At 22.5% G+C, this 131462-nt stretch overlaps 1 protein-coding gene across 1 annotated transcript; it reads left to right on the plus strand.

Annotated features, from left to right (window-relative positions):
• Window positions 1–53156: 53156 nt before the first annotated feature.
• Window positions 53157–121339, plus strand: LOC129607576 (myb-like protein Q). Its single transcript, XM_055518655.1, has 2 exons — window positions 53157–54918; window positions 120044–121339. The coding sequence occupies exons 1-2, from the start codon at window positions 54571–54573 to the stop codon at window positions 120110–120112; spliced, it is 417 nt and encodes a 138-aa protein (XP_055374630.1). The 5' UTR covers window positions 53157–54570; the 3' UTR covers window positions 120113–121339.
• Window positions 121340–131462: the final 10123 nt, after the last annotated feature.

The following is a 131462-nucleotide window of genomic DNA, read 5'->3' on the forward strand; positions in this document are numbered from 1 at the left end:
ATTGATGATATATATTTTGTGTGAGAGAATTGAAAACAAACTCTCATAAGTTTTCATAGTATTATATTGTAGTAATGTAGTATGAAAAGAAAAACAAAAGTAGCTAGTAATTATTAACTTGAACGTTTCTTGCTCAATATTATTATTGTGTCTCAATACTATCAGCTCTTAATATTATCGCATGCATTATAAATGAGAGAAGTTTAAAAATTTGAAAATTGTTGCATGATATTATTTTTATTATTTGATTATTTTAGTATCGCATTATTTTTTGCGTATTTAATTTTAATGCGATTTTTTTATTTGTTTTTTTAATTTTTATTAAAATTTTCAATTATAGAAAAAGGTAAATGTTCTTTTAAAATTTAGATATTTTTAATGTGTTTTTCCGAATTAATAAATACGTTTTATTATACACAATAATGCGTTGTTGTATATTTAGTTGTGTCATATAAGTAGTAATGGTAATTAGTTATGCAAGCAAATATCACTTAAAGAGTTTTAAAATTAAGCCTGATATCGATATTGCACAAACTGTTATTGTGAATTCAGTTTCGAAGTATTGCTAATACACGAATACTTATGTCACTTTAATTGATTATTTAAATACACAATACCTATGAAGCACAAAATTAAAGAGATATTGCAATATAACAGTATATTTATGTAGGTAATTTCTAAAATCTTTGAAATCTGAAAATTAATTATGTATATAGCAGTGTTATTTTTCGATTTTCCGAAAAATTATTTCATTGATTTGCGCACTAGTATTAAAATAATCCGAATATAGTAGGTATAATATTGTATAACAAAAAATTTTTAAGGAAGTGATTAAATTACTTATCCATACATATTATGCTATTGTAACATATGTAGGTGTTTATGTATGATGTGTTTATTATAATTTTACAATGTGTTTTATTACTGTTCAATTTAAAAAATCATGATAGTAACATTATGCTTTATTTTCGGCCACAAATTTAGAACGTGATTGAATAAAAACAAAACAACTTATATTACGAGTAAATTTATGTACAAACATATATGTACATAGGTACATACATATGTATATAAACATATATTAATATTAATATTCTCATAACATAAGCAATAGCATAAAATAATTTATGATTCACTATCAAAATATTGTTTACACAAGTAAAAGTTCTAATATACAACAAACATAATAATTAGTACATAAACATACACACATGTACATATGTACGTATTTGTGTGTAGGTATAAACATAAATTAAAGTTCAATATCTAAATAATATTTTTGTTTTTTCATTGTCTTGTTTACATTTGCAAAAATTTTGGAATAAGCAGTTTTTGTAATTAAAATTATGATAAAATCATAAAAAAAAAAAAATTGAAATTACGGTTTGTATACGAATACAAGCAAATGTGCTATGCATGGTGCATTACAAAAGTTATAAAATATATTGAGTACATGCATGCAACTATTGTATTCACACTCATTTAGTTTGACCATTATGTCAAAATAATAATTTTGCAGTAATTCTCAATATTCAATTTATTTCGAGCGCAGGCTTATTAATTTAAATATTTGTGAAATTTTTCTAGCTTTCTTAAGTTGACAACGTCAAAATCTAATGTCAACTTGACTTATACAGCAACATGCAACTTTCTACTTTCTGCCATTTTTTTTGGGCTAACAATATTTTTGGTTACACGAAAAAGAATTCGGTGTATAAATATCTTTTTGCTTCCAAATTGCTGCAATACTATGTGATACGAGTACTGCATAATCCGGAAATTGATATAAGTACTTTTTAAACTGGATTTTAGAGTAATTTCGTACTACTTCAATTTAGATATCGGTATGGGAATTAAATTACAATATATTTGTATGAGTTCAACCATTTGGTATACAATGGCTGGTAATGAACGTCTTAATATAAACTTTAAACATGTAGTCTTCTAATACAATTTATTATGATTCACTTATTTTCCTTTATACGCTCGGGTTAGTAAATTTAATTTAAATTTCTGTACAATTATCATCAAATTTCAAAAAAAAAATATTCACTAAATTTATAATTTTCTGAACTCTCAATATTTTATGCTTTTCTTATGAATAGTACAAACATAAATAATAATGATTCACCAACTAAATCAACATAAAAAAAAACATAAATAATCCGTCTATGTAAGGAAAAGAATTCATTTTTATGGGCTTACTTTTACAATTAAATAAATTTATTTATCATCACCTTAATTTAAAATGAATTTTTTATTAGTCATTCCGTTTCATATTGTCAAAAGTAAAATTTCTTCACGCATTCATAATGTACAATATATAATGTACTTCTTACGGCAGTATCTATACTAGTTTCTGAAGAGCAAGAAAATAATTCCGAATTAAACAATATTAGAAATCGATTTATCTTAATAACTTATCAGTTGGTTATCAAATACTTACTTATTTTCATCATAATTTTAATAAAGCTAACTAATTATTATCCAATTTTTACTTGTTTAGCTTAGGAAGATTGCATTACGGCAGTAAATTTTAAAGCAGTGACGCATCTTTTCCAAACCAATTTATTTGAAATTATTCAAACCAGAGCCGCCTGTTTCACTATAGTCAAAAAAACACAGTGAATGTGATTCAATTAAATCGAAATAATTCACTTTTGAATTGTGGTTTTAAAATAAAATTGTGCATTTGCTTTAATTTTGACACATTTACATAATTATATAATAAAGATGAAGCTTTCAGTTTTGTTCTTTTTCGTTCAAATTTGTATCAGAAGAATGACAACGCATTAAAATATAATAAGGACAATTTATGTCGTGATATAAAACACTTGATACTTAATATATGAAAAACTCACAGTAACTAATACTACATTATAGTTTTTATGTGTACTCATGATATTTTCTCATGACACAATATCACATTATTTTTATACATGAAATTTTCTCGGAGCTACTTTATTACTTTAGTATTACTAAATCTCTAATCGCAACAGTAATTTTAAATTATGTTGCTGATATTTTAATTTGAAATTGTCGTTTGAAGTAATGAAAATAAATAGTAATAATAAAAGATCAGGCGATGTTGACACAAAAAAATATCAAGTAAAACTACAGCGATAATCAAAATATTGTAGCATGACAGTAAATATATAAGAATGAAGTAAAAATGAAATTTCTCATTTTTTTTTTCTTTTTATTTTCGGATTTTTGTTTTCTTATTTTTCAGTTTACGTTTTTTTATTTGTTTTTTTTTTTTTTATTCTTCTTTTAAAAATCATCTGTTTATGTTGTTCCTCTCAGCTGGGGATAAAATTTTGTACTTTTCTTTTATATTTTTTATTTTTGATTATTCCAACATAATATTATAAGTATGTTTGAGTGTATAATAAATATAACATGTATATTTATGTAGATTTATCTCATCATAAATACATACACATATTATTTATGTATGAAAGTATGTATAATGTTGGTGGTGTATAATAAAAAAAAAAATGTTTAGTCTGTACACAGAACGAATAAATAAGAATAAAAATGTATAAAAGATATAAAATCATATTGAATGATTTTCAGTCAGAGAGGGAGCTAGGGGAGGAGGGGTTAAGAGATGTTGGTGGAGTATAGTTTTTATGGTTTTTTTTTTGCCTGAAAATAAGAGCAGCTGTATTTATTATACGTACTATATTTATATGTAGGAATGTATGTAAAATATTATATAGAATTATGGATTCAATGTTCTTATATTATTTTCATGATGGTGTCGTTATAATTTCAGTCCTCTTTTAGGTTCATTTCAGTGTAAAGTATAAAGGAAACAAGAGGAGAATCCGTGAAAGATGAAACTCATTTAATTTTAAAGATTTTTTAATATTATATTATATAGTAAAGTATATATGTAAAGTAATGCTCTCGGATGATTACATCGTATATAAATATGATTACATAAATTATTTTATACATAATATAATATTAGTATACTGTATAAACTTACATACACTCTTTATTTCAAAGAAATATAATTTTCAAGGATGAATTTGAATTAATATTGCATTAAGTCAAAAGTACCTTTTATTAATATTAACGATTCCTTTGAATATACATTTTATATATTAAATCGTTTCTATTTAAATAAACTAGAATTACACGATCATAATAACGATTACTTTAATATTTTAATTATTTTGAGTAATTTTCTAATTTAAGTCATTGATATATGTACAAAGTATTTGAAAATAATTATAGATTTTTGATATTTATAATGATAATAAAAAAAAAAGAGGTCAATTGTACCAAATGTAACATTCATATAGTTATCAGAGTAACTAGACAAATTATTAATTACAGGAAATGATTACTTTTTAGTTTTACTTAGTCAAATCCCAGATAGCGAGCTAAGTAGTGTAATCAACACTCAGAAGTAACTAAATATGTAAACTATACATATTGTAATCATGTGATCAATGATGTAGTGGTTATGGCACCAGTATAACCACATTTTAAAGAAAAAACTCCGGCAACGCCCAATTAAATTTCTCAATAAATTATGAACTAAAGGCTTCTGAAAGTGTAATAATTCCGAATTTTTAATGACAAATAAAGAACTGCCGAACTCGACTAAAAAAATAACAGTAGATGCTAGCCGAACACGATTTCAGCTGTTTTTGCTTGTAACACAAGTGTTATAGACTGCTACCCCTCTAAACTCTAAGATGATAAAGTATCAGACATCACTTGTAAGTTAGTATACTTTCTGATATCACAGTTACTGTAAATTTGTTGTTATTTAACTAAACATAAAAATTCAAAAAAAAAAAAAAAATTATTGTGAGTAGATGAACCTATTTTGTAATTTATAATGAGTGACCTACCTATATGTAGATTCATAGGTTTATTTTTACCTACAAATTTACAAGGCGTTTGGTCAAATATTTACTATTGTATAAAATGTAAGATTTTGTAGATTTATTACTCTTCTTATTATATACAATATAATCTTTATATTTTGAGATAAGCTACAAAATTGTGCCTCTACACGTACGAGTACATTTTATATTTGGATTTTATTGTACATTTAAATTTATTTATACATATGTGTGTGTGTGTGTGTAATCTAGGTACCTGTAAAATAAACAAGATCGTTAAAAATACTACGTACCGGATGATAATTTTATTCTTTCCTTATCGTTTTCTTTTTCCTTTTAAATTTTTTTTTTTCATGATTATTCTATGGTTTATTTTATGCATCCAAAATTGTATATAAGGTAATGAAATTATGGTTAGTTTTTAATGCTTGATAATTTTAATTTATGATTATAGAGCATTTATTGTATATATATCTCTATATATATATAGAGAGATATAATTAACTACTGGAAATAGTTCAAGTTTAGAAAAACATCGTACACAACAAAAAAGAAGTTTTGTAGCCGCAAGGTCTTAGAAGAACACATGACCCTCAAATTATGCATTTTATTATTTAATTTACAATCGGAACTTTTCGGAGCCTATTTGAGTTTCCTGGAATAAATGAAAATGTGTAAGTCATATTATCGAATAAAATATCGAAAAATATTATACAATTTCTAAGAACCCAAAATGTATTTGCCACAAAGTAGGAGGCCTAATTTCGGGTGGATTGTAAATTTTACGTAAATTGTCAACACTATGTTTAGATTTTTTTTAAAAATTATTTACAATAAAATTAAAAGCGATTATTTTCGACTTCTGGATTATTTGACCCAAATTGCAGCTTCATCAGTTTTATAAGATGATTTCGGCACTGGCCAGTCTTAATTTTATATACTTACTTTTCTGTTTTTTTGCATTAATTTTCAATTGTAATATAACAATTTATTATTGCTCATTACATAAAATAAATTATAATTAATTGATTGGCAAACAATAATCAAAAAATAAGTTCTAAAATAAGGGGGTTCTAAATCATAAGTTTTTTCAAACACAACATTGTTATTGTATTCGAATACCTTAAATTATAATTTACATACCTACAAACTTTGCTTAAAAATTTATCAAAAATAGTAAGGTAACATCAAATTTTAAATTAAAAATGTCAATCATTCCGAGATGGAACTTTCCTTACAACAAAAAAAAACTAAAACCTGTTTTTAATACATACTTATAAATTCACTAACTAAATAACAATAAAATTATAAATATACATACTTACAACAATATGTAGGTATATATGAATATTTTAAAATTACAGATGAGAGGAAAATAATAATTATTTGTATTTTGTGCCTTCAAATTTTAAAAATTCACTTTATTCTTTTACTCAACTCAATATTAATTCTACACTTTATATATACGAGTATATTATATGTGTATATATGGTATATATGTTTATATATGTATGTACAATTACATGTGTACATTTGTATATGCCTATAATTTACCATTTACGCACATCAATTTAAAGGTTCATGTAAAATAAATTTTGTGGCTACTGTTACGCACATATCTAATAAATTAAAAATGAGGAAAAAAATAATATCAAAAAAAAAAAAAAACAAAAAAAAAAAAACTACTTTATATATTGGGAGTTGATAGGGCCAGGTATATTTTAGCCCAGTTTTTTCACTATATCACAAAATTTTATACACACACATTTTATAATATGTAGCTTTGTATATTTTTTTCTTTTATATTTCACAGGTAAATTATAACAGTTAAAACATTTTTAATTTTTTAACATAAAAATAAGTGATTTCAGGTATAATGTCAGGGTTGAATAACAAACGTTAGTTCGAATAATATTGAATTGTGCGATTAATGATATCAAATCGAATAATGTTATGAATACGCAGTACCCTGAATTTTATTTATGGAAACATATTTGGGTATTTTAACCACAAATATATTAAAACATGATTTAAAATTACATATTCCACATCCGATGATCCCATATCCGATATGTAGCAATCAAGTGTTTTAAAGCAGCTCATAATAAAATTGATGATATAATGGATTGTAGGTTAAGAAAAACTACTATAATAGCAGTTATGTTCTTTTGACAACCACTCTAAATATATGTATGAAGTATTTCAATCGCTATTACAGTTATCAAATATTATTACGTGAAAGTTTGATGGATGTATATATGTATAATATAAACCAAATATACATATGTTTGATGAATTTGAAAGTGTGTTGAATATGAAAAGTGTGGTGGATTATGAAAGTTTGGTGAATTATGAAAGTGTGGTGAATTACGTAAGTGTGGTGAATTTTGAAAGTGTGGTGAATTATTGAAATAAAATGAATAACATAAAAATATCGTGAATTACATACTGTTATACACACATTTTAATTAAGTAGTTGTGTATTTTTTTTATATTTCACAGGTAATTTTTTTCTATATACTCGTATTTCAAATATATATAAAGGAAATTTACAATTTACATTTAAAATTTGAAATGGGCGAACCAAAAACTATTTTATTCTACACTGACCTTAAAAGTAAAAAATTAAAAAAAAAATGTTAAAAACCCATATTTTTTAACTTAATATTTTTTTTTTGCTTAACGCTTGAACAAAACTGGTTTTAATGTTGTTCAGAGTTTTTTTTTCTATTTTTTTCTTGTTCTTATTTTGATATTTTGTTTTTTTATATTTTTTATGTTAATAAAAATATTATTTGTATAGTTTGTATTTTGGGTTCTTAAAGTTTCCATTATATAGTTTATTATTAATAACGAGATATTAATTTTAGGCCAGTTTTGATTTTATTTTTCAATTTTTTTCTTATTCTTCTCTTTTCTTTAACTACTGTCTCTTTTACACTTATATACTCCCTAATTCTATATAGATATTGTATAATTATATTTTATTTTCAGATTTTTATGATGTGTTCCTTCCTTGATTTTATTAGCATAAAAAACTATACAGTATCATAAAAAATAAAATAGAAAGAAAGAAAAGAAAAACAAAAAGGTGTTATTATTCTAGTTTGGACGGTTTTTTTCCTTACTATAATAATATTTTTGCTACTTGTTCTAAGTTATTACAAATATTCTAAAATATTGTTATATTATGTTAGCTAGCTAGCTATATTTATTTTAAATAAGAATTTATGTGCAAGTAGAATATAGAAGATATAATATAATAAATACAAATTGAATTATTAAAATATCTTATATACATAGATATACGTAGATATATACAAATGCGTATCAACATATGGATATGTGGGTTTAAAGGTCAGAAACGGAAATTATTATGATACTATTATAATAATAATTGTATGAATAATGTTATATAGAATAGATAGAAGAATGATCGCTTAATTAAAAATAATAAAAATAAAAAGGAAAGAATATAGAAAAATATTGTTGGTAAGGAAATAATGTATGCTTTTAAGTATATATATATAATATTTGCTATATATGAGGTTATCTAAATTGAAATTTAATTAAGAATGAAAAATACACCACACTTATGTACACCTATGCTATACTCGTATATGTATGTACTTAAATTGTTTAAATGTAATGGGAAATAATTTCTTTTTTAATATTTTAATTATATTGTAATAAATGTCAATTTGTTATACCGTTAATTTAAATTAATTGAAAAATATACCAGTTGAAATTAATTTAAAGATTGAATTAGATAAATTTAATAATATCAGGATATTAGTTTGTAATTAAAGTACTTACATATACATAAGTTTGTAAGATTGTAAAGAACGTAATTTAAAATGTAAGTGTGGTAAAAATATAAGGAAAAATTAATAGAATTTCAACACAATTTTATAAAATGTACGAAAACAGCAATTGACGTGTACTAGTATAATTTTAAAGAAACAAGAAAAAATTATGTTCTAATCACACTTTTAACATATTATTTTAATAAAATAAAAATAAGTGTTATACGTATAACAATAACTTATTCTCAAGGGTATATTATTATTGAATGAAAAATGTTTATTTTGGTAGATGGTCACAATTAGATTTTTAACTGTTTTGGTCGAAAATATAAGTGATAACAGTAAATATTTGACATATATAATTTTGCAAGTTCCTGTATAACAGAATTTAAAATGAAGTTTCTGTGTATATATGTATGTACATATATATAATTTATGCCTCGACTAAAATGAGTTGACTTTTTATATGTGATGGCATTTTTAGATTTATGAATTCCTATTTCTGAATAAGGTGGAATTCAAGTGGCGTTTGCGTCTTTTTGTTAGATTCTATTAAATTAGACGATGTTAGATTCTATTAAATTTCCGATTAGATAATTTTCGTCTTTCAAACCAAATAAACGTGTTTGATGATAAAATTTAACCTATTATTTGATATTTAAACATATTCGATACTTAAACATGTCTTGTAATTGAAAAGTATCCGTATTCATTATTCGGTTTTTATTGATATATACTATATATATTGATATATATAAGAACACTGTAATTACGTAAACTATGTTTTGCTACTATTACTTTCAAAAACAGCAACAGCTCCCATTTATCTCCAGAAGGAATACTTTTTGCAATGTTTAGCGTTGGAACAGCAAGAGAGCGTTGCAGTTTATTTTTTTCTTGTATAGAAACGAAGAACTGCGCTAGAGAGCTCCGCATTACTCTCTTCCTATATAATTTTAAAAATATTATAATTAAAATTTTTTCTACAATGCAATTTATTTCAAATTTTCAACTATTTTCGGTTCTTAACCTCAATATATTTTTTTTTTTAATCACTGGCCTTGACAAAATTCTTATCATTTCATCGAACTCCGAAAAAAAAAACAGAAACAAAATTTAAATAAACAATTTGACTGATAATCATTTTTTTTTTGTCATTTTGTTCAAAAATATGTGCATTAAAAAAAATGTACTTATTTCCATGTGTATATAGTAACTAAATTCGTATAGATATATGATTACTTTTACTCATATATAAGTACAATATATTTAACTTTTTATCTAATTATTTCTCACCTGACATTTAATGTCTGTTATAACTATAATAATATTTTATATATACAAACGTACCTTATATATAATTTTTGTGAAACCGAAAATTTATGAGTAAATAAAATGAATGGATTAATGTGTTTAGAGTACCTATATGAAAAAAGTAATCAATTGTATGAGTAATCGATATTACAATTTTATTATAGGTTATGTATACTTGACAAAATTATATATGTGTATATTTTGTTATCAAATATATTTTTTTTTTGAAGTTTTTATTCAATTTTATCATTATAAACAGTTCAAAGAAACTTTCTTAAAAGTTCAATAATTTTATGTTAAATTAAAGTAAAATTTTCAATAAATTCAAGGTAAAATTCAAAAATTTAAATATTTAATTAAGTTTTATTTTTAATTATCTTCTAATTAAATATTAGAATTAATAATGTACTATATATAATCTATTAGAAAGAAAATATTTAATTAGAAACGAGTACAAAAGTACGAGTACTTATTAAATTGTAACCTATAACTCCGATAAAAAAAATTGCTTTTAAATATCATTTAGAGAAAAAAACCCATATAGTCTGATTATAAATTGTACTTCAAATTACTGTAATTAGATTAAATTTTCGAACAATTTTCTATTATTATTGCAAATTTATTAAAACTAGAAATTGTAATAAATACTATTAAGTACTTTTTAGTTATTTTTTATAGTTACATGTATCGGAATTAAATTTAATAAATTTTTTAAATTTTTTCACCCTTTAAGAGCTTTTTGAAAAATAATCATTTATAATTGAGTTAGCAATATACACAAATTATTAGAGGTGATAATTTTATTGTATTTATTAAGAAAAAAAAAAATGTCGGTTATTCACCCTTTTTGTATATCAAAAAGTTTGAAAATTATCGTATCGTATGAGATAAGGCAATTTTTTTACAATAATTATTTTGAGTGTGCAACAATCTTTTCAATAAAATATTTTCGATAATAATCGGTTTGTTTTTTGACTAATAATGCATTATTATAATAATTACTTTGTACGATTACCGTTACATTAAAATTTTCTGAACTTGTACCTTAAATGTCAAAAATATGTTCACAATGAAGATGATTCAATTATATTAGAGACAATAAAATATTTGAGAGCGTTTAGTGAAGTTCGAAAATAAACAAGTGTAATTTGAAGAGAAAGAGAGAATAGAAAATTCGAATAAAGAATGTTTGACAATGACAATATACTTTGACATATTTATGGTTACTATTTTAGTTTAGAAGTCGAAATTTTCTCTAAAATCACATGGAAACAAATCAATTTTATTGTAGATTTGTTTTCATTTGGGGTTTTTTTTTTTTCATTTTCAATCCTTGTTTTTTTTTTATTTTTTTTTTTCTTATAAATTTAGAATTAATTGCTACATTAATTTTATTTTAACTGGCCAGTTAGTTTGTCTACTAAAAAACCCCTTTTTTTTTTCTTAAAAATTAAAGTTAAAAAAAGAAAGCAAAAATTTAAAAACAAATTAATGTCGTGATCACATCCTATCATTTATTATGAAATTATCCAAGCCATTTTCTCTGCCTTTCTCCCTCTCTCTCTCTCTCTCTCTCTCAGTTCTTATGTACCTTTTTGCAATCAAGTTAATCTTTTAGTAAACTTTTTTCTGTTTTTCTCAATTTCCTCTTTTTTTCTTGACATCATAATTTTTATAAATAATGTTATGTATACAGGTCTAAACATATGCTTGAGAATTGCTTAAATATACATAAAATGTGTGTGTTTGCATATATGTATACAAATGTTTTTTTCTATACATGTTATAAATTTTAAAACAAAATACTACATGCTAACTAAATCCGAATATCGTATGTTTAATACTCGTAGTTCATAATGAAATAAAATCGAAGGAAATAACACCCAATTTTTAGAATTTAAAATCTGCATCGATTATTAGAAAAGCAAATAAATTATGTATATAAGACCGGTAATTTTCCACCAAGATCGGAGTCATGCTTTGTGTGTTGCCGAAGACAATGGTCCTCTACGCCCTGAATCCTGGTCACACTTGATTGTCCGGATTTTATAGGCTATTAGTAGGTGTACTCATTGGACTTTGCTTGGTCTACCATCTCTGCCTGGAAGAAAGTGAAACGGTGGAGCTGAATCTCTCGGTTTGAGGTAGCTGCTATACAGAAATTTCTCGAGATCTAATGTAGGTGAAGATGTCACTCACGAAATATCCTTTGGGTCGTCCTGAGAAGGTTTTGACTTTTTGTTTTCCAACAGGGAAAAAAATGTACATACATTCATACACTTGTTACTGCATGGCCAATAAAATTCTCGTCATTTTGGAACTATTTTCTTATAGACTTTTATTTACACAACATCCATAATACTCGTGTAAAACATAAGTGATGATCAGCATGCATACATAATACATAATAATATTATAAATTGTTTATAGACATTAAAGGTAACATGTTAGAACAAGTTGTATTATGCTTATATAATGCATGTAGAATATTTATAAATATTAACATATTATTATTATTATTTACACACAACCTCGATATACAATATAGGCATAAAACAACAGAATAATAATTTATGCAAATCTATGGATTACACGTACACACATACATATTTATTTAAGTATTCTACATAAAATAAACATTATATAATTTTGTCATAATAATGTATAGGTCATACATACATATACACAATCACATTTGTATTATTAAAGGTGTGATGTTTTCCACATAAAATAACAAGAAAAACTAAACGAAAAAAAAAAAAAATTAAAAAATAATCAATTAAATTGATGAAGACAGTATCATTTAAATTTGACTGGTATTAAAATATCACCATCATCATAATTTATTGTGTGGAAGAAGATTTGCAACTATTGAATGATGCCATAACTTAAATTATCAACACATGTTATAAAAATATATTGAATTAATTTTATTTTGCAAAAAAAAAATATTTTTTTGTTTTTTGCAATAGAAATCAAAGTCATTGGTATTCTAATCTTCATATTCGAATTATAATTCAACGAAAATTTGTACCGAGATTATATCCGAGAATTTTCGATTAAAAAATGGCGCTATAACTATACTGAACTAATATAAGTACACATTTGCATTCATGATTACTTCATAAGAGCGATGGGTTTCCAACTAACTTTAGAATCATGCTTCAGTTTCATAAGTCAATGAGATAAGTATAGGTGGGTAATACATGCATAAAAGTTATCGAAACTTTCATAATTTCATTTTGCTTTAACATTGAATATTAATTGTATTTATAGTATTGGATATTAACCTATAAAATACTGATCCCTTGAAACCCTGGATTAAAAGATTGGTAATACAGCCCCTGGACCAGACCTATATTCAAATAATTCATTGTCACGGCACCATTAGACAGATACAGTTAGGGTTTTACTACAAAACAAAATTTAAATGAAACGTAATTGATCATTACCAATTTGAATTCTTTATTATCAAATATATATGAATGAATGACAAATTTCATACGAGCTGAAGGAGGAGTTCATTGACGACTACTATAACATAATTGAATTCATTGAAAAATTTGTGTATTAAGGTAAAGCAAAACGATATGTTTATAAAATAGCATTATTTAATTTTTATATTAGAGTAGATTAGCGACATCTCTTGTTATTTTTGCAACTTTATTGAAATATGGCGTATTTTTTTAACAAAACGTGTATGTATTATAAATGTACCGTTTCTTAATTGTAATAAGACCTCCACTATTAATTTTTACCAGGTTCTAAACTGGACCAAGTCCATTTGTGTTCAAATTTTCCAAAATGTCTTTGTATATAATTACGATATCCTATAATTTCTAATAATTAATATTGATTCAATTTTCTCTAAATATACTTTTCACTGATTTTATTTATAAAAATATCTGGTATTATAGGTACATATTTTATTTTTAGTAAAAATAATAATAAAAAAAAAAAATTTCTGATCGATTCTTGTGATACCAGTTTATTCTCTTCCCGGTTTTATTATTTTATTATTGTACTATTATTATTATTATTGTTGTTATTATTGTTATTGCCTAAATATAGACACTATACTTTATTATATTAATAGGTAAGGTATTAAAATTAATTATACTTTTTATAAAATTGTATAAGCATAACAAGTTGTGTACATAAATCTAAAATTACAGTACTATAGAAAATAAACTGGACAGCAGCACTTTTTATAGTTTTCGATTGAAATGATTTAAAAATACGGTATACGATCCAGTATGTGAAATATTCAAAACCAAGATATCGTATATACAGAATGTTAATCTTTGTTTTTTTTCACATAGTATGAAAATGGAAGAGTCGTCGATATCTTATTAAAAAATTTTTAGAGTGCCACAATAAGATTTAACAATAATCCATTGAGATTTATGTGGCGATTACACGCAATATAGTAAAGGCACTGCCATTGCTAATTCATTTATTTTCAAAATTAAAACTTATTTTTTAAATGGTGAAAGGATAGTAAAACTAAATTAAAATAGGAGTTTGACAGAAGAAAGTAGGAATGAAGTTCATAATTTGACAGATGGTGTATTTCGTTTTTACGTCAAATTTAGTTTTTTTTTCAGTTCGAGTAAAGTTACTTAAAACTTAAAGTTTTGTTTTTTTGTTACTTACTGGTCCCACTTTTAGCTAAAGAAGACTTATGGCAAGGAAAACTCTATTTGTGCATGTGTTTTGTACATAGAGTAAAAAAAAGAGAGTAATTTGCATTAATTATTAGTATCAAAAAGAGAATAATTTGACAGTTAATATTGCACTATTTAATAAAATTAGCATTATCTCCTTTAGCTGCCATATTAAAACAGATTTTGAAATATAATACTTGTGTGATCAATTTAAGAGCATTAAGTTATAAATACTCAAATGCGTATAACATTTTTTCCTCTCTGTAGTGTACTGTAATTATTTGAGCGTGTACCTACAATATAAAACATATTATGTATAAATGATTAAAGATAAAAGTTAGTCTACCGGTTTTAATTTGTATTTGATAATTATAATATTTAAAAAAAAAAAAGTACACATGCATGGGCACATAACTATATACATGTATATATCTATATATACATGTACATATGTATATGCACATATAAATTTTAGCAAAAAGTTGAAAGCTCTCTTCTAGGTCAACCACCATGCTGCTGCTGACTTATTAACAATATTATAGATTTTTTGAAATGATTCAAAATAAATATATGTAAAGTAGGTAGTATGAATAAATACTCATGTATGTTTGTATGTATGTATGTAGAGAAACAGCGTATTAAGTAGATTTTATTTATACAGTAGCAATATTAAAAATTTTTTTTTTTAATTTTTTTTTTTTATAGATTTTTCGATATATCTATTGTGAATATATAATCGATAAATGACAATGTAAACACCTATTAATATTGTTATACATATGTATATATACTGATATACATTGGGATATTTGAATAATTAAGTTAAATAAGTAAATGTGATTATTATTGTTATTGAATTAATTAAAAATTTACACAAATAGGCGAATTTTGTACTCATATATTATTATGTACATATTTATTATACATATATGTGTGTATGGAATATTATACATAAAATTTTATTGAAAACTCTCAAGTTCATATACAATCAATTAATGAACTTCCCATATTTTTTTCGAAATGAACTTTTTCGAATTCAAAAATAAATAAATTTTTTGGATTTTTAATTTTTTTCGTTATATCGTATTTAATCTATTTATAATATTAAAAGATTTTTGATTACTTAATGCATTTTTAAAGGTTAAAAATAAAAATTATAATATGGTATTTTTATATTTTTAAGATAAAACGCAATTAAAGTGTTATACAGTGCCCACATGTACTGTACAAAATGAGAAACTTATTAATATTTACTTACATAACTCGGTTGTTAAATTTTAGAAATTGAGAGTAATCAAATGTTTAATAAAATTTGCAAGAAGCTTTTAACAAATTTTATAAAATCGTATAACAGTTGTTATACAAAATAGTATATTGTAATTGAATTTAAATTAATTATTACTAATATAAATCAATAGTCTACTTGTAATCAATTTCTGTAGTAAGTACTTACAATCAATTGTATATTTTTTTGTGTTAGTAATAATTTAAATACTATGTTACGCTAATTCGTAAAGGGGACTTCAAGAACATTGTAGATGAGGAAACTAGAAAAAGAGGAAGCTTGTTTTGGTATGGCGGGTGGACTTGTGCAACGACAAGGGCACTATGGCCTGAAAGGAGCGGTGCAAAAACGAGGGAGCTGTTGGCATATAATAAGGGGAATCTCAGGATTACGGTAAGCATCTTAATGGGACACTGTTTATTTGGAAAGATACTTGCGGAAAGATGCGGAGGAGGGAGCGCTTTTTAGTAGGATATCGGTTCAACGGATTGGAGGAGGTCTCATAGGTATTTGTGAGTGATCTGCCGGGCTTTTTCAAAGAACTTCAAGGCCGGGTGTTGGGTGGGATCTAAAATTTCCCGAAAGCTAATTTAAAATTCGAGAAAATTTGTTAAGTTTATTAGCAATAAATAGTATTAGTAGTATTATATGTATAACAGTTTAACATTAGAAAATTGCGTACAACGAGTATAATGTTTAAAATCCAAAACAAATATTTTTGTAAGTATACGTACATAATATATGAACATACATATATAAAATAAAATAATTATTTAAAAATATTTTTCTAAATATTCTTCTCAAAGAAATAATCTAAAATTTAATCTTATATAACAGATTTTTATCTAGTCATTTTAACAATAAAAAATAAAATTATCAATATTTAGATAACATAAAAATCGATTAGAATTTCGTAATCATTGAAATCAAAATGTCAATGTCATGATATTGTATTATACAAATGAAATCTGTTAGAAAGTATTTTTATTTTCAAAAATTAAGTTTTTTTTTTTTTACGATATCTTGTACGATTATTGTAATTATAGACATATGTACGTACGTTATATTGTATAAAGCTTTTGAAAAAGTGTTATACTCTGAATTGTTATAAAATTATTTCTTTTGTGTATAGTGATTTTTTTTTTGCAATAGTATTAATTAAAGTGAATCATTTAGCAAATAAAGTAATTTCATTAAATTCGATTTAATGAAATTACTTTATTTGCTTTATTTAAAATTTTACTTTATTTAAAATTTTTTTGATTTAAGAGTAGAAAAATTATAAACGTATTATAGTTAGAAAAGTTATACAAGTGTTATACACTTCTAGTTATTGTCAAGAAGGATTTATTTTATTAGATAATTTCATATTTTTATATGAAATATAAATATCATTTATTATAGTGATAGTATTAAAATAATGTATATATAGTGATAGTATTAAAATAATGTATATATAGTTGGTTACTTATATAGAAGCAAACTAACCTACAAATTGAAAGCTATTTTTCCTTGATTCGTCTTGAACATTTGACGTTCCATATTAAATTATGAAGCTACCTGTCGGAAAAGAAATGCAAATAGCCTACTAATCCTTTATATGATCTTATATATAGAAAAGATTTAAACATCAAATGTGTTATACAAGTTTAGAAAATTGTATAGTCATGTTCTTTAATGAAACGCTACAAACAGTAATTGAAACAAATTCAAAAATTTTCCAAAATTATTATTTTTCATATTGAATGCACGCTGCATTCTTTATTTTTTTAAATAATTTTTTCATTCCAATTTAAATTAATTTTTTTTTTCAACAATTTATAACAATTTAAAAAAATTAATGATAATTAGCTCTTGACTTTATTTGAACTCAAAAAAAAAAAATTTTTTTTTTATTTATTAATCGCGGTTACTTTTTATTTATTAAAATTAATTAATTAACTGATAAACTAGATGTGTATTGTTTGATTTTTTTTCTATTTTACCAAGTATTTTTATTCTATAGAGGCTATTATTTCACATAAATCTGATTTCAATTATTGATAATTATTAATAATATTATTATTATGTATTTAAGCTAGAAAAAAAATGAAAAATTTAAATAAAATTGTTAATAAATTAGAAGATAATCTATTATTAACGAAAAAATAAAATATGAAAATAAAATCAAATAATTTATATGCAAAGGGCTGAAATAGATTTTTAATCAGTACAGAAATTAAATATAAATTTTGTGGTTTTTTTAAATTTTCTATAATAAAAATGCTCTTTAAATATTATAGAATATATTGTAAAATTATCATTATTAATTTTATAAAAATGTTATCCGGTTAATAGAATCTTTAAAGCCGTGCATAAAGTATGTATGCGCGCTTGTATAAGTATATGGAATTCAAAAACAAAAATGAATAGTTCTGTTATACTAATAATTTATACTAACATCACAATCTTCACTTCAATCAGTTCAAGTTCTTTATAAACCATTTTAAATATCTGGCGTTTACATTCACCAGATCCGTAGAGAACCTCCGTCTTCCCCGTAGAAAAGTATCCACTCAGGGTTGTCATGATAGAAATGAAGCTAATTCGCAAATGAAAGCATAGGAGAGACATAGTCAACTTTCTACGCCACATTATCGTGTGTCCCGCAGGGCCACGAACAGCTGTGGTACAATGTTCAGACGCCATATTGTTCCCCAGAATATCAAATGGAAGAAGGTAAAAAAAAATCTCAAAGATCTGTGAAGAAATTGAATGCAATGTTCCCTTCATGCTCATCAATACCATTACTTGGATTTTGCTTGCGAGTTTCAGATTAATGGACTTTTGTAGCGCAGCCCACATCCCCAAAACAGAAAAAATCATCTCTGGTTTCACCGCCGCAGTGTAAAAGGTAATGAATCATGCGTTGCTCGGAGCCCCACTTCTTCTCGATGACTCTTTTGCACTAGTACCTTGATGTTGGACTTCCGGTTTAGCTTAAAATCTAAGAATAATCTCAAGAGTGTAGTCTCAAAGCATTAAAAAAGCTTTGATTCATTCAGTTTTGGCCGTAGCATACTTGCAATTTTGCATTTCGTGCTGAAAATAACCAGATTCGTCTTACCTGAGAAGGAAAACGAATCTGGTTATTTTCGAATCTATTTTCAGCAGGAAATGTGATTAAGAGCTCTCTAGATAAATCCATTAAAGATGTGAAGGTGTTACGCTGAGATAGCCACCAAAAAGTCGTCAATCTAAGCGATTACTTTCTAGTCCTACCTTTCCAACTGTAGCAAAAGTTTATTTATATTTTATATAATATTTATGGCCTTAAAACTATTTACTCGGACTATATGTTTTTGGGCCAAATTTGTATTTAATATTAAGTTGAGTTTCCAAATTCATGAGAATTCAATTTGTTTCATTTAGTTCAAATTAAATAAATTTTAATAGTGATTACTCATCTAAAATTAAATAATAAACTGGTCTTCATTTTATTCTAATTTTTATCTCATTTCAGAGATCTTAACTTATAATCAAAAATATTAACTTTCATTCATTTTCAAAGACAAAAAAAAAAAACTCTTACTTAAATCTAAATTAAAATTCTAAATTGAACAATTTTTTTTTTGTATTAACAAAAATCGTACGAGTATTACAATTTTTTCTTCGAACTTTTTTTTCGAATTTTAGATGACTGTTTTTATAGTCACATTAAAATTTTTATAGCATTTTTTTTTAAAGTTTCTACGAAAAAATAAATTTCATTAAAAGTTTTTTAATTTATTTAACCATTTTTTATTTTTATAAATTATAGTGAAGCTCACTGAACTTTTGTGTAATTTTTTATGGAAATAGTAAAATTAATTTTTAAATCATTTGATGGTTATTAAGTGTCAAGAATGTCATAATTTAAATAAATCAATTAATAATCATTATAATTAAATAATTATAAATACATGTAACGAGTGTATTTAATAACAGTAATTAATTATTATTATTTAAATTTTTATTCTCTATGTACAAAAACTAGCTTCAATTATCAAGTATTTTTAATTGAGTTTTATTAAATTGCTTAGGGTTTCGTACACGAGAATTTAAATAATATTCTCTAAATAAATTAAAATTCGAAAATATCCTGTCAATTTGATAAATTCGAAATTTATTCGAAATTAATTCGATATTAATTCGAAATAATTATACGGAATTAATTTGAAATTGTAATTGATTTCATTTTAAGCTACAATTACTTTATACATTATAACGGAATTGTTATGACATTTATTTTGCTCTCTTTTAAAATGAAAAAATATGCTCACATGCTTTCGGTCGATTATTGAGTATAAAATACTCTGACTGAACGTATGCTAACACTCTAAGTATGTACAAAACTTTCAATTACAGTATTGGAAGAATGGAACATTTTTTCGAGTTGTAACGTACCACATTATTTATTCCGGCAGATGGTTTTTATAAATTTTTCCATACATATGTCAAATCCACAATATTATACAAGAAACTTGGAGTGTTATATTCCGATAAAACGAGAAGAGTATACTTTTTAATTTTAAAACAGATTATTTTTGTTGAACAGGTGTTTGATTATTTTTTTTTTTTTTTTTAACAAATCACTTAAATAATATTTTCCAATTAGTCTAGTCTAGAACTTGAGATTATTATTTGAAAAATATTACTCAATTTATAAATTATATTAGTGTACATCTGTGTATATCACGTATTTAAAAGTATATTATATATTATATGTTAATATTGTGCAATATATACGGAAATAAAATTTATTTTATTACCGAGTTTGACTTAAAACTACAAAAAAAAAATTAATTTGATAATAAATTTATCGTAAGCGAAAAATGCTTGACTATTTTAATTTTTCTGAGAATTTAAATTTTTCTAATGAAAATTAAATATATACGTAAATTTGTACTTGTTATCATTTGTTGATGCAAGTGAATATATTTATGAACATACGATAAAATCGATATAAAATAATCGATAATGAGTAGAAATGTTTCAGTGATTAGACTGTAGATGCGCAAATATTATAGGATAAATGTCATTAAAAGCAGATAAATTATATAGCTATAAATTTCTGGTGATGTCTCAGCCTATGGTGAATTGGATTTTATGTTGGATTTCAATTAGCCAAGATTCAAATTGTATGATAAGTATTGAGTTTAAAACAGCTCCTGCTTTCTCGAAAATTATAAATATGGTTCTCAAAGTTACACTAAACTCACACTGTTTACGATAAAAAATTACGATAAAAAATTACGATAAAAATTACGATCATAATTACGATATTATTTTGAAAGTTCACTTAAATTTTTATGCTTATTAGAGATCATATTTTTAAACTGTTGTAAGGAAACATGCAATTTTCATTCGAATTTTCCGAAATTGGATTAGGACTCACAGTTTTGTATATGATTCTTACTTTATTAGTATGATTCCTGCCACAATTCAATATAATTACAATATAATCCTTTGGAAATTTTGTTTTTTACTATATCGTAATTATTTAATAACGGCAGTAACAATAATATTGAATGTTTTTCAATTTCCAATTGCAATATAATTATTTCTTTAAGATGTTCAGCAACTTCCATGTACACACCTACTCAAATAAAATTGTTCAATGTAGTCTGATGTAGCAATGTCTTTTATTATTTTTAAATTACATTTAAGTTTCCTGCTGATTTTTAAGGACTAATAAAACTGTTATTTTTCTTATTTAATTCTTCCAGATGATTTTTTATTACACATTTTTTTATTATCTTATTTTTAACCTATTGTAAATGCAAATATAAGTAGTTTCAATGAATACTAATAATGAATAATTATATACATTAAGAGTATATGAAAGCATTAAAAACAAATTTCTAAATAAAAACTAATAAGAGAAAATAAAAAATCCTTGGAACAAGTAAAAAGCATAAATTATACATCAAAAACTAAATTGCCTAAAAAAAAATCTTAGTATTCTTAGTATATAAAAAATAATATAAATAACACACTTTCTCGGTCTATCTCTCTCTCATCCACCCACCTAGTCAATAAAACTACTTTAAATTAATAAAGAAAACCAAAAATAATAAACTACCTAAAGTATCTGTAATAAAAGAAAAAAGGGGCGCAGAAAAATATAAGTCACCCGCTATGAGCTTCGGCTTCGTATTTAAGCCATTTCATACACTCTACTATATGTTCATCTCTTTTCAATGTAAACTATATGCAATAATAATAAATAAAAATTTGTAAATTTACAAGAACTTTTTATAATTCAAATATAAAAAATAAATAATCAAAATTGAGTTATGCTTTAATAGAGAACAAACATTTTTTATTTAATTTTATATATAATTTAATAATAATAAAAAAAAAACCCCATATCATTTACATTTTGGGGGGTTGCATTAATAGACACACATAAAATTCATTGATATATAAAAGTGGAAAAACAAAAATTGTTGTAATAAAAAAAACGCCTCAAAAATGATAATAATTGTCTATTGACCTGAAGAAGCGATTTTTACTCATAATAAAAAAAAAAATTATTAATTTTGTCGGTGATAATAGCGTGCACTATACGAATATGAATTTTATGCAATAAATTCTTGTATAAGGGTTGATGGTCAAGTCTCAAATAATGAATAACCGTACCAAAAACCGTCTACCGTAACCCGATAAATCCCCCAGGCTGTTATAAAAGAAGATATGCGCTTTCTCACCCATATCAGAGACAAACAGGCACAAAAAACATATTCCATTTACTGCACACATTGAAAAGTATGCTCAAGACGTTCTAGCACCGGTCTACCAAAACTGACCTAGCCGAGTAAAACCAAATAGCTCTGATCGCTGTCCTACTATACACAAAGATAATTGAATCGCACCTCTTACAGCTCTATTTACAACCGATTCCGTCGCCTTAACCACCGCAAAAATCTCCGTCTGGAAAATTCCACATCCATTAGACATCTCAATTGATATCCCCAACCCCGAATTTTTGGAAAAGACTCCCGTCCCCGTAACTTCTGTAGTCCTAGAATCATTCGTATAGATTTACAATCCTGTATGTATGCTTGGCTTTCCAGTTTCTCTATTTGTGGAATCACAATCCTGTAATCAAACTCCCAGTCAGTGTATGTCATCATAAAATTAGACTTTATGTCACTAGGGCTCACACAACGCTCCCCCAAGATCTTATTTACTCTTTTATTTAGGTTTCTATTATAAAAGGTGTATTTTGTAATTACATTTTACTCAGAAAATTTACATTATTAATAATTCAGAAAAATTGCATAAAATGAGGCGAATTAAATTTTTTTTTCTTTTTTCTAGTGTTAAACGAAAATTTATATCCCGAATATTATTATTAAAACCAAATAATTAATTTCTATTGAAAATTAAATAAAAACTAACAAAAAAAAAATAGTAATAAAATTATGATAATAATAAAGTTAGCGGAGAAAAATGAAACTAAAAATATAATAAAAATATCGCGTATCAATACACAAACAATTTCACTCAGCATAATCAACATAAAAATTCAATTCTCTCTCAATCATATAGTAACTTTTGTGTATTATGTAAGTGTGTAGGTATAACAAATAAAAATTATCCATTAATAAAAATAATATTTTTTTTTTTTATATTTATTTTAATATTTAAGTATACTTGTACGAGTATATTTTTTTTATTATTTTTTATTATTGAAAAAAAAGTAATAATTTTATTTTTATTACCCTCGGAAACTACCATTTCAATTGGTCAGAAAATTTATTCTAATGTCAATTTAACTACCTTCTCACTCTTTATATTTTCATTATTATAGTGAACACAATATACTATAATAAAAGAAGACGATTGTAAAGTTATTATACAAAAAAAAAAAAATACAATTAACAATAAAATTACTAAATACGGGAATATTATAATCGGATTTTCCGACTTTTGATTAAATTGTATATTGCATACTTTTAGGTTCACTTCTAATTATAAAACGTGTTCAGAAAGTTCTAGACAGCCAAAATTCAATACCAGTATATTTGCTCTTAAATATTTTATTACAAAAATTGTTATACAAAATCGTACTAAAATTCGGTTAGTCTAGTGTTGCAATTAAGGAGTATTTCGATCACTTATTCAAATGACGTCTTTACAAATAATCGAACTAAATGATTGAACTTAGATGTACTTTATTTAATTAATACAACAATATCTTTTAAGTAAATAAATTAACCAATTCATTGCGTTCGGTCAGTTGTATGTATATAACTCCCAATCGATCATAATTTCTCAAACTATTTAATGTTAGGTAATTGAGATTAGCGTTCAAAGATGTTCGAATATTGTCTCTATATATAAAATTTTCGGTATCTGCTATAACACTTGAGTTCTTCAAGGTAGAAATTTGATCGAAAAATTTTTGTATAACAAATTTTTTACCAGTCACATATAAAGTAAAAGAGAAGCTCTTATGTCAACAAACTAAAGCCAAAAATAAATTTATGAATAAAACAATTTGCCATGAAATAATTTGACCAACATCTGACCAAATATATAATTACTTTACATCACATAAATATTATAGGTTATGTTGCTAAGTGTATGCTATATAGAAATTACAACTTAAGATAGATATTAAAATAATATACAAAAGGATGTACGCACTAGACAACAATAAAAAATTAAAAAAAAAAAATTATTTATTTTTTTATATTGTTATACAACGCTGTATTGTATAACAGAAACACAAAAAAAGAAACAAAAATTGATTCTGAAACCAAATTTTTATCGCCTTTTTTTTTTTTTAATGTACCCTGTCACTTATTCAGTTCACTTAGAATATTAAATAGTGTAACAAAATTTATGAGTGCACCCATTTAATTTTTATTGTGTTATACAGGGAAAAGAGGGCAGATTTATTGGGTGCGGTTTGATTTGTTTTTACCCCGTCTTTTATTTTATTGTTATTTTTTTTTATATACAAATTTAACTTCTCTCTAAATATGTATAAAAAAAAATTTTTTTTTTTTTTTTTCGGTTCACTGATATATTCCCAGAATATGCGTAATAATGTTATTAAAAAAAAAACACAACAGAAGACCAAAAAAAAAAAACATATAATTTCCAGGCCATCAAAGCAACCAAACAAGCAGACAAGTGTCTAAAATTATGTTACAAAAAAAAAAAAATAAAATTAATGTTTTTCAATCATCCGTAACATCAAATAATTTTGACTATATACAAAAATTACACATGTCTTCCTTTACTGTTATTATTGCTACTATTTTTATTCATATTTTTGTATAAAAGTAAAATATTATATATACTACAATAGTGTTATACATAGATATTAACATTAAATTAATAACAATATAATAATGGTATAACAAGAAACAGTATAACAAACATTTATATACTGCTATGTATATGCAGGTACTCATAATTTATATTGTATAACAATAAGCTATTTATTATACATTTATAATATTTAAAATTTTAAGATTATAATTAAATGATGCGATTTTATTAGATGGTATTAAAAAAAATTATTTAATAATAAATTAAAATGTCGTCATTATTTCAGTCATCATTTTATTTTTTTTTTTATACATCATTATATTAAATATATATACATGATTTAACATAAGTATTATACGCGTGTATAAAATATTTTGTGTGGTGAGAAAAAATTGAATTAAATTTTATTATAGTAAATTGTCATGTTATTCTATAAATATAACAATAATAAAATATTTTGTATACCAATCCCATTTTTAACCCTCAAATTTCTCACGGTATACTTTTAAATACCGAACTGTTTTGAAATTCAAATAAGTCGGCTTATTAACTTAAAAAATATTCGCCTCACAGCAGTCGTTCTTAAAACGAATGTAAGTCCCAAAATCACTTCCATTACCACAGTTGAGGAGAATGTTCTTACAGCTCCTATGCTACAAATGAATACTAACGTCTGCAACTATAACTATCACGTCAACTAATGTATATCTGACCTGCATTATAAACACATACAAATACTAAAATTTCTCAAATCAATTTGTCAGTTCCTATCGAATGTTCTATAACATATTGTGCACGTATTACTTATACTTTAAAATCATCGCAATAATTCGGTTCGTTTCCGAAGTAATATTGAAATTTTTCGAAGAGAAGCTTAATAGTTGATGCAAATTACCAGACTATACCTACACTTGTATAAAATTTTAAAGTATGACAATTTAACAAATTTTTTTCTTTATACATACTAATTTATTACAACACTTAATTAATTAACAATCTTTTCGCTCATATAGAAACTGGAATTTTTTTTTTCTATACTTAAAATATTTTACGTATCTATCGTTCTATTTGCTTGAACTTTAAAACTCTTATCTGATACTTATATTAACACTTAAAGTTAATTGATTAAATAGATAAATAATTATTCTGATCAGAAATGATTAAATAATGCAAGTCCATTTGTATATATATAGGTGGCTATTGTGTATATACCCGAGATACTTGAGAAGAAAAAAAAGTTTATTGACTGATATTTTAAAAAATAAATTTATTCAAAAGCAACCACAAAAAAAAAATAATATCAATAAATGTATAAAATTTTTAATGTGCAATTTATTTATTAATTAGTTAAAAAAAAAACATATTGAAAACTTGATGTTGTTAAATTTAAATAAGTGTGTCTATTTTATTTAACAGAAAAAATTTTAATTGCTTAGAAATGGCAATATAGGAAACCACACAAAAAATGTGTTCAAAACCAGACAAACTTAAGAAATTTACAATTTTTTTTCGCGTAGGAGAACGGTGTCATTCGACCTGTCTCATGTCAACCTATAAGGTCTTTTGTAATTCTTTATAAGAAGCATAAGTATCTAGCCTATAAGCCGCGGTTATAAAAGCTCCTTCCGAGCAATTTTAATTTCCGAAACTAGTTAGCGTACAACAGGTGCTTCATCGTTTCACCCTGTTACTGGTACAGTCAATGGTTCTCTCACTCCGTTTTTCTCCTCCTCTTCATAGATGGACCGTCGAGAGACAATGTCCAATGAGCAAACCAAACAATAACGCTAACTCTCGGGTACGAGCTCTTCCTTTTCTTGAAGAAAGTACACATTTTTTTTGGAATAAAATGGTTCGGGCAATTGTCCCAATAATCGACCACGGCCTGTTCTTCATATTTTTTCAGGGTGTCCAGACTTTTACAAACCTTACAATTGAAAATGACTTGCTTTTTTTTTGTTGTTACTTTTTTATATTAGGCAAAAGTTTTGTGGACTGATTAGATTAATTAGTTTGGTTAATTCTGCGATAAGCTTCGTAATAAATATGAAAGAATACTGTTTCGCAATCACACATCGGGAATATTTCGTGAGATCATCATCTTCTAGGCAATGACAATAGACTCCGCTCATCATCTTGAACTTATCAGTTTACGATACATTGCGGACACAAAATGTCCATGAATGACACTGTTATCGGAAGCAGATCTGAACAATTGAATAAGTATACAATCATGTTGTTGAAAGTCCGAATAATCGTTAATTCTGGGTGTTGTCCATGATTGAATTATTTACATACATAATATGTACATTATAAATTTAGGGAGTAGACACAAATCAGCACCTTTTAATTCATAAATTGGGTCCACAAATTGTGTATTCATATATGTATGTACAATGTTAACAAATTTATGTCAGTTTGAATTAATGTGCATTGGTATATATTGTGTATAAAACTTATTACGTTTAATTTAATTATAGCACGATATAAATGAATGCTCATAAATTTTATTAATCATGTAAATTAAGTATAGACGTATGTATATATATATACATGCTTGTGTATGTACAATATAATATGATGTGTAATATTTTATAATAAAATTATACTTGTTAACCAGATCTGTCAATATTGTATACCTACTTGTACATATGAATTAATAAAGAATCATACATACACATATACATAAAAAATTACAGCTGCAAAAATTAAAATATAAAAATTTTCAATTTATTTCTATAAATTTTGTTTTTTTTTTTGTAGATACTCGTACTCTTAAATAATTTATTTGTAAATATGTTTGTATATAAGTGATTAACATAATAGAGTTCTTAAAAGTCACGTTTTCTTAAGTTTTGTAAACTTTTTTTTTCCTATATTTTTTTCCTATCTCATTTGGTCGGTCGTTTGTTCTATTTTGTGTAAGATATTAAAAAAATGACTAATATTATAATATATAGGAAATCAATTAAAATCTTAATAGAGATAGAAAAAAATCTGTACATACTGCCATTTTTTTCCCCTATTAATTTTTAAAACAATTTAAAGAAAAAAAATGAATAAGACATAAATTCTAACAAATTTTGGCAACCCCAAATTTAAAATTTTGAAATCTTTAAAACTATTATATTCGGTGTTAACAGAATCATTCGATTAACCCTATTCGACGGACACCATTTTAAAGTTGTGATTAATCGTGAGTCACTCCACATTTTTTATCTTCTATATTTTTAAAAATATAAAAGTTCTGTAAACAGTAATTGAAAGGAAATTTAAAATTAATTAAAGTTTATTAAATTGATATTGGACTTGTAACGAGTAATGTCGTCATGCTACTCAATATATTATATCAAAGTAAATGTAAAAACGAATGACGACTGTTGCCGCCGTGACGAATTTAAATAAATCGTATCATCTCCGAAAAGATTCTAAATAGAGAATAAACTGATTTTTGACAAAACTTTGAATTCTGAATTAACCTCTGCAAATAATTTTTCTATTTTTTCCCGTTTCTATATTCATACGACATGCCATCTTGTCGATCTACTCAATAGCACACTTATTTTCGCACTGAAAAAATTTACATGAAAGCGAGACGAGTTTATTCGTCATGACATTAAGCGAAATTACTGAATTATAAAAATATTTTTTGTATGTTTTACATACACCCAAACAAACTTGACATGTATTTTAACTCTTCTAATGGATCACTGAACATACACAAACAGTTTAAGCTCTAATGAAACCTAATTAGTTTATCATCGTCATGATTTGTTTAAGTATAAAGCAAAATTTTTACGACTATATTCGTCATGATAGGCCTATGTCCGTAGATTGTAGATTTCTAAGCGAACCGAGTTGGGAAGGAGTAGCCTTACCATGTCCCCACCTACAATATCCCCATTTCAAGTATGAGGTCCATAAGTAGGTTAGAATATTATACTGTTGGGGGCAAATGTGAAATTTCTTCTTATATCTCTAAAAATAAAATTAATATTAAATTTAATTCTCATATATTAAGATACTGCTGAGCTGAACATCAAATCTTCTTAATGAATTTGTTTGATAAGCATTCGAACTTCTAATCAAATCAAACAAAATGTATGAACGATGTTTGATTCATAAATTCCGACTAAAATTCACAAAATATTGCAGTTATCATTTTGGATTACAACAATGAAGTTCTTATAAACTACTGTACTCACCTTTACTTCTAGATGCTAAATTAATGAACACATTCTCTTGCATTGCAACATGTAACATAAGCTTACATAGATTCAACTCTTTTATTTATATTAATTGTTATACGTTATACATTTTGAAGCTGAAAGTGATGAAGCTGAAAATTAATTTTATTTTATTTATTTATGAAAAAAGAACTCAGTTTTATAAAATTCAAATTCGCCTTTTTTTTCTTGCTAACGCAAACCTTTTTTTTCGTTTTCTTTAACGAAAGTAAATAAACACCAACTAGAAACGAAATATAATAAAATAAAAAAACAAAGTAATAAAAAATATCACGATTATTTTCAAATATGATTAAATGCAAAATATCAAATTGCAATAATCTTATGACGACAGTTAAACTGTCATTAAATTTTAATAGATTTTGTTTTTCTTGTATTTTTATAATTTTTTATATCATACGTCAGATATTTATTGCTACTAAAACTTACATTGTCCATTTATGTACTTTTGTTTTTTAAATTTAACCTTCAATTAAAATTAATAATATTATTATTGCTAAAGTGCCCCTCACATGTGAACTGAGTAACAAATTCATTCGATTCCAACTTTTAATTTAGTTTCTCGAACACCCGCAAATCAATTTTTAACAAACCCATTAATTGGGAGTTTTCAGATTCGGGCACTCTACGAGGAAAAAAATTGCAAGGGATAGATTATTGAGATCACCAATATATAGAAGATATTTCACTACTGCGGCAGGAGAAGGCATCTGCAATTTTTTGTCAGCGTTCCATCTCTTTGGAAAAAACTCCTTATCGGTATTAGGCGTGAGAAAGAGTGCGATAATTGTCAGAGAGGCAGGTTGTGCACGCAATAATTTTTCCATACGAGTTAATGGAGGGTTCGATATTCGTTTGCCTACTTCAAATTATTTCTTGTTATAGGAAGGAATTTATTTTTATATAACTAAATAATTCTATGGCTATACCTGCCCATAATGAGCTTCAAAATTCCATTATTAACAAATACTGCTTACTAAAATGTTATTTAACAATACAAAATCCAACATCGATCTATACAATAGACATGTTTTTTTACTTAAAATTTTTGAAATTTCTGGAATTCTTTTCAAGTACCTTACTTTTTAATTACTCATCTTAAAGTTTATGTTTCATCAATTCTGTTTTTTCTTTATTTTTTTTAATTTATTTGTTTTTCTCATAATATATTTAGAAAAAAGCTCTCATTTTTTAAAAATTTTCATCATTAAGGTCAAATTTTTGCCGGTTTAATCTTAACAATTTTTATTTATTTTAAAATCTAAAATTAGAGCTGATTAATAAAATATTTGTCAGCTGTTTTATCAAAAATAACAAAAAAAAAAAAACGAACAAATGGAAAAAATAAATTTTATTTAATATTTAATTTCTTGAAGTGTATGTACGTGTGTAGGTACAAGTGTACGAACAAATAAAGAACAAATATAGAATAAAACACACCTTCTTCTTTGCGCCAATATGCATAATAATAATGCATAATGAATAATAAAATTTGTAATGCAATTTAGTAGGGCAGTAAGAAGCAGATTTTAAGAAAATTATGCCAGAAATGCTACGCAAGACATATCAAATAACTCTATTCAACTCAGCAGATTTCATAAATCAGCATGTTTCTGACGAATTATTCAGAACATGTTGATATATGAGATCTACTACTTCGGTGGTATACGATCAACTGCTTTGAAAGTATGCGAACGACTACTTCCATAGTAGATGAACAATTACTTTGATAGTAGACGAACGACTACTTCGATAGTAGACGAATAACCACTTCGATAGTAAATGAACAACTACTTTGATAGTAGACGAACGACTACTTCTTTAGTAGACGAACGACTACTTCAATAGTATACGAATGAAACAAACGAAGAGATATTAAATGTTTTTATAAAAATTGAAGCATCAGCTAAATTGTGCTAGAGGGAACCGAATTCAATTCTAAATTGGTTCAAAAAATTAGTATTATAACTAAATATTATGCAAGAGCTCATACAGTGTGCAACAGTTTCAAATGGTAATTAGAAATTTGTGGCCAAAATTACACAATCCGAGTAATATATAAAAATTAGTCAGAACTTTCTACATATTTCAAAATATATTCATACAAGTTTCATAAAATCTTTAATATTTTGCATCATACATAAATAAATTAGCATAAAATTAAATTGACTTTCTTGTTCAAAGCTCGCTAACATAAAAACTTTTAAAAATAATCTTATAGAATTTCATATTCTTATGAAATTTCGCTTACACATAGACTTCATGCTTGCTTATATGCTTGAACATTATAAATTTATATATATAAACAATCATAAATGTCACATACATATATATGTAGATACATGTTAGATGTGTGACATTGTCGATAATATTAATTTTAGCCTAGTGACTTGAATTCAAAGAAAAAAAATTTAGAGGTGTTTATTTACCTGGATAGCTTAATATTTATTTATGAATTTATGATTGTTACTTTGAGTTTGATTTTCGATTACAAGTGAATATGAAATTGTGGAGAAATTTTTTTAGGAACCTTTACACGTATTTTAGTAAAACAAGTAAACAATTTGAATACCAATATGGTTTTTATAAATTCGAGTATATTTACTCCGATTACTTTTTTTTAGACAGGTTGGGACCATTCCTTTTGCAAAACAACTAGCAATCTCACATTATCCAAGATGCAAACCAAAAATTGTAATGTCATGGTGATCCAAGTAGTTTACATTTTGTATATGCCAAAATCTGTAGGTTTGCGTTATTTTGATTATTTTTAGGCGATTTAAATTAGTTATTGAAAAATAATCAAACAATATTTTGGCGATTAGTTCTTATAACCTCGAATATTCTTCGATTCGTTCTGAATTGATTAAAGAATACGTCTGTCTTTCTGATATTTTGTTATTATAACTCCAAAATTTCAAATTTTACGAACCACTTTTTTGTTAAGGCATACTGCTGCATTATCTCTTGTTTTGTAAATTAACGCTAGGATAGAACTGTCAAAACCAAATTATGTGACAATAATTAATGACGTCTAATTAGAAATTTCAAAATTTTGATCCAAAATGCAAATTGTATGAAATGCCTTCTTTTTCTAGAGCAACAAGACTGTTGTATAATTATTACAGGTAGGTATGAAGGTATACCTCATTTTGCTATCTGAAAACGGGAAATACTCGGTTATCGTAAAAAATTTTTTATTTTAAATTACTTGTTTTCCTAATTTCTTAAACAAATCTTAAAATTTTGCAAGTTTTTCAATTTACTTCAACTAAAATTAGTTTACGATTAAAATTTTTTTAATTTACGTGACATTTTATTGAAAATTCAAATAATAATGACGATTAAAATTTTAGTGTAGACATTTACCTATATAAAAACGAAATGACGTATTGAAAATGTCAAGCCGTTTATTTTCTTATCTTTATTGATTTTAATTGTTTTCCATTTTTTTCAAAAGAAATAACGAGCATTAAAAAAAAACTACGTAATTCATAATGTTACAAAAACAAAAGAAAAAATGAAAACAAATTATTTTAATTAACTCAATTTTTATAATTCAAATCTTTAATCATACGATCATAAAATAATAAAATCAAAATAAAGAATACAAAAAAAAAAAAAAAAAAATCTTAAAAGAAAATATTTAATCATTCGATTATTATTGAGCAATCGAATGAAATTCACTCCGAAGACATTCACCCTTCGAGCATTCTACATTATCCTCTTCATATTACAAATTATTAGACACGTTTCATTGCCTTTGTATATACAAATATGCATACATATACATACATAGAGTATTTTAAAAAATTAACCTTTTTTAATTTCATTGACACATACATAATACAAATATACAAACGTATTTATTTGTGGCAAATTTTGTATACGAAATAAATGTCCCTGAAAATGAAAAAACGTAAAAGAAAAATACAAATAATCCCAAAATTTACTCGTATATTATGAAATATTGGGTGTACTTATACCAACACAATCATAATATGTACATATATTAGAATATGGAGCACACGATATCGTATATAAGAAAAATCAAAGGTAATAAATAAAACTATTCCAACTCGAGTAAATTATTATAATCTACACGTACGTACCCGCACTGTTAGAATGGTTGCATTATTTTTGCCATAGCATATAACATCTGAAAATCGAGGCTACTCCCGAATATATGAGAATCGTTTGAAAGTTCCTTGAATACACACAAAATAGGGGTGTACGAGTATTCTACATAAAATTATAATAAGTCACCTACCATGATCCTATACATATGGATGGAGTAATGTTCAGAGTAAGTTTTTGAACGTATTTTCATTTTCTATTTCATGTGAACACTTGAGGTTGCTACCGGTTCTAATCCTCTATCTGAAACATTAGATGGGACACGCATACCTTATTACTGTACAGATTTTTTTAAATAAAATCTAAGCGTCTAGGCGTTTACTTACTAAAATTAAACAGGGATCTGTTAGTATTACATCTGATCGGACGGCACCATTCTATTTCATTCTAAAATTTGCCTTCTTTTTTAGTTCATTTGACGATTTCTTATAACATACACTATAATTCGGTCTCTGCTTGATCTTCTATGTTCATGTACATGTGGAATCTATGTTCATAATGTTTAGATTTCACTTATCCTCCTTTTCTTTTACTATACTCCCATGGTATTTTGAGGTTTTGTCGTTGGTGTTAGTCTGCAAACCTTTTCGCTCAGTTTTCGCTATGTTTAATTTATTCGTGTTGTAGCTGATCCTGCCATGTTTACGCTCAACTCAAATGGCAAAATGTTGCGTATGAATTTCGTCATTCATTGGTGTCTGAATTGCTCCGAAATTACCATTATATCAGCCTTCTCTGCCGATTAAGAGATAAATTTGAACAAGCTACAAATGATATAACAAACAAATTATAAGTGCTCTGTAATTAACATTGTAAAAAAATGGCATACTTTTTCGTAGTACTATTGACGCCAATGATAACCCCACAATGCACACATTTGCATGAAAACAAACTTAAACAATTCTAATAAGTACAACAAATGCTCCCCAATATCTAAGTATGTATATCCCTATGTACTTATTTACATAAATACATATTGAGTTTTTATTTACTTTTCTATACCTTAGGTAGGTTTTTTTTTCTTTTCTTTATTGTGAAAAAAACAACACAAATTGTGAATTTTTCATATTTTTTTTTGCCTTTTTATTTTTAATATTTTGTTTTTGTTTATGTTTTTCTTTTTATTTATTTATTTATATTAAAGTTTTTATGTTGACTCATTTTCTAATCGTGTTCGTATTGCTCAAACGTGATGAAACATGCTAAAAGTGTTATAATACGGTGTGGTCTTCCTATCTCTCTTTTTCTTCTTGTTTTTTTTTTTTGTTTCAACTTTAATTTTTTTTTTGTACTTTTTCTTATCTTTTTTTTCTTGTTATTTTTGTTTTTTTTTTTTTTTAATAAAGTAATTTAAAATGCGGTTTGGAATTTAGGTACTTCGACGTTGTTGGATAAGAATTTAGAATAGAACATAGCGGTTCGCTAAAGTGTTTTGTGGCGGACGCGTTTTTTGAATGAAAGAATTTTGTAGCCTAGTAAACATTCAATCAATGTACAATTAACATTAAAGCGGGTTGCACTTATCTGACAGAACTAACAGATTGGCAAATTTGAGGACTACGTCGCTGTCTACGGTTTACACACCCGACTTGAATACGACTTTAAGTATGTGTGTTTATCACTTATACCGAACGTATGCACGGAAAATTGGCCATATAAGCGGCGGCATGAAAAATGTGCTCAAGAAACTGGGAGGAAAGCTAACAAAGAATAGTCAAGTTTGTGGCGGCCTACAAGGGTCGTTAGTCTATAAATCAATATAAGATTACTGATAAGAGCTGTCATTCAATACACTATATCGCCAATGCTAGATAATCAAAACTGGTATCAAGGATCAGGTAAAGTCAAGATGATCCATTTGGGTCAGATGGAAATGTTGGATTTTGTGAAGTATGAAGGTAAAGCGTAAGAAAACCGTAAGGAATGTAGGTAGATTTCTTAAATGAGCTGGATGGATAAATTATAGTTCGACCCTATTAAATACATTACAACATTTATACACCACACCACTAGTTTTTTAGTCATATTAAGTATTTTAATCGAATTAAGACCGGAATTTTATTTACACCACAGCCGAACCTGGCCCTTATTCATATAAAAGTTAATTGCAAGCTTTCACAGCTCGTTTAATACGCGTTTTGAATAATGGTAAAATTACGGTTTATAGATTCGGCACATACCGTCCTTTGACAACCACAATATTTTCACCTAAAATTCCTTTATCAAACTTGTACAGACAGAAAAAAAATCCTTGAATTCCTTTTTATTTTTAGTTACGCTTTCCCTTTTAATCGTTGTATATTTTGTCTCATCTTTTGTCTTTTGAACATTAACTTTATAATATGTAAGTATGTTAAAAGAATACCAAAAATATTTATTATTCTTAATGAATATGCAATATATTTTAACATTCGAGCAGGTACCTCAACTATACAAGTTGTATACAGAAACCATAAAGGTACATTGTACAGAATATGTTCGTAAATATGTTTGTGTGTGCATACACCATACAAATGTCTAATGTGTGCATTTAATTTGTAAAAAAAAACGTAGAATATAATTTTTTATTAAAAAAAGGAATTTTTTTTTTTGGTTGTGTCTGGTCTTTAAATTTGAAATCTTGAGGTTTCATTTTATTGGTCGGAAGATTTTGGCAAAAGTAATAATTTTATTCCTTCTATGTGTGGGATATTAAATTTTCTTTTGTAAATTATTGGTCAAGAACTTTCTCTATGTGGAACTACCTGTCCTTATTTTATGTGCATATATAACAACTTTATCATTTACAATTCGTAATTCTTTTGACATTTGATTTACTTATTAAAATTTATTTTTGAAACTTCATACATAGTTCGTTACAGTCGCCACCCTTATATCGAATTCTATATCTTTTGTTCTGTTTGTTCATAACTGGCATACTTACGTCAAAAATACGCTTCAAAATTATTGAAATTCAATAAATGTCGACTCATTCTTAGTCTTTCGCTTGTTAAAAAGTTCAAATTTAGATCTGACAATTGGCTATCAAAATAATTATGACATTTAGCACACCATACACACAATATTACATTTTTTTTGCGGGTACAAATTATCGCACACAAATATTGATGATTAATTGCAATGAAATTTGCAGATTCTCAAAATTGTTAACAAAATCTGTTTTTTGTTTCTTTCAATTTTTTTAATATTCGAGTATCAATAAGAATTTATTCTATTTATGATTATCGATTTGTTATTTTATCTACTACATACATATACACAGACGTAATCGAAAACATTTTGTTCGATACAACACGTTATATAATTTTGAAAAACGATATTGTGACAAATGTGCAGATGTACATTATTTACTTTGAAATTGCGTAACGCAACATTCTGTTATCAACGTAATGTCGTATATTCTTATACACATATATTGTGCGTAGAGCTATTTGTATTCATTCAGATTTTATATAATGTCATTTATACATTTTGGTTCTCTTATATTATAATACTGTTATATACCGATTTTTTGTTGAAAATTTTTTTGATTACGTAAACGATTTTGAACAATTCGTAAAATCTATTATTTTAACATGGAAAAATACTTTCGATATATGTATATATTTTTTTGAAACTCAGACTACGGCATCTTCTAAAATGTTTTTTCAATATTTTAGGTACATAGACAATTGGACAACACAGGCTGAGTGAGCCGAACACGACTACACATTTCTATTCTATTATCAGCTAAACAAGATTAATCAACATGTTGAATATTAGCATTAGAACGTGTTTGAAACGTGTATGATGTCTACATCGAACAATATTATAAGATTACTTCTTAAAACTGATTTTTGCTCGAACTATTATTATGTTTGAAAGAAAAATATGTGAACATCAATTAATACAAATCAAGAATTGGAATAATATTAATTTCGGATTGTAGCACAATATCTACAACATATTTCTTATACAGGCGTCATTTATTTATTTAAATAGTTTACAGGCGTCATTGTAAAATTTAATAAGCGTTTTTAATGGCTTTTAATAGATAACATTATTTTTTACTGTTATTACTTTGTAAATATTTAATTAGCATGCTTTAATAATTTATTAATATATTCAAAATATTTAAATATTTAAATTTTTATTAGTTTTATATAGTGTCAACTTGTCATTTAATATAATTAATATAAAATTATATGTAAATACTTACATACATATTATATAAATTACAATTTACACACACATACATACTAAAAATCATGTTTTGCTATTTTTTGATTAATGCAAAATATTTATAATTTAAATCTAGTGTTAAAAGCAATTGCCGCCTAACTTAAGTTTTTTAGTTTTTCATGTTACAGTAAAATTTCAGATTCTCTAAATAGTCTAGATATTTGTTTGGTCAAAATTTGATTAAAAATTGTTAAATTAATTTCGAAGTTATTGATAGAAGTATCGAAAATTAGGATTTAGTTTGTTAAATTATTAGCCTGATTTTTATGCCTCTCTCTCTTTTAATCACTTTTTTGTGTGGCACATACCGCGACTTCAAAATTGCAGTAATACTGTATTGCTACACATTTTGGCAATTACTACTTACAAGCTGAATTTGCTATTAATGCCGTATTACTGCAATTTTCAAGAAAACAATAAATTACTAAGTCAACTGAATTCGCCGTCAGCAAAAAGAAAGTGAAGGAACGGTTACTAAATTTGGTAGATTTACTTTTTTTGGAGAAAGCAAGATAAGAAATACGAAAATTTTTTTTCTCTCTTGAAAATTACATTAAATGAGTGATTGATGCTCACTGTTTTTCTTCTCAACTAGTGAGTAAAAAGGTGAGCCCTGTTTGGGAAAATCTGGTTCTATATTCTTGTTTAACTCGAAACTAAATTAATTTGAAATAAGTTTTTGAAACTTAAAGTTTTCAGTTCAAATCGTAGAACTTGTTAACAACAATCTAATTATACAAAGTATTTTATTATAATATTCTTAAAATGCAAAAAGTGCGCACTATTTTCTAATCTAATACCAATTTATTCTCAGTTTATTATTTTCCCTTTTTCTGTTTCTTATTTTTTTTATGTTTTAGTTTAAAAGCAACATAATCAAAACAAAATCGAGAATAATACAAAAAAGAAAAAAAAAAAACAAAAAAAAAAGAGAAAAACAACTTTTACTTCTAAAACAGTTTATGTAGGCGCAACAGTATGATTTTTTTTTCTCTTTTTTCGTTTTTTGCTTTCTTTTTTTCTTTTATGATTTATAATTTCTACTAAAGTAGTGTATATACATGCACATAAACCGTAAGAACAAGTTTGTACCAAAAATTTTTTTTTTCATATCATAAAATTCTGGAAAAAAACAAGAACCTTAAGAAACTGGAAAAAAATAAAAAAAAAATAAGAAAAGTAAAAATGAACGCAAAAAAAAAACCAGCATTAACTACAAAATTGTCGTAACCAAAAAATTATGCTACAAAAACAACATAACAAAATTTTAATAACATATGTTGTGAACTGCAACTGCACTGCATTAATAAAAACACAAGAAAATAAGAAAGGGAGAGTAGAGAAAAAAAATTATGCTACTCGTACTTTTCTTATTACAAAATTCTATTTTTGTTTTGCTTTTATTGTTTTTTTTTTCGTATTATTATGGGATTTAGCATTTTTGGAAAAATAGAAACTACGCAATATTGTATTGAAACATAAACTACTGGGTCAAGAGTAAAGCTACACAAAATTAATAACATAAAAATAATGAAAATTGGTGAGTGAAGCAAAAAAAAAAGAGAGAGAAAATAATATTAAAAGTCTAAAGCGACAAAGATATTTTTTGTTGCTTGCCATAATTTTAGATATTTTATCAGTAGTCAGCGCGAGAATTCTAATATTTTATGTTTGTATAAGTAGGTAAAATAAAAAAAAAAAAAAAAGAAAACGTATATATTTTATATAGAAAAAAATTGTTTTGATTTTTTTTTCTATATTTTCTTATTTTGCTTTAGTGTGTGTGTGTTTAACAACTACAATTGAAATTTGAGTATGTGTTGGGTCTTGTGAATTATACAAAAAAAAAAAAAAATTTTTTTTTGGCTTTTATTTTCTAAGTATTTGTTTTGTTTTCATCAACCAGCTGATATAAATTATATATGTATGTACCTGTTATGTATGCACTATATATATTTATGTACATAATGTAGGTATATGTTAATAATATTGGCTATCTTTAGAATAATATTTGTAAAAAAGAGGAAAAAATAATAAATTTTTGTTATACTGTTTTTTTCTATATTAATTTGTCTTCGTCTATTTTTGTTCAGACTTTGGTTTTGTGCTTCTTTTTTAAGGAATTAAAAAAAATATATATTTTTTATATTTATTATGAGAAATAAAATATTGTGAATATTGAAAATTTTTATTATTGTGAATATTCCAAATATGTATATTACAAAATGTTTTTGCAATTTTGTAGAACTGTTATACTAACTGAATGTTTTAAGAGAATTGCTCTAATTTAGTATTAGTAATCATTTTTGAATTCATAATTATTGTACCCAGAATAAGTAATAATTACAATTTTTAATTACATTTTAAAAATAAAATGTTATACATATGTACATATTGTAGATTAAGTACTGAATTACTCAATTAATCAAGAAAAATTTACAAAATTACTAAATAACTCCGATTACCATAATATGTAATACGTATGACATAATGTATTTAATGTAAGGTATAATATGTGAATAGTTACTTTAAAGTAATTACATTAATTATTTTGATTTCTATATCAAAGTATCTAGTATTTGAACCTATCTATTTAAGTGTTATACTACATAGTTCAAATTTTTTATTAAATTTTTTAATTCTCAAATTTTCCCGGAATTTCGAATGTATATTTTGAAATATAATCAGGGTTTTCAAATTATTACGTTGTAAAATAATTCTGTAAAAAGTTATTTACATAAATAGAATCTAAAAAAAAATTTACAAAATTTAAAAACATTTATAAATACATGAACAATTTTATATGTGTTTGTATATCAAGTATGCTGAGGAATTTTTTATAATATTATTTTTAATATTACAAATAAATTTGAATAATTTACAAAAAAAAATTGTATAGCAATTCCTGATAATAATTTATAAAATCCTTGAAAATAATATCAAAAATAATAATAATCCAAAAATTTTAACTGTTATATGCATGTTTAAATTTGTAGTATAACATACACAAAATTTCAAATAACCTATTTTAATATTGTTTCATATTTTACACTTTAATATTACAATTTAAGAAGATTACAAATAAGATTTTAATAAAATTCTTTACAAATAAAAATAATTCTTAATAACTAAAAAATTTATACATGTATATGAGTTAGATACATATTATATCTCAATTATATATATCAAGTTTTAACTACAATTCTATATATACTACGTATTGAAAATTCACGTTCTGTTAATAATATACTTTTGCTACATAGCCTTAGGGTTGTGTTTTTTCTTTTTATTAAAATTCTAAGAATACAAGTGTATATATATGTATATAATAAAAAAAATTGCCAACGATATATACGATATTATATATGTATACAAAAAACAAAATACAATCAAATAATTTTTCAGCTGATTTCAGTAAACAAAAACATAAAAAAATATATATATATGTATATATACTAATATATAATCTTATACTCTTGCATAAAATGCTGAATAAGTTGGAAAAAAAATCTATTGAGAACTTGGATATTCTTAGTCCATTTTTGTTATAATTTCTCACCGATATTTTAATTTGTAACAATTATTGTTTTTAATTTTATTATTAAAATATTTAAAAATTTATTAAAATATATTAGAATTTATATTAAGAAATATAATATAATAAAAATACTTGACAGACATCATAATATACTTACATTTGTATAAAAGTTACATTTTATTGTAATACAGTCAAAATTATACAAAAATATATATGTATATTAAGTAAAACAAATATATTTACTTATATGTATTTTATGTATTAAAATTTATAGTATATATAGAAAATATTTACTCTTATATACACGAAATATACAAGAAACTGTGTGGTTCTGAAATTATTCTAAAATTATACCCTGTAGTTCTGAAAATTTGTATAATAAATCAAAATTTAAATTACATTTTTTTCATAAACATTTTGCTGCAACTTAATTTTTTTTTGTAATATTGGCAATGCTACAAGCTCAAGAGTATAACATACATATATTTTGCTTATACTTATACTTATTGTAGTTGAAATATATGTATGTATTATTTTGTAGCTGAAAGTATAATAATATATAACATGAATTATTTATTTATATTTTAACTACAGTATTGATTAATTGCCAGGATAATATTATTGAAGTTTGTATCCACGTGTAAAATTAAGTATATATATATATATATATATATATATATATATAAAATAAAAAGAGTGTTTAGAATTATATGTGTGTTTATTATGGGAATATATGTATATATATATGTATATATGCAATATATAAGCAAGATATGATATAATATCTAGTACATATAAATGGTATATTCCGAATAGAATGTAGTTCTAATCTAATGATGATCTAATGTAAAAGCTATTAACGAGACATTACTCTCAATTTATATCGCCCTTTCCTGACCGTGTTCATTAGAGAAAATAATAAGTTCCTTTTAAAGATATGTTACGTATCCATATTCGTTTGTATATGTGTAGTCTCTTCAAGCCTATTATAAACACTGACAGCCTACCGTAACATCTCTAACTGAACCATTCTGTAATAGGAATATATTCCGGTTAAAATAGCTCCATATTCGTTCATACGGAATATTATGTTAATTTCAAATCCATTAATACCTGCCTATTTAAAATTAATAAGCCTTTACACCTGTATTTAATAGAATTACCATATTAGACTGCGTTTCAATTGCTATATACTATCAACAATATACTCTGCTGCAAGCAAGCGAAGCAATGCTTTTATTAAGTACTTGTAAAGAGTAAACTTAAACGCTTATCTGTAATTATAAATACCTTTGATTTTATTTAAAAAAAAAATATTAAAAATTCAGGGACGAAGAAATTTAATATATTTATATTTTTCCCATACTACAACCACATATATGCGATATATACCTATTTATGTACATATATACCATTTATTATTTTGCAATACTGCTTTTTAAAAATTCTCTACTTATATACTGTACGTAAATATTAAAATTATAAAAGAAAAATATCAAAGGTTTGCACGTTTTAAATAAATATAAACAGAATAGCAACAAATTAAAACTACAAACTACAATTCTATTTAATTACAACATACTATGTGTACATACTCAAAATTAAACATAAATTGAATGTTTGAACATGTTATAAATTTGGATTGATTTAAATATCTATACTCAAGTATATATGTATGCACATGTGTATGGACATATATAATTCAAATCCTACATTTTAAATGTAATTATGTGCATAAATGCAACGCTACACTCTCGCTCTCAAATAATATTCTACATATTAAATTTTAAATTTACATATTGAATAACTTATGTTAAAATATTACATGCACATATACAATATTAATAAATGCATAATGTAAAACTAGAAAATAAAATAATTAAAATATATTTGTAGTTATGTAGTTTTATGTAAATAACACTTTTATACGTAACTATAGAATATTTATTACATTTCTTACCAAATATTTTTATTCTATTTTCCGAAAGCAAAACGAAAAAAAAAAATACAAAAATTAAAAATAAAAATATTTTTTTTTTTATTTTTATCTTTAAAATTTGCACAGGTAGAGAGTGATCAGAGCTGTACCAGACTATTCGTCGCACTTATTATTATTATTGTTATTATTATTATTATTGAAAGCGACAATTTCATTTAATGAAAAACTACAAAATAAAAAATCACCCAAAGAAAAAAAAACCAAAATAAAATAAAATTTTAATAAACTACAATTTATATAACAATTTATATATAGACGTATAACACTTCTAAAAATACACATTCTTACATACCTAATTAAATACTTATTTATAATAAATACCCATATATACGTACATATATACGCAAAATACAGCTAATTTACCCTATTTTCTATTTATTTTTTTTCCTTATTTTTATTATTGCATACACATGTAGTATAACTATATGTAAATAAATATTTGTATGTATGTATGTGGTTATGAATATTCTACAAACTACTACCGAAAATAAAAAAACAAAAAATTGTTGCACAATATCCATAATATATTTATGGCCCATGCGATATTTAAATTATAAAAAAACAACAAAAATTGTGCATAAACGGTATATATATACATCTACAAATTGGTACGCTACAAATAAATCTCATATATTAAAAATGAACAAATTAGCATATATAAATATAATTACAAGAATCATATATCATATATAATATGTTCATATATAGAGAGCAACATTTGTTGCTTAATTATTCATAATATTCTCTGTTGCTCTCAAAAAAAAAAAAAAAACAAACGAAAACAAAAAAAGAACAGCTGATTTATGTTGTTGTGTTGTTCAATGTTTTTTTTTTTTCATTTCTCAAATTCAGCATAACACAATATTTTGTTGCTTTCTACAAAATACATAACTACATTTTATATTCTCTGCAAAATCTATCACATTCAATCTACCATAATGTAGTATTTAATTGTAGTATATAATATGAAAATATTTAATACTACAATTGCATGCAAATATTTTCTAGTTATAAAATTCTTATTTATAATAATGTAGTTTACAATGATACAGTTATATATAGTCATAATAATAAAAATGGTATAGGTAAATTATGTAGTTAAATGTAGTTCTAAAATTTTTATTTTATTCTCTTTTTTATTGTTGTTCTGCCTCTTGTTTGTTGCATTATTCGTTCAAAAAAATGTACTTTTTGTATATAATAATTTTTTTTATTTTTTTGAATGCTGCTGCTGCTGCGTTCTTGTTATAATTGTATTTTATTATAAATTGTTGATTTTTTACATACACATGTGGTTATAATCACTGTTATATTAATATGTATATCAAATAAATAAATTTTGTCTATGTATATATAGAGTTTATAAATATACATGTGTATATATGTATAATTTGAATACTACTTGTAGATTTTTGTTGCTGTATTTTAACATTATATATGTATATTTTTTATAATTAAATGCTACATACATACATAGCTACATATATAGAAAATCAATAAAATTTTATTGAAAATAAAAAGCAAAATAAAAAAAATAAAAATAAATATTTAAAATGCAAAAGTATATTGGGCTGCATACAAATCGCATAATACTACATTTTTTTTTATATTTTGTGGTTAATACATTTGTGGTACATACATTTGTGGTTCTATATATAGAAGTATGTAGTATATAAATAAATTGTAGATTGTTCTGTTTATATTATGGACTATACCATATAAAATTTTATATTTGATTTTTTTGTTGCTGTTGCTTAACTCCTCAAAGATACAAAATACAACACCATACTACAAAATTTTTATTTATTTTTCCTCGTTCTTTTATTATTGTTTTCTTATGTTTTTTTTTTGTTCCGTTTATATACACGAATGTATTAAGAACGTATTTTTATTATTGTTGCGTTGTGTTTTTCTTTTGATTTTTTTTTTTCTGTGTTGCTTTTGCTTTACTTGCATGCATGTATGCATGTATGTATATTTTATTTATTTATTTTACGTATATATACACACAGACTGTTTTTTTTTTGCTTTTTCTTTTTCTTGCTTTATATACACAATGTATATATATATTTTTTTCCTTTTGAAATAACGAAACTAAATTAAGCTTTTTCATCGCTTAATCTGAATCAGTTAATGAAAAACAGTCGAATCGTGCGGTTGGAAAAAAAAATTTGAAGAAAAAGAAAAATTTTTTAAATAATTTTTTTTTTTTTTTTTGAAAATTTTATTACAAAAATTTGTTTTATATAAAAAAAAAAAATTGTATTAAAACAGAAGAAGAAGAAAAGAAAACATATTTGAAAAAAAAAAAAATATTTTTTTTATATATGAAATTGAAAAAAGAAGAAGAAAAATTTCTAGTTAGAGAGAAGATTTTTAAAAAAAATTTTTTTTAAATATTTTTAATTTTATTTATTTTTGTTATATTTGAGAATGAATTTGATTATTGAAATTGAAATTATTTTATTGCTTACAAAAAATATTTATAATTTAAAATTATTTTTGTAATTTTATGACACAAGGGGGGCAAAAAATTAAAAATTTTGTTAAACCGAAAAAATAATTGGAAAATTTTAATATTTTTTTTTTTTAATTTTATTTAAATATTTTATAAATTTTTTTTATTACGTTAATTAATTCTTATTAGTTTATTAATTTTTATTTTAATTGGATTTAAACTTAAAAATATTTTTACCGTTTTCGAAATTATAAGTAATTCTAATTAATAATGAAGAACTTGTTGCAAAATGCAAAATAATATTAAAAAAATAAAAAATAATTTAAATAACGGTTCTTTTTTTTTTTTGGTTTTCTAAATATTTTTGTTTTATTAAAAAATCGAAAATAAAATTTCTATAAGAAAAAAAACATTTTACTTATATCGTGTTAATAATGATTTTTTTTTTAAATTTTTGTTTTTTATTTGAAACCATATAATCATTATAATTTTAATGAAATAATAATGAAATTAATAATAATAAAGAACATAGAATTAATATTTTAACAAAATTATAGAAAACAGCAAAATAAATACCAACTAAATTAATAAAAAAAAAATATTTATTAAAAATATTATGTACAATTAAATTGTGTTTAATAATAAAAATTTTAATTATTAATTTTAATTACAATTTAAAATTAATTAATTATTTAAAATAATCGTCTGAAATTTAAAAAAAAAACACAAAATGTATTTTGTAATAATTTGTTATATAAAATGAAGCAAATAAACATTAATATTGTGAATAATAATAATAATAATAGTAATTACTTATACCTACTTACATATATATAATTTTTAATAATAAAGTAATAATGAAGTGGAAACACATTTTTTTAAATACAAATAACATTTAAATTGAATTTTTATATTTTCCAATTCCGAAATCAAAATGAAGAACAATCAAACTGAAAACGATAATCAATTAAAAAAATTTTCCCTTTTTCAAAATTAATTAATTTTAATAATAGTATTATTTATTAATATATTAATATATTTAATAATATATTAATATTTCCGAATAATATATTAATATTTCCGAATAATTTTCGGAATTATTTGTAAATGAATTGTTTTTTGATACAATGATAGTAATTATAAATACAAAATATTCTATAATAAATGAATGCAAGTACTTTTGCCAAAAATTCAAATTGAATATTTTTTTTTTAACTTAATTGACATTAAAATAAATATTTTTTATATAAAATTTGTTCTACTACTTATATTAAATAAAGTGATTTTCAAGAATGTTATGAGTGTATGTTTAAAATTAAAAATTAAAGCAAAAATTTTAAATAAACTAAACTTTTGTAATTTGATAGTAAAATATTTGAGAAAAAAAAAATTGAAACAATCAAAATTACTTGAAAATTAATTAATTATTTAAAATAATCGTCTGAAATTTAAAAAATGTATTTTGTAATAATTTGTTATATAAAATGAAGCAAATAAACATTAATATTGTGAATAATAATAATAATAATAATAGTAATTACTTATACCTACTTATATATAATTTTTAATAATGAAGTAATAATGAAGTGGAAACACATTTTTTTTTAAATACAAATAACATTTAAATTAAATTTTCATATTTTCAAACTCCGAAATTAAAATGAAAAACAATCAAACTGAAAACGATAATCAATTTAAAAAATTTTCCTTTTTTCAAAATTAATTAATTTTAATAATAGTATTATTTATTAATATATTAATATATTTAATAATATATTAATATTTCCGAATAATTTTCGGAATTATTTGTAAATGAATTGTTTTTTGATACAATGATAGTAATTATAAATACAAAATATTCTATAATAAATGAATGCAAGTACTTTTGCCAAAAATTCAAATTGAATATTTTTTTTTTTACTTAATTGACATTAAAATAAATATTTTTTATATAAAATTTGTTCTACTACTTATATTAAATAAAGTGATTTTCAAGAATGTTATGAGTGTATGTTTAAAATTAAAAATTAAAGCAAAAATTTTAAATAACCTAAACTTTTGTAATTTGATAGTAAAATATTTGAGAAAAAAATTGAAACAATCAAAATTACTTGAAAAGTAATTAATATTTATATAAGCACTTATACTTAAAATATCCAATCATAATTACAATCTTCAGTAATTTACGATCTAAATTTACATATATTTTAATAAAATACTTAATTTGTCTGAAATAAAAACTAAATAGTAATCAACTACTTACAAAATACATAAAAATTATTTAATTTAAATCATTTTATAACAAATATTATTAATGCAATACCAAATAAAAATTAATAATTTGTTTAATAAAATCAAAAATAAAATAAAAAAGAAAAAACTTTTTTAGTAACAGTATAACAGAAATAGAACAACAAAAATTAATTTAAACGCACAATAAAATTAAAAATAATAAATTTTTTCTGTTTTCTAGAATAAAAATAATAATTATGAAAATTTTATTTAATTTAATAAAAATAAATAATATAAGCTTTTTAATGAACTGATTAATAAGTAATTAATAAATAAATTAAATAATAATTACAAAAATAAATGTTTTAGCAAACCCTATAATCAAACATGTAATTAAAAAACAAACAATTTTTTTAAAATCATTAAAATTAATTGAGAAGAATTAACGTTATACTTTTAGAACAAAAATAAAAATTAGAGCAACCATAGGGCATTGACTAATTATTAAAAACAATAAAAAATCAATTACTTTATCTAACTTAATAATTATTTTGTAAAATATTAATAATATTCTTTAATAATTATATATATTATACTTACATTTATTATGTATGTATGTATATTCATCAGAACTATTTATACTTCAACATATATACATATAAATATAAAATTATAAATAAATATATTAATTATTTAAAATGATAAACTATAACGGTATTCAATTATTATAAATCAAAATAATTATGTCGAATCTTTCGTGATCCTGTAAGCAAGTTGTCAAAGTAATTATTAAATGTACTCATTTTTAACTTATATATAAGTATATAGCTTAATATACAATAATCTAATAATTTAATTATTTGAATAGAAATCATTAATATTAGATTTGAATTGCAATACTTAATGTATTTAATTAGTAAAAGTATACAATCATTTCGTACTTACTTAATTTCCATAAAAAAAAAAACTGTTATACAAATGATATATTTAAATTTCATGTTTAATAATAAAATATTTAGGTACATATTTAATACTTAATATAAAAATACTAATTATATGCAATTATAATAGTAATTAAATTCAATATAAACAAATATAATACAATTTAAATATTTGTAACAAATTTCAAATACTTATCTAATAAAATTTAATTGTTAACAAATTCTCTAAATTGTCTTTAATTTACACGCATACCTCGAACTGCAATTTAATTTTATCAAAAATACTTAAAAATATTTTATATTAAAATTTAATTTTTCACTTACTTATATAATCTTATAAATTCATTCGATCTGTAATCAATTACTATTAAGTACTTGAGCAATTATGAATGTTAGAAAAGTAATTATACATATAGTATTATAGAACTGCAAATTACTTTAAATTCATACATAGTACACTTGTTGCAAAAATGAAATTTAATATACAATTTTATAAAATTATAAACAAAATTTAAAAAGTACTTACTCGTCTTTAATTACTATTTTAATTGTGGGTATAAATTCGAATACTCATTTGACACTTAAAAGTACTTAATCTAAATAATATCCGGTAGCCGGTAGTTTTTTTTATTTCCTTCTAACTCACATCAGCCCTGATTGTATTAAAAATTATTTACTTATTTAATTTTTACTAATTATTTACTTATTTAATTATTACACTCATCTACTTACTTAATAGGTACACATATTGTACAATATGTACTAATTCTCTCATAATGTACTTAGTTAACAGTATTATAAGTATATTTTGCATCTCTTACTCTTTTATATATGTACATACCCACATATTAAAATTTTATCTACCTACATGCTCATTAAACATTTAATTTAATAAAATATTATGCTTTTTAAGTAATAAGTATAAAGTAATCAGTCTGTAAAAACAAAACAAAAAAAAAATAGTAATCAAATAAAAAAGAATTTCAATAAATAAAACGGATTTTCTATTTTCTCTCTCATTTTCTTATTTTTATTTTATTTATACTTACATTGAGTATACAATTTGTATTACAACTTTAAAATAAAAAAAAAAAAAAATCTGTCATTTAAATTTTCAAGGTGAATTTATTTACGTACGTACATATAAAGAGAACGATTGTACGAATAATTTTTTACAAATATTTATTTAAATTCACCATGTACTCTTTTATATTTTATGTGCATAATATTTATTATTATTTTATATATGTAGCTAGTGTATACATGATGTTATGTAGTTCTCATAACATTATGTACAAATATACATATACAACAAGTATATGTATGCACGTATATAAGAAAGAAAGTAGGAAAAAATAAAAAAAAAAATTTTATTTTGCAAAGAAAAAAATTTTATTTTTTGCATTTTCTGGCTTTTGATTTTTGATTTCACAAATTAATTTTTTCAAAATGTAAGTAAGTACTTGTACTCGTATACTTGTACTTATACTTATATTTTCATGTATAATTTCACATATTTTAACATAAATACCATTAACAACTTACTATTTTAAATATTTCTTTACATTTATTACACATGTTATACATTATCGTATACAAAAAATCAGAAATTTAATCGAAAATAAGTACTGCACTGTGCAGTACTTTAAGTACTTTAGCATATGTAATACAAAACTTCATTATAGAGTTATAATTACAGTAAATAATATTACGTCTATAAATATTTAAAATAAAATTTTAAAATTTTTTCTTTTTTTATGAGTTACGAGAAGCTATTCTTAATTTTTAATATAACGAGTACTAAAGTAATGAGTACATTTTTCATGTGCAATTAATTTATGAATAAAAATTTTGTTTCTTAATTTATTATACTTATTATAATTAAAATTTTTAAGTGTATACCTACTGGTATAGACACTAGTTAAAATTAATATTTTAGTATTTGTCTTTTATTAGTAAGCAAAAGTAATTTTTAAAAATATTCGGTTTATTTAAATCATTTGATTACATTTAAGAATAATATTAAATTTTTGTGTACTCGTACTTTAATAGTTATTAATTCGTAATTCTTATTATATATCTTTACTTAATTTGTAAAAGTGTTACGCAGTTTCTTATTCTTACTCAATATTCTTATTCTTACTCAATTTGTAAAAGTGTTACGCAGTAATTATTAAAATATATATATACGAAATATTCTAAAATATTAAAATATACTAATAAATAAGTAATCAAAATTAATTAAGTACTCTAATGATTTTTTCTGTTCAATTCGATTTCTTTACTTAATTAATTATTACGAGTATAAATTTTTTTTCGTCTAAAGTATAATGTTTTAAATTAAATTAATTCTCAAAATTCTTAATAATTATTAACTAGTATATATTCCATAAGTATTATTATTTAGAAAATTCACATACTTATACTTATATTGAAATTATTTTGTTAATATTATTGTTATAAACTGTTATAATCAAAGTATGTATGTATATATATATATACTAAATATGTTGAACATTTTATTTTTTCATTTAAAATTTTGCTAATCAATTCACTAGAAATATACAATTAAGTATATCGAATATCTGAGTATATATTCATTATTTATAATCATTTGTTATTAATCATTTAATCTAAACGAATATAATTATATTTGATTTAAATTGAATGTTTATACCTAAAACTTTCCGGTATTTTATTTATTTTTTCTTCTTATTCCGCTTAATAAATAAATTAAATTTATATATATTTTTTTTTTCTATTTTATAGTTATATACAAATATTTAATAATATTACGTGATTTTGAACACATCATTAAATATAATTTATATAAATATACTTAGAATTTTGTGTTAGAACATTAAATTTTGAAAAAATATAAAATTTTTTTTTTTTTTATAAATAAGTATTTATAAAATTTTTGAAATTTTATTTTATAAATATTTTTCAAAATATATTTAAAAATAATTATTTAAAAAAATTTTAAAAATTTACCGACGAGAATTCAAAAAACCCATCTTGTACTCTCATGATTTATAATAATATATATATGAACTATATAAATAAATTGGGATTTTTAACTGTTATACAGAACTGTACCTATTAGCTCAAAAAAAAAAGAAATGATTTTCTAATAAGAATTAATTTGAATTTTATGTATAAACCTATCAATAATTATTAATAATTCACCGTTAATTTTTTGGTGAATAAAAAAAAAAAACAAACTGTTATACCGTTATTTATTTATCATTTTAATATAATTATTACAGAATTTTCTCAATTATTTAATTTATTAATTAATTTAAAGAAAATATTTTTGGTTTTTAATTTTTTTTTTTTTCATATTACCATGAAATATTTATAATTTTGTATAATAAATTATAAGTGTAATAATTAAAAATAATTTGTGTGATGTATTATATGGTTTATAAGTATAAAAATACGAATATTATTTAATTTATTTAATTTTTTTTTATATTATTTTTATTTGGTTATTAAATATATTTTAAAAGTTCTTCATTATTAATTTTTAAAATTCATAATTAAATTTTATTTTTAATATTATTTTTCTATTATAGATACTTATACTTTATATTCTTAAATTGATAAAATCCAAAATTTTTATTGGATAATTAAATAAGATATCAAAACAACTTAAATTATAAATTCATTTATAAATTAAATAAAGAATTTAAGAACAAATAGAGAAAAAAAAACTGCAGTGCAATAAAATAAAAAATAATTAAAAAAATTAAAATTATACACAAGAAATTGCAGTGAGAAATTCAATGAAAATTTAAAAACAAAAACATTTTTACATGAAAAGTAAATAAAAAATTAAAAAATATTTAATTAAAATTTGTTTTATTTACTTAAATACTTGATTATAGTAACTCTTTTTATACATATATGTAATTAATTACCTTCTATATATGTAAACTTAATTTTCATAAATAAATTAATTAAATTTTTATTTTAATTAATGATTCTCATTTCCTAGTATCATCCTTCTTTCTGCAATTTTCCAAATCAATTGAACATTATTTTTAATGAATTGGAAAAATTTTATTTTTAGAAAACAAAAATAATTTTACATGTGTTAAAACAAGAAACCTATAATTTAAAATAAATCCTAAAAAAAAAAATTTTTTTTTAAATTTAAAAAAAAAAAAAAGAAAAAATATTTCTTACAAAAAACTATTTAATATTTTGTGTGTGCGTGTGTGTTTAATTAAAATAAACATTTTTTCGTTTTAAGTAAAAAAATATTTTTTCAAAAACAAAAAAAAAATTTCTTAAATGATTGCATAAACTAAAAAATTATAACATTTATTTTATGTTCATCACTGCCTAAGCGTAAATTAATATACTAAAGCGAGACAAAAAAAAATAATTAATTTAATTTTTTCCTATACAAATAAAATTTTTAAAACAATTTTAATTTTAATAAAAAAAAAAATTAAGAGTGATTTTAATTTTAAATATTAATAATATTAAAAAAAAACTATTTGCAAAATTAAATATTAAAAATTTATAAAAAAAAAAAATTTTAATTAACTTTTAAATTATATAAAAATATATTAAAAAAAAAAAACAAAAAATTAAAAATAATGGACCCTTTAATAAATTTATTTTTATTAAAAATTTATTTAAATAATTTTATTAAATTTTTATACATAAAATATGAGATTTATATTTAAAAATAATCAAGAAAAATTAATATAAAATTAAATATAATAAAAATAAACAATTTAATTAATAAATATTAAATATTAAATTTTTTATAAATATAGAAAAAAAGAAAAACAAGAGAGAAAGAAATAAGAAATTACAATTGAATTGAAAATTTTAATTTTTTTTTTCTTCATAATTTTTAAATGACTAAAATAATTTTATAATGAAATTTAGTACTTATACTTAACAAAATAAAATTAATAATTTTATAATAACTATAATTATAAATTATATATAAACAATTTAATTTTACATTCAATAAAAAATAAAATAAAAAATTTAACAAAAAAATTTGAGTGTGTTTTTATTTTTAATAAAAAATTTTATACAATAAAATTGCAATTTAACAAACAAAAAAATTTTAATTTTTATTAAAATAATAATTAATAACGACAAACAACGGTAAATTTAATTAAAAAAAAAATTAATTTTTAAAATTAACATTAAAAATTCGTAATACTTGTACATAATTTGTATAACAACTTATTAAATTTGAAAAAAAAAAAAATAAATAAATAAAAACATTTTATTATTAAAATTATACGAAAAAATTATTATTAACATTAAATATATATATATATATATATATATATACGAAGAGCAGTAAAATATTAAAATAATTTTTTTTTTTTACTTTCTCTACATAATATATAAGTTATTAAACTCTCTCTCTCTCTCTCTCTTTACGCAGCTCTAAATATTTTTTTGAAATATTATAATTTTTATATTTAAAAAAAAAAAAATAAATAAATAAACAATTAAATTACCAAAAAAAAAAAAACGAAAAAAAAAAAAAATTATTAATTTATAAAATATGGTACCACAACATACTCAAGATACATCTGTAACACCACCATCACCAACTATAGCTAATGGTGGACTTAATACAAATATAATATTAAATAATACAAATAACGGTAATAATAATAATAATAATAATACATTTAATATGGGTCCTCAACATCAACAACAAATTGAACAGCATCAAATGCAATTACAACATCAACAAAATTTACAACATCAACAAGAATCGCAACAACAGCAACAATTACAACAACAACAACAACAACAACGTTTAATACCAAATAATTTATCTGGTGTTATATTTGGATCACAACTTGTGGATATTAATTCCAGTACACCATATTCTGATGCAACACAGGTAAGTGAAAGATTAAATTTTTTTTTTATGTATTTGAACTCTAATTTTTAAGATGAAAGGAAAAAATGAAATTTTAAATTTGCAATTTTATGGTTTATGGGGGCTTTCCGTTATAGCCCCGCGTTAGGTTAATCTCTCCCTATACTGTATATTGAAAACGATTTCGTCCCTCCATTTCTGTGACTATTTATTGAATTAAAAATTTCTAAATAATTTCATTAAGTAACCAACTACCTTGAGTACTTTTTTTTTCGTTACTTTTATTTTCGTTTAAAAATTTCTTGTGTGTCATATTTAAAAAAAAAAAAAAATACTTAACAAAAATTATAATAAATTCTTTTGAAATTCGATTCGATTGCTTATCATTTTGTTTTTTTTTTTTTTGTTTTTTTCTATGAAACAAGAAAAAATAAAAAAACAAAAAATATTTTATAATTGATTAGGTATACTTAGGGTTAATTTAACTATAAAAAGTTCGAAAAACATTTTTTTTTGTTATTTTTCGATTATCGGTTATTGCCATCGCTAAGAATCGATTGTATGTACAAACCTTACTACATATACCTACTCTATACATGTTTGTACGTACAATTAAACTGATTTTGAATTAAAATTAAAAAAAAAAGAAGAAAAACATGAAAAATAGACAGGAATGAATTTTTTTTTTTTCGGTTTAAATTATTAAACGCGTACTCATCCGTATGTGACAGCAACGTGTTTTTCAAAAAAAAAAAAAATATTTTTGCTGGTTTGTTTTTTTTTTTTTAATAAATTTTTCATTTTAAATTAATTATTGTAATTTTTTTTTTTTTGCTAAACTTTAGAAATAGTGTGAAATTTCATTTTATTTTTTTATTTAGGTTTGCACTATTTTATATATTTTTTTTAATTTTATGAGGTTAATAACTAGAACGAAGTAAAAGTTTAGTCATTGACTCATTCTATATTTTAATGTGTGTACTTTGACGTTCTATATAAAATAGTATTTGTTAGTTGAATGCCATCTATAGGTATTTTTATGTATTAAATTGTATGATATTTAAATATAATATACTTCAATATACTTTCAAGTACTATAGAAGATTTTATTCACATTAATTCTATATTTGTATAAGTACTTAAATTTTATTATTGAAAATTTGATAACTAAGTCAAGAAAAAAAAAAAATTATTAATCAAAACCGGAAAACAAATTGGTATTTTATTTAAAAAAAAAAAAATTAATTATCGAAAGAATATGAATGAGTTTTGAAGCGTGAGTTTGAGTTGATAATTAAGAATTAAAAAAATATATTATAAGTAATTACTTGCTTAGTTACTTACTTATTTGTAGCTATCTTCTATAAATTTAATTTGATTTTCAAAAAAAAAAAAATTTATAGAAATATTAAGTATTTTGTAAATAGTAATTCATCATTATAGTAACTAGTAGATAGTAACTAGTAATTAGTAACTAGTAGTTAGTACCTATTGCAAGTAGTAATTAGTAACTAGTACCTAATAATTAGAATATGATAACCAGGAAATACAGACTTGTATTGTAAGCAATTAGTACATTGTAACTTAAAAACTTAATTGGTAATCAGTGACTGTTAACTGATAATCGGTGTCTGTTAACTAGTAATCGATAACTGATAACTGTTATTTGATAACTATAGAAAAATGCATAATTACTTAAGTATATTATTTTTAAATAATAGTCTTTTTTTCTTGAATTTCATGCTAAACATAATTTCTTTACACAAGAAATTAATTTGAACACAAATTAGTAATTTAGTCATAGGTCAAATAAGTAATCTACCCGTAATAATATTATTTGAATTTATATGTAAAATTAAGTAATTCAGAATACTTTCTTTCTTTATTTAAAATCAACTTGTAATGATTACTTTTACTAAGTACGAGTATATTCCACACGCACAAAAAATTATTAAAATGCTACCATAACAAAAATTTATAAATTTATATAATAAAAAAAAAAAATTAAATAAAAAAATCAAAATGTTTACGTTATTCAAGTGAAATAAAACAGCAAAAATTTACGTTCTTATTTAATAAGTAATTACAAAAAAAAAATAATTATTATGAATGAAGGGGACAAAAGTTCTCAACTCAAATAAGTATTGCAATGAGCTTGTTTGTAAGAAGAAAAAAGAAGAGTAATCAAATTTAAAAAAAAAAAAAAAAATTTAATAAAAAAAAATCATTTAATTACTTAAAATTATTTTTATGAGAATGAAAAATCGTCACAAAATAAAGAAAAATAAAAATTTGAAAATTGGAACGAGTTCCGATTTTTTTTTTCACTCAAAATTTTGATTATCTTTGCTTGTTTTTTTTTTTGGTATGAAATTTTTTTTTTTAATTTTTGTTTCTTTCTCTTTCTTTTTCACTATAATTTTCATAAATGTTGATATTTTTTTTTTTTATGTTTTTAATGTGATTAAGGTTAATTAATTAATATTTTAATTTATTTAATATATTTATATAATTATGAGCATATTATAAATGCAATATAAATGCTCTGTGATTAGGCACTTTAACATTTTGAATAAAAATTTTTCTAATTTACAATGTGTGAAAGAGATCGGTATCTATTTATGCTATTAAACTACTACTGAAAACGTACTATTTCTAAGTAGAGCTCGTAAATAATAAAGAATTTGATGCAGATAAATTAATCAAATGCTTAAGCAGCAATAATTAAAATTGAATGAGTACAAGTCTGTCGTTTTTAGTAATTAAAACCAAAATTCTAAATTAATTGAAATTATGTATACAAAATTAATTTTCTGTATATAAGTAAAAATTTTGAACAACGGATTCAATTACTCGTATATCATTATTCTGTTCAGTTTTAGAAATATCATAGTCTTACGTCTATGTGCATACAATGAATACGAATTAGATTTTTAGAATGAATACGAATTAGTGCCATTGAATTTGTCATCGTTCTTAAATGAAAAATGCAAATGCGAAGCCAAAGTCTATACAAAATCAAAATTCAACTTAATTTTAGAGCTCCTGCTTTTATTTGAAATTGTTTAGTTAATTATAATTATTTCCTAAAATGTCATTATAAAAATTGCAAAATGATTTGATTTATTATATATAACATTATAAGAGTTTAGTAATTTAATTTTCACTAGAATTTTTAAAAATTACTTAACACAACTTCTCTATTATTATTATTTTTTTTTCAATGGAAATTAGATTATTTGACATGAAAATTTTTCGATTCAATAAGCTTTAAATTCAAATTATTTTAAATATAATTTTTTTTTATTTAATTTTAACTTGTATAATTTTCCTTGTTTTATTTTTTGTATTTGTATATTTGCATGTATTTTGCACACACAATATTGTTATACTGGAAAAAAACAGACTGTTTTTCATTATTAAGAGCTTATTTGAAAAAGAAAATTTTCTAATAAATTAATTAAATCCATATTTAGTGTATATATATATATATATATATATATATATATAATAAAAATATAAGTTAATTATAAACATTGGTATAATAGAAAAAATTATTTGTAAATTTATAATTTTCACATTAAGTGAATTAAATATAGCGTGTAAGTAAAGTATAAATGCGTAAAATGAGTAATAAAAATTATCAGGTATATTATAAGTACGTATTATGAGTGAAAATTTTAAATTTCATTCGAAAGGGTTTAAAAAATAAAAAAAAAATTTTTAAGTGAAAATTGTGAGTAAAAAAATTTTTGAATTCTCTGAGAATTATTGCGTATTTATTCTACAATTCTACTACTTATATACTTATTTATAAATGGGATTCTAACAAGCACCCGTAACTAGTAAGTAGTAACTAATAGCTAGTAACTAGTAATTAGTAACTATAGTACCAAATAACTGGAATATGATAACCAGGAACTACAAACTTGTTCTTCTTAATGAATTAGTAGCTAGTGTAAAAAGTACTTAAAGGTAAGGGTAATAGGTGACTGTTAACTGGTAAACGATAACTGCAGTAACTGTTAATTGAATAATTGCGTATTTATTCTACAATTCTACATCATACGAGTATACTTACTTATAATCGGATTCTAATATGGCACTCATACAAATTTATTTAAATTGAGAATAACATAACGAGATTATATACGAGAGAATAAAAATTTTTTGTTTTTTTTTTGTGTTAAATTAGTTTACTTTAATTATTTAATTTCCTATATTTTTTTTATATTATAATAAAATGAAATTAGTTCAATGCGTGCAGATAAAATAAAATAACTAAGTACTTATATACGAGTAGAAAAAAAAATATTAAGTACATAATATAGTTATTTAATCAAAAATATTAAAATAATAAAAAAATAAACTAAACTAATACAATGATAACCTTCAACAATTACTTAAGTATATTTACATTATATACATATATATATATATATATATATATGTATGTAAGAATAAGTACTTATTATTTACTATTCTTTTTACTATCAATATTTTTGATTTTTCTATTTATTTATGATTTTTATATAATTGTATGCCTATTTACTTATTTTAAATACGCGATAAATCATTTATATTTAAATTTATAATTTTGATAATATTTATTTTATGTGTATATAAGTAAATATATAAAACTATATACCTACGTGTACGTTTGTAGTCTACTCTTATAATAATTATTATTTATTTTTCTGTGAAATTTTTTTAATTAATTTTTATGTGATGTAGTTTGTTTCTCATAATTAAGTATATATGCACTTAAAAATAGGTGATTCTCCTCTCTCATACTTACTATTTTTACTTCTCCTCCTCACCGTTAATATTGTGTTCACTCAATTTGTTGTTATTATACTTACATACAACAACACATCACAAAATCTCATTTATGATAGTAAAGGTCATACTTACCTAAATTCATACAAGTTTTGTGTCGTATACTTATTTTATTATAGTAGGACAAGGTACTGAATTTACTCTTTGTATTTTAATAAAATAAGTGCTTATTGAGAAATTGAGAGGTATTATAGAAAAATAAAGGAGATAAAAGAGTATAATGAATTTAGTTTAAAATTGAAAAGGAAATTTCTCTTTAAAACAAAAAAAAATTTTAATTTTAATAATGCTTTTGAAATCATTTTCCGGTTTTTCATAAAAAAAAAACAAATTTTTATTTAAAATATTAAAAAAATTTTAATTTTTTTTTTTCAATTATTTAATTTCCTATTGCATATAGTTTTTATTTTTTCCATTAAGGAAATTTTATTTTTACAATTTGGGAAATTCACAAAATAGTTTATAACTATTTTTTTTTTGCTTATTTTTTTTTGTTATTATTATTTTCCACGAAAATAATTTCAAATTACTCATTAAAAGAGAGAAGAGAAATGTTTTTATATTTTTTTCTTGTCTGTTTGTATTTACTTGATTAGTATTTTAAAATTTCTAGGAATTTTTTGGTTATGTGGAGATTACACAAAAAAAAAATGAACACACAATACAAACATAACATTTTTTTTTTGTTTTTTAGTTAATTTATCATTTTTTAACAGAAATTTAAAATTACATTTGTTTTTTTTTTTACATTGTACTTAATTAGCAATAATTTTCAAATGAAATTATTATTATTTATCATAGTAAATGTTTGTAGAAAAAAAATTATAAGATATATACAATATGAAAATATTTTTTAGTAATAATAAATTAAAATTTTAATAATTACTTTTTTTTCACAAAAAAAAAATTTAAGAAGAAAATTAATTTTAATCGGATGTGCAATTTTTCAATTAATTTACTTACTTATTATATTTAATTTTTTCAAATTTGGGATTAACTGTTATACAACTGTTATACAACAACTATTGGAGACATTTTACTTACTACATTCTAGGTGGTCTCTAAATGAGTAAATTAAATACGATAAATTAGAATTAATTCTTTGGAAAGAGTAGATTTTTTCAAGAACCACCTTTAAAGCTAAGGAATTAAAATTTCCATTTTGTTCATTGTTGCCACATTCAGTATTGTGTTGCCGTTTTCAGTATTCTTCCTTTTTAACAATTTAATATTAATTCTTAATTGTTTTCCGACCGGAATTTTTTTATTAAAAATAATATTTAAGTAATTTCGATATTACTTATTAAATAATTTTCCTGTATAAACCATAAATTAACGTAATTTTTTATTTTCATTTGTTAATTTATTAAAAATAATTATTTTTTTTAAATATTAAATCAAATATTATAAATATTTTTATTTTAAATAATTTATTAATGAAATTATGATACATACCATAATATCGTATGTTTTTCCCCTAAAAAAAAATTTCCTACATATTTCTATAATTCTACGTATATCAACTTATACAATGTGTTTGTTTTTTTATTTTATCATACTTATATGCTAATAAAAACGTTCAGAGTACATTCAACTTAAAAATAACTTGAAAAATACATGTGTTTTTTTTTTTTTTTTTAATTTTATTTATATTATATTTTTTTTTTTTAAATAATTCTACAAGTACTTTTTAAATTTTTATATTATACGAGATATTTTCTATAAGTATATGTATGAATTATTGTAATTTGTGTGTATGTAGGAATAAAGAATATAATATTTTGATAAAAATACTTATTGCAATTTTTATACTTAAAAAAAATTATTTCGTTTTTCTGGTTCTTCATCATCTGTATTCATTTTACTTATTTATCAAAATAAATTTATAAATTTTTTTTTTATTATCCAATACAAAAAATATATTATTTTATTAAAAATAATATAAAGATTCCATTTATAAATTCAATAATAATATACAGTCGGATCAAAATAGTGTATGGTTTTTTTTTTGGAATTTGTAATCAAAAATTTTATTTCTGAAAATTGTTCCGACGGAACATAATAATCGCCGACGGCAATAATTGTCATTCAAAAATAATTTTCAAGTAACAAAAATTTAACGATTAATGGAATAACACTCTTAACGTATAACAGTTTTAATTATACCAGTAAAATATTTGTTGATACGCAAATTTATTCCGATAGATGACTTTAAATTTTGTCATGCTAAACAGATGATAAATCGCGTTAGATTTTATTTCAAGTTTATTAAATTTTCACTTTTGTATAACAGATTTTTCAAATAAAACAAAAAATGGAAAAGAATTGAAATTTTGGGAATTTTTCTTTAAAAATTTTAAATCGACTCTTGACTGTATTCATTTTCAATATAACACTTACATTGTATAAATCTTTGCCTACTTATATGTATATTTATTTGTATAATAATATATATATATATATATATATATATATATATATATATATGTATGTATTTAAAATACCAATTTTGTAATATTAATAATAATTTTTGTATTTTTAAAAAATTTTTTAAATTTTTATTTTTTTTATTTCTACAACGCAATATAACTATTTTGAATGTATATACAAGGTATATTTAATATATACTTATACATATTTTTTTTTATTTCATATATACAATACAATATAAACAGAATTTTATTATTGAACGTAAATACAAATATATGTATATAATTTTTTTTTTGATTAAAAACGGGGAAATTTTTGTTTTTTTATAAAAATGCGTTTAACATTTTAAATAAGTAAGAAAAAAATATTTATTCGTATTTAATACTACGTTTTTTTTTTACTACACTCTTCAAAAATAAAAATAAAATAGCAACAACAAAAAATTATTATACGTATAACAAAAATAATAGAATGTTAACAACAACAATAGTACACCAATAATAATAATAATAGTGAAAAAATAAAATTATTATGAGTAATTTAATTTGTAGGCTTGCGGTCAATTAATACCACATACAATTTTAATTTATATTTGAAAAAAAAAAGAAGAAGCAAAAGAAATTAAAAAGTATTAAATATAAACAGTGTTTATATTATTGTTATATTGAAATAGTATATCGCTTTGCTCCATATTTCGCATAATCATATTTACTCACTATATTATTTTTGATACTTATATGCCTCTATTTTATATATGTACATGCATATGTACATAGATTAATTATATATTTAATATTTGTTTTAAATTTAATAGTGTTGTTATTATTTTACATTTTTTTTTCGTGTTATTTTAATTAAATGAGGGATTTTTCGAATATATTATTATGTGCATAATCTTGGAAATAGTTATACATGCATATATGTACATATAATTTACAATTTATTTTTTGGTTGTTTACTGATACTTACTGATTAAATTGTAAATACATATATATGTATATATGAATATATATTAATATTATTAAATAACTAAATATAACAATTTCAAATAAAAAATAAAAAAAAATATACAAAAATTTAATTGTAGATTTTATAATAAAATGCTTTTTTACATTGAAATGTAAATTTTCTATTTGTAGTTGCGTAATACAAGAATTTTTCGAATTTCACCTCAATCGTGGTGTAATGTATATTATGTGTAACGGTATCTATGATTGCAAGCAAAAATTGTAATGTTTTGTACACTTCTCTATTTCTCTATGCATAATTGAAATCTCTATTATTTAATATCCATAAAAATTCAAATTTTGTGTAATTCACCTCAGCTACGAGTATATGATTTCGTCAGAAAAATTCTGTAACTACTAAGTATATAAAATCTAAACACCACACAAAGTATCATAATGTTGCCTAAAGTAATTCGCTAATCTCTTTTAAAACGTGGTGAATAAAACGTGGTGGATAAAATGTAATGAATTTTTTTTTTGCATTTCTAATTTTTTTAAAAGCAATTTAATTACATTTTCTTCGAAATCCAATTTACCCTTAAAATCATATTATAACAACAAATTAATTATAACAGTACATATACACAAAGGAGTATAAGTGCTTACGTAAATTCCTAATTATAAAATTTTATCACTTTCATAAATGTAATATTATTATTATGGTGTACTTTATCAAACATCACCATTATTTATAGTTTTTATCATTAAAAATAATTTATTAATTTTTGTATATAAAACTTTTGTTTTATAATATTCTCATTTCTATATAATATTCTTATATCACTTCTACGTATTACACTAATTATTATCAAAGATAATTAATTATTTACATATGTGTACATGTGTAGGTAACATGTGTAGGTATGTATACGCGTGCAAATACTAAATCTAGTAGGTTATATTTAAGTACTTATATTTTTTAATCAATACAAATATTTCTTTGATATATTCAGCGAATATAATGCCAAAATATTTGAAATCAAAATTAAAATTTCCAAAAATATTTGACTAAGCTACAATAATTATTATAGTTGAGTTAATATAAATAAAATATAATGATGAAATTATTATAATATTCAATATCTAGACCTAATTTCAAATTAAATGTAAAGAAAAAATAGCGAAAACTATTACACAAGCACAACCACAAAAAAAAAACCAAAAAACCTTGAATAAAAAGCATTAAATTGGGTTACTCTAACCGATAAGCCCATCCACTTGTATAATAAACATTGGGTACTTATATGTACGCATAGAATATATAAAAGAATAGAAAGAAAGCAAGGAAAAAATAAAGAATAATTTATGAAATCAAAATAAAATTATATTAGCTATATGAGGCTATAACACACAATTTCAAAAATATGAGCGAAATTAGAACTTTTGTCATTAAAAAATCATAAGGTATAATGCAAAAGTCACTCAAAAATTTAGAAAAATTCGCTTTTTATATTGCGATATAACTCAATATTTCGATATTTCGCTTACAATATTCAGAACTTCACTCAATATTCAAATTTTTACGATAATTAAAGAGTTCTTTATCTTGCTTTCTCTGGGTAAAGAGAGATTTTGAAATAAAGAGTAAGAGTACAGGTCATACATATACGGAATGATCAGAGAGTATTTGAAAGTTTAAATGACAATTTACTGACGCTTAAACTTGAAATTTATTGAAAATTTTTTGTAATAATTATTATTTACTTCTCCAAGATATTTGGACAACTATATGCAACTATATTTTATTATTAAAAAACTATTAAAATTTATTTGAAATTGAACTAAATGAATTTTTATTTCCAAAAAATTTTCCGAAAAAAAAAAAAACTTTTCAAATAAAACTTTTTTCATTAAATTTCAAAATTTTGTCATATTTACAATTTTACTGTTACTCATATAGAATAACTAATCAAAACTTCAACCATATAAAATTAATTGTATATTTAACTGTAAGTAAACATTATTATATAGCTATTTTGGCTTTCGTTTACAAAATATTACAGTACATTTATTTTAGCATATTTGTCATTTATCAATCTCAATATATTTAAATGCAGTAGTATATAAATTCTTCAAAAGAAAATTTATTAACGGTATATAAATATTATTTGACATGAATATTTCAGCTAATGTGAAAGAGAAAATTGACTTGCATATTGCTCTCATTTTCTAAATTGCTCACATATTACGCTACAAGTACTTTATGTATTGTACTCATAAATAAGTAACTATATACTTAATTGTATTTATAATGTACTTGTATTTTGTACTGCATACACATTCTTTTGCACAAATTTAAATTTATTATTAAATTATTTGAAATGCAAAAAAAAGAAGAAAAAAACTTTTTAATTTTATTTTCATAAATTTATAATTTTGGTGAAATAAATTTTAGTTTTCTCTTTTAGAACAATATTGCATTCAAAATAAAGTTTTTTTTCTCTTTTTTTTTGCAATTTAAAATTAAATTTCATAAATGAATTTGAATAGAGAATTATTTAAAAAAATTCTTTATAATTTTAATTTTCTTAAAAAAATTTCTACAATAATTTGAATATTTTAAATATTTTGTTATCTTACTAAAAATAATTAGAACTCTTTCTTCACTTTTGAGGAACAAGTATTTAAAAATTTAAAATTAATAAATTTTATTATAAAAAATATAAAAATCGAGCAGAAATTTCATATTAATATATGAAATGTTTCGAAAAAATAAAATTCAGAATTTAAAAATAATTTAGGAATTGCGCTATAAATAAATGATTTGTGAAAAAATACCCATGGGTACTTATTAATTTCGAATATTTCATTTCGAATATAATATAATTCAAAAATGCCAAATAATTTTTTGTTTCAACAATAAATTGACTAAAATTATTATTAGTAATTGTACACTATAATACAAACGGGAATATAATTTAAAACATAGAAAAAGTAATCGTTTTAGTAACTACTCGGGTACCTAATACTTTGTCTCCTTGTTTTCTTTAATAAAATATTTTGATTTTGAAAAGCCAAAAGAATTTGAATTAAATTTATTGAAATTAAATATTTTAAAAATATTTTCTAAACAAATTCAGTCAAAACATGAACTTATCTTACGTACGTAAGTTTACTACGTATAAGTAAGTACCTAAAATATTCATTTATAATATGTATAAGTACACCTTACCATTATTGTTGTATAATAATATAATATTTCTTGCATTCTAATACAAATCAATAATAAATACATAATAATATGTTATTACAGTTTAAAAAAAATTTTTTTTCTCCTCTTCATTTTATTATATATAAGTAATACAGGTAATCATAAATTAATTCTTGAATAGATACATAAGTATACAAAATTACATTAACAATGATTACTTTTTGTTTTATTCAATTACTTATTTGTTATTTGGTAAATGTAGGTATAGGTAACATTTATGCATATTCTATAGTAGTTATTTAAATTGGTTCTGTTACACAAAATATTAATTTGTGCAGAAGTAATCATGTTACTATTGATTACAACCAAGTAATTACCATAAAATATAATTTTTGAAGTACTTAATTATTTTTAAAAGGTATATTTTTTCATTGGAGTAATTTCTAAATAAGTACTTTTTAAAGGAATTTTTTTATTAATAGCCGGAAAGTACTTACAAGAACCATTATTTTTAGCGATTTCTTTGTAAAGTACTTTTTAAGTACAAAAAAATTGTATTATAAGAAGTTACAAAAAAAAAAAAATACAAAGTAATGTTAATTATAAAATAGTTTTAATCAAAAAATAATTTACTCTATAAAGTAATCATTAAAAGTAATGTCGTTACGAGTATAAAGTAATTATTATTTTAAAATTTCGTTACTTTTCTATTTAGGCTCCCTTATACTTTAAGTTTAAAAATTTTCTTAAACATAAAAAACCTGATTACCTATTTCTTATCAGAAAACATTAAATTAACTATATTATTATTAAATAGCTATAATATTTAATAATTCAGGGGGCAAAAGCAAAAAAAAAATTCAAAATTACTTGATTACTTTCATATTTTATTTATAAATATACTATACTTATGAGAAAAAGAATTTTTTATACAATATGCAATTTCTTACAATACTTAAATATTTTTTCATTTTTTTTAATTTGTCAATATATAATACACGTACTCTAAACCCATTATGCAATAGAAAAATTGTCCATTTACATTCAAATTTACTATACGTTATATTATAGCAAGCTGTATATGAGTAGGTCTATTACACACTATATACACTTTTTGTTATATTTTATTTTAAGAGTATACGTAATTCTCATATATGAAATATTAACTTTAATATTTGTTCTTTTATTATTATTTATGACAATATTGAACTTTAGAAATTTAATCTAAAATAGAACGTATAACTATATACTCACTGTATATTATGGATGTGTGGTTGAATGTGTATACGTAAAATTTAATATTTTTGTGAAAAAAATATTTTTGTTTTCTTTTTTTATTATATTCTATTTTATTATTTTTTTTTATGTTTGTACATAAAATATCTAATTTAAGTCTGTTAGAGAGATAGATTGAGGAATAATATTGCACTATTGAAAAGCTTTTAGATCAAAGTACAGAATTTGTTTTTTTTTTCAATACTATTATAGTTCTAGCTATTATTTACATATAATTTTACAAATTATACATACATATACATGTTATACATGTTTACAAAATATAATAATATATTTTAAAAACAGTTCTTTAAAAAATATTATATTTTCCCATTATTAACAGTAAAATCTCGATAAATTTTATGTGGTGATTAATTTAAGTATTAAATTTAAAATGTAACAATTAGGTAATATGGGGCTATTAAAATTGCAGAAATGACGTTAAAAAATATTCTTTTACTGTAAAAGTTGAAAAAGGAAACAAGCTGAATCAATTTGGAAATTAATCTATATTAAAATGTCATGTGATTCGTATGTGTGCTAAAATCGTACTAAAATTTTAATTTATTCGTACTAAAATTATACTCTGATATATAATACAATATAGTCTAAAAACCATCGGTACTAAAAGTATATTTGTACTAAAACTTTTAAATTATATATATAATTATATATATAATTTAATATATATAATTATATATACTAATATATATAATTATATACATATATACTATACAAAACTAGATTTCTAACTTAATTCACTATGATAACCACATTAAAATATTCGGGTTTGTTTTAAATTACAAAATATTTTCACATTAAAAATATATAAATTAAGAATACACTGTAAAAAATCATATGATAATATTGTATTAATTATATATTACATATATATATAACTAAATATATATTTGATATATTGTATGATTTATTAGATTGGATAATTTTCATCGTTAGTTGATATTGATAAATTATATATATGTATACCTATTGTATTCTTTGCCCATTATTCATATATCTACTTGATATATATACTTATAAGCATATATATCATGATGATATATGTATATATACTTATATATATATATATATTTATATATAAATTTTATAAAAAATACCTAATATATCATTTTTAAACACAAATATGTTTTAACATATATTTACTTACACATTATTATATATATATATATGTAAGTATATATTTCTATTTTTTATTTTATTTTTTTACCCTCAATTAATTTAAATCGCATATGTTTTGTTGTTGGATAATACCATATAATAATAACAATAAAAATAATATGGATAAATAGTATAATAATAGAAAAATAATTTAACTTGTTGGTATATATACATATATATACACCATATGTTAGTATATATAAGAACAAATATATATATATATATATATCAAGTATAAGGAAAAATAAAAGTATCTTGACACATCATTTAATAAAATGCCGGGGGTACAACAAATGAACAAACAATTTTTTTTATACTCTTGTATTTTTGTTATTTTTTTTTTTTGACAAATTGTATTATAATGTATGTATATTATACAATAATGAACAAGAGAACAGAAAAAAAATAGAAAAACAAAATTAGAAAATAATGAAATATAAATATAGATATCTGTGATTTTATCTATATGTACTTTACATATTTAATACATGTATGTATTTATCTACAGTGTGTTATAAAAATAGTTGTACAATATGTTGAGTACCTATATAATAATAAAATATGTATATTTTACATTATAGACTGTTAGTCCTGTTGCTTTTGCTTGTTATTCTTATTGCTTCTTTTAAATTTTTTTTATTTTTTTTTCCACTATGTTATTTATTTTTAAATTTAATATATTATATGGTTTATGTATGTACTTAAAATATTAGTATTATATATATATATACATATTTAGTATATTTACATTTAGAACTGTTATATATGTATAAATCTTTATCTAATGTACATACACAGATATTTTGTAAGTACATGTATAAATATTGGAAAAAAAAAAATTCATATTATTAATACGGTAATTGACTATGATCACGATGATGATGATGAAGAAGTATAGAAGACGACGTCGGCAATAATAATAACGAAGACCAATACGACGACAACGACACCAATGATAACAATAACAACTATAAAACGGCGAAAAACACAAAACAACAAGAATATAATATAACAATAATAAAAATATAAAGACGACGTCAATTACGACAAGTCAACGACGCCAGAATGTCTACGTTTGTACAACAATATTTTCAATATATACTGATTATTATTTTTATAATTTGTTTTTTTTTTTGTCTTTTTTTTTTTTTTAAATAAATATGTTAGTATGTATATACTTTTTATATTTTTATTCATTTTTTAACATTAAATTTTTTTTAAACAACAGTTATATTACCAATTTTCCATCTGATATATATATGCATATATATATACTTGTACAAATTTTAAATTAGATGTAGAAGTTCTAACATGTGTCGATATATAATGTGGCATGTTATAGATACATAGGTATATGACAACGTTTGAATATAATCACGCTTATGAGCAATAATAAAACAAAATAATAGAATGTATGCGAAAATAATGTTGTTGTTTTTTTTCTCAGTGTTTTTTAGAATTTTTCCAATAATATATGTAGTAAGTATTGTTGTAGGTAGGCAATTATTTGCAAAAAACGAATGAAACATTTAAAATTATTTTAGAGTATGAATTTTTATACATGCACGCATACATGTGTGCATTGAATTTTTAATTTACTGTTATAATTTTTCCTTTTTCTTATTTTTTAATTAATTATTCTCAATATGTAATTTTAAGCACCCACAAATATACTTATACTTATGACATGTGAATTTTGAATACAACACACAAACATACTCACCACGAATTATATACACTATATACACCTTACTTATATACGGGATTCAATTTAATTACTAATTGTTCATGCCAATTATGTGGTTAAAAATTAAAGCAGAAAAAGAAATGTTAAAATAAAAATAGCAAATAATAGACTTTTGTCCTTAATATACGAGTATAGCATGTCCTTTATCCTGGAAAAGGAAAACACAAAAATCATTATCGTTTATTACTTGAGGTACTTGAAGTATTTTATAATAAAATACTTTAAACATTTTAAAATAAAAATGAAACCCATCTGACATTATTGACATTATTAGTCATATTTTTACTTGTTTTCTTTTGTTTTTCTGTATAAAAATTTTTAAAGTTTTAGTTTCATAAAATTACAATGTATGCATGTGCATACAAATATCCGTTATAGGTCTTGTGTGTGTATATAATAATTTTCCTCTATATTCAAGAAGTCTTTGGGGTTGATTGCAACTAAAACTACATATTACATATTTAAAAAAAAATAGAAAACAAATTCACTTATGTACACAAAATTTATATGCATTTATTTCAGTGCACACACTCATACAAACTGGAATGTTAATCAACTTTTTTTTTTGTTTGTCATTTTTCGAATAAAAAAAATAAGGCTAGCTGAATTACTCAAGCAATAGCAAACTACTCGAATTTTCAAATATCCGAGAAGAAAACTTGTTTTAGGATCTTATATTTGATCATAGAATCGAAAGAGTCAACAAAAATTTGTAAAATATTACCTATAATAATGTACAATATACTAAATTCCCTGAAATTATCATTAATTTACAGTTCTAATTCATTTTCAAAAATTGCATATCTTAAGGAGAAAATATTTATTTTCAATTAGAAATATTCTAGAAGTATTCGAACAATTTGCGATACAGATAATTAAGGGTGACTTTCTATACTCAATTTAGGGCTGATTATTTGCTATAATACTTATAGCAATTGAAGCGAAACGCGTCAATCCTTTCAATACTGATAATTTCTCCTAAATGTATGCAAATTTTATTAATTTATAATTTGTAATACAATTACCATGTACTTAGCTAGCTTGTTAGCTATGTCTTAACATACTTATTGATTATTATATTGAAAATTAACCAAAAGGGAAAGAAACTTCTTTTTTATTGTTCCATAACTAAACTTATATGTGTATAGCAAATATAACATATACGAGACATCCATATATTTATGTGCATGTCGTAATTCCCGGCCAATCAATTTATAATTTTTTTTTTGAAAATTAAATATTTAACACACTATATTGGCGGGTAGGTATACCTAATAGTTAAAGGGTAGTAATCATTATTTTAAATACTTACGAAATATATACGAAAATTTTTTTATCCTGCTAGATACATACAAATATAACATTAAACTTTATTTACAAAAAAAGTTTTATAAAAGGTTTTTTTTTTATAAAAAAATTGATTGAACATTCAAGATTTGTTAAGTACATATAGACTATAAGGGAAAAATGAAATTAAGTTAAAATGAAAAATATTTCCTTTTTCAATAAAAACGGGAAATTATTTGAAATTTAATAATTATAGTTAATTGAATAAGTTGTAAATTGAAATTTTTCAATTTAATGTAATCTAACTCGGTCATCAACTACTGGGCCAATAAGATACTAAACGGCAATTCTACGTTACACTTTCATATATTTTACTTCTAAGAGTCAGCGTAAAGTGAAAGTACCGACTAATGACTTTAGTAGTATCAATAACCTCAATAATGTTTAAATTTGACCTGCTTGTCTCATATTTTTTCATATAATGCTTTGGTCGACCTGGGAGTACAAGCGACAGTCCAGTCCAGATTTTGCAATTTTCAATATAAAATCCAGTATTATTCGTATTAACGCACTTTTAGTGCAATATAACAGTTATTGATATATACTTAAACTGTTATACAATGACTTCAGTAGTATCAATAACCTCAATAATATGGAAAATTGACCTGCTTGTCTCATATTTTTTCATATAATGCTTTGGTCGACCTGGGAGTACAAGCGACAGTCCAGTCCAGATTTTACAATTTTCAGTATAAAATCCAGTATTATTCGTGTTAACGCCCTTTTAGTGCAATATAACAGTTATTAATATATACTTAAACTGTTATACAATTTATAACGGTTTAAGTATATATATCAAGTATAATTATATAATTCGAAAATACAAAAATTTATTTTTAAAAAAGTTTTTAAAAATAGCTTTTAAAATTTACAAAAATAACTGATAAAATGCCAATATTTCTAATCATCATAAATTCTATTTTAAAATTAACTTTACAATTTCCTTAAAAAATAATTTATTTTTAGAATTTTATTTTTTTTTTTTTAAAGGTCACAAATTTTTTTTTTATTATATTTTATAGATCATAACCAAAAACAGTTCAATATTCACCTTTAAAAATTATAATGAAAAAAAAAATACTGTTAAATGTACGGCATTCATAGAAATATTTTGATATATAATATAGTTACATACATAAATACATATATACATATACACTCATTTATTCATCTTATACTTCCTTATATAAATTTCAAGTTGAATATTTACTTACAATATTACATAGGCATAAATAATTCACCTTAAATATTAAGTATAATTTATATTTCTATATCCATGCAACTATTAGATATATATATATATATTTATAGAATATAATACTCAATACAGGTATATATAGGTATATATATATGTAATTTATATTTAAAATACATAGAGGAAAAAAAAATCATTTTTCCTTATATCGTTGCATTAGAATTTCAATATTGACCCCAACAAAATACGATATTATTATATATATAAAGCGTGTTCATATATATTCATATATATATCTATATATATTAACGTGGTATATAAAAATCTACATGTATAAACAATATAATAGTGCAAGTGCATATTATGATGCGGTACTACTGTTTGTAATGCAATATCTGTGCAATTAAAAAAAAAATAATGAAAACAATAAAAATGTTACAAAAAAAAAAGAGAGAGAGAAAAAAAAATTTACATATTTAGAAAAAAAGTCAAGGTGTCTACGTGATTTTCTGAAAATTCACCTGTACATTTTTTTTTTTTTTTGCTTTTTTTTCAATAGTATATGAGAAAAAAGCTATTTTGCAAAAGCAAAGCACAAAAAATAGCAAAAACAAAAAAAAAAGCAAAATATTTGCTTACGACAGCTCAAAACTTTTTTTCTTCTCTTTTTTTTTCGTTTTTTTTTTTTTAGAGAAATTATTTAATGTTCATTTTTATTTTTTGTAATTTTTTGCTTTTGAAAAATTTTCTTACCTTTTCTTTTTTGTTTTTTTTTTTTTGCTCTCCCCTTGAATATTTCCATCAAGTCATATGTGAGTGACGTAAAAAGTGAAAGAAAAAATTTAAAATTGCAAAAAAAAAAAAAAAAAAAGCAAAAATCACAGTTCAGAATTTTAATTTTTTTTTTGGCATATTAAAAGGAAGAAAAGGCAAAAAAAAAAAAATAAAAAGAAATTTTTCAATTTTTCTTCAAATATTTTTCCTTTTATTTTTTTTGTTTTGTTTTTTGAAAATATTATATTTTTAGAATATTAGGTATGTGCATTGAAAATAGGTAAAAAATTAAAGGAAAAACTTTAAATGATTGTAAGAGAAAGACGAGAGAAAGTAAAAATATAATTTAATGAAATATTGTAAAAAAAATTGCATATTTATAGGATCGGAAACAATCGTATTTCGAAATTTTTATTTCGTAAATTCAGAATGTAACTGTATAAATGAATTTAGTTCAAATTTCTGAATTAAATTAGAAAAATTTTCTAAATTTTCACAGAAAATATTTTAAATAATAAAAAATTCAATTATTTTAAATAAAACTTAAGAATTGCAATATTCGAGTTATGTATTTTTTGAAGTCAACTACTATATATACAATTAAATATTTTATACCTAAATCTACGGTACAAATGACGATATGACGTAAGGAAAATATTGTGTGTGATTATATAATTTTCATAAAATTACTCGTTAGGCACATTGCTTTAGTATAAGTGAGTTGTTATTCTCACTCACTATGTTAGTTAAATTATTGACCGCTATATACTAACAAATAAACACGTGTATAGTATATAGATATATATCATATGATTATATAAAATTGTAATTTATTAAAGGTTAAATTCTTTGTATATATTTTTGTATGTTGCAATTTATCTTTTATTAAATATTTTTAATTTACATATTTTGTTGTTATACATCTGGTTTTTCTAAACATTTGATTTGAAAATATTTTGTTGTTTTAACATACTTTTTTAATTTTTATATTTAATTATTTTACGTCATCATCTTATAATTTTGTAATACATTTGTGTATACATATATATTGAAATATTGATATTCTAATGTTAAACAGTAGTTGTCAAATTAATAAGCTTGTAAATAAAATATTTATGTAAGTTTACTCGTACTAAATGCAAAAATTTAAGGGAATTTCAATGAGTGAATCGGAATGTAGAAAATTGGCAATGTATTTTGTAGTGCATTGTGATTTAAGACTGTAATGTCAAAGTGTATTGAAAATTGCACATATTTTCATGCTGTAAGAGTTAAACTTTAATTAGTTAATTAAATTTAATCTCTTTTATTTAAAATTACCGTAATTTACGTAAACAATTTTTTCGATTTTCGAAATTTATTTCTAAAATTACTTCCTTCCAAAATGTACTCATGCATACCAGATTTTAAAGTAAGAAGTTTCAAATGTCAAAAAAATGCAAATTAAAATTTTTTTTTTAAATGCAATTTTCATTAAGTTTTTTTTTTCAAATCTTCTCTTTTGACCCTAATTTTAACCTTCAAAAATGAAAAAAAATTTATATTTGACATTTGACATTTTGACACACTGAAAATTAAGTAAATGAAATTGAGTAGAATTTTTATTAGATTTTTTTTTTTAAATATGGTTATCTTTTAAAGTGAGTTTTATTTTCAATAATAAATAATTTTTAACATAAAAAATTGATTTAAAAAAAACTAAATCCAAAACCTTCAGAACTCAAGAATTTTATTGTTTTTTTTTTTTTTATTTTTAAATTTAATCTCTTACACTTGAAAATATTTTTTGGTTAATTTTGATTGACAAATTATCGCTGACACAATTCTTTAACACATCATCAATTTTCGCCTCATTTTCTACAAAATGGAATGAAACAAAAAAAATTGAGTAAAAATGAAAATTAATACTTACTTACTTTACTTATCATTCATTCTAATTTTGAGAAAAAGTAAAGAAATTTTTTTTTATGTTTTTATATGAAAATTAATAATAAACTAAAATTTTTATATATAGGGTGAGTTTCAGGAAGTTATTAATATAGTACGTATGTCAATATAATCTAAATGACTCTTTACTAATCACTCACACTAATTAATTGACTCTTCTTAATGAAAAACTTAAGATGAGCGGCGATGACTGAATTAGAACTTGAAAAATTCAAATGAATAAAAGGAGTGGAAAATTTAAATTTTGCTATCTTTTTTTTATACAAAATTCTTTTCTCTCTCTCTCTATCTGTCTCTCGTTCTCTCTCTCTCTCTCACTGAATTTTTTTGATTTTATTGAGAGAAGCAGGTGATTTGTAGTGTCAATGTCAATTTGTTGAAAAATTATAAATTTTTAAATATTATACCTATATAAAAACTAGGATTTGACTACTCAAAAAATTGAGCGCTCAATAAACAACGAATTGATGCGACAGAGAGAGAGAGAGAGAGAGGATATGAAAATTTTAATTTCTTTTCATAATTTTTTTAGTTTCATTTTGTATTACTAATTTGCAGTTAATTTACCCTTAACTTGACCCTGAAAATACACTCTATTTTAAAAATGAGTAAAAATCTCATATAATTTCAATGAAAAATTTTAAATTTTCCTTGGGTCTAAAATTGAATTAAGTAATTATTTAAATTACCACCCTGTACTTATTGCCTACATAACTTATATACATATTTAATATTATAATATACATTTACCTATATCTATTAATGTGTAAATTTTAAAAATGATGAAAACTCATTGAAGTGTTAAGTAATCATTAAGAAATTTAGACATTAAATATGAAATTAGATATGGGGAGCTCATAAATTTTTCTTCTTCTTATATTTTATTTATTGTTTTTTTTTTTTTGTGTTTAAATACTAATTATAAAATTTTTCAAGGTAAAACCCCAAAAAAAAAATTATAATTTTTTTTTTCTATAGAATTTGTTATACAAGTATAGAACTTTTGATTTTCTTTTTTGTTCTTATTTTCTGTTTTGCCTTGTATAAAAGTTTTCAAGTATATGAAAATGAAGTGAAATATAACAAAATCAAAAGAACAAGAAAAGGAAAATAAGAAGAAAAAAATTAATTTTGTTGTAACCCATCTTTGGGATCAAAATATTTTTCTGTCTCGTCTCTTTTTTTTGACAGATTTTCCCATTTTCCTCCACCATACCATTCTCCTTCCTATACCTACATATAAACATATACTCATTATTAGTGTCATCGTATATTTAAAGTAGATGTGCATGGTTGCCATTCTACGGAAAAAAAATATTTAATATAATCAAATTTTTTCCTAATTCACTGATTATTCAGAAAAATCACTGATATTATTGTAAACACAAACCAATTCATATACAAATGTGTCGTGTCTGTAATAAAGTTTATGAAACATGTACAATTAATTATAGCATCACTTAGTGATTCAATACTCAAAATAAGATCTACTATTGCATTTATTAAATTTTTAAAAAAATCTTATTATTGGCCGAAACTTTAAAATAACACACTTATTTGGCATATATAAATGTATAACAGTAATTGACAGTTAGTTTTTAAGTAAATTATTAATTTCTTCGAAAATTCTTTTGTTTAGTAGCAGCTTATAATCCGTAAATTTGACTAAGTAAAAATTGGCAATTATTTTCTATTATGAAAATATTATAAAGCCATCTACCGGAATAAAAGATCGCAATTTCCTCCTCTCAACTACTGTAGTTAACAATATTTTTACTTTTGAATTGGATATTTTACACTTGAAGTGTTTGCTCTGAAGTTTCGAATATCACATGTCATTTAAATTCAAAGATATACGGCAACTCTAATTATCATTCTCATTCAATCAAATTAAGTTCTCTCGCAATTCTATTCTCAATCTCTTCTTTATTATAATGTCTTTTCTATTACTGTTATTATATTATTGTATATTTATTATTATAATGAAGCCAAGTATCAGTTTTAAATTTTGACAGATATTTTATAATATTTTTGTTTTTATTTTATTTTTTTCATTATTATAATTTTCTGCTTCTTGTAATCTGGTATCGTTTGGTATATTGTGTTGTCGGCTTTTAGTTTTTGTTGTGTTTTTTATTTTATTTCTCTTTAATTTTCACATTAAAAATGACAAAAGGTAGTTAAAATCAATCAGGTGTGAGATGATGAGGTTGTTGAACGTTAATATTATTATAATATAAAAAGCAATAAGAAGAATAAAACAGATTTTTATAAGTTAATAAAAATACGTTCTTTTTTCGGTGATTTTTTTTTTTTTTGTATTTGTCACTAATTTTGATAAATTTGGTATGAAAAATTGTCGTTTTTTTTTTCTTCTAATTTTAGTGATGATAAATTTCAATGATGATTAAAAAGAACAGACGACATTAATGTATAATATATTTTGTATAACAATTTTAAAATACTCAAACATATTTTTATATACATATATGAATTTGAATTGCATTAATTAAATTCGAAATAGTTAAATTCTATGATTTTTGATTAATTTCAATTTAATTTAGAAAAATTAGTGAGTAGGTTATTAACTTTTCTAAAAAAATTATTTATAAGTATATGATGGGAGGGTTAAATTGAGGTTAAATTGATAGTAGCACAGGAATTGAAATGAAAAAATTATTAAATTAAAGTATTTCGTTAGGCACTCTAAGAAAATATTAATAGATATTAATAGACTAAGATAGGAAAATATTAATTGTGGTTTGTGTATTAAATAAATCTCGTTTAAAATGCTTTATTAGGGAGGAGGGCGAGATAATTTTAGGAATGGTTCGTGCTTTGAATGAATCTCCTTTAAATTTCTTTATTGAGAAGAACAAGATAATTCTAGTGGGGTTTATATTTTAAATGAATCTCATATGTAATTTTCACTGTTATATACTGTTACAAAAATTTTAAGCTAGCTAGGTCTTAGTTGAAGATCGTGTGAATTATCTTATTTATAAGAATAAGTAATTTTTAATAAGTGGTTTGTGTCTTATATTAGCTCTATTTGGTCAATGCTTCTCATTTGATTTAGTTACTAGATTAGTATTTCTTTTTTTCAGTCAATTCCAATCACAATATTTTAACATTTTGCCACATAATACATACATATATATATGCATATATAATGTACGCATAAATAAAAGTAAATTTTAAATTTGCGTCAAATTCGAAATAAATAAATAATTCCCAACAAAATTTTATTATATTTGAAATTCTCACAATATTTTAGTTGGTTAACCAAGATGTTAGTTAATATTTCACTTCCTATATAATATATTTGAAAACTAATTCCGAGTACATAAGATTTAAAAAAAAAATCTCAAATATTAATTGGTATACATTGACCAAAAAAAAACACCAATTTCAAATGAATTTAGATAATGAAAAATTCATGATAATAATGAACTTTAATGATGAAAAAAGCCTATAATATAATTGTATATATAAGAGCTACTTATAGTTTTGGATTTTTATTTAAGATAAAAATCCAAAACTATAAGTAAATAAAATTTTTCTTTTTCTTAGTTTCCCATTATTTTCATTCAAAGTCTTTTAAATGAATTCAAAGAAGAGAAAAACAAAAAAAAAATCAAGTTAATTTTTTTGGTATTTCTGTTGTCTTTTGTATTTTTATTTTTATAATTCTTTTAGGCCTACTTTTCATTAATGATTTACCAATCACATAAAGTGTACAAAAAAGGTAAAATTAAAAGGTAGACTAAAGTAAAGTGCGTTTTTTAAATGAAATTTGTAATTTTCGTTTGTTTTTTTTTTTTGTTTTTCAATGTTTTTAACACCATAGTTTAATTTTTAAGACATTTTATATAACACATTTACATTTTTCTACCATTCGTGGTGAAGTTGACCCTCGTATTACTATGTAAGTGTCCCTATTACTGACATATTTCGCAACAAATTCAACTTTGGCGTGAGATATTTTATATGTGAGAAACAATAAATGATCGTGTTTCCGATTTTTTGAATAATTTGGATAATTGAGAATAATGTTTTTTATAAAATTATTTAATCAAAATATTTTTTAATTCATAATTTTTCCATTAAAAATGAAGAGCAAAAATGTTCCTAATATTGACATAACCGCAAATGTTTGTGTCTATTACTGACAGTTTGTGTTCCTAATACTGACAATGTAATTTTATATGCTGTAATCCATATTCTATATACTTATGAATAATAGTTTAAAATGGTTAAAATGATAATATTCAATAAAAATGGAATAATAATTTGGATTTCTATATTTCATCTTATATATATATTATATGGGATATTTCATCTTATTTCAAAAAAAATTAAAAATAAATAAAAATATAATTCAAACAAAAATAAAAAACATATTTTTTATTAAATTAAAGGTAAAAATATGTGAAATTCAGCTGATTTGAATTTATTATTACTGTAGAATGTACTTTTGCTAGTAATCTTAATATGCAACAATGAATAAATAAAAATTTTTAAAAGATATTTATAAAAATCTAATTCGAAATTACATAATGTTTTATAAAGTATTATAAGTAATATTTGCTACAAATGTATTCTTATAAATAATACCTAAAATATGATGTACCATATCACACGAAATTATAAGAAATCAGATCAATATATTCTAAAGCTGCTAATAAGCCTATTCTAAAGCTGCTTTTTGCTTTAACAAAGACTATTTATGTATTAAGTACGTAACGAAAGCAACCCATTCTCAATTTTTAGAACAACATTTTGGGTTATTAAAAAGGACTACTTTTCTTATTTAAAGAGAACCATTTCCGTTGTGATATTTGTTATAACGTTAACGTTTACAGTAATTTTAAAGCATTTTCTTAGAAACCGAATTGTACTGTTTTATTGACAGTATTGTATACAATATTGATACACAATTTATTAGACGAATATCACTATTAAAAAGGTAAAAAGATCGTAGTCAGATATAGGTTTTCACAAATGTAATCGATTTTCATTTGACTGAAATAGTTTAAACAATTTTAAAGTATAAAGAAATTATTTTAATTAATTAAAATGAATATAAAAATTAAAACTTTATACTGACATAATTTTGTACATAATATTGACCCTCTTTAGATCGTATTACTGACACCAGTTTTTAAAGGTAAAATACTCCGAACCTGTAGTAAATTCTTAGTATCAGAATTCGGACATTAGAAAGAAAATTCAAATTCGATTTTAATTAAATAAATACGAAAATAAAAATTTAAATATTTTAAAAATGACATAATTTATAAAAATACGGATTTTTGACGTATTACTGACACATATGTCAGTAATAGAAGCATGGTCGAATTTTAGATGTTTCTAATACTGACAGAAATTATTTGTTAAAATTCTTATTTATTTAACGTTTTTACTCCGAATTACTTATAAAATAAGATAAAAAATAATCAAAATATTTAATTTAATATAAATACATATATTTTTAACCCTCAAATAAGTCAAAAAGCAATAAAAACAAAATCGGAAAAATTAAGCAAAAAGTATAAGAAATTCTCCAATTCAACCCACCATTGCTATGTCTATGGAAACAAAACTGATTTATGTTCAATATTTTGGAGTTATTTCAAAACTAAATAAAAGGAAGTATTGCGATAATTTGAATTAATCTAGAAATAAAAATATATATATATGTTGTATAGAGAAAATCTCTTAATAATTATAAAAAACCTCATATATGTCAGTATTACCGCCACTGTCAGTATTAGCTACACTTACCTTATATAAAAAATTTTTTTTTTAAGAAATACTATATAGGTACCAAATTCGACTGATTTATTCGTGATATTGAAAACACAAAATTTTAATTAATAAATTTTGATGTTTTAAGTGCAATATTTTTGAAAAAAATTTCAAATAAAGTAGATGAGCACTTTTTAGTTAATTAGTTTTAATAGAGTCAATTGAATAAGTCCAGTTGGTTCCGAAATTTTGTGACTCTTTCACAAAACCGAACTTAAATATAATCTCAAAAATGGAAAATTTAGTTTCGAATCCTAAATTTCACGAAATTCAACACTTCAATTCTTCTCCAACACCAATTGTTCAACTCTGACTACTTGACTCCGACTCATTGGCTCCTTCAATTCGACTCTGACTCATTAACTTCATGTCATCGACTCCGACTCATTAACTCCGACTAATTGACTTTGACTCTTTGACTCCGACTCTTCGACTCCGACTCCGACTCTCTAGTTTTGATAACGAGAACCCTCAAATCTACTTCGAATCTTCAATTTTAATTTCTCCATTCCAATTCTATGTAATATGCTGCCTTTGAGATTGATCACTGTTGTAGTATCGCACTCTCTACCTCAGTTTTCAGTATTAACTCTCCGTGCTTACTCACAAATTATTATGTATTTAAAATACAAGAGGATGGTCTTTTGACCCTTCATATATATTCAACTCATGCGTACATAACTACAGTGTTAATTTTATAATTTAATATTAATTTTTTTTTTTATTTTCTATTAAAATTTTTCAAATATGAGGAAATATTTTTAGAAAATTAAATTTAGATTTTTATCAAAATATACTTAATTACCGGATTTAATAAAGAAAAAAAAAATATTTCTAATTTTAGACCCCATTTTTTTTTTTTTAATTTTTTGTAGTTTTTATTTCTTAATGGTTTTAGACTCTTTAAGTAAAATATAAGTAAGTAAAAAATAGAAAAAAAAAATGAGGAATAATTCAAAATTTTTTTAAAAAAAGATTTAAACTACCACTTTTCATTATTACTATTTGACTACTGTTTCTGTTTCAAGTATTGTTTTTGTTTTTTCTTTTTCATTTTTTAATAAATATTTATAAGCTCTCCATTATTGTAACATTATAATTTTCAATTCTTTTAAAGCTACTATTAAAATATTTCTTCCTTTATATAATAGCATTAATAATATAAGCCTAAAATGAAAAAAATAACTAAGAATTAAAGAAATGAAAATTATTACTCCATAATATACGATTATTTATTATATACTTACAATTTATGTATATGTACAATTCTTAAAGATTTATTTTTGTACGCACACAAAATTTCCAAATTTTTTTACAGTATATTTTTAAAAGTGCTGCTGCCATCTACTTATATACTATGATATTATAATTTATGCTTCGTATTCAAATGCTTATATTTCCAAAATTGTGTGTATAAAAGTAAATTATTACGCAGGTTTTATTTACGCATTACCAATTTCTTGAGTACTTTACACACACACACACAAACTCATATGATGTACATATGTATATACGTCAAAATTTTATATTATAATAATGACATGATTATCAGCTGGTCAGCAGGCCGTTAAAGGCAGGTACACATATACCACTTCATTCACCCATCCATATTCCGGAATAATTATAAAAATCAAAATAAAATGAAGTAAAAAAAAAAATTTCCGTTGTTCATTCTTCATTGTGAATAACAAAAATAAAAAAAAAAATAATTGAAAGAGTTCAAAGTGTTTTTTTATTTTATTTTTTTTTTTTGTTACAGACAGCAATGATCTTGCAGTATTCTTTGAAAAATAAAAGAAAAAAAAAATTAGCCAGAATTATACTCATTTTTTTCTCTTTCGGAATAACCTTCAAAATATGCGTACATAATATGGCTTAAGAACCTTGTATTGTGCGCCACCACCGATCACCGATAAAAACTCTGGTGAAACCAAAAGAACAGAAAAAAAAATTGAATAAATAAATTTGATATTTTTTCTCTTTATTTTTTCTCATTTTTTTTTTTTAACATCTATAGAAATTCTAGACATTTTTTTTATTTTGTTATACTTTAAGTAAGTATTTATAAAAATATTTTTATTATAATTTGTTTTATAACTTTTCTCTCTAATAAAAATCATAATAAATTTAAATTAGATTGATGTGTGATCCATTTTGAATAACGATTTTTTTAAGAGAATGACAGCTGATAAATTATATTTTATGCATGTAAAAATTTGTTGAATGTAAGCATTATTTTAATATTATTGTACTCGTATGTATGTATATTTGCTGTTTTATATAAGCCAGTATGAATGTATATATATATAGGGATTGTAGCATGAATAATATTGAATTTCATTCATTATTTATTTATTTACATAATAAAATAGTGGTTTACAATTTTATTCATTATAATATAAAATTATTACTAGTATATGGGCGATCACGGGTGGCGCTGCATATTTACGTTTTTTAAATCATGTAAAAGCTGTTAATACTCGTATTTTAAAATTGTGAATTAAATATATTGTGAAAATTGTTGAACATTTAAATTAAATTTTTTATAAAAAAAAAATCGGCAATTTTAAATTGTATATGATCGTATATTGTATATCACATATCGTATTTTATATCGTAAATTAAATTTATTTTCTAATCAATTAGAATTCTAAAAAAGGCGAATTTTTCAGAATGTTTATATTATATGCTCATCTGCCTTAAATTGATCGAGTTTCAATTTTAACGTATAATACCGTAAAAATATTTTCTTCAATTTCAAACTTAAAAATCTCATAATACAAATTTTTTATATGTAATATAGTATTATCCCGTAAATTTGCGATACAGTAAGAATAATTGGCCAACCAAAAATTATTATATCGTAAATTTTAATATATATTTTAATAATTTTATTATACAAACAAAGAAAAAAAGAAATAAATTTTATATGTGGAGAAATAAATTTTAATAGTTAATAAAAATTAATGAAATTTGTCAAAATACTGACATAATTAATTGATTCATGAGAGAATTTTTTTTTATATAATAATAATATTAAATGCCTAAATGAATCCAGAATATATATGTATAAATAAATAAGAACCAAAGTTATTAAACGTGACTATATAGGCACTATATAAGAATGCTTTTAGATTATAGTCAAAAAGACTTCATTAAATTTTATTACATTTTATTATATTAGATTTAATAGGAATTTTTATATTTAATCGAAATTTATTATTATATTTTTAGATATGAAAGTTTGTGTACAATATATATACACGTATATATGTATATATGTATATATGCAATTACATTCCACAATGTATGAATGTATGTATGTATTTCTGTAGGTATTAAAAGAATTTTCTATAGCATAAAACAAAAAAAAAAAAACACAAAATATTTTCAGACGAAATTGGAATTCTATACTTTTTTTTTTTGGTAAAGCCAAACAAGAACGACATCAAGTAAGACTCAAAAAAAAAAAAAAAAAAAAAATAATAATAAACGAAAAAATTCAAAAATTGGATTTTTCCACTTAATTTTTATTTTCGTTTTGTTTTAGTTTTTTTTTTTTTTTTGTTTGTGTGTTCTCCCTCTAAGGTCATGATGATGAGATTATAGCGTGACACGAAGAAATTCCAAATATTTTTCGTTACTTTTTCGTTTTTCTTATTTTGTTTTGTTTTTTTTAATTTAAGTATATTTTCATTCATTTTTTTCCATTACACAAATACATGTGTGACAGAACTCACACATACAAACATATATATAAATTATGTTTGTATACAATAAATGTGCCTTAATGCATTAAGATTTTTGGTAGGCTTCATATAAGTAATTTCGATTTTTTTTTCTTCCCCCTAAATGTTAAACGATATTTTTGGGAGTTCTCCTTTCTCAACAAGTATAAATTGATATTCTTAACTCATTTTCTCAGAGTTCTAGAAAATCAAAACCCCTTTTGTAATTTGTGCTCTAAATTATAATATTGTAGGTATAAGAATTAATTTATATTATAAAATTGATAATATTAATTAATTATAGCAAGGATTTAAACCAAATAACATTAAAACTTGTGTAATAGGTTTTACGGCTTCATATTTGAAAATTGAGAGAGTAAAGAGAGAAATAAGAGAGAAATGACAATTAAATTTTTTATTATTTTTAATTATACTTGCTTAATACATTTTACAGTTATATGATTGCCGTTAACTTTAATTATAACCGATTAATACCGATTAGTTTTGAATCTGAATGTTAATACAAGTCGAATCCATATGTCTTCCCAGTTATGGCGTCAAAAGTGTCAAATTTAAGATGGTGTATTTTAGCACAAATTCTCATACCTATATAATGTAAGGTATTCAATTATTTATTGCGAAAAGTCACCAACCTACCTAGTTAAACAAGTTTACCTAACTTGTAAAATTTTACCAATTTATGACAATATAGTTAGGAGGGTAAAATATGGTAGCATATTTTTCGTTTAATTTGTTTTTTTTTTTGTTTTATTCTAAAATTTTCCTAAAAAAAATAAACAAAAATTGTACAATTTTCTCTTCATTATATCCGTTTAACTAGAAAAAACACAAGAAAAAAGAAAATAGTAACAAAAATATTTTAACATTTTTGGTAAAAAAAAAACAAAATTCAAGTAGTTAAATACCCATCTACTCAATCGTAAATAATACCAGTTAAGATTTACAAAAAATAATAAAAAAAAAAAAAAAAAAAATAGAAAAAACAAAAAACTTATATTATGGGCTTACTGTTATTTTTTTTCTTATTTTCATTCATTCTTCTGTTTTTCTTCTCTTTCTTTTTTTTCACATTTCTTCTTTCTATTTTCCCTGCCTTTTACTCATATTTGATATTTAACTTTTTTTCTCTTCTTGCTACATTTTTTGTGTTTTTTGTTTTTTTTTTCGTAGTACTTTTAGTTTTTGTTCTTTCATACTAAATTTTGTCTCATTATTTTAGGGTAGGGTGAACATTAACAAACAAAAATATAAATAAACAATAATGTAAAAAAAAAGAGACGAGGAAAAAAAAATAGTTAGTTAAATAAAATGAAAGCAAGAAAAAAAAAAAGTTAAAATCCGAAACTCATAAACTTGTTGGTTGAAATGATTATTAAGAGATTAGTATGTTAATTTGACAGATCGTTGAATTTAATCATTTATACAATTGTATATAAAAATGTATAAGATTATAATATATTCCACAATATTTAAGAATATATGTATGTATAAGTGGGTACAGTAGAACCATCCTAAAAGAAACCCTTCTTTGAGATAAGAAGTTTATATGTTGAGAGTATATAGAACAGTTTCCCATTGTACCAATATTCGTATAGATTTGTAACTAGTATTAAAACAAAACTTTTTGAAAAAGCATCTCAAAAGGCAATTGAAACCAAAAGTATCAGTATTGGTGTGTTTACTCTCACTGTCCCATAGTCAGATGGAAATAATTTTTGAAATATAATCTATACATTCAAAAAAAATTTAAATACATACAAGAATTCCTCTTACTTATGTACCGAAGCAATAAAAAAATAAAAAAAATAAACGCTGAATGCATGTGTGTTTGGTTTCAGCCTTCTGCCAAAACTTAAGTTCGGTCGAAAAGCGGGTCGTATGAACAAACTGTTAAGCCATTTTAGGTTTGATATGTGTGAAAAACTGAAAATTGCCAAAAATATTATTCGAACGTTCGGATACTGAAAGGAAACGCACCTTATGGGAACACTATAGGAATTCAAGTTCAATTTTTATTATATTTTAATTTAAAAAAGACCCATTTTTTGTGGAAGAAAATGAAAAATTCAAAAGACAATAAAATTTTCAATTGCTGTATAACAAAAATTTTCTCTCTTTTTAAGTAATGAAAAATGAAATTTCACATTAATCGAGAATTTCATGAAATAAATTTCGAAACCTTGAACTCGTATAACAATACCAAGTTTATTTTAAATGGGATTTTACTGTATTTAAGTAGGTAAAAAATATGACTGAATAAGTAATATTAGGTAAAAGAAATATGAAATCCTATATTGTATGAAACAAGAAAAAAAAAGCAAAACCTTAAGGCATAATTATGAAGATTAATACCCGGTTAAAAATAGGGGGACCATGTTATATGAAAACGAAAAAAAAATTTCAGAAAAAAAAAAAATTAAGTAAGTTTTTTTAAGTTTTGACTTTCATTATATAATTCGAAGAGAATTTAAGATTATATTTAAGTAGGACCTAATATTTCAACAAGCCCAAAAAAAAAAATGAATAGTTTCTAAAAGTACAATTATTTTTTTTTTAATTACAATGAATTTAATTGCATACAATAAGAAGCACTTAAGTCTAATTTCTGCTTTTTTTTTTTGTTCTTGTCTTTTGAAAATATTTTTATAATTTCTTCCTTTATTTTTTTGGTTATTTTTTGGTTATATTAGAAAAAAAAATTAAGGTGCCTACAAATTAATTAAATTGAAAGCTCATGTACTTTAGCTATAATAATTTTTTTTTTGTTGCTATTCTTAAAAAAATTTGTCAACAATTTTTTGGGGGGTTGAATATTGTTTTTTTGACTATATTGTACTTAAAATTTTTCGAAAATTGTTGACCTAAATTTTTGAATTCATGAATTAAAAGTGGATTGTATTTAGAAAAGTTGGTAATAATTAAAGATGAAATTAAGTTTTTTATAATTTTTTTTTTGAAATTCTGAACCCCTCTTAAATTCAAATTCTATAATTTTATTGTACATTTATGCCGATTTGGGGTTAAAAAAAAAACAGATATTTTTGAATTCAATAGGACAAAATTTTATATCGATTATATCGATAATTTTGAATCGATTAATTAATACAATATAGTATTCAAAAAAATATATAGATGGCGCTAATAAAAATGGCAGACTCGACATTTTTTTTTTCTATTGATTTATACAATAAATTTAATCTTAAATAAATGATGTTAGGGGTTTGAAAAATTAATTTAAATAAATCTCAATATTTTTCAATAAAAAAATTTCATTAACACCTTCAAATTATATTTGATAACTGAAAATAATACAATTTTAATATGACATTTATTTTAAAATGTCAATTTGACACCCGATAATAAATTGAGAGGCAGCTCATTTATTAGATAACCAACTCATCTAAGGAAAAGAATATGGTTGCTTGTTCCTTCTATAATTTTTCAATTTAATTAATATTTTAGCGAAAAATTCTGTTATACATAACGTAAAAACCGTAACGTAAATGTTATATGCAAACAAAGCCCTTAATTTTAATATCAAATTCTTAAATTTAATATACAAAATATTTAAAATAATTTTCAAATAAAACTTATCTACAGATTATACAAGTTTAATACGGAAACTATAATGTCTGTTAATCTTATAATTTAATTCACATTTTTGTATACTCTCACTCATTTATTATTACACCACTCACTCTTTACACCAATAAATTGTAGTTGTAGTAGTGATTTTACGAAAAAATTTTCTAAATTAATTTAATAAAAATTTCAATTGAATTAAATTCTTATATACTTATACAATATAAGGAGAAAAGGTGTAATCATTTAATAGGAAAACTTCAAAATACAAAAAAAAAATATACAAATATAAAAATTTTTATACAAAAGTAATTTTTTAACAATAAAAAAGCAAAAAACAAGAAAAATAAGTGAAAAAATTCAATTTTGTAAAAGTGAAAAAGTGGAAAAACTTTGAACGAAAATATTTTACTCTTTTTTTTTTTTTTTGTTTATTATCCTTTTATTTTCGGACATTTTCTTATAAAAATTTCAAATGGAATCAATAACTTCCTTTTCTTGCTTTGGAGGGGGAAGATTAGGAAGGGAAGGGGGGAAGGGAAAAAATTTCATATTATAAAAATTTTTGCTGATGTAACGAAAAAATTGTAACATGAAAAAGCAACCATTTTTCTTCAAATACCAAAAAAAAAAATAAAATAAAAATGAGAAAAAAGGATCAAATTTTCAGTTCAGTTATAAAAGTAAATTTCCCGTAATAGTGAAAATTTTTAACTTTTATACTGCTTAGAAAAATAACCATACCTATACACATTGTTATATGCTTTGTATAACACATATGCATATAAGTATATTAGTGCCTCTATGTGTGTTATACGAGTATTTGTTATACGAATTCAACGTATATTTGTATTTAATGTGTGTATATTATTGAATATTCTTTATCCTTTATAACAAATTAACTATTAAAAGTTTAATACTATTTTTTTTTTCATTCTTCATTTTCTTTCTTCAATCGAGATTTTTATATATAAAAATTTTCAATAGTTTTAATAGTTTTTCTTTCAAGTTATGGTTATTTTTGCAGTTAATTTTAAACTGGTAAGTGTGTACATATAATAATAATATGTTTATAGTATAACAGAAGGACAATGAACTTATTTCATTCATTTCAAGTCTAATAATGGCTTTTTGAAGTTATGGTATAATCTTAGAGTTTATTTTTGTGTTAAAATAAAATTTTTTGTTATTTTTTAATTAAAAGTTTTGGTTGAAATTGAGTTCTTAAGTTTTTTTTAAACGCGATTTTTAAATTTAAACTGTTATACAAGTATTTATATGTATTATAGCATTATGCTTTATGAATTAAAATTAAATTATTTTTGAATTTTTGATTTGAAATTTTTCTTGGAATTTTGATGATTTTATTTAAATGATGATTTTTTTAACTAAATTGTGGAGTTATTAAAATTGCAAATGAGTTTGTGGAGTAACACAATATACAAAGAGTATTTAAATTATTATAGAAGAAAAAATTTGATATGAGTAAAAAAATTTTTATTTTTTTTTATGTAGTTAGAAGGACGAAAATATTTTCAAATTTTTTTAAAAAAGAAGAAATATTTTTTTTTTTTATCCTTTAACATTATTCTTGTATTCTTTAAAATAAATTTTAATATTTTCTTTCTTTTTCCTTATACTTTAATATGTCGTCCATTTCCTTTAAATCCCAGAGAATCAACTAACCGAAAAAATGTCCTTTAAAATTTATAAAAAATGAAAAATTTTTTTATTTTTCATTTTTTTTTGTTGAAAACTTACTTATTTGTAAATATGTTCGCTTATATGACTACTAACAATGTGGGTATATTATATATGTATAAAGTACGGAGTAGTGCACATAATATTAAAAATAAAATTTCTTGGTAACTGAGTTTTCAAAAGGATATACTTATGAAAAAGAAATTGGAATGTATCTGACTATGCATGTTAGTATTCTACTACTACTTTTAACTATGTAGTGCTTTATTTACAATTTTTTTTCTTATATATTTTTTTGTGAAGAGTTTTTATTATATGAAATTTTATGCATGTATAACTGCATAATATTTGTTAGTATAGGGTGTTATATTTATATTTGAAAAAAAAAAAAAATATTTTCGCAAACTTATGATATGAAATAATTCATATACTACATAATAATATTTCTCTATATTTGCAAATGTATACTACCTGTAATACATGAATCATCCATTTATATATTTATATATGCATATGTACATATATTATGTATAAAATATCTACCCACATATTTCAACAAAAAACATATTTTCTTTCTTTCTACTGTACCATTATAATTCTTTTTTTATTTTGTTACTAATAAATATCTTTCATAATCCCAATTCTTTTGTGATGTTACGATAGCAAAAAAAAAAGGATACCGTCATAATGTTTTTTAATATACGTTTATAGATATAGATAAATACCGCCGTTCGGTGCATATGTAACGAAAATGACTTAAAAGAAACTATATACACATGATTACTGCACATATAAAACTTTGTATAACAGTTATTTTTCGTATAACAGTTTGTATAACAGTTTGTATAACAGTTTGTAATATTGTAAATAAATCCATATTACAAGTATTTGAACAGTTTTATATTGTATTCACTGAAATGTATAGATATATCTTTCCTTATATCTATTTGGAGATGACGTTGCTATAAATGTACATAATTATTGAAAGATTACAAGTACTAAAGTAACAGTATTCAATAAAAATGGTGGAAAAAATCTATATTTTAAAAATTCAGTTCTTGTTGTGCTGTTTTTTTTTTTGATTTTCTGGTATAAATCTGTAACAGAATCTTGAGGGAAATAAAAAAAAAAATAAAAAAAGAATTCAATAATAGTTTAAGGATTTATTCCTTTTTTTATTTTGTGTGTGTCTTGTTGGAAAAAAATACATTTTTGTAATTGTGTTGTCAGTTTATGATTGTGTTAAAGATAACAATTTTTTTTTGTTTTTTTCTTCTTTTTTAGTTTCGTGCTGAGAATTTTACATTACTTGTCATCAATACGTAAATTTTTGTAGCAAAACACAAAAAGAAAAAAAGGTTTCTGTTCTTTTTTTTTTTGAAACATAGAAATTTGATCCTTTAAAATCTCTAATAAGTACATGTGTATAAAAGAAACACAAAATAAAAAATATGAAAATGTAAAGGAACAAGAATGTAATAGTCAGGTGTTTCGAAAAAATGAAAAAAAAAAAAATTAAAAAAGAATTTTGTTTTTTTTTAAAAAGTAAAATAACAAGAAAAATTAATTTTATTCCTTTTGTTCGAATATACAATTTTCAAGGATATATCATGGATAAATCCTTGAAAATGATATCAAGTATTAAGTATAATGTTTTCTATTTTTAGAACAGGTAAAAAGGATCTTTTTTTTTTTTTTTTTTAAAAAAAGGAAATTAAAAATAAAAAACAAGATGAATTTGATCGAATTCGACTTTACAAAAAAAAAAAAATCTATTTAGTATATTGTATGTCCTGACATGACACATAACAGTTTTATGATGCGAGACACAATATTCAATAAAATTGAAGAAGAGAAATACAAAAACAATTTTGATAATCCATTTAATTTAATATCACAAAAAATTTTTGAGTAGCAGCAAAATACTGGTATTAATAACTTAGATTTACTCCATGCTGTTAGTTATGTATATCAATCAAGAGCAGGTATTTCATATGGAAGTCATAAAGCATTTATAATTAAAAAATATATTTTGGAATATAATGGCAGACTGTATCTTGGGAAAAAAAATAGTTATTGCAAATAAATTTCTGAAAATAGCTTTTATAGAAATTAAAAAGAAAACTTTGTTTAATTATAATTTGAAAATTATTATATCGTAAGTCGAAAATTACTATATCGTAATTCGAAAATTGCCTTGTCATAATTCGAAAATTACTATATAGTAATTCAAAAATTAATATATCGTAATTCGAAAATTACTATATCGTAATTCGAAAATTACTATACCGTAATTCAAAAATTACTATATCGTAAATTGAAATTTTCTCTCTTTTAATTTGAAAATGATTTTACTTTAATTCGAAAATTTAGTTATCGCAATTCGAATATTACTATGTATGTTACCATATATTATTAAAGAATAATATTAAAAACCTAATTTAATATTATTCTTTAATATGTTTTTGATTTTGTAATAAATCAACTAGAGGCTTGTCAAATTTTCAAAAAATTTTTCCTTAAATTATATTAATCTTTTATATACTTCTAACTTGATCACACCAAAAACTTATTTCATATGTAGTTATTTAAGAATGTTATGAACATCCTTTTTTTTCGATCATAAATTTCTAAAGTGAAAATTTAATTAAAAGAAATAATTTCAACTGAAGGATTACTATATTCAAGTTGATACATAAGAAAAAAAATTATCTCTTTTTTTTTGTGTTTAGATTTCATATTGATTGAAAATAATAATGGTATAATATTGATAAAATTGGAGGCGGTGCCGTCAGTATAGTCCCAAAATGAATTTCTTTTTATGCTTTACGATAAGACAATGAATATATCGTTTTCAATACATTGGAAATGCTATGCATCATTAAGATGCGTATATTTGAAATTAATACAATTCTATTATAGTCTGGATTTTATAATTAACAAAAAATCGTAATTTCAATCGTAATTTATTTAAAAAAAAAAAAAACTTCGTAAAATATAAAAGTCCTTCGAGAAATTTTTATTTTCAAATTCATTATTGCTCATATTTTTGAACTCAAGTTTATATTTATATAATAAATTTAACCCATTACAGACACATCACATACAACAAGAATAATATGAAATTCAAAATCTTAATAAGAATTTTTTTTCATTGAAAATTATAGAAATATTGAAAAAAAAAAATTGAGGAAAAAAAAAATTTATTATTTTAAAATTTAAGAGGGAATTTTTAAGCGTTTTTATTATATTTTTTAATAAATTTTAATTTAAAAAAAAAAAAAAACAATAAAATAAAAAATAAAATTTATAATACAATTTTTTTTTTTTCGAAATTTATTCGAAATATTTTAAATATTTTCCCTTTTTATTTTATATTAATTTTTTCTTCTTTTTTTTTTCGTGTAATTCCGTGTGTACATACAAAATGGAAATAATTCAATTGAACGACCTTGATTTAAGAACTAAAAATTCTATATTGAAAAAGAAGAATAAACAGAAAATGCTATTAAAATACTTTTTAAAGTACAGAAGAAAAAAAGAATATTTCAAAACGAGAGGGAGAGAGAAAGAGAGTGTGTGAGAGAAAAAGAAAAGGATAGATAATAGAAACTATTTAAATTTTTGTTTTTTAACTGATTTTCAACTATGGAACAATGAATTTAAAAAATAAGTATTAAGAATTTATTATAAAATAATCTACGCGCAAGCACACTCGAACAAACTCACAAACGCACACAGTCGTTATTTGCATTTTGTATGAAGAAGCACTGTTTTAAGTGTTTTCTCATAATGAACGGATTGCCGACTACAATACAAAAAAGAAAAATGAAAAATGCAAAGAAAATTGTGTATTGAGAAGAAGAGCAAAACAAAGCTAGGAGTGAAGAAGAAAAAAAATTAAGAAGAAATTTAAATATCTCATAGTTTTATTTAATTTTTTTTTTATTTTCTTTCATATTTTTACTTAGCAGACGAATGAGCAAACCGGCGAGCATACCATACATATGTACAATTAATATTATTTACATACTTACATATCACATTCTTATACATCAGCCGAGACGTGCGTCTTCAGTTCTTTTTTTCTAAATTGTTATTTTAGAGGATGATATTCAGTTATTTTTATTGTCAGAAAATAAAAAAAAAAAAAAACAAAAAACAATAGAAAATTCTTTACTGCTTTTCTTTAAAACAGTAGTTTAAAAATAACTGCTATGAAAAATTTATAGAAAAAAAATATAAGAAAAGATTTTCAACTCTTAAGTTCAAATTAATTTTTTATTTTAAAGAAAACAATAACAACAACAAAAGAAAATATTTTTATCTCTTCATTTTAAAATTTTAATTGACCGAAATAAAATTACAGGGAGGTTTCTTAATTCTTTTCATTTTTCTACTTCTCCTTCTGTTTTTTATTTTTATTTAAAATTCTTTTATTTTTATTTTTTCTAATTTAAATTCAGTGATCAGACAAGAAACAATTTAATGATTCAACACTTTTTATAAATTAACTAACCTCTGGACTCTTTTAAAATTTTATTTGTACTTTTATGAATGAAATCCGAAATTGCATTGAAAAATCTTGCATTTTGGAATTTTGAATTTTCCTTCGAATGAGGGCAAAAATTATTTTAAATAGCAAACCGAGATACGAAACACTTGCTTAAAAAAATATGCAGTGCCAATTTTTCAATAATTTTTTATTATTTTATGCGAATTCGGTTCGAGTCCAAGCTAATTACTAATAGTGCTATTCGAATAATGCTGATAATTTGACATTACTGAATATAATTATTTGACATTTTTAATATTTTAAGAAAAAATATTAATTCTTAATATGCGTAATTAAATACTCCTGTTGCAGTATCACTCTACTTATTCATAAATGAACACTTCTATTACAGTATCACTCTTATATATATTACCCCCTTACAGGAATAATACTCCGTCTTATAATATTTTATATTGTGCAGGAAATAATTAAACATTCTTTATATAAAATGAATATTTTATTCACAATAGATGGCGGACTTATCAATTCATTTTAAATTCTGCAATATTATACCGTATATATATATATATATATGTTGCTACATAGTGGAGCCCTCTTTACACAATTGGTTACATAACGCATCACTATTTTAATTCACTATTTTTATTTTTTTTTCTCTTTAAATTTTCTATATTCCTACATAATAGAGTATGCGTTTACACATTAAATATATACGATTTTAAAATCACTTTTATACCCGTATAACAGTTTATCATACCACCTTTTTTTTTTCAATATTATGTATAGATATGTATATAAATAAATTCCAAATGCATAGAGAATTCTTTTATACAAAAAAGAAAAGAAAAGAAAGGAAAAAAATTAAAAGAAGAAGATGAATAGAAAATTTTTTGAAAAGCACAAATAAACACAAAAAGAAAAACCTCCAAAGAAAAAAAACTATCACAGACAGTACCTACTTATATAAAAATTTGAATGCGTGTAAAAATTCTTTATGCTTGAGATAATTTTGTAAATTAACTATTTTGTTGGATTTAAATATATTTATATAGCTATATATATATTTATTTTTAATTCCTATATTATGTATGAAGAATATATAATTTGTTCTATTTCTATTTTTATATATTATATACACACTTACCTTTTGAGAATACCTCAATTACACGTTCCATATCTAAATCATATTATATCAGCTATTCTCATCTACATACTTAAATATTGTAATTCACATATCCCGGGTATTCGCATAAAATAATTATATAAGTTGGTATATATGCGTTTTATATAAAATGTGGAATTTCAAATTCAGAAAAGTATAATTTATATAAAAAATATTTTTTAAAATTATTTTTTTTTTTTTTCAATTTTGTTCATGCTACATTTAAGTTTTACAAAACAAAAATTTAATTACAAATATTAATGAAAGTTTTACAAAATATTTTTTAATTTTAAAAATATTTACTTTTTCACTAACTTTATATGTACATATATACATGTGATATATATAGATTAAATACAAAGAATATAACAAAAAAAATGTATGCTAAAATTTTCTGTAATAATTTTAAACTATGCAATATTTTTAATTAATTTGTTTTTTTTTTTGCATATTTACCAGGTTTGTTTGTTTAAATATAAAATTAGAAACTAAAACTATTAAAGTATTTATTAGAAGAATAAATTTCACATAAATATTTTTTAATGTAAAATAATAGAAGAACTTTGTTATAACAAAATATGATTTGGATTTTTTTTAAAAAATTAAAAATTAAAAAATTAAAATTTCAAGAATTTTTTTACGTGACTATAGAAAAAAAAATAATGTTCATATGCGTGAAATATTTAAAAATTAATTGAGAAAAATTTTAAGGAGTAAATTTCTTAATAATTCTAAATAAAACGAGAGTAGGCAGAGTTGATCGTGGCAACTTTGGGATATTTAACTCTATAAACTAGAACGCCAGCATTTACTGTTAAAAATCATTTGTGAAAATTTGATGAGCTTGGCTCAATTAGTTTTTTAGTTATTGTTGTATCGAGAGACGGACAGCTCTAATTAAATCCACTTAAAATTCGACTCTGATCAAAAACATATACTCATACAGAGTTACGCACGTTAAGGCAAATTTATAATTCCCTTTGAACATACTTCTTTTTTTTGTTTCCTCCACGAGGACCGAGGCCCCTAGACCCCACTCATTCATAGGATCTTTTGTGATTCCCATCCCCCTACATTAGCTGTATTCCTAGGCTCCTGACAAACCGCAGTATGCGGAAATTGCGAGATCATCCCCGGGATCACAAAGGCCCGCCGCCAAACGCCTTTGAACATACTTTAGTACGGATATAAAAATTTTTGGGGGAAAAATTTTTAGTTTTGTTCTCCCGGGAACATAGGAGCTCCAATCAATTCAATTTTAAAGGCATGTTTCAGTTTCAATAAGTAATTGAGTTAACTAGACACGGTATACTTAAGGCTATTAAAACATTGTTAATTTTGTGTGTTTCCCAGTCAGTTTAATTTTTAAGTTAAAAATTTAAAAAAAATTTCTTGTGTTTAAATAAGTATGAAAAAAAAATATAATATTTTTTAATATACAACTTAAATTTCAATGTAACTAAATCATAGTATATGCATAGCAAGTTAAAAACTATTATGCACGTATAGTATAAGAATATCATGTCATACCAGACAGAAACACTTAATCTCTTTCAAAAACTAATTTAATTATATTATTTATATATATATATATATATATATATACAAATTTTTATTTTGATACCCACAGAGCTACTATTTAAAAAAAAAAAAATGAAGACAACAAAAATAATAAGAAAAAAAAAAATTAAAAGTGACATGAAAAGAATGCAAAAACAAATTAAAATATTTACCTATAAACACACACAAACTTGCACATAATTAAACATAAACATATATACAAGGTGTTTCGCATATACGGTTGTAAATAATTTCAGGGATGATTCTTATATCGATTTCCAGGAAAATATCATATCAGAGTAAGAGGGGCAGATATATTGGTTTTCGAACTACAGTAACAAAGAAAAACGCCCCCCCCCAGCTTTTACTTCATATAAATAAATATTAATAACTTCGGACTCCATATAATTTTTCTTTTAGTCTCTCATAGTTTCTCCCATATGATCTCTCATTGAAACATCCTGTATATATACAGGTTATCAGACGTCTAAATTATGCATATAATATGTATACAATATACATGAATGCTATGTAGGTGGGTAACGTTATATTATAAATATAGATAGAGCAGCTCTATTGCAAAAAAAAAATAAAATACTTAAGCGACACCTATCTTCTTTTTTTGTAGACGTAAATATAGAGCGAACAAAATATGTTCATTATGGGGATATTAAATTTCCTTTTTTTTTTTTTTTTTTTGATAGAAAATATTCTTTTTGACAGACTTTTGAAACAAAACTATGCAAAAAGAAAAATAAATACGGACACAGACATAAAATAAATTCAATTATACAACACTGAAGTTATTTCACAAAAAAAAAAAGCAAAAAAATAACAAAAGTTGATGTTTTAATTTTTTTTTTACTTCTTTTTATGAGTGTTGGCTGAAGGTGCGGAATTATTGCATAAAAAAAATTACTTATATCTCTTTTTGTGTAAATTTCTTATATTTAATATAATAATAATAATTTAACTGTCTGGATTCTTAGTTTGCGTCACAAACATTTTTTTTTACATTCCAAATAAATATGATTTATATATATATATATAAATTTATGGGATATTAAACAGGTGGGTTATACTGACCCCTATACTACCGAGTAAATTTTAAATAATGTGTGAAATATTGCTAAATTTTTAAAACAAAATGAAATCAATTGTTATGGAACATCCATAGAAAATACAAGAAAATATGCCAGAGTAAAACAAGCAAGAAAATAAGAAGACCGTTATACCTGCCTATATACATTTATGGGATATTAAACAGGTTGGTTATACTGACCACTATACTACCGAGTAAATTTTAAATAATATGTGAAATATAGCTAGATTTCATAAACAAAATTATATTATTTATAATGGAACATCAATGGAAAATACAAGGAAATATGCTGGAGTAAAACTAAGAAATAAATTGGGAAGATCGTTACAGCGCAATCAATTTAAATTAGTTGAAATTGAATAATTTTTAATTACCTAGATGTCCAACAGAAGTTTTCATATTATACGTATATTAAATATTTATTTCATTTGTTCACTAAAACATTTCGGTTTAGCACAATCCAAATCTAGGGTTTTTTTTTTTTTGTTAATTTAAGATTTTGATTTAAGATTTGATGATATTTTCTGGTTCTTATATACATCCACGTATTACCTATATCCCCCTATAAACACAGCACACATCATAAACACAAATATCATAAATATAAAAATTTTTTTTCTCATTTTTAAAAATTTCCATTCTTTTAAGATTTCTGATTCTCCAATATTTTTTGTGCCCAAAAAATAGGGAAAAAAAAAATTTTTTTTTTTTTTTACAAATTATTATTCTTGGATATTCAATTCTACTATTTCATTTTGTGTGCGTGTATGTTACCAGTTTACTTTTTTTTATTTATAGTTCTTATATTCCTCTTCGAGCAATCATTGTCCGTAAAACCCTAACCGGAAATACTTTTAGAATGAATTGAATACACAAAATATATTTTACATTTTCTGAAACCCAAATTTTCTTCTTCTTTTTTATTCTTTTGGTTTCTTTTTTTTTTTTTTGTTTTTTCATTAATATACTGTCTTGTTGGCTACACTGAATCATGACTCTGTATATTTTAGGAGTATTGTAAGCTATCAACCGCACTATGTACATACATATATACATATAAGAATAATAATTATGTAGATGGTTAGTTTTGGTTTTTGAATTTTTTGGTTTTCCCTATTTTTGTACTATGTTAGATTTTTGTTTGCATAATATTTTCTATTTTCCAAAAAAAAAAAAATTTTTTTTTTTTTTTCATAAAATATTTGAGTTCCTTGTATTTTTTTTTGCAAAATTAAAATTTATACAATTTAAAACTCATATTTTTTGAGTAACTTCCGTGTTTGTTCTATATTTACAAGATGTTTATGTTGTGTGTTTATGTGTGTTTAAAAAACTTTCTGTATAGGAAGTTAATAATAATCCCGTGTTTTATATACAAAATCTAATTTTGAAAGGGTCTACAAATCAAAAGTTTATTTCATATATTTTATTAAATTTTTGTTTTTGTTCCTATACTTTTGTTTTTCATTTTAATTTATTGACAAAAATGCTGGAGAAAATTTCAATGTATAGTTATTAGAAAATTAGAAAATAATATTTAATACGTATATGTAATATGAATTAGATGGATGATAATTAGAGTTGTCTTTGCAAATTATGAGATTTGGAAGGCTTACTTATATTACATATATTACTTAGATTTTCTCTATATAAGATTATAACTCTTAACTTCCGAAAGTTCCTGTAATAAAAAAAAATTAGACTGAGCTGTAAAATTCCTGAATTATGTATGTATATACCATCGCAGTATTAGAACAGTTCTATTCCAATATTATTTTACCAATACAACTCCTCAACAACATCCACAATTCACAATATACTCGTATATACGTGAATTCCCATTATTAATCGTTATGAAAACTTAAATATCTTATTTATTAACTTCTTGTATCACTAAATAAGCTTTAATCCTATCATAGTTTATTTGTTTTTCCAAAATTTATTTACTTGTACTTCGTTTTTTTTTTTTTTTGTAAATTTCACTTTGAATTCAAAAATTGAACTAGCACATACAAAAAATTTACATATTTTTTTAAAAAAAGTAAAGAAATGATAAATTTATAACAACACCCACCCGTCTCTACCTTCCCTCGTCAGCCTGCTTTTAATATTTTCCATTTAGGAGAACCAGAAATACAAACAAAACTTTCATGAATTTATGAAATAACTCTTATTTTTTTTATTTGAGCCTTAAAGGAAAATTATTATATTACAAAAATCAAGAACACCAGAAAAAAGCTAAAACCGAAAAACAAAAACCAAAAAAAAAAAAAGAGGAAGCAGAAAAATATCTAGGGGAAAAATCAACAAAATTTTCATTTTCTCGTGTTTTTTTTTTTTTTTTTTTTTTAATAAATTTTTTGAGTAGTTAAGCAAATCTACAATTAAAAAGCAGTTCGAATTTCTATCGTAGTTAAAATTTTTTTTTTGTTGCTTTCAATTTGTTTTTTTTTTTTTTCGTATTCTATGTTATCCTTTTCGTTATAATAAATGTTAAAATAAACTGAAAAGGATTATGACATAAAAACTCAAAATAACTTGCAAAAAAAAAAAAAAATGAAGAAAAAACCAAAAGAGTAAAAAAAGAAAATAGAAAAATTCAAGCACGTAAATGGCATGAAAAATGGTTAAGAAAGAAAACTATGTATAATATTGTGATAGGAAGGTATGGTAGTGGCATGACAGTATATAAATATAGATATAAATTATAAAAAATATTACGAAAAATTATTATCCAGACGGTTTAATTGAAAAAAGATGTAAAAATGAAATGCGATCTCCTCTCTACTCTTATATACTTTATATATACATATACACATACTCATATACAGTTATAACTTGTATATTTATACTTATATTTACTTACTATCATCGTTATCATTACATAATCACGAAATTTTTCAAGTAAAAATTTTCTTTCCATTATATATCAAATTTATGCATATATATATATACTACCTATATAATACTCTCATATATCCTGGGTATATAGTACATAGAATTGAAATATAAATTAAAAAAACATTAACCTAGGTATCATTTTTTTTATACTTTTTATAAAGCTATATACATATAACACGTGATATTCTTACTTATATTTCTATGTGCTTAATTCTATATGCAATCTCTCGAAAATAAAATACATCTTATATTTATATATAAGTATAACATGTTAGATATATATATAGAATAATTACAATTAGTGTATATAATAATATGAAACTGAAATCTTGAAATGTCAATGTAATTTTAGAGAGAGAAAAAAAAAAAAATAAATTTAACTTTTTAAATTGATGCATTGTAAAAGTTGCAATTTTCCATTTTTATTCTTCTTCTTTTGTTTTTCACTTATCATTTTAAATAGTAAGTCAGCTCTTTCAGTAATAAGTTGGAATTAGAAGCAGAACAAGGAATAAAAGAGAAAATAACAACAGAAATGAAATGAAATAAAAAATGTCAAAACATTTACTTAAAATTTTTTCTGCTCTTATTGTCATTCTACTTTTTTACTTTTTTTATTTTACTGTGGTGAAAATATTAGAATTGTTAGAATTCGAAAAAAAAAAAATTCTGAAAAATTATAAAATATTTTTTTTTTTGTATAACATTTAAGATTATTTTAAAAATGAACCCAGTAAGACTTTTTTTATAACACAACAATCCAATTTTAAGTAATTGAATATAAAATTAATATTGCATACTTATTGGGGTAAATGATATTTTCGATGGTTATTAATAGTATTTGAATTGAAAATAAAAAATCATAATTTCAAAAAAAATCAGATTTTTTTGTTTTCATTTAAACTTTCCATTTTTAATTAATTAAAATTATTTATTTGGAATTTTGAACTATTGCACATCACATACTTATAGGGACTCTTAAAATTTTAATGTTTTTAATAAATTTGATCTAGCTCAATTTGATCTACTCAATATAAATTTATTTTTGTTAATTATGCTGTTTTTGTGTGTGTAATATCAAATTGGACATTTAAATGTGTTATATTTTTTAAAGGAAAATATTTGCATACTTATAGGGGAGAATAATATTTTAAAATATTTCTCAATTTTCCATATTTGTCACATTATATTCCATTTAATAAAATTCATATAGAAAATCAGTTTGATAACTAACTCTTATCCAATAATATTTTGGGGAAATCAAACTAAATGAGACACCTTACAAATTGTTCTGCCTGTTGTTTTGTATTACGATATTAAGTTTGTACAGATGCCGCGCATTTGTCGAATATTTGCCGATTGTTTTTTTGGATTTTTAATTAGTTTCCATTTTATCAGCTTAAAAACTGGAATAATGTAAAAATTTACTAAATTTGGTCTTAATTATTATTGCCATTATATATTATCATAGTTCACTACTGTTCTCTATTTACTGTTATATTTTAAATAAAAAAAAATATGAAACTGTTATATTTAAAGTATACATATTTAAAATTTTTCGTTAATTTTTGTTAAGTAATTCAAAATCTTCTTGGGTCACATTATTCCAAAATTATACATTTGTATATATACAAATTTTTATCATATAGAGGTTTATGTATATTATTTACCAATTGTTTAAATTATTCAGTATTAAATTTGTATACCTCGCTATACACAAACGATATAGAGAATATATAGAGATTGGATATATATATATATATATTAAGTAGATTATGATGTTTAAGGATATACGAAAGAATCATCATCATTATTATCATCGCAAGAATTCTGTCTATCCAAGTTTACAAAATTTCTCTTAATTTTTAATACCAGGTATATAATTATACCTAAAAATTTTATTCTATATTCTATGCATATATACCATGTATATACTATATAAAAATATATACAATTATGTAAGAACATTGAATATATTTGAATGTATTTTTAAAGTTTTTAATTATTTTAAGGATTTTGCAAGGAATTTTAAATGAGTAAACGCTGCAATGAACACAGAGATAACGGGTTGGTGAATTTTGTAAAAAATGAGAGGGAGAAAAAAAAATTATGGTGATTTTTTTTTTAAAATGAAGAATAATTTTTTTTTTTTTGCCGTTCTTTTCTTGTTCTTGTTTTTTTTTTTTTTGTTAACGGAGAGAATATAGAAAATTCTGTAAAATTATATAGGTAACGGTTTTTTCTTCTTTTACAGTTTTTACTTTACTTTATTGAAATGATTTGAGTTTTTTATTTTAAGTAACAACAAAAAAAAATGAAAAAATTTAAAAATTTTTAAATTAAAGAAAAAATTTTTGAACCATAAGTGTTGTAACAATTGTTTTAAAATATATGTATATGTAGGTATAAGTCTTTGTATGTGTAGGTAAAATTGAGATTTCTATAATAAAATAAAGTGTTTTTCTTTCTTGTAGCTGTAAATTTTTTTCCGAAAATTTTAAAATTTTCTTAAAATTTGCATAAAAAACATTTTTTGAATTTAAATTTCTTTTTTTCAAAAATTAAATTTTTCAAAACTTAATAGAGTTATAAACTTAGTAGTAGTACTATAAAAGCAGCTTCTATTCAAACTCCTATATATTGTGTATATATTACAGTTTTGTAGAAAATTTTTTCCAATTTTCAATTAAATTATAAAATTTTTCTACAAGAAGTAATTTTTAGTCTCTTACTTGAATAATCACTCAAACTTACTCATATAATTCAAAAAATATTCAAAATCTTTATATATAAAGCAACATGTTTGAAAAGCATATCAAACATGTTAGACTGTAACTTTAAAATTCTTGTACGATTTTTCTGTTTCTAAAATATTTTACTGTTTAGCACGTAATTTAAATTGCAATAAAATTTTGTGTTCAAACAAGTTCAATAACAATCTTACAACAAAATATAATGAAAATTTTACAATCAAACATGTTCGATTAGAGTATTTTTCGCAAAAATTTTGCATATTATATTAAAAAGTTATTGAATGGGTTTAAAATAGAAATATTTAATTTTTTTTAAATTAAATTAATAGAAAAATTTAGTCAAAGTAAGCAATTACCTTTATAAAAGTTCATGTGTATATTTTAGTTTCTCAACAAATTATTTGTTATATTTTTTGTCAATATTTCATAAATCGATCAAACTCTTTATAACTACCTCAATATTAATATTTTTACAATTGATTTATTTTTGTTTTGTTTGTTCTTCTTTATGGTGTGTATATTTTTAATTTAAAAAAAAATCGAAAACGAAATTGGGAAATAAAAATCATAAATTCGAAAAAAAAAATTCGAAATTCAATAAAAAAAGAAAAATTGTATTCTAAGTAAAAACAAATTTTTTGAAAAAATCATTCAAAAAGATAACAATAGAATTAAAATCACCTTAATAAAAAAAAAAAAATTGGATACAACAAATATGAATATTGTATTTTACTCTAAATTCGTTTTGAATTTCAATTTATATTGCTCTACCAGCTGTAGTGGACAGAGAGGTAAAGGACGAAGAAGAGAACATTCTTGTGTACTTGTGCAGTTGTGTTCAAAGTTTTGTTTTTTCCTATTTAGTTCTACATTTTGGTTTCATTTCTCTTTTCTTTTGATTTTTATTCTGATTTTATCCTTTTCCCTTTACATTATTATTGTTAATGCATTCCAACATGCAAACTTATTCAAATAACCATATTGGAATTTCAGTAGTTTTTTTTGTTTCTTGTTCTTCTTGTTATTTTTGATTATTTTTTTTTTTAACAATAGTTTTGTTCATGTTCTAGAAAAAAAAAGTGTGGTGGGGTTTTCTGTTTTTTCTTATTTTTGTTAGCAAAACTTTAGGAACAGTGCTAACTACTTGTGATGTTCAAATATACAAACACTTAAACATAAAATAAATATTGTAGTCTTCATATACATTGACATTTTTTTTTTTTTTTTTGGGAAATTTTATATCCTTTTTTTCTATTCTAAATAAAAATAATAACAGAAACAAAAAGAAAGTGTAGTCACTTTTTTTTCACAAAAAAAAAAAAATTTTCTTTTATCTAGGTTTTATATTGATTTTTTTTTTTTACTAGTAATAATCATAATAAAAAAAAGAGAAATAGAAATTGAAAAAAAAATTGGAAATGTATGGCAAAAAAATTTGTAGGTTATACACGAAAAAGGATAAATATGTAAAGTATAAATTGTAAACCTTTAATTCGCGAAACCTGTCAAAGTCGGATTAAATCGGAAAAATCCGCGCAGACCTGTCATTGTCAGAAAAAATTATGTCAAGTCAAAGTTCATGCAGTCGAATAAATAAGTGACAAAAAATCTTTCAAACCCGAAAGCCGTAAAAATTTTTTTAGAATATTTAGAGCAGTTAAAACTCTTCTGAACATTCTTAACTTACCAATGCCGAAATTGTTTGTTTTTCGTTTATTTGGTTTAAAAATGCTCGGCAATGATTCCGCCTCTGACACGTTTTCATTTGAATTTGAAATTCTATTAAATCCGTGTTTTGTTTCTAAACTGAATTGAATCCTGAATCGAATTCTAAATTTTTATTATTAACTCTAAAAATGTCCGTTATAATAATAAAGCTGTGTTAAACAAAATAATATTCAAAATTTTCTCAGTGAAATATAATAAAAGGAATCAAAATTTATAAATCAGCTGAAGGCAGAAAAAATAAAAAAAAAAATTTTTTCTCCTCGAACTGGACTCGAACCAATTTGACGTATCGATTTCTAGGTCGACACTCTACCAACTCTTCTACAGGGGTATGAAGAAATTGCCAACAAATTTTTTTTTTCACATTGCTTTATACTGTTTTCCACACTATATAACAATATAAATTAAACATTTTAAACATTCACAATAGTAAAGTACAAAAAAATTTTTGAATGATAGCACAGCAGCACTAAGCAATAAAAAATAGGTTTACTACATCTGTTCTACATTCTATACTACAAAATAATATGAAATTGTATTGAAGAATTTTTATGAGAAAATAAAATTTTTTTAAGTATACCCCCCCAAATTCTCATGTACATTTTTATATTCTCATTCATAACAGGGTAAAAACAAATGAAAATAAAAAAAAAAAACAAAAGAGAAAGAGAAAGAAATCATTGGAATTTCCCATTACTGATTTATTCACAATTTTGTTTTTTTTTCATTTTTATTTTTCTTCTTCCTTTCTGTTCTGCTTAACTTTTGTTATTATATTGGAATTTTTTCAAAAGAAAAGAGGGACATAACACGATTTATATACAAAAAAAAAAGGAAATTTTCTAACTAAAAAAAAAAATATACAACAAAATTATTTTCAAAATAAAGCGTGTAAATATACAAATGTAATATTATACATACATACATTATACTTACTAGAATTAGTATATTTGGTTAGAAAGGAATGAAAAAAAAAATTCTTTAACATATTTATTTCCCTCTAAATTATTATTGTTACACAATATGTATGTTTGTATATTAACATTTTTAATACATTTTCATACCAAATTGATGACATTGAAAAGATATTTTTTTCCCCATGCTTATACGATATTATTATTATTGCTGTTGTTATTATTGTTGTTGTTTTTCAATTTCTTAAAAATTGAATATTGTTATTTATTGTTATTATCGTTGCAAAAACAAGAAACAAACCGAAAACATATTAAACACAACAATAACTATCATGATTATAGAATTAATATTATATATACGATAAGAAAGTAAATATTATATTACAGCGATTCTTAAACTATGAGAATAGCGACCAAAAGTGTAGTCAGCGACAGTACGACAATGATCGCGGTAGAATTGACAAATTCGATAGAAAGAAGAGTAAATAGATTGGTTAAAGAGCACGAATAACATAAAAGGTGTATGAATTGTATTCTAGTTTCTCAATGTTTAATTAATGTGTGTAGCACTTGTATAGCTTTTTGTTCTTAATAGTATGCATGTATGTATATGAAAAAACATTTTCTTAAATATTAATGCATAAATTTCAAAGTCAAATAAGCGGGGGGATCATAAAATCATTCTCCATTAATTTTTGTTGTCGTGTTGTCATGAATATTAGGAAACGCTGTTATATCGTATATTAAATAAAAGGAAAATTTAAAGTACCCATTCGCTTGCATGTACTCGTTATATATCGAAAAACGGAAACAATATATGGGTGACTAAAAATGTGAATAGTATATAAGAGCGGAACTATAAAAATTGTAAAATATATTTATTTTTTTTTTTTTTTGGGAAATTCCAGGATTATTATCTGTGAATTTAATTTCTAAATAAAAATAAAGATTAAACCATTTCTAATGACTACATTATATAAGTAAAATTAAATAATAATAATATAGAAGAGAAATTGTTCAAATAGTTTTTTTCTGATTATTATAAAAGGATAAATGATTTTCTAAGAAAATTCCGGACATAAAATAAAATTCTTGTTTTTAAAATTAAAAGAATTAAAATATTTAAAAGTATAACTTGAATTTTTAAAATATTTTCTGTATTAGTACAGTTAAATTGTGAAAATTCAAGGAATTTACTAATTTAGTATATTCGAGTAAAAAATAATTTAATAGATTATGAATAATTGGAATATACCACATATTTTTTTTGGGTTTCTAACATTTTTTTTTTATATTTTCTATAATAATTTTAGGAAATTTTTATGTTAAATAATTATTATTAAAATAGAAAATAAATATTTTTTTTATATGATTAATAATTTTGTAATTCCAGTTAAATTGTTAAATTGTTAATAATAACAATAATTAGTAGTAGTATTAGAAAGTAAAATTCATACATTTAATGAAATACTTAGAAAATTCTGCTATTCTGCTGTGAATTTTCAAAAATTGCGCGAAAAAAATTGCACGAAAAAAATTGCACGAAACAAATTGCACGAAAAAGTTGCGCGAAACAAATTATACTTATATATAGAAGAAAAAATTTTTAAAAAAAGTCTCAATAACGGATACATATAGTTGCAGTCTAAAAAGATTGCTCTTTTATACAAGTTAGTTTTTTAGTTAATTAATTAGAGAGGGGAGATCTAGGCTTCCTAAACGACACCGGCTAGCACTAGGCCAGTAAAAAATCGGTCGGCATTTGAAGTCCATCAAGGTCCCTTTAAAAATTTTAGCAAATCAACCGCAAGCGTCTCCGACAGCTCTTCTAGTCCACCAGACCGATATGCTCTCAAAAACAGTCTCCTTCTTGTGCAAAGTGTGGAACACGCAAAACACGTGAGCCATATTCTCAACCAATCTAACATCATGGCTTCCCCAGCAAATATCCGAAGAGGAAATGCCCAGTCTTTTAATCATCTTTCCCAATAAATGCTGTCCCGTTAAAATGTCAACCGCAATACTGATATCCGTCCTTTTCAATTCTCAATCTTAAAATTAATTAGAAATAAAAGCAAAACCTTCATTATAAGTAGTAAATTTCGCTTTACAAGGAGGATTATTATAACCTATCCGATAAACATTCTTTCTACCCCTACTTAGCATGCTTATAAAAATTTCGTATTTAAACTGTAATATATGCCATCAAGACGTATTACAGTTTAAGTACGTGGTATCATTATCATTATTCTAAAGTTAATGACGACAAACATCAATGCGATAGAAAAGCTTTGCTAGTCATTTAAAATAATTAAAAAATTTTCTTTTATATTTTATAAAACTATATAGGCACTGTCGTCTACTTAAGGAACTAGTATAGTGTGTAAACATAAATACGCGTATTATACGCACGCATTATGTTATACGAATTGTATTAAAAAAGAGCTTCAGTCGCATGATTTTGAAAAAACGAGAGAGAGAGAGAGAAAAGAAAACTATCATAATTACAGATCTTTGGTTTATATTTGAAAAAGGAAATTATTGAAAATGCGTCTGTCTACTTGTTGGAAAACTGTTAAAGGAATCAAAGTAAAAGAATATTTTTTTTTTTAATAAAAAGAATAAAAATCTTTAGAATTTGTACAAAATGTAAAAATGATTGTAAAAAAATTTTAAATTAATTTTTTTTTTTTTTTTTTTTAATTCTCCTTCAAGGAACAAAAGGAAGTTAAAAGAAACCATTAAGTCTCCCTTTAAAAAACAACAAAAATAAAAATAAAAAGTGCGTTCTCTTTTTACATCTTTTTTAATTATTTGTTTTCTTTGTTCTTGTTTTTACTTTGTATGCGTCTGCTTATATGTTTGGATTTAAATTCAATTTCTTTATTTTGCCATTTTTGTAACGCAGCCTATATACTCATGCTTTCATTTTTAAAAGAGAACAAAACAAAAAACAAAAAAAAGAGAAACATAAAACTGTGCCAGACATAAAAGAGATTTATTGCAGTCTCACAAAACTTATTACTTTACGGGACAAAAATATATTTTTGTTTGTACATATAATTATACAGTCATACATAAGTGCTTACTGTATTATGTTTGTACATTATAATTATATTATATGTTCATACTTCATACAGAATGTACAAAACTACGTGTATAACAAAAAAACTTTGTATGTTATTCGAAATTATTTTATTGATTTTTATTTTAATATTTTCGCAAAATGCTTACGTATATGAATTTTATATATAACACACGATGACGAGAATTATTCCCGTACTATAAGTTTATAATATTAATATTATATACAATGGAATCTGTATAACAGAAAACTCTTTATAATAAACATCGAACATATATACTTAGCGGAAAATTGTAATATTACTCACAAAAACTCATTAGAATTTTGTATAACAAAATATAGAAATCTGATACTGTTTTTCAGGATTCTAATTATTATGAAAAGATTCCAGGGTATAACAATACTCGTATATACTCGTATTTGTCATAATATTATAATACTACAAAACTCAGATCCATTAAAATTTACTGTTTACTAGTATAATTTTAAATATTCTGGCATAATAACACACAAATATATTAAATTCATATTTTATTTAATTTTACGGTCCAACATGTTGTATTATAGTTACATACATGTATGATATAATTTCTATAAATTCACAAAAACACATTTGAATATTTTAAAAGATTCACAATAAGTAATTGTTGGCAAATTCTGTAATAAACTCCATGTATATATACTTATGTCTAATTAGTTGAAATTATTTTCAAAAACATGTTGTTATATTACCATTAATATGTACATACATACATATGTAATAATAGATGTATTTTATGGTTTTTTTGTATAACAGCAGTACTGGCTATCATAATAATTATAAAAGTGTTATAATAATGATTTATAATATTGCGAATTAAATTGTTTTAATATATATATTTACATAGATATAATGTCTATAATATATGTATATGTTTATATATACACTATATAAGCACATGGTATATAATTATATTTAGTAACTTAAATTACAAATTTCTTTTATGTTTTTTGTGAAAAATTGTTCTTTCTCTCTTTTTTTCCTCGAAATTATAATTTATAATAGTTTTCATGGGAGTAAAATTGTGTGTCATTAAAAAATTTAATTTTGTGTATTATATTACATACACTCTCTGATATAACATATACATACCCACATACACCATTATTTAAAAAATGGTAGATCATCATATTATGAAATGATTATTATTCACATTAATAGCATATAAGAGTTTAAATTTAGAACAATAAATAAAAAAAAAAAAACCATACTTAATAATGATATTAATCAAAGTTATTTGTAATTATAGAAATTAAAAATTTAAAAGTGTCGCCCGATACCAACTGTTATACAGCAAATAAATTACTTTTTTATGGTTTTTTTTTTGTTCTTTTGTAGAAATTAACTTATTAAATAACAATTATAACTCTATCCATAAATTAAGTATAAATTTATTAAAATATAATTATTTAAATTCGTTATGGTAAATTGGTATACGTAAATTATTATAGTATTGTATTATGGGCTGTCAAGTATTGATTTTCATAATTTTGTCGAACAGATGATTCATATTGATTTAAATGTGTTTAGGACTTGGTATTAAGGTTTGTCCTTCTCATATGGCATAAGAAGTTATGCTCATTAAGTATTACGGATTAAAATTTTTAACAATTTTTTCATACCTTAGAATTTACAATTAGATTTGAACATTATGTTAATAGTATTTACAATAAAACTGTTATACTCACATGTGAAGTATCAATTTTTTCTAAAAAAAATTTAATTTTAATTTTTAAATTTTTTTTTCCAATTTTAATATTATTACTATTATAATATTACAATTACTATATTATATTCAAAAAAATACTGTATATAAATTGTATAACAAATGTTTATATGTTGTGCGTATAGGTAGGGGTGTAATATGTGCTCCTTATTTATTATAATTAAATTGTTGTTACATATTTTTTTCAACTTTTTTTTTCATTAGAAATTTTATTTAACATTTAATTTAATTTTTTCTTTTCGAAGACAGTATAACAATAATTATCTATACTCTACAATAATTATTAACATTGTTTTTTTTTTTAATATAATGATTATTATTATGAGTTAATTACAGTATAATTTCTCTGGTTATAAATTGTTATACAGATATATATATATGTATGTAAGCAGATATAGACTTAAATTTTAATAATTGAAATTTGAAATAGGTAATTTTAAAAAATTATAAAAGATTCCGAATAAAATAAAAATAGGCGTGATAATTTGAACAAAATTTTTGCACAAAAATTATTTAATTTCAATAATTAAGTAATTTTGTTTAATTTCAGTCGACAGTATGGCTGGTATAAATAAGTGAAAGAAGAAAATTGTTAAAATTATAATGAATTTTTTAATTAAATTGAAATTTCTTTTGAAAGTAAAAGTGAATAAATGTATAAAAGTATAAGTTGTTCGCAATAATAATGCAAAGAGAATGTTTTTGAATTTTATAATTTTATATAACAATAAAAATAATTAAATCAACATATTTACAATTATATATTGACTTAACTAATTTCTGTTGAGAAACAAATGTTATTTGTCAGCGCGTTTTTGACAGATGTCGCTTTTGACTACTCATAAATGGCAGAATTTTTCTCAATTTAATCATTCTACCTTTAATGAGCGAAAAACAAGTTAAACAATTAATTGTAAAGCTTTAAAACTATAATAGTCCAAGTAAATATTAATGACACATTAAAAATATATTGACAAATCAAAATTTGACAATTCGAAATGTCAAATTTTTAAACGTCAAAACAAAAACAACGCAATATTACCTATATAATTATTTCGTTTAAAATTCAATATGTTTATTTCTTAAAGTTATTTCCAATTGACAACTAAATTATAATATAGAATTTATAAACTTTTTTTAAAAATTATACTACTTAGTTCCTTATACATATAGTTATTAATTTAATATGTCAAATAATTTTTCATTTTTCTGATCTGATTTTTTTTTTTTTTAATTTTTAATTAACTTTTATGTAGATCTAATGAATATGCAAAATATTTTATCAATATTTATGGAAAATATTTTTTTTTTTCATTTTTATTTTGGTTTAAACATAATTTTATTTTATTATACTAATATGGTAATGTTGTTCAATATTTTCAATATAAATAATATAGATTGACGACCTACGCATTTAATTATAATAAATATATAAATATTTATACATATAGTACATATTATATATAAATAATCTAGTATTATCGCAAATATATATAAAATATGTAAATTTAATTCAAGTTTAAAAATTAAAAAAAAAAATAAATAAATTATAAAAAACCTGATATAAATAACATAATGTTAATAATATAAATATGTTTAATCATAAATATTCAATATATTTATATATATATATATATAAAGTAATATGTAGATTAATTATTGTAAGTTAATTGAAAATAAAATTATTAATTTAATTACAATCATCATTAATTTTATTAATCAAAAAAAAAAAAGGAAAAATATATTCTGAAATTATTTTCAATAAATCGGCATAGCGATTAATTTATTATATTAATTAGTTTATAATATAAATTTTAATTTAAAATTACTGTTATAACATAAACTGTCATAACAGTAAAATTACTGTTATAACAGTAAATTTTTTAAATTACTATCGTGACAGTGATTTTTCATTTTTAACGTATAATTTAAAATTTAATTGAATTTTAAGTTGAAAGTTTTTTAAAAATTCTCTCAAAATTTCAAAACTTTTCTATGGGGTAATAGCTGTGTAGTTTGCTATAAGTAATTGAAAATGTATGTAATTGTAATTTTCGAAAAACAGCAACTTCGCAAATATTAAAATTGAAAAATATTTTCTCTGCAAATGTGATTTTTAAAATTTTCCAAATTTTTACCCAAGTAATCATTATGACGTATAAACTACGTCAATGAAAGCAATTTCGAATATTATGACCATGACATTAAGTATGTGCCACTAAAACATAAGTATTAAAATCTGTTGAACTGTTATATTAATGTTATATTCCTCTTCCCTTTATATATACAATTTTTTTTTTAAATTATCAAGAATTTTTCTCATACACTATTTTTTTTTTTTGATTTGATGATTTGTTTTTAAAGATAAAATATAATTTAATATAAAAAAAAAATTTTCTTGACCTTATAATACTCAGAAAATTTCAATTTGGCAGATGGTATATATAAGTACCTACCAAGTTTTCTTCTTGAAATATATAAATTTTGAAATTATTATTTTTAATCTTTTTCATAAAGTTTTTTTTCTTTTTTTGATTAAAATTACTTAAAAAGGGCAACGAAAATAAAAAGTAGAAATGCATTAAAAAATTAAATTTTCTAAAAAATATAGAAAATTTAGAGATGAAAAAATATATGGGTTATTTAAAGTAAAAATATGGCCTTCTTTACACATTTATAACTTAACTCATATATCAAAAATATACATATATATAAATAAATTCATATTTCAGAAATTTTTAAAATGCAAGTACATGTAATATGCCTGAACATGACTACAAATTAAGTTGATCTAAAATTATGTTCTCAAAAGAGTATATAAGTGTATATACGACATAAAGTTATGACATATTACAGTTATACATGTTATATTTTGTGTATGAACATAAAGTATATGAATTTTATCTTGGGATTGTACCCCCAAAAATAGTCTTATTCAAATATGTTTGATCATACTGTTTCTTCAAATCAAACATGCATTTAAGGAACAATATAATCATACACACACTTTATATCAAACATGCATTTAAGAAACAGTATGATCATACACATACGTGAAACTTATAACGTAAACGTAAACAGGGACGAAATTTTGTTTTGACATACAGAATATATTATTTTCTAATTAATGTCGTGACAGTAATTTTATATTTTAATGTAAAAAATAAATAAATAATTTTGAAAATAATTCACAATAAATCACAAGAGCTATAAAATTATTACAAAGCATTTGCTGATGCGATTGACCTTTTGTCAATTCGTAATTATAACAACATACTCTTCATACATAATAAACACGCACCAACGTCATAATATTATATTTATATGGGGGTGCAATGAAAGCACACCATATGTACTATTCCAACAATAATTATATTTTAGCCTAAAATTCTAAATAAAAAAGTGCAATCATTTCAAATCAAAAAAAAAAAAAACAAAAATTCTCATATCATGAAATAAAAATTTAAATTTCACAAATTATGTGTGTATAGAAACATATATACATACATACATACATACATGTTTATTATATGCACTTATCAAAAAATTTAAAATAAAATATTTACACAGAGAGAAAAACAAAAGCAAAAAAATATCCCAGATTTTTAAATTTTTTTTTTCTATTTTTCTTTTTTTTTTTGGTATAGTCGTGACTGGGAAAAATTCATAATTTAAGAATAGTCATATTTCTAGAAAAAAAAAAATAACAAAAAAAAAATAAAAAATAAAAAAATTATTATGGTAAAAATTTTGAGATAAGAAAAAATTTATAGATACACTCTGAAATAACTGTATCATGATGAATCATTGCATTCATTTCTCTATATATTTGATAATATATATATATATATATATATATATATATATATACATATATATGAATTTATAGAGCTACAAGCAACAATAACACTATACTTATATAACATATGATTTAATAATATTGAAGTTATCAAAATAAAAACCTAAAAAATTTTTCTTCAAATTATATTGAGAAAGAGGTAAAAAACAAGAAACACATGAGAATAGAAGAGAAGTAAGGCGGGGGAGCGAATTTTTTTTTTTTATAAAATTTAGATTTTCAGTGTGTGTAGTTAGTCTGGTTTTATTTCATTTTTTCAAATAACAAGAGAGAAACCGTCAATTATAATATGACCTTTTTGGAATATTTTCATTTGATTTTTTGTAAGGAATTTTTTTTTTTTTTTTTGGGTTTTAAAAAGAAAAATAAGTAGAAAAAAAAATGCAGGTAAAAAAAAAATAATTTTTAATACAAATTTTGTGGGTTCTTCTTCTTCTACTTGTTTTTACTCTCTAATAATATGTGAATATCTTCTTAGAATTTTATGGTTTTTCCATTGTATTATACATATATACGTATAACATTATAATATGTGCTAACATAAATACAATATCAATTTACTTACCTTATACATATTTATTGTGTTTCAGTTTTCTGTTATTTTGGATTTTTGGGGTAACAAACAAAAAATATAATGATTATGGGTACCAATTTCATTTTAAAAAAAAAATATTGTATTAAATCGAGTATATTATTGTAGTTATTTCTGATATTAGTTATTTATTTCAGGTATAAACTATAAAAACTTAAATTATGTATAAATGTATGTACATATATGTATTAGAAACAGCTGAAAAATTAGAATTTATTTTATTTTTTAGGTTTTGTGAACAATTTGTTTTTTTTTTTTTCATATAATATTTGGGTTTTTTTAAAAAAAAAAAAATACGATTAAAATTTTTTTTTACCGAAAATATAACAATAATTTGTTTGACCTTTTAAGAATTATAATGGAGCATTTTATAAAGAATAAATTTTATATATATATATTAATAAAATAAGTACGGGAATTGACACGTGTAACAGATTTTTTTTTTATGGTGGCTAATTTTTTCTCTGTGTGAGAATGTGGACAATATATTTTTGTCGTGTTTTTTGAGTTTGATAAACTATTTTACATATATTTCTTTTATATCTTTTTAAATATTAAATATTATTTATGGTTTTCTATATTTTCGGATAATTATTTTATGTGTATGTAGGTAGTTGAAGAGCAATATTTGAATAATTTTTTAGTTAAATATTATTATTCATTTAAATTTATATTTATTAATTATGTTTGTGTACTTAATGGTCACGTAGAAGTTATAAATAATATAAAATTGAATTTAATAGAATGTGGTATACATACATATATAAAGAGAATAATTTGTGCTTATAATATGTTTATAAATTCTAGTTAAATTTGATTAAATTTATGATTTGAGTACATGAAATATTAATAATTTTTAATTTATATTGAAATAGTTATGAAAAATGTTTGCTTTGAAATAAGAATATTAAGTTGTATTTACCGTTATATGAGTAATTTTATTATAAAAATTTATTATTTAATTAGAACAGTGACGGATCTCCCATATATGCATATAAACCAATTTGAAATGGGCGCCGAAAAACAAGGGCGCAATTGAAAACAAAAAAAAAAAAGAAAATTTATAAAATAAAAATTTTTCCCATTACGCCTTTTTCAAAGTCTCTTTTTTTTTAATTTACAGCAAAATTAATTTAATAACATGCCGGGCTTTTATTCTATAACTAATCTTGCATTTGTAATAATAAAATCGCAAGAAAGTTGTTATTAGGAGCAATATTCAATGTTTTTTTTGGATATTGTTCATCATTTACACATTACAATTTAGATAATTGATTAATTAATTAAATATGAGCCTTGTTTCATTCTAACTGTTATATTTACATTTTTGTGAGAAGTAATATCACATTAGAATTCTCATTCTCTCAATTATATTTCATATAGTTTTTCTCAATACATCATTTGAAATTTTTTTAAAATATAAAACGAATGACATATTGCATTCCGTGGTCATTATTATTCTATTGACAGACTATATGTACAATTACAGTTCGACGACTCAATTTTCTAAGGAAAAAAAAAATACAAAACACCCCGAAAAAATTATTCATTCGCCTTTGCTACTTCGTTTAATGTAAATTTAAAATTATTATATAAGTTTCTAAAAGAGTATTGGACATTCTCATCGGCAAATTCTATCTTCGAAAAAAACAACCAAAATACGACTATTATGCGAGATGAGGTGAATTTGCCCAATACCCCAAAATCTAATAAAATTAACCGAATCAAATTTATAATAGGATTACCAACCCTTACAATCCACAAATTTACCACCCCATTCAAATATTTTAATATTATGAAAGAACAAAATACTTAAGGTCAAAAACTTTTTTATAAATTTTAATTTTCAATTTAAAAAAAAAATATTTTCATGACTTTGTCTTTCTAATTTCTCCACAACAAAATTTTTTTATTGTTTTGTATAATAATCAAGAATAAATATTAAAAGTAAAAATTTGAATTTTTTTTTTTTTGGGGAAAAATTTGAATAGAAAAATTTTTTAACCTTTTTTTTTTCATAGAATTTTTTTTTTTAAATAATTGTTTCTAAGAAAATTGTCTAGATAAACATTCTTTTTAAAGTGACCCGCATAAAATTATTTAAAATTGTTTTGTAAGACGTTTAAGAATAATGGTTGCTTTATTTTTTTTTTTTTTTTTTTAAAGTTTCGGACATTATTCACTATGTTCAAAGCAAAAGAAAAAAAGAAAGAAAAAATATTTTTATTTATTTTATTGTTTTTTTTTTTTTATTAATAAATAATAAATATTGGCACCCGTAAACGTAGAATGTAGATAATATGAAAACTGGTTCGTTAATTGGGCAAATATTAGATATACAGTTCGAATCTTGTATGAGTGGGCCCAATTTTTTCACCTTGTATGAAAAATTTAATTTTTTTGTAGACTTAAATTGCTATAGCCCTCAATTAGGATTGGTATAGCCTTAACGGTTAGAAGAATAGCACTTTGGTTATTTTTCATATTTGGTTTAGAAAATTTAACTCTTTCAGGCACAAAAGGCATATTCGAACTTTTATCATTAGGTTTGTTTATAGCGACAATATTCAGGTTAAGATAACGTAAGCTATATGAAGCTATATAATGTATACAAAAATTTGTCTCTGAACTTTCACGCATTGCTAAAAATTTCCTCTCATTTAATAAAACTTATAACTATATGAGCTTATCTCTGACTAAACAAAATCTAATTTATCCGAACTAATCCCGACAATTTAAAGTTAATAAGAACAATGAAAACTAATACTCGTATATAGAAATTTTTAAAATATTTTATTGACACTTTCGATTAAAGAGAGCGTAAGAATGTCAAAAGCAGCCTGAGTTTTTAATCTATTTCCAATAATATTCGTCATATACTGATAATTAACTAATAAAAAAAAAAATTTTTTTTTGTGTCAAAATCTATTTTCAAGGCAGTGTGAAATTTAATCATTCACATAGAAGCAAATATTAATTTAAAAGTTTACTCATAAATGTAAAATGAGTTCCTATAAATTTTTTTTTATAATAAATGAGAAATCTACAACAATATTGTTCTTGTTTTTTGGTTTATCGCGAAATTTTCGTTGAAAAAAAAAAAAAGGATTTTTAGTACAAAAAGAGCAAAATGCGAAAAAAAAACAAAAACGAGTAGACGATAACTAGACTTTTAGTAAATATTTAAGTATTTTTTATGGGTGGGGTGTGATAAAAACAAAAATGTTGGGTTTGCCATTGCTATTTTGTAGAAAACAAAAAAAAAAAAAAGTTTTACACCGAAAAAAAATTCTCAGGGATTTTTATTTTTTTTCGAATTTTTCATTTATTAATTTATTTTATTTTTTATATTTTTTTTAATTAAATAAAAGTTAACCTTAAAAAAAAGTTCCATATATTTTTTTTTGTTTTATTTTTTACCTACCTATACCAACACATTTGCAATATTAATTTTATTCTTTTCTCTTTTTTCAGGTACGTTTTCAATACTTGCTCTTTTTTTCTCAATTTTTTTATGGGATTCCATCAATTATTTGGGAATAAAAATATAGAAGAAAAAATTCTGTGTGAGTAAATATAAAAAAAAAAAACTTTTAATTATTTTAATTAATATCAAATAAAAAAAATAAAAAACAAAATCCTAAATAAATGAATGAATAATAAAATTATTTGAAAATATGTAAAAAAAAGAGCAACAACAGAAAGAGCAAAAAGAGAGGTTGGAGGGAAGGGTCCTCGCAATATGCTTAAAGTATTTTATTTTTTCTCTTGAACTTTTTTGACCTTGAAAAGTTCTTTAACATTTTTTTTAACAATTAAAGCACATAATATTTTCTTTGAGTGCAAGAGCAAAAAAAAACTCTTTTCCAGCATTTAAAAATTTGTGTTTTTGTACCGTTATTATGCTTCTTATATACATTCAATATTTTGGAATAATTGGAATGTACACTCAAAGAAAATATGAAGGAAAATTTCATAAATAATTTTTTATTTGTTATAATTTTTTTTAAAATATAATTAATAATAATATTATTTTATTTATTCATCAAATCAACGGAGTAAGGCTATTAAAAGTTTATTTATTAAAATTAATCACTCAAATCTCAAAAAAATTAAATTAAAATAATAATAAATTTTTCTCAGTGTATTCCTACTGGAATACTACTGGTATTCCTACCACCTGAGTGTATTTAGGCTACTTAGAACAATTGAGCTCTTCCATTTTGAAGTAATATTTCTTTTGGTACTGTAACTCCTCGCTTAAAATAGACTCTTTGATATTGAATTTCTAAATTTTTAATACCATTTTCTCACTTGATGTCATTTCAATCTCATTAAAAGTAATGTGTCCTTATAAATAACTCTAAATTGGAGAGTTCATTTTTCTGTTATAAAAAAATTAAACTCGTTCCGAGTCATTCCGTTCATAGTCTCAAAAATTACCCTAGGCGAGAAATTACCCTATAACTTTAAATGTGCCTTACAACTGTTATACTGAGAGAAAAATTTGAATAAAATAAATACATACTTAGTTGTAAGAGTATGGTTTTGTGAGTATATCACTAATATATTTTATTCTCATTAATTATTACTATTATAACAACAAGTAAATTCACATTTAATTGGAAATTATCCCTTAAATTCTTTATTTTTAATAATATGTAGGTACCATAAAATTAATTTTTATTCTTAATATTTACACATTTACATTTTTATTTTATTTAATTGTCATAGATTTATTCCAAGTCAATAATAAGAAACAAAAAAAGAAATTTACGGGAAACAAAAAAAATTTTCCGCCTCTTTCTATCTCTCTGTCTCTCTCTTTGAAAATTGAATTAGAAAAATATTTATAAAAATGAAGCTATAAAACTCAATATTATTATCATGTGAAAATTTAATTAAGAGCAAAAAAAAAAAAAAGAGAGAAAATAAAAATGAAAAGAGAAAAAGAAAATCTTTACGAAATTCTTTTATTTTTCAATAATAATTTTTTTTTTTTATTTCATTTGTTATTTGCGTGCAATAATTATGATCAAATTAATAAGCACAATTTAATTATAATAATTTTTTTTTTCTGTATATAATTTTTTAACAAAATTCTTCTTCTATATTAAAAATTGGAATAAAAGTTTTTCGGTATTCCATTATGTAACATTGTTATGTGTTCGAAATAGGTTATTCAAGTCAATCGTTGTGATACTGTTATAATTTTGAGAGAAAATATATCAGTTTTGAATTAATTACTATAATTATATGAGAATATAATGATAGGAAATGAGAGACCGCAAGAGTAGGAAATTATTGAGTAAGCAGAATTAGAAAACAAAAAGCTTGATATTTTAATACTTCACTCTTCACCTCAGTTACACATATGAAAAATACATACTCGTATATACTCTGAGAGAGCAAGTAAATGAGAGTATTTCTTTTTACATAAGTTACAGTAAGTGTTATAATACGATAATTGTTCTGAGATTTGGGAAATAATATTAGTATGTCACTTTTAATTTTAAATTAAATAAATAAAATTATGTATATTTTGAATTTCAAATTAAGGTGAATTTCATATTCACCATATTATTGACAAACACAATCTATAAAACATTATTTGTGTCCGCTCATACACTCTCTTACTAATATTAATTTATAATTTTAATGTAAGCCATATTAAATACGGTATTTTTTCCAGCCATCTACAATCCATATACTCCTATGTTTGACCATAAATCTAGAAAAAAAAAAAAATAAAACAATTTCGAATAACTATTTTCGATATTTTTAACAATTATTTTTATTATAATAAATTTCAATGAATTGAATGTCAATAATGTCGTCTCTATTATCACAAAATAAAAAGAAATGAATAATAAGAAATAATAATAAGAAATCGGTCGGCATTCTCATAATCATATAATCAATATCATCATCATTATCATCATTAAAATCATTAACATTTTCATCGTTATTATATTAAATTCGTTGATTATTATTATAATAATCATTATCACTTTAATCAATTGTATTATTATTATTGTTATATTTTCTTGTTGCTTTTCTTTATATCTGTTTAAATATACATACATACATACATATATACAGAAAATATACAGTCGTCATGATAATTTAGCGACAAAATATTCTATTAGGATTTTATTTTTATTATTATTATCGTATATATATATATATATACTTAAATATTATACATATACATTTTTGTATTGTTACAAATACAACAATAAAAATGTCATTTTAACGCGACATTCAATTAAATTTTCTTTTTTTTTTTTTGTTTTGTGTTCTTTTTCTCATAAAAATAATCAATTTTTTGATGATAATCATCATCATCATTATTATTACTGACAAAATCATTATTACAATCATTGTTATCAATTTTATCAATATAACGGTAACAAAAAAAAAAAAGGAATTCTCTTTTTATTTTTTTATTTATATTTTTATTTTTGTATTACGTAATTAATATAAATATGTATGTGTGTAAGAATCTATATAAGCCTATTGTATGTCTTCTTTTTATAATAACAAATTAGGCACGTTGTATATATTCAGTTGACAGGGTAGATCGATCAAATACCAGTATTTTAATTAAATATCGAAACCAATATTTCAATGTATTCAAAGACACGAACCAAATATATGAAAATTTCGTTCCAAAAGAATGGAAATGAACACCAAAAAAATGATCAACTAGAACTATTCGGCATTCGGATTAATTAATGTTCCTTTCAAATTTTTTAACTTTTTAAATGTGATTACCTACCATCAATCTTTGAAATATAGCTTTTCGATCAAGTTTGTCTAAATTTCGCCGAATACTTTCAAACAGTAATATTATTATTCCCCAAATACAAAAAAACGAATATTTTATTGCATTTCAATAAAACGATTATTATATTGTATGCTCGTTTACGGCTTTGGCTGATTTCAGGCAGAGATTTCTTGGGTCCTACTTTCGATTTGTTACGGACTTTGGCCAGTTTCTGAGAACTCGGGCTTGTTCTAATGAACAAGAGGACCGAGATTCTATGGCATCACAACAGACTTAGGAGGCCTAAATGTACTCTTCTGAGGCTCGTACAACCTAACCTACTATATTTCAAAAAGAAGAATAAGTTTTAAATTTTTTCAATTTTTTACAGTAGGGCAATAAACGCAATTACGGGACCCCTTATTCTTATTCTATATGGAGTATATTTATATATTCTCTTACAATTATAACCATTAAATTCCTTTTCTTCTTTGTTATTTTTATAAGTATTGTAATGAGAAATAAAAAAAACAGGAAAGCAAAAATATCCAAAAAAAAAAATCTAAGATGTTTCCAAATTAAAAATTTGTGTATTTAGACACGGATGGTTGAGAATGGTATGCGAAGTATGTATAGTATGTACAATGTACTACATAATATAGTTATGTATTTTCTATATATACAGAATATACCGAAATAAGAAAAAAAATTAATATAGTAAAAGAACATGGTATAATAGAAAACATTTTAATCCTGTATATCCTTGCGTGTATAAAACATAGAGACTTCACATGATGTGTTCCGCTACTATACGTAAAATTAAAATATTTTTACTTATTTCTGATTAGTTGGCAATTTAAAAAAGTATAGAATTTTTTTGTTCATATAAATACTTTAATAATTGTCACTAGATCATGGTATATACAAATACTGAGTGATTTGAAATTAGTGGTCTCCGAAATTGTGATCAAATTAAAACTTGTAATTGATTAATTAAGTATATACTTTTACTGGAACATATTTTTCAGTTTTTCATTCATTCTTTAACCATTTGAACCGCAGCTGCGCTTTGACCTAAAATTTTTTAATAACAGTGACAGACAAACGGCAGAAAATGTAACTAAAAATTATTCGTACCACTTATAAAGTATATAACTAATACGGGGAATCTATAATTATAAATATAACGAATTAATGTTTTCTTTATTGAACTTTTTGGTAAACAGCGACACCAACGACAAAAATTGTTACTATACTTTGTTTGTATAATTATGCTTTTTCAATTATATTAACAATTCTAAAGTTATAGATTTGAAGGCTCTAAATCTTAAGAATAAATTTTTGTATACAATCGCAACTATAACCACCCTGTACTTTACTTATTAACGCATATAAAATAGGAAATTTATATAACAAAATCTTTTACTTTGAACATACACACATTTACATAATATTGTTGAATATCCTAGTTTTTAGAAATTAGATTCAGCGGGCAAAAACAAAAAGCAAAAAAAAAAAAAAAATAATGAATAAAATCGGTCATATTTTATAGTAAAGGCGTCACTGGATTTGCCTTATTACTAAAATTTTTGTCTTCTTCTTATAATTTTCTCAATTTCTTATTATGTTCACTCACTCACTCTCACTCTCTCTTTTAATACTCTAACTACTTTCATTATTGTAATTTTTCCTTATTTTTTTTTTATTCTGTTTTTACTACCATTAAAACATTTCAATATCCTCCTATAATAAAAATAATATGATCCTATGCCAAGAAAATTAAAATAACAGGAATAAAACATAACAAAAACGAAAAAAAAAAAATAAAGGAAGAGAATTTTCTCATTCTATTTAGATCTACTTTACTATACACGACCATAAAAGCTATATATTATTTTTGAAATTGGTGTAAGATTATATAATATTGTATTATAAAATAGAAAATAATGTTGTTATAAATGAAAAAAATCGAAAAAGACGAGGGAGGACAACAACCATAATAAAAACAATCAATAAGAACACAAAAAGAAAAGAAACAAAACGAGAGAAATTTCTCTAAAACAAGTATAAAAATGAAAATGACATAGAAATGAACGAATTGATTATTAAAAGAATTTTAGCATTAAAATGTATGAATACATATAATATATATGTATATATATCATTGATATATATATATATATCAATATAAACTGATTCTTTATACAGTATTAATTTATGTACAAATATCCTGGTATCTAATATGCCCGGATGGTTACATCCTGTGAGAATTATGCACAGAAAAAAAAAAGCAAACGAAAAAAAAAAAAATATACCCATATATTATTCGACTATATACCCATGGTATATATATATATATATATATATACTCATACTTTTATATTGATATATGTATATATATATATACATATTATATATATTATTTTATAGCATATTAAATTGGGAATTCGGTTGTTAATAAAAAAGAATAAAAGTTCAAGTTGCGTAATTTAATCCCAAACTATATATGTATTTATAAGAAAAAAACCAAAAAGGCAGAGTAGAAAAAACCCAATATAAATTTCATACAGCATACATACATGTAATGCATAGATACATTTATACAATATATATACTTATATGAACATTGAAAATGTGGGGCAATTAATTGACATTTTCTTCTCTTTTTTAATAAAAATAATATCTGGTATATATATATATATATATATATATCAAATATATATTCTTATATACCCAAAACGTATAAATTTACGAATTTAATATAATAAGAAAGCCAAACATATAGTATTGTCCAAAAATAATTATTGTAACATAATATGAAATAAGTTTTGTTATATCACTATACATATATATATATATATATATGTATATATATAGGTATATATAATAGGTTTATATACCAATTGTATTTTGTAAGAGAATCCAAAGAAAAAATCAAGTAAAAATTCTTTATTATCGATTTTAATTAATTATAAATTTTGATTTCAGAAAAATAATATGTACTAAAAAAATTTTTTTTTGGGGAAATGATTTTCAAGTTCGATTTTTGTCGATATATAGGTTTCGGAAGAGTCGTTAAATTAAAAAGTAAAAATTTTATTTTATTATTATTATTATTTTTGTGTTTTGTATATAGTATATATACATACGTGCAATATATAGAACGTTTCTATAGAACAAAGATATAAAAATGATGAAAAAATTTAATGATCCTTAAAATTTATTCGAGATTTTTAACAAATTATTTATTTTATTACATATACATACATATATAAATTAAATAAAAATTTATAGGATTTTATTTTATATTATATATCCCACGTAACATTTTATTGCGGAATTCTAGTTATTAAGCTCATATCGACTTTTATAGCACTTTTTATAAGTCTATTAAGGAAGCTTTATTGTTCATCTTATTGTTGCGCAACTGCAACGAAATGTTTTAAGTAGCATATAACGCTAAAGTGGAGAATTTTATAGGGCTCCGCAGCAATTGCTACAATATTTATAGCACAAGTAGTTTTATAAAGCTCGAATAGAAGTTCCTTTAAGAGTGTTGAGCAAAATTATGGCATCTCTAATATAGATGCGCATGAGCTCTACAACACGTAGATGCGCATTGTATTTCTTTTAATATTGTAATTTATGTATGAATATATTAATATAAAAAAAAACAAAAACATAAGTGTTAAATAAAAACAAAAGAGAAGTAAATAAAAAGGGAGAGAAGTAATAAATGAAAAAGAAAAGAGAAAAAATAATAGTAAGAAAAATATTTATGAAAAGAAGAGAGAGATATAAAATTTTAAATTTTTTTAATTTTGTCAGTTTTTAAAATTAATAGTAATTTCTGAATCTATTCAAGAAAAATAATAAATTTTTTTTGAAACGAAAACAAAAAAGTTGTTGCCAAAGAAATTTTGTCGACTTTTTTTGCATTGTACCTCGAAAAAATACATCCCCATTCGAAAATATACGGTATTATAAAAAAATTAAATAATTTTTTTTTAATACAATTTTAAAATAAATATGAAAATTTCGTAAAAGTATGTTAAAAAGTTTCTAAGGTAATATTTTGACATACATATTAAACATAAAAGTTATTTTGCAAGTTTTTACTTGAATTTAAATAAAAATTCACTTTTTAAATTTCAAAATTTTTATTCAAAAATTTATCACCATCTTTTTCATTAAAAGAATATGGCCGCAAGATGGTCTTGCTTTTATAAGATAATCATTGTTATAGGGAACCTTAAATTGTTTGAGCTAGATAACCAATGCTGTTTAAAGATTATTTTTGTTGATATAGCACTTCTGACACTTTAGCAACAATATCAATCTAGCATTCAAAATTATTCTTTTAATAAAATTATTAATGCTACTATAGGAATATTGTAATATTATAGCAAGGTTATTGTTCTTTCCACAATACTCTTGTTAGAAAAACATTTTTGGTTTTGTTATAGGATCCCGCAACACTACACTTATAACAACATTACCTACACACTTGCAGAAAGTCCTATTACAGCAATTGTTGGCAAGAGTTACCAAAACAGTTTTATAAAAGTAATTTTCCCCTTATAAGAAAAAAACATCTCTATAGAATCAAAAGTTTTGCTTGGGAGTGTAAAGAGAGCCTTATAAGACGATTTTCAAAATTTAGCGCACTAAAATGTTACGTGGGATACTATATATAATTATACTTAATTATTTTTTGACCATTAAAAAACTTTCTCCGTTTTAAATCATTAAAACTGCACGGGAGAGTTTTGTTAATACATTTCTGAATTTTGTTCAGTTGATTACCATTGAAAATTTAAAGAATGTAAGGGGCTCTTTAAGTATAACAATATTAAAATATTGTTTACTACAATTCAATTGTTAATTTGTTATAATCAATTTAGTCGAAAAATTAATTCTCGATTTCTTAATTCTCATAGAATGTCAAATACTATACTTATCTCTTACTTATTATCATCACTCAAACTCACTCTCTTCACTTAGTTGAATTGAAATACTCAAAAATAACGAAAGAGTTTACTGTTAGAGAATAATGAAATAAAGAGTAAAATATTCACAATAATTAATATAATGTTATATTAGAACCATAAATCTCTGAAAATTAATTTTCTAAAACAATATATAGTTCTATGTCATATAAACTAATAAATTTGTTATATTGGTAGGTATATGAAAAACTAATTCTAGAACTGATATACAAAGTATTATACATTTAATATATAAAAATTTTATACAAATTTAAATTTAATATAAGATTTTTTTAAATTTAAAATTCTTTTCGATTTAAGAGAATTAATCTTTTATACTATACACGCTAATTAATTTTTCATAACATCAATTTATTGTGTCTCTATACAGACATTATGTATATCATTATAAATATAACAATTATATTCTATTAATTTTATTTAAATTAATATTCTTTTATATACATAAATATAATAGTTTATATTCAATTAATTAAAATATTCTTTCCCTTTATACAAAAATATTCAAGTATACATATAATATATAGTATATAAGTATAGAGTAATTAAGTATAACATTATGTTGTATGTGCTCTCCAAAATGCAATAATATTTCATTTCAACACAATAATTTCAACATACAATAATATTTTGTTCTAACATATTATAATGTGTGCTTATGTATAGGAAACATAATATACAAATAAATAATAATAATGAATATAAATTATAAAAAACATACTTATAAATAATAATTATGTAGCTATTTCCATATGTTTAATAATTAAAAAAAAAAAAAATTTGTATAAAAATTATAATTTATTAGTGTAAATCGTATAAAATGTAGTGTGGTGGTTCAAGATTTTGTCCCTCTTATATTTTTTTAATTATTATACACGCTAACTTTTTATATTCAGAGTCGTCGTGACGTGATAATAACAAATATATGTAGAACATGCGTCTACATTCATGAATGTACGAGTATAATAATGAATTATAAAACTTTTAAGATAGCTTATATGAAATTTATCTCGCATGACACAATTTTTGTTTTTTGTGTTGCCTTTCTTTCTCACATTATATTATGCTTTTTCTTTTTAGGCAATAAATTTTAATGTTTTAAATTGAAAAAAATAATATTATGAATTTATTATAACAATATTTTGAATTTTATAAGAGAAAAATGAAAATAATTCTCACAACTTATGAAAATTTAAAGAAATTTTGAATTTATTTGTAATATAAAATTTTTTGAGTAAATTTACTTCAAAAGACAGTATGTTTATGGTTCTCTCTTTTTTCAAACTGTTATACTAGAAGAACTGTTATACTACAAAAAATTGTAGTCCGCTAATTTTGCCAAAAATTGCAGTTTTATCTTGTAAAATAATTCTAAAATACCCAACAATTCAAAAATTTGTTAACTATGTGTATATGTATGTCTGAAAAGCAGGTGTTTATCTACATTTGTTAAAAAATATTTATTGTTATATTATGTATATCATTTACTATATCATAATGTATATCATAATGTATATCATTTCTTAGCACGTATATGGTGGGAACTTTTTAAAAATTTAAAAAATTCTAAATTAAATTGTTAAATATTTTATTCAAATATAACATTTTTATAAATTTAATGTTTAATAACCCATGAAATTTGAAAATCACTTAAAAAATATAAAAATTTAATTTATTGACAATAGATAATAAGTATGCATGTAGCCCAGGAAAGGTGTGGTAATGAAATGTCATCTGTATTTGAATTTGAAAGAGAAATACCAGCTAAAATATTTTTATTATATTCTCATTTATAATATAATTCTCACTCAAAAAATTATGACAGCACTGCTGTTCTACTATTTTAATATATTCAATAATAAAATGAAGGTCCTGTTTACATATACGACTCAGATTAAATCTTAGATTTTGTTACGAGTATTATCAATTACGTTCATAGGTATGAGTGAAATTTAAGATTTTGAGTAAAAATATTTTTGAATTTAAATAATTCGTTTTGATTTTATAAGAACTCATTGAAATTTTTGAAAACATTTGAATTGAAATTGTTATATTTTTAATTGAGGTTTTTTTTTTTTTTTTGAAATACAATTACAGAATATTCTGATAACCATGAAAATACAATATTATTCATTTTAAATACTTTATAAACACAATTCCCTTTAATTATTTGTTTAGTTAAAGATAATATCGTTTCAAAATGTTGTATAAAGAGGTCTACACATCTGAACACAAACATTGTAATATGTAAAATTTATTTGTTTTTAAGAATTTTGTTTTGTTGATTTTTTCTTTTCTTTTCATATTTATTCAAGAATTCTCTTAACTATGTTAAAAATAAACAATAAACACGGGGAATCTTCTTCTTCTTCTTCTTCTTCTTGTTCTTCTCATTTTGGTGAATAACAATTTTAATTCCTTAAAAGAACAATAAACAAATTTTGTATTAAAAATATTAGTCTTTTCACATTGAATTTTTATTATTTTTTGATTATTTTGTCTTATACAATATAACAATATAACAATAATATAACAATGTTGATTTCACACAATACTAAAAACAAAAGAAAAAAAAAGGGGAATGAAATATTTATTTTCGGTTTATTTTTTTTGTTTTTTTAGAAATTTTCCAAAAAATAAAAGGCGACTAAACAAAAAAAAAAAAAAAAACAAAATGTTTGTGTTGTGTGTTGATTGTTGCCCAAGAAAAAAAATTCAGCCCTTAAAAATTTTATTGAAATTTTTATTTATTTTCATTTATTTTTGTTTTTGAGGTCTTTATTACCATATTATAATCGCATATATGTAAAAGAAAAATATTATTGAAAGAAGATGTGAAAATAATCGAGAATATCAAAAAAAAAAAAAAAAATTTGAAACAGAAATGAGAAAATTAATTTATTTTTATGGTATTTAAAATTTAAATTGTAATTTCTACAATTTCTTAATGCTCTAAATTATATGGCTAAAATGTTAATTTTCTCTCATATCAAATCGTTAAATAATAACTCACAAATTGTAAATCAAATATTGTCAAAAATGTACAAGTGTTAAGCTTTATTTAATTTGTATTCTGAAATTCTTCTATGGTAAAGAAATTCCTAAAGAAATCTGG

The sequence above is a fragment of the Condylostylus longicornis genome, unplaced genomic scaffold (genome assembly GCF_029603195.1).
Source record: "Condylostylus longicornis isolate FDR11 unplaced genomic scaffold, ASM2960319v2 ptg000027l, whole genome shotgun sequence".
Lineage (NCBI taxonomy): Eukaryota > Metazoa > Arthropoda > Insecta > Diptera > Dolichopodidae > Condylostylus > Condylostylus longicornis.

Bases quoted from the DNA above. Each gene is read 5' to 3' on its own strand.
- LOC129607576 (XM_055518655.1), top strand. From the start codon at position 54,571: ATGGTACCACAACATACTCAAGATACATCTGTAACACCACCATCACCA. The intron at 54,919-120,043 runs GTAAGTGAAAGA...CTCTTTTTTCAG, and splicing joins CATATTCTGATGCAACACAG to GTACGTTTTCAATACTTGCT.